Genomic DNA, 141,411 nt, shown 5'->3' on the forward strand with positions numbered 1-141,411 from the left:
ATAGTATTACGGTGAATAGACCCAGTTAAAAATTAAAACTGTAAATGACAACACTGAAATGATGTTGTATTCTGTTGAGTTTATGGTTGTATGACTTTTACATTCCTATTGAATTAAAAAAAAAATGTAAATTGAAATGCACAATATTTTGTTTTTCTTTGTTTACCGTTTATATGAGATGCCAACACTGGCGGAGTTTGAACTAGTTGCTGATGGTCATCTAAACCCAGGTTGTAAATCTTGCTGATCATCAGATGCAGTGAGAAAGAAATTAGAGCGATGTTACTGCTACCTTAGAATATAGACCTACTACCTATTAATGAATTGTGTTAATATAGACTATTGCAGTAGGCTATATGCAGAAATTTTAACACAAGTAGGTCTAGCACAACTGAGAAATTGTACTAGGCCTATATTAAATGATATTGTTAAATGGAAGATGTGGAAATAGTGTGAAATAAAAGATTGGAAGACTAGTATTTACCTGCAAATTAATGCTTTAGACATGGTGTTCATATAATGTCCTTCATGTTGGAGCTGCTGCGATAGGAATGTTGTTTCCATCAATGTAGCCAAAGTCTCTTTTTATCATTTATTCTCATCTCCTCCTCGCTTTTCTCTCCTTCTCTCCTCTCCTCTGCCACTAGATGTCGCTGGCCCCTATGTGTTGGGGGCCGGTGGGCAGGCAGGGGGCTGGATTGTGGACTGCTGGAGACTCCAGGGGGGCAGCTGGGTATGTATGTATGTGTGTGTTTGCGAGTGTGCCTGAGACTCGCCGAGCAGGAGAGGAACTTGAGAACTTCACCGCATTCAGAGCCAGGAGATCTGTGATCGGAGATTTTGGGTGGTTGGACACTGAATCGGCGACTACAGTCCAGCTGTGATCGACAGAGGAGGACCGGTGTGGCTCTCGGCATTGGAAGGATTTCCGGCCAACATGGATGATTTAGGTAAGTTGGCTCGCCGTGAACGCAACATTAAAACAGCGCGCGTGTGTGCTTGTATCCCCTTAGCGCGAGCTTACGTAGGCTACATTTAACCGAATAAAGGTGTGTGTGTTTTTCAGGAGGTCGACAGCTACAGTTGTTAGTTTGGGTCAAAAATCGAAATGCGTCCAGGTAGGTTAAGTTCATTTGAGCGAGCTTACATGCTTAGAAAGGCCCCGCGTGCTGACATAAGGCAGCGTTGCCATCAGGCTCTTTGCCACATTTGATTAGTCAGTATTTGTAACGTGAAAACGTGTTTGTGTGAGTACGGTGCTCCGTCCAGCTGCACTGGCAATGATCCTGGGGCGACTTAGTCCTCTCTCTCAATTCCTCCACATGACTCAACCAGGCACGACATAAGCTACTAGAGGGCTCTTGTAACTTTTTCATGCTCAATACATCTATACATTAAACCATGGGTCACCTGACATTTGATGAGACGCCGACCTATTGAGCCCCTCCTACTTGATTGTCAGGATTACATAACTGCCCCTAAAGCAGGTGGGATGGCAACAGTGGCGAAACCTCTGATGAAAACAATCATTACTGAGACAGAGAGAGAGGAGGGGAGGGGGGGGGGTTTGCTTTTCAGTGTGATCATCAGATCCCCTGTAGTCATTTAAAGCAGATCTTTTCCAGCCTTTGTCTCAGCTGATGCTCACACATGCAGTAGCAGATTGATGCAGGAGAGCTACTCAGCCCTCCTGCCTGCACAGATGAGGTTAACGCAGTGAATTATGGCACACTTAGTGACAGCAGAAAATGTAGTGCCTGAGGCAGGTAGTGGTGACAGGCACGGTGTTGTAGGCTAGCACAGTTTTGTGTTTGGTGTTTGTTTGTTTGGTTTTGTTGTTTTTGTTCATTTGCTATTATTTTAGTAGTTGCCTTAAGCCGTACACCACATGATAACCATCCTTTCTCTTTTGGCTTCAGTTTTACAGTTTATACAGTGCTTATAATGAGACTGCTGCAAACCTTGTGGGATGTTTCACAAGTTTATTAAAAAAGCAGTATCATTTAAATAATCAACAACACAGTCCCCTCCTCAGTCATGTCAAAGTGTGAACTGTAATTAAACACATAGATGCAGCTTGCACAGTACTGACAGGATTTGAGGTTTTTATGTTTGTATTTAAGCATTGGCCATATAATGTGTAGTTTTACCCCGGCAACCGTTAGGTTAAGTTTAGCAGGACATCCGTGAAGTGCGCTCAAGGAGTCGGGTTCATCGGATGCTAAAATAACACCAGAATGCATTCGTAAAGTCAAAGATGATAAATGTGTTGCAAAAGCTATCCAAAAAGCACCCTCTGTGAGCTGCAGGTGGATACAGCTCTGTTCTACAGTATGTTAATATTTCATTGCTATTCCAGACACGGCAAAGCTATACAGTGTGTCCTTGCTTTGTTTGTAGAAACTACAAAGCAGCTCATTTTTAAAGCAACTTCAGTATAGTGTTTTCTTTCAAATTTGACCGTGCTGTCCTACTGCAGAAAACCTAGATGTATTAGTTTTGGGCCAAAACCCAATTCTGTGGTTGACATCTTTGTAGCATGGGTATGACTCTACTAAGAATATTGGTCATTCTATATGCAGTCAATATTTATGGATACCTTCTCAGCTTACGTGGGTGAAGGGCTTTCCTTAAAGTAGCTGCTTTAAAAAGGAGTGTTACACAACCCCGTGTAGTTACCATGTCACAGGGTTGTAAATTCTGTCATCATTTTAGCAAAGACCTATAAAGATATGGCACACAAACTTAAAGAAATGTAGGCCACAGACCAGTGTTGTATTCATGGTATGGTGTTGGGAACTTGGGATGGGAGCCACAGAGGAAAATGTGCACAGCCCTCAGCATTTTTTTTTTCTTCCATCAGTTAATGAAAATTGAAAATGTTGAAGTCTGGCTCTGCATTTGAAGTTGTTAAATGCAAATGCAGTCAGAGATCTGAGTGGAAGAAGCGACTTTGAGCAGATTTGACGTGAGGCGGTGAAGGTATTCATCCACCTCCAGTACAACAACATGTATTTTTAGCAGAGAAGAGCCCCTCTTCTCAAGCGCTGAGCCGGCAGCTACTTGAAACCTTCTTCTAACTAATAAACATCTTTCTTTCTCTCTCTTTCACTTTGTTCCCTTTACCTTGCTTATATTGTTAACATTCATACAACCTTTACTATTCCCACATTGCCCCCAACCCACTTGATATGAAATAAGTAACACTGGCAGGTCTGCTTTCTCCTAGCAGCATCTTCCCCTCTAGCTGAAAATCTGCAACCTGCATGTGAACACACTCATTTGTGATATCTGCATGGCTCCTCCAGCACCCGCCGTGGGAAGCAGACTTGTGCTGCTCGCAGGCAGGACATCAGAGTGGATCAAGCCCACATTCAGGGCTTGGGCCTCAGCCAAAATTTATCCTCCTTAAACACTGCACTGCCCCACCCTCTCTCTCTTCCCACTCCTCATCATTCCTGTGGCGAACCACATAGGAAGCTGCAGGCTGCAATCTATTGACAGTTTAGGGCTGGCTGAGTTTGCAGGAGAGCAGATTAGCCTTTAGGAAGGTTTGGATTAAGGCACATTGTGATGCTTGATGGCTGGAAATGATCAGGTTTTTACTCCAGTCAGTAGTGGAAATAGTCACAAGAATTATTGTATAAAAAAGGCTCCCTTTGTACAGTATGATAGACAGATTTGTGTCATTGGTGTCTCCTTATATTTGTGCAGTACTTTGCAGTTTAGATGCTGTGGCATGTTCTGAGGCAAACTTTCTTTGACCTCCCCTCCTCAGCTATCAGTGCTGCCAAGCGTTGCTCCTTGCTTCACTGCTCTCCGGGCCTGCACCAACAAGACACGAATGTCAAATAGCCCTCGAAGTTAACTTCCTTTTACTGACTTTGATCAGAATTTCCTCTCAGGTATACTGTGTATACTATACTACTCTTTTTCTCTCACTGATTTGTGTCACTGTGGCTTTAGTGGCATCATTTGAAGTGAAGTGATTCCCCAGAGCCCCGTCAGCACAGCAGCTGCAGTGTTGGAAATGTCATTCATAGAGTAGGCAAAGTATTTCTTCACAAACTCTAAATGAGATCTGATGTAGCCTAGATAGTCAACTGAGTCTAAATTTAGGTTGTGCCTTGTGCCTTTTTTCACAGATAGGAAGTCAGCTATTGTACATGTGGGCATTTGTCACTTCCCTCTGCATAGTGGCTGTGGCTACATACATATCAGACTATGAGAAAGATGTCCTTCATGCCTGAGTGATAGGTTTCACTCTATCGGAGGTCGGGTGGGTGGGTGGGTGGGTGGGGGGCATAGTTTTTGTAATAACCTAATCTTCTCTTTCCCTTCTGGCAGAAAAAACCTTGTCGCTCACTGTTGTACTCAGCAATAGTTGACCTTCCTATTCCCATAAGATTTACGACGCAGTACTGCATCAGTAACTCTTCAGTGCCTACACTGCAATAACTGATGAATTAGCTCAAGATTTCAAGGAATCTGTCTTTAGAGAGCGACTATGCAAATGAATGACCCATATTTAGTCATCAAAATCATGCACACTAGGAGCAGTAACAGGACTTTCAGTTTTGTTTACTGTAACCAAAAGTGCCTGCATTTCTAATCAAGAGACTTTAAAGGGGTAATCCAGCAATTTTACATGTGAAAGTCAAGCCAGCCTGTATTTACCAGGCAGCAAGAGTCTTAACAAAAGATGTTACTGAGTTGCATTATGAGCAGTATAGGAGGAGCTTAACACATCCAAAGCACTAAAAGTAATTATCTCTTAGCCTATGCTACTATTTTATGGAAGTACAATACTAAATCACTGGAGTACTCTTCTAATTATAAAGTCAGTTGAGTAAGTTAGTTCCCATTATTAAAAATACCCCTCTGGATAACTTCCTTTTTTAATTTGAAGTCTGAAAGACAAGTTATGGTTGTTGTGAATTACATCTTCAGTGATGCTCTGTTTAACGCAGCAAGGGGGGGGGGGCAGTAGATGATAACACTAGATGATAAGTCTCTTGTGCGTGACACATGCACATAAATCACACACAGAATCAATGTAGCAACCAAAGGCTTGAGAGAATCCCTTCCACCCTCCTCCAGGGTTTATCCATCTGTTAGACTTTAAAATGAAAATAATGCTGCTGGGCTTTGAGACATATGGTGTACACTAACGCACAAAACACTCATACACGCTCCTGATCACAGACTGCTGGTGTGGACAGACAGCTCTGAAGGGGAAGCTGACTAAGCAGCGACAGCCCTACACTCAGCCAACCGTCATGTCATCTCTCATGGGCCCAGCACAGCGTAACAACAGCCTGCAGGGTCAGTAACCAAACAGTTACTGTAGGTTTTTAGAACCAGGGTTCACATGGAAATATGCCTTCAAAGTAAAAAAAACATATTAAGGCTCATATGGATTGGTCTGGTCTGGACTGGTGTGTTTAAGTTTAGGTATAGAGTAGTAGCATGTAACACCATATAGTTACTGAGTATGCAGCCATAGTCCTGTGTCCTGTTGTTTGTCAGCTGAGCTCACTGAGTCCTTTTTTTTTTTTTTTTTAATGGCACATCTTTCAGCTAAACACATGCTTCGTGACAGGATGTGACCTTACTGACCTCTCTGTTGTGGTGCCAATCATGAGGACTGTGCCGAGAACAACAGAAGAGCCTACTGTAGGTCACAGACACTATGTTAGTCATACTAACTTGTGGACCTGCCTTATCCTGTCCTATTTTTGTTGGCTTCCTTAATGTAATGTGTCTGTGCAGAAGAAACTGGTTTGCTTTTTGCCTCATTAAATCCTAAAATTTCTCCCCTTCTCTCCCTGCTTCACATTTTGTCTCCAGGCAACCAGAGCAGTTCATTAAAATCATACTATACTTATGTTAATGTAGCCTTTACACTATATGCTTACAGTATAATTATGCCTAAAGCTGTCACCAGTCTCCTGCCGACCCGCTGTGCTCTGATGAGTAGAGTTCCCGGCTGAATTTGTGAGATTCTCATCCCCTCGCTGTGGTAGACAGTGACTGACAGCTTGGTTTATTTGATGCTGCTGATCCTCTGATGCAAGCTACAACAGGAAAACAACGGGTTATGCATTGAAGTGAATGATGCCACTGTAATTGGGAACTTTTATTGGTAGCACCAACAAGAATCAAGAAGTGTTTTTAAAAAGGAAACTGCTATTAGTAGAGTGATAGTGGTGCTTTGCTCTAGAGTCTAGTGTAATAAATGCTTACTTGTCATATAAATGAATCTTCCAGTGTTAGATGGCCTTTTGAATGCACATGGGTGGTTCTGTCATGTTTCCCCTAATTGGCTCTTAAATGTCAATTTTTTAAGAGGTTGTATGCTTGACGTGGATGTGGGCTTCGATAACATTTATTTAGCTATTTTATTAGGAAATGGTTTTATGTTCAGTAAGTTTCATCTGGCTTTGGCACAGGTTTAAATAGTCACTAACACACTACTGGGTACTGGCCTATTTGGGATATAAAGCTACCACAATGAAGGCCTTTGATGAATTGGGAAGGTTCAGGGGGTGGAGGACGAGCGAGTGTGCACATGTGAGCGAAAGTGAGCATGTGTGTGTTTGTGTTTGTGTGTGTGTGTGTATGTGTTTCTGATGGCTTCTGCTTCAGCTGGATTTACAGTTAGCATCTGGCTTGTTAAAGAGGATCATTCAGGCAGCCCCATCTAGACCCCAATTGAGTTAATGACAGCATCAGTGACGCTTGGTCAGGATTACTACTCCACAGGTTTATGAGGGTGTAGGCTTAACAAGAGTTTACACACATATATATACACACACACATACATATGCGGGTTCTGGCACACAGATATAGCTGATTGTTTTCCAGTGGAATGATTTGGCCTGCTTTGCAGACCTCACCAACCCTCCTCTCCATCCTCTTCCCTCTGTCCTTGTCCTGCCGGAGGGGGACAAAGAGCAGCTTGTTTCTGGTGCTGTGACCTACTTCAACCCAGGGAAGGCACAGAACCAGACAGAACTGATTATAGATGAGGAAAACGATGTCCATCCATCCATCCATCTATCCAGCTATCTATTTTCGGGCCACTTAACCACATCTGGTTTATTGATGGTAGTGAGCTAAGAGAAGTAGCTCAGAAATGTGTCATTCTTGACCTCAGAGGTAGTATTTAACAAAGAAAAATCTGAATACAAGGTCTATTTACTAGCTTTTTGATAAGAGTGTTCAGCCACCCTCTTAATAAACAGATGGAGTATGTTCAGTTGAAAACTCTGCTAGTGGACCTTGAGTTGAAGATCTCCTCTAGACAAGTATTAAGATATATTAAAATGCTCTGCTTGGAACAAAAATGTGCGTCTGAGATATCTACTCCTTATGGCAGCTACTTTAGAATAAATTACTACTATTACTACTAGAATAAACACATTTTACAGTATATTTTCAAAAGTTTCGCATTGTAGAGAGAGAGGGATGGAGTCTTCTAAAAGTCAAAATGTCGATTTGCAATATTTGTCTGTGTAAATCACCAATGGAATGGACGTAATGACTGTACAGTACCCTAGTCTTGTTATGCATGTTTCATTCTTTAGTGAGGCCTGACAATACAGCTTCTTTCCGTGGGCGTAGTATGTATCACCACAGGACAAAGGCTGGGAATTTCCTGTCAGGCAATACAGCTGAAGAAGTTGCGGGTGAATGGTGCAATGTCTTTACTTTCACAACAATGGTGGACAATAGTGGACAGTGTTACTTCCACTTGCTTCTTTTCCTTTGTGCTCCATGTAGAGCGTCAAAGGTGAAATGAAGATGTCTGCAACGCAACAAAACCCTCAAAGTGAACATTTCTACAATACTGTTCATACTCTCTATAACTAATGGCGTACTGCTAAAATAAACTAGTGCTTTCACCACTGTGTTGTACACCAAATAACCACAGAAGCAACGTCTCAACCACAGGAAGGCTTTTCTGCCCACAAACTACCTATATGTTTCTTTTCTAAGCCTTTACCAGGGGAATTGAGAAAGTAGGTGGGTGCTAGCTGATGAATAGAGTGTGTTGTATCTTTTAACTCAAATTATTTTAATGATAGTTTTTCTTGTTTCACATTATTTAACTCTACACTCCAATTAAACGAAGTTAGTTAATTCATTAGTACAAGTCATATTAGAACACCAAAAGCAGTTAAAATATTTATCACAGAACATAATACAAAGAAATCATGTAAGATGTATTAGAAATGACTTAAGAGGAGATGGAGAGCAAGTGAAAAGTGAACATTAATAACTGCCTCAGAATGATGATGATGACAAAAAGAAAATAATCTATTCTTAAAAGTGATAGCAGATATGATTTGCAGTGAGCATGTTTTACTTTTTGAGCTGCACAAAGTCATAAAGACATTTTTACACAAAGTAATAAAGAAAGTCTATTGCCAGGCGTGCCTAACATGGATTTCCCTCTCACATTTGTAGTGGATTTAAGAGGGCGCAAGACGTAAGAAGACATAAAAATAGTAATAAATTAAACCGAATCCCACACTATCCAGTATTAGGCATTGCTGTTGTAACATTATAAAAGATATGCAGCCTGGCTTGAGTTAAGTTGTGAGGAAGGATTAACTGCAGGCGGCAATTATTCACCCACCAGTCTTGGCATTTATTTGCTCGTAATTTATCTTTACTATTAAAGGTAATCTCTGATTTTAGATCCTTATTGCTGTATGATGTTACTGATTAGACTTGCAACTTAGAGTTAGGGTATTTAAAGTTTCCTTTTCACTTTTCACACTTTCTGCAACTACATAGCTTTTCTGTATGTGCTGTGGTTGCACATAAGCCAACACTATGTTCCGGAAAATCACACTCATGAGCAGGCTAATAGGGTGTTATTCTAGTGGGTGGAATGGAACAAATAATGAAGTTTCAAAATTCATGATTAACTTATCAGTCAAGTTGTGGCCTCACCCTTGTGAAGTTGAAAGTTGAAAAACCATTTGATGAGTGCTTTTTTTTTAATTTCAAGAAAGCAATACCCAAGTTGTTGAAAACATATAGTTCTATATTTTTTCAAAATTCAAAAATATACCCACCAAGGTATCTAAAGCACATTAATTATCACATAATCCACACACATGTTAAAATGATTAATTGTGTAGAGGTTGCATTTGGAAGCGTATTGCATTCACTTGAACAAAAAAAAAAAAAAATCCAAAATTTATTTTTTGGTCTGTTTTTCTGAGTAATTTTTTCTCTCCTGTTTTTCTGGCTATTTTTTCCCCTGTTTTTTGGAGTAATTTTTCCTGTTTTTCGGGGTAATTATTTTTCTGTTTTTCGCGGCCATTTTTTTCTCTGAATTATCGAGATACTTCGAAATCTCGCAAGAACAGCCAACCTGTAAGTGACTCCCATCTATGGTGACTCCTGCTCTGCACGTATTCCCAGTTTCTGAGCTTTTTGGTGGGACTTTGTCTTTTGACCAATATATGCAATTAGAGAGAGAAAAGGCAAAGGGAGAAAGATATATAATAATAGTAATACCATCTATATGACTTAAAGACAGGACAATCTCCCAGTGTCTTAAACCCACATCAAAGTAAAACTTGATTAAACTAAACAAGCAGGTCATGTTTGCTTCCATTACATCGAGCTCTCAATAAAGAGTGAATGTATCCAATGATTTGAATGCACTCTAAACTCAGAAAAAAAATTAGCCCGAAAAACAGAGAAGAAAAAAAATACTCAGAAAATCTGAAAAAAATTCCCCCGAAAAACCAAGCATAAAAATAAATTACCCTGGAAAACAGAAAAAAAATTGTTCAGAAAAACGGAAGTAATTACCTCGAAAACAGACCCAAAAAAAATTACTCAGAAAAACCAGATTTTTTTTTTTAATTCAAGTGAATGCAATACGCTACCGTAGTTGCAGGCCTTTTTTTGTACCATGCAAGCTTGCTGTTTCTCCCTCCTTCCAGTCTTCGCACTAGCTTAGCATAAAGTTCTCCATATTTAACATAATGTATTGTCTTATCTCACACATCCAGGAGCGTGTCATTTTACACAATTTGAAAATTGCCATATGACCACATCTTCAGTATCATAAGTAGTGTTTCCCAACAGGAATCACTAGCTCTGTTTTGTAGTCGGCTCGCATCACTTAGCATCTTGATTAGCAAACCTTTTTCTGAGCCTGAGTGTTGACTTGAATTATGGATTTCATGTGTCTAAACAGACTGCTGTAATTGTATTGAATAGTTTAGAGTGGATTGTAAGCTGCTGGGTAAGCAGTTGTGTTCTATGACTTTATTGCAAGTGTGGGCTATGGAGCCATTTTCATTTAAAACCCTGTGGCCACACTTCATTGATTTTAAGCCTAAGGAAACTGAAACCAGGCTTTTCTGTACACTATGGGCCTGATTGACTAAGATCCCAAATAAAGGGTACTAAATTGTGTGTGCAATGCAATAGAGTGTGTTTTGTGGGTGATCTACTAAGAATAACCTGCGTAAATGAAAACAGGTGCAGCAGGGTGGAGACAGCAGTATTTAAATGAGGGTTTTGCATGTGTTAAAGCTGTAGTTAGTAACTTTGAGGAGAGAGAGGACTTAGCATCAAATTTGAAGAAGTACAACTGTCAGATCCCTCCTCCTCCCTCTCCGCTGCACTCCTGCCCTGCCTCCAAAGTCCCTCCCCTAGAGGAGGCTGACATGCGCGACCACGAGACGTCACGACACGATCTGTAATACATGAACTACACTCCACACAGCTAGATATAAAACGCTTCACAGTGACTTTCACATGGCTATACCTTACCTAGAAACTCAGAAATATGAGCTTGACCGAGCTAAGGAGGAAGGGGGAGGGGGCTGTGTGCGTGAGCAGTGATTGGCAGTTGTCAGACACTCCATCAGACATAATCCTGGCTTTGATTGGGTCTTTTTGTCCGGTCGCGGTGGATTCTGGCAATTTACAGTAGGAGCAGTAGGTGGGGCTAAATGAGCCTGAGTCTTTACAGAGTGACAGTCTTAGCAAATATGACAAAAAGTTACTTTTATAAGACTTACCAACTGCACCTTTAATGGAGAGTTTGGATGAACAGAAAGCCCATACCATGGTATTAGAGATTCTAGTGGAAGAGGTTAACAAACATATTGAGATATAGCAAAAAATATTACCAGAAAAGCTGCCATATGGGAGAGTATTTGTGATAAAGTCAATGCCGTTAGAAAAACCAAAAATATTCCACTCAAAAATATTAACATGGGTGGCAAAAGTCCTTTCTCTGCATATTCTGTCATTGTGCCTCCATCTCCTCCTCTCCACAGTAACCACAGTCATCTGTGTGTAGCGCTCAGCTGGTTAATACCTGCCCTTCAAATGTATTATTTATAGATGCAGGCCGTTCGCAAAATTACCTCCAGGTTTGGTAAATCACAAAGCGTGTGCTAAATAACATATTCGCATTTTCTCCTCCCTGTATTTTGCACACTGGGGTTGAAATGTATTATGGCAAACGTACTAAATGGACAGCGTGTATTGTCTTGCGCATTTGAAAGACGCAAGCCTCAGTGCGCTGCCTTAGTAGATCAACTTTCACATTTTTTGGGGGTGATGTCAAGTTTTCACACCTTTGTTCACACACAAGCCTTTAGTAGCTATGTAGCAAATGTAATTTAATACATTGCATAAGCTGGTTGGGTGGTCTGTAATGTCCCACTGTCTCTTTGACCGGCATGGGCATGGCCATCCATCATCTACTGTATGTCTTGACTCTCACAGGTCAGGGTCGGGCTGGAAGGTATTTATAGTGGACCTAAATGCCTCGGTCTGTCTCTGGTATGTGTAAGCAGCCTTAACTAAAGAGGCACCTGTGCACAGTGTTGTTCTACTGTTGCACCTGTGTGTGTGTGTGTGTGTGTGTGTGTGTTTCTACTGTGATTTAATTTTGTGCTCGGGTGTCCGCTGAAGCGCTCCAAATGAACACAGGCACAGGCCATCTGCTGTCTAACACCAGCCCAGAGGGGAGTAAAGCGTAAGTGTGCGCCCATCTTGTCCTGATTTTTTTTTTTTTTATTATTATTCTGTGGCGAGCAAAGAGGGGGGATTCATCATCTCTGTGATGGTCTGTCAGATTGTGTCGCTCTGAAAGGCCATCTCTCTCACAACAGAGCATGCGGCTGTCACTTCATGTTGATGTACACACACGTTTGGAGCAACAGATTCATAACTGAGGGTTGATGCTCATAATAGAGATCGTTTTTACATGTTCATTTTTGGAAATACTACATTCAGACTCTCACTATTAATCAGAACAGATTATATGCTCAATGTATTAGTCTTATAGCTGACATTTCTTTGTTTTCTTTCATCTGTCCTATCTTGCTTTAAGCTCTTCGTTTCCTGCCTTATCACACTATCTTGCGTAGTTGGTGCGTAATTCCCATTCCTCTCTGTGTCTCATATATGGGAGACGAGCTATGGCATGTTAGGAATTCATATCAGCCTGTGTGCACCTTGCAACACATCAGATACAGAGTGGGGAATTTTACAAGAAGGGGAAAGGAGGTGTAGAAAGTAGGACACAGGAGAATGTAGGTAAATGTGCTGCACAGAGACAGTCTTGCAGGTTAACAGCTGATATTTATCCAGTCTCGTTGGTTTCACTTGGGTGTCAGCTATGTAAATGTCTTGGCATTTATGAGCTCGGAAAGCTTGAGAAGAAAAAGCCAGCGTACTCGGCTCTCCTACACAACTCAACACCCCCACCTGCAGGTTGTTAAAGGCTGGTGTTTTGTTGTGCTGCGTTTTGATAAAGACTTATTTCCTGTAACGGACCACTATCAGCAGCAATGTCTCTCTGGAGCTACATTGATAGTGTTACACACGTAGTGGATGTGTTGAGTAGTAGACAGCATTGATTCACTCCATGCAGTCGTCAGCACTGATAGACGTTTAAGCAGTGTGTGCAGTGTCAAGCAGGCAGGATGTCCTGTCAGGGATAATGGAGGCTTGTGTCTGTTGAAATCCAGGACATATATTGATCAAACCTCCATAGAGTAAGAGTTGTGCTCTAGGATTGCTTTGTATAATTAGATCACATTCATATTTGATGTAGATTTTGACTATAATCAGCATCAAATATGTGCTTGTCTAACATCCGTCCTGCCCTTCTCTGTTTACATACTTGACTCCTCAAATGGTTTCCTTTACATTCCCTCATTTTCCTGCATCCCCCCCCTCCCTTCTTTTTGTTTTCCCTCTCTTTTTCATCCCTTCTCCTGCCACCCCAATCTCCCAAGTCCCCTTTTTATCTCCCTCTCTCTTCCTCTTTCCATCTCTCTCTTTCCTGTAATGAACCCTTATGCTGAGCAGCGTTGGTGTAATTAAAATGCACACCATTCATCTGGGAGGAAGGGAGTCTCCTTAATCTGCGTCAACCCACATTTCAGCCTCTAAGGATTTGCCTGCTGCGCCACGCGTACACACTCCCTAGTTACACTCACTATCTCAAAGCCATTTATCATTGTTTCAGCCCAGATGTGCCTTGTTGTGTCACACATAGTGGTGTGGACATGGAAGCTAACAGAAAGCTGGTATTTTTTCTGTATTCTTAAAGGGTGTTGGTTGCAATTTTAGAGGGCTGGCTGTGTTTAATTGATGTAGGTGGTTTGTCAGATCTGTCTATTTTAGGCAGTGAGGAGTAGATCCTTCACCCTCTCATAACCTCCTGCCTCTCAGGAACTCGGGTCTCTCAGGACTTTATATAGCTTTGTTCTTAAAACACATCCAACAGAAATTATATCCCTTGTGAAATTAAATTAGAAGTGTTCTCTGACATGTTTTTACTAATAAAATACTAAAATATACTCAACTAAGAGTTATCTCCAAATGTTCTTGCCTCTCCTTACAAAGCGTACGGATGAGTCTATCACGAGTTCCTCATTTTACTGTAGTTCCATTTTTGGTCACTGGGGAACTGGTGTGTGCTTCACTCTAGAGTCTGTGTGTCATGGTATGTCCTCTTGGCAGATTAGGCTGACACACCTCTGTGTGTTTGTGTAGATTGTGGATGGGCCAGAGCATGCCTAACTCGGTGCTCATTGAACACAGGCAATCTTGAAACTGTTACATCTTCTTTTTTAAGCATTCAATAGCCTCTAGCCTTTAAATTAGGTGTGTGTTTGAACAATTGTAAGGAAAATGAGCTGTTGATTTCAATTAACTTGCTTTCATTTTTATGCAAGACCTCAATTTACATTAAAACCAATGCCTAACAGAGTATGTATTTCATCTAGCCTGAGGGTAGGTGTTTGAGCAGTAACTATATGTTGGAGCAGCAAATTCTTTTCAACCAGGGTTAAAACCAGTTCAGCTGGGGAGCTAAGTTGATTAACATCTCTTGTGTAAACCATCTGGAGTAACATCTGTTGACTGAGGTCTCCACCAGCCGCAGTAAACCTTTGCTCTGACATCAGCACCAGATATATGCACAGATATGCAATTTATTTATGCAGTATTTCTGAGAAGTATCTGATGAAATCTGAATTATGTTTTGGCCTGTTTTCGTTTCATCCTAGATGAATGCCTGGACTTGTTCTGATGTAGTCTGATCTCATCTTTTTTATAGTGTTCTTCTTAATCTGTACATTTGTAAATCATAGCTAAGAATAAGCACATGGAATCTGATGGATGTTCTGCGTTGGCTGTACATCCATATCAGTATTTTTTAAAAAGAGGCCTTGTTGCAGGAGATTAAAAAAATCAGCTGCATCATTCGAAGTGTTGCAAAGCAGAAGTCGTAACCTCTAGATTTCTAACACAGGAAGACGTCTCAGAATAACTCCACTATCATATTGACTTCCCCTTCTACTGGGCTAGAAGTTGAGCCTAAAGACTGCAGGGTCGAGTGCACCTGTCTGTATACTGATCCTGCTGTTGACCTGAAACATCTTTGGATCTTAACTTTGACACCATACTTGGTAAGGTCTATCAATAATGATGCTTGTGTTGTTTTTGCCCTCTTACTTCTTTGGGTGTGTTTTCTTGCTGCTACCAAGTAAGAGATGAGGATGCACATAGACACACATACACACACCTACACACGCAGCGCTGACTGCACTAGTATAAACAGTGGGCTTGGATTTATCCATAATGAAACTCTGAGGAATGTCTCTAGGCTTCTGTGTCCAGAGAGGAGTCTCTCTGCTGTGAAACCCAGTCAACTGGCATGTTAGCCATTCTAATGGTCCAAGTAGATCAGGTATGAATCTGGCTCTGCTTCTGCTGTGTCTCCTCTCTGTCTGGGAAACATTGCCGTCTGTACTGTTGATACTATGTTATACTACGCATTAATTTCCTGGTTAATAAATGTCCCTCATAATACCTTGAACATAGAACCTAGAATCATAACATTATAAAGTAGATCATGTGTTATTAATCTTATTCTTGCTGTGTTTAAAAACTGAATTTAATATAACATTGCCTCTTAGTCAAGGTCAATATAATTGACATTGAGTCATGATTAACCAAGGCAGAGTTTGCGCTGACAGTGTAAAGGAGGGGTTTGATTATACCTTTATGTACCTTTGTCATACCACTCCCTTAGTTGGGCATGCCACTATTGATAAGAGCTCTGCTTGCGCTCAACTTTTCTTATTTCACAACGGCATGTACTCCCTGCTGTAACGTGCATAGCCTGCCAAAGTTGACTAGCTCCTGAGTCAGAGACTGTTTTCAGCGGGTCGTCATTTGCGTGAGTTGTATCTCTTACTTGAGCATTCAGGCAGCTAGGTTGGAATTGGCATAGCCGGGGTGGGGGGTGAACCTAAGCTGCTGCCATTCATTTTAACCCCCTCCTTTCCCCTCTTTACCCTGACCCTATCCTCTGCTCTCATTTGCACCCAACTCTCCCCCCTCCTCCCCCTCTCTTATTCCCCTGTACTGATGGTAGAGTTAAGAAAGGCAGTTCCTGCCTGGCAGACAATCTGTTTGGGTCGCCCTCTTCCTCTTTTTCTTTCTGTGTTCTCGCTTCTTCACTTCTCTGGGTGGGTAACCTTTTGTCATGTTCTAAGGTATGTCTCATCTCCATGTTTCTTTAGCTATTGTCTTTTGTTTCTTTTTCCTTTTTTTTTTTTAGGGGCCTTGCAATAGTTTTAGTTGCTGTTTGGTACACCTAGCAAAACTGGCAATATTGTGATAGTAGCAGAACTGCTCATCTTGTCAAGTGCAATTTGAATACTTTTGATAAGCTTTCAGCTATAAGGAATAATACTTCCTACACTGTATATTTGCTGTTCTCACTATGGTTTTCACTTCTTCTTCTTCGTCTTGAATTGTACACTGTAGCCTATCATGTGTCGATGTAGTGGTAAATTATGCATTTATGTACAAACAGCAGTTATGTACAAATAGTTGATTCATATAAAACATTTCTTATTAGGGCAAGTTTGTTTTTAAATTTGGGTTTTTATTTTTTAGGACTTGTGAAATTCTGAAAGAGAAACTAAACACTGCTGTGGTGAGTGAGGGCGCTAAAATAAGCCCAAGTATTCCGTCATACAGTCTGTGCACTTTACTAAGTCCCCTATAATGTTATGTGTCTCTACCTGCTGGTTAAGACTGCTAAATTAGTAGTTGTTGTCTTGGCTCATATTCCGCTTAAAATACCAAATAGTCCCTTCGTGCTGAGAAAGCAGCTGCTGGCATGTAGATGGTAAATATTAGCATGTGTACCTGGTTGACTCCTAGGTTAGAGGACATGTCTAGACTCTAGGCAGTCGAGGGGTCAGTGAGTAATCAAAGGAGTGGCTATAGCAGTCCACATGATTCAAGTTTTACAACTCCACCTTGCCTGATGTCAGTGCACATGGGGTGTGATGATTGCAAAAGAAGCTGTAATCATTTGGCACTGTGTGTATGCATGATGGTGTCCTTGTTTAACATCTTGGGCTCCTGTTGGAAATAAGTGTTCATTTCAACATGTTGTCGATTGGATTTTTGTTTTTTGTGCCAGGAATCACATAAGTACTCATATCATATCATGGTTGACATGATTCTATAACGCCTGAGAGACCATCAATAGATCAGATAACTAGATGCGAATGTCTGTTTGTATAAAGCATTCACTTATTAATCTGCAAAACTGCAAACATACACATACACATGAAGCAAACTCTATGCCATTTTCCTGTCGTTTCATTGTATAAATTGTCATACTGTATGAATGTAATTAGTTTCAGGCCTGTGATGATAAAATCTGTTTTTTGTGTCTTCATAGATGCTTTGTTGGCGGACCTTGAGTCCACAACGTCCCACATTTCAAAGCGTCCACTGTTCCTTACTGACGAAAACGCCTATTCCCTCCCTGTTGGGAGTCAGACTCAGCAAGAAGTCTGCTCTCCACCCCATGTCCCACCCACTCCCTCTGAGCAAACCCTGAACGGACTTGACGAAACAGAGGTAAATGCTCACATAAACATGAACATGAATTCCTAACTGCAAAAAACACCACTTTCATTTGCTGATGGATAACAGTGTGTTTACATTAGTTGCTCCATCTAGGAATGGTCTTCTGCATTCTTTATGGTAATTAAAATGATTTCCTCTCCTTAGTCTTTCAGCTCAGCTCAGAGAAGCCCCTGGTCTAGAGATAGCAGCAGTCCAACCCAACCGCTTGGTGAGGAGGACCACGTATACAGGTAGGAGTTGAGGCCATGTTAATTGGATGGACAGTTTATCAATAGTCTTATAAATAACTTTAGAAGAATTAGTTTTGAATTTTCTCCCTATTGTGTACAGCTTCCCCAATAAGCAGAAAGGTAGTGACTCATCAGCCGGCATGACCTTATCCATGGGCAGCAACCTGTCAGAGCTGGACCGCCTGCTGCTGGAGCTCAACGCTGTACAGCAAAGCACCCCTGCCTTTGCCACAGAAGGTTCTCACACAAATTACTTTGGCATTAACAAAATGCTCACTTACATTTATTTGATGAAACTCAGATGGCACTGCCTGATTTGGATGTCTGTCCAAAATCAAAAGATATCTCTTTCCTTCACTGTATTTTGTTGTCTTGAAGTTTCCATGATAATAAACTATGTTGATATCATATTTATATTTTTACAATAGAAGAGGCAGCTCCACCACTACCTGCCAGTAGTGTAGTCCACCATATCCAGGAGAATGGAGTCTCCACTGCAGGCAAGGTAGCGCCACCTGTACTGGAGAAGCCCAAACGCAGCGTGGCAGCTCGAGGGATAGAGGATGTACGACCAAGTGTAGAGAGCCTTCTAGATGAGCTGGAAAGCTCTGTGCCCACACCTATGTAAGTGACAAAGTATTACAGAAGTGTATGTGTGGACTTTAAAATGTATGCTCACATGTGAAGGTGACATAAAGCATTGTTTTGCTGTAGATGGCTTTGTATTTCTAGTGTAATGTAAAAACACAGCAATTTGAATTGATATTTTCTTCTTTAGTCCCACACCTTTGGGGGTATCAGACGAACAAGAGGAAACACCAGCACAGCAGCAAGCCAGAATGTCTGCCTCCTCTGCCACACGAGAGCTAGATGAGCTAATGGCTTCCCTGTCTGACTTCAAAGTCCAGAGCAATGTGAGTATGTTTTACAATTGGGTAGAGATTACACACTCTGTGTCAGTTTTGGCTTTGTGTGACTGTTTAATATTTAAAATGTTTGCAGTGACTGTAAAAATGCAGTGGAGCAGATTCATTTTATTCCATTTCATTTCCTTATTTGTGTTTTTTACTTTTTTACAACATAGAAATTGCTGCTGCTGGCAGTGTTTCTCAGAAATGGTAAATTGCTACAGTTTTTCTGGAAGAAAGCAACAGAGGCTTGCGCTGAATTCACTCACAATGGATATTTGAACACCAGCTTTTAATTCAGATCTTACTTTAAAATTGTTGTTCCACCAAACCAACTAATTAACCAGATAATTAACTAGATAACACCTATAGTAGATTTAATTATGCTTTGTATGTATGACTTTGTAATTTTGTTTCAAGCTTGCTGTCGCAGAGTAGTGGGATTGATGAAGCAAAATCAATCCAATCCAATTCATATAGGCCCAGTGCAATAATTGTAATCTTTGTGAAGATTACAATTGTTGTTGAGACTGTGTTTAAGAGTCGGCAGTGCTGCATTCATTATGAAACTGTGTGATATGGGAATTCTAGTCATTTTTGAGATCTGAAGATTTTAAAGTTTTTGTAGTGTTTTAGAAACAGTTGTTAAGATGCAACAACTGAGGGAACATAGACACTTCATTCTCAATGTGTTTCTCCTGGTCTCTTTTCTCTTTTCTCTTCCACTGTGTGTCTTGTGTTTGTATGTATTTTGCAATTATTACATCATTGCTCCTGATACAGTCTGGCTCTCAGTCGTCTGTGAATCAGGAGGCTGTAGACCCCTCATTGGTTTCTAGTTCATCGGTTGTCCAAACACTAACCACCCAATTTATAAATCCTCAAAATGGTTTAGTTGATAATGTTCTACCCTCTAGTGACACTACACCTTCCTGTACCCCTCTTCCACTGGAACTTCATATAGATGAAGATGGTTGTTCAGCCCCAACATCTTTGGCTGGTTCCACTGTAATGATTGCATCGTCCAAGAGCATTCAGTACTCCCATATCCAACAGAAGGATGATGGTGACAGTTTTAATTCTGAGATCTCACATGTGGAGAGCCTCACTGTCTCTAATACCTTAATGCAACCTAGTCAAACTGAAGTCAACAGCTCTACACAAGTGTCAGTCACGAAAGTTTCTACCAGTAAATCCTCAAGTCCATTTGGAAAGAGCTTAAGTCCAATTACTATTGGCAGAAGCTCCAGTCCAGATTCCACTGCCAGGAGCTTTAGTCCAGTGGTCATTTCCAAGAGCCCTAGTCCTGTCAATGTGTGTCCCACCCTTAGAGCTAAAAGTCCCAGTCCACCTGACATTAAATGTTCCAGCCCAGTCCCTAAAAGTTACAGTCCAGTACCCATGAGTCATAGTCCAAAAGCAACTGCAAAGAATGAAAGTCCCATGACAGTGCTGATCACTACAGAAATGGTGCCAAAGACAGCTCGTCCGGTTACAGTTCCAGGGCTTTCAAGTCCAGTTTCAAGTCCTGTGACAGTCCCTAAAACCTCTAGTCCATTGACCATCCCAAAGAGTCCTAGTCCAGAAACAGTTCCCAAGAGTTCTAGTCCATTGCCGATTCCAAGACTTTCGAGTCCAGTTCCAAAGACTGCAAGTCCTATTACAGTCCCGAATATCTCTTGTTCAACAGCTGAACCCAAGATTTCTAGTCCAGAAACAATCCCAAAGGATGCATACCAAGTAATACATCCAAGGCTTTCTAGTCCTCCTAATAGTCCTGCTTCAGTTGTCAGAAAAATGTACACTGTTCCAGATAGCCATAGTCCCAGAGCTTCGCCAGTTTCACTTGCTGCTCTGCCATCAAATAGCCCTCTTACAGAAAAGCAGGGAGGTGAAGCACTGGGTTTATCATGGCCATGTCGGGAGCCTTTATTAGATGATGCATTAGAAAAACTCCTAGCCCCCGACTCCACCCAACTGGATGAGAACCAGCCACCTGCTTCCATTATGCCTGGAGATGAAGACAGACCTTGGGAGGAGGAAGATGGAATTTACCCTGATCTCAGTCGAGAGGGAACCCTGACACCCATGACTGAATCCAGCTGGATGGATGAGTGTTTCACCCCCTCCACCTGCCCTGGGACACCAGATGCAATGCTGGATCTGCCCACACAGCAGCCGTCTGCTGTTGAGCGACTATCTGCTTCTGGCCAAGTACGACATTCAACTTGACTCTCCCAAAATAAGCTGCTGGTGTTGAAGCAGGAGAGGCTTTAGGACCCCATGTGGTCTTTCTATTATTTGGCCATGTGGCCTTTCTATTATTTGGCCATGTGGTCTAATGTATTAATTATATCTGACAGTAATGGCAGAATGGCTATGTCAGATGATCATTCAAGCAGAACATATCTCTAGTTCCTGAAACAAGCTTATTTTGGGAGAGCAGCTCCTACAAATGCACCAGGAGCTGTGCACAAGTTCAAAACATAGCGTTTTAATGGAGAAATTCCTCTGTCTATGTGGTGTGATGCATGTAGTGTCATTGCATAGCAATTATAAAATGGCTTGAGGGAGAAGTCTGCTTGTAGAGGCTTCTTATGGCTTATGTTGAAAGCTTTGCTGAAAGGATGTCTATGCACGCCCTTACTTGCTTCAGTCGACATTGCTGCGTTAGTCACAGGGCCTGGCCTATCCTGTTTATGTAACCAACAGATGACGCAAACAGTATGTTTTAAATCACTGCCTGTGTCAATACATAATTTGACTAAATTGACAAGAAGATTTGACAGTAAGGCAGATTTGTTTTTGGCTAATACATATATGCACAAAGAAAGTACATTTAAACGTCATGTAAGAACTATACTTCTCTCATCTTTGGCCTTGTTTCGGCACATGCAGACAAGCATTTTGTGATGGACCTGTGTTGTCTTGACTTCTGTTATCCAGCATGCTTTGCCACAGATACCTGAGCAGTAGAGGTAGTGGAGAATGATTTTGAACAAAAGGCTGTGCTTAGAGTCTGCAAGCAATTTTATTTGGATACACGAGTGCTTGACAAACGAATGCAGAGCTTCATGACAGAAGAATATTCTGGAGCGTTCTTGAGTGTTTTTCCTGTGCTGGGCCTGTCCTGTGTGTGCAACTCAACATGGACTTTCTGGTGAATGGCACAACCCCACACCTCCTTATCATCTACTCTCCAGCTCAAGTCGGTTATCCGCCGCACCAAAGAGACCTCCAATGTTCATCCGATGTTCAGGGAGGGACTATTGCGACGTAAAATGGGACCTGTCATTGTGAATAAGAGCAATTCTCAAGACCGACTCATTGAGGAGCTGCAGGGGAAACTGGGAATTGGGCGAGTGGAGCGCCGGCGTAAACAGCCAGATGATTGGATGACAGAAGGAGTCATCGTGATGTCCAACCCACAGCGAGCACGGGAAGAAAGGGCTCAGCCATCTGTGGATAAGGTAGAGATTGAAGGTGCACAGCAGGAGTAGTTAGTACTATTCCTAGACCACATTAAACCAGTTGGAAATTATATATCCATCTGATGGATTTTGGTTTACACATACGTCACATTGCCATAAAATACTTTTTTTTTTTAACTGTTTGCTTTACTTCTTTCTTACCCCTGTGTTTGTACCATACCTCACTTGTTTGCTGTCCTTTCTTGGCTGTTTCCTTTCTCCTTTCCCCCAGATCATCATCCCTCCTGAATCACCTGCCCCACAGAGAAAAGTCCTTTCCCCTCCGCCATCTCCCCCAGCACCCAAAAAGCAGCCCCCAGTCAAGCAGACTCCTCCACCTCTACCTCCTCCCCCTCCAACCCCTCCTCCACCACGAGAACCTACCCCTCCACCTCCTAAGGAGCCTACTCCTCCCCCCAGGGAGCCTACTCCTCCCCCCAGGGAGCCCACACCCCCCCCAAGGGAGCCCACACCTCCCCCTGTCCAGCCCCCACCATCACCTAGCCCCCCTCCCAAGCCTGTTACGCCACCTCCACCTCCCAAAGTGTTTGTATCAGTGGGTTGTCAGACCGAGTACGACCCCATCTTCCCACCAATGCAGGCATGGATCACCTTTTCTCACCTCTCCCTCTCCTTCTTTCTGACCTCGCTTTCCACTTTCTATCATCCATTTTCTTTCACACTGGTAACCATTTGACTCCTTTGTCCGGTTTGTAGAGTTACTTTGAGTTGTTATATGTGAGTATGTTCGCAGGTCAGTTGTGCCTCTGTATCTATGTGAACTACACAATTTGTCTGGTCATTGGGTCTGTTTTTGGCTACTGGTCCTCATGCCAGCTGGAAACAGGTAGCCTCTTTAAAGCTTTGTCTGAAATCCAGTCAGTCCACATTATGAGTGGTGCTGACATTAAGCCTAGAGAGACTGAGCCCATTTTCTAATTTTGACATCTGATGGCGCCAACAGTTGTGTGTTCAGAGTGGAGTGGAGAGTTTAGGAGCTTAGAGACAAGTTGACTGTATCCCCCCCATGTTCCCGTTACACTAACTGTCCTGCAATGCGCAGGAATGGCAGGCTCGCACTGAAACCTTATCTGCCACATGACAGCACTGTTACCACCACACTTATAGCATCTCCCACAGGACTTCCCTCAACGGGTCCCACTAGGTTAGGGACCAGCATATCCATGTTGACTACCATGTACCATCACCTCTTTCAGAGTCCACACTGTCTTCAATAAGGTAGTTTTGGTGAAGACTTGTGCAGTAAAATATTGACATGAGTAGTGTTTTATATGTCAAAATCCCAGTAAGTGGCTGTTTTATTTGGTCAAAGGTAAGGTGGGTCATATGGTGTTTGGGTGTGTTAAGAGGGTGTATAGAGGTGTGTGTGTGTGTGTGTGTGTGTGTGTGTGTGTGTGTGTGTGTGTGTAGCTGTGTGTGTAAGGGAGAATACATGACCAGAGATGCTATTTTCTCTCTTAGTGGAATGTAAGAGCTCCAATAACCACACCAACTGAGAGGGTCTGTTACATTACAGTAGTTCCATTAGGAATCCAGAAAACATTCACACACACAATATAATCATATAATGACCAAAGAGACATCAACATGGATTAACACAAATGACATGTAGGTTCTGTGTCATGCAGATCGGTATTCCTATGCTATAGGATTTGTACTCTGAGCAATCTGTATGTAGTAGAAGATATTACTGTTGTGTGACTGTAAAGTTGTTCATAGAGACATTGAGACAGAGACTATTGTACATCACAATTACAACAACATGAAGGGTCTGTAATAGGTTTACAGGAATATGTAATGTGATGAGGTAATTACCAAAATTATGAGAGTATACTAAATGTGAACACCGGAAAACTCAATGAGCAAAGAGGAACAGTAATAGTTACACCCAAGCCAACAATGACATTACAAACTATGACTGCAAAAATCACCACAGATCCATGGATGAATATCATAAGCTTCTCAGCTGAAGTACTCGCTGCAGTGCTACAGTATAATGAAATAATTTTGGTCCTCCACCTCCAATAGATCCAGTCGCAGGGAAAGATTTCTCCTACTGGTCCACCCAAACCAGCCAACAAACTGGACAACATGCTGGGAAGCCTGCAATCAGACCTCAACAGACTCGGAGTCCAGACTGTGGCTAAAGGCGTCTGTGGTGCCTGCAAGAAACCCATTGTTGGACAGGTAACGATTCATACACATACAAATAAGTCAGTTGTGCACATACAAAAAATATATACGGTAATGTGTTTTTTATTGCATAACAAGTTTGTGTGGCACACACAAATTACCAACTGAAACATGATTTAGAATACCAAGTATGGTTATAAAACATCATAGCATTTTTTTTGTTAAGCATTTTGAAAAATGCAGAATGCAGTCAAGATTTATTTTCCCAAGTTAGATGAGATATGCAGTGTCTGCTCATGCTCTGTATATCTCAGTGCTGTGCTGATTGCTTGAGGTCAGAGCCACTCAATTTATCAATAATTCTACCAATAAGTAGCATAATATAAAACTGGCAGTGGACATTCTGTTTTATCAAACTTTCACCATATGAAGAATTTTTGATTTTAAATTAAAGGTAACTAAGGTTAGCTTTTCTCATGTGTGCTACCTCTCAACCTCTATGACTTTTTCTGTAAGCAGAAATAGTCCACTCCAGAGATGCCAGTATCCTCCCTGCAGGTTTTACACGCAACTTATCAAAAAGAATCAAACTTCAAGAATATTTTTATTTGAAGACTCTCAAGTCAAATTATATGGAAGGAAAGACTTCACAAGAAACACATCAATTTTGTTTTCTGTTAATTAAATTAAACTGAAACAGAAAGATTTTTTTTTTAATGTGTTGCCATTCAAAGTTTTGTAAAACTTTGATTTAAAAATGTCTAATCTCTGAGTTATTTTGTCAACATCTGCTGCTGTTTGCCTTTCTACCATTTGCTTCTTGCATGCAGAGCACTGTCGAGTCTCTGCTGAGCAAGGCCTTTCCTTTTGCAGCTCATTTCAATTTAATGCACCATGTGTCCCCACTCCAGGTGGTGACTGCCATGGGCAGAACGTGGCACCCTGAGCACTTTGTGTGCACCCACTGCCAAGAAGAGATAGGCTCCAGGAACTTCTTTGAGCGTGACGGGCAGCCTTACTGCGAGAAAGACTATCACAACCTGTTCTCACCAAGATGCCACTACTGTAATGGACCCATACTGGATGTTAGTAATGCAAACATAAGAACACACACACACACACACACACACACACACACATAAGAACACACACACACACACACACACACACACACACACACACACACTAGCATGGATGTGTGGATAATGATATTTATTTATTCATAACTTAATGGATTAGGCCCCTTACTGGAAAGATCACTGCATGGTGGGAATTGCCTTCTTTCTCAAGCTTGAGTTGCCTTCTCTCTCAGTTATGAACTTCATTTTGTCATCTGTAGCTCAAATTAATAAGATTACTACCTCTGAAAAAGATTTTGATTCTGGCCTATATGTACACATGTACATTTAAATCCCTCTTCCCTCTCTAAATTCCTCAGTTGCATTATACATTTGGTGATACTCGGTAGTATACAGTATTTCACCTCACCATATTGTCATTTTAGTTGCTCTGTTTTACTTATATAGACAATGATGTTGCTTGTTGTTAGGCTTTAAAAAAATATCTTTAAAAAATCTTTGTCAACATTGCACCCCCTGGTGGCAAAGCTAAGAATCACATATGATCTTAAAATGTCTAGAGATTTATAGCATTGGTTTAAAATGAGTAATGCCTGGCCTGCTGCAATAACTTAATTGTTGAGTAGTTTTTAACCCATATGTTACACAATATGAGTATGAAGCTGCTAAGGAACTCTATCAAGCCTGGAAAACATGAGCTAATAGACATAGTATTCCAGCACCTCCCATGCTGCCTCTGTGAACTTTGCCTGCCCCCTACTGGCCTCTGAGTCACTGATGTGTCAGTTTATCTTAACATGCCTGGATGCTGACTTTCCTTTAGAGTAACACATATAATCATTAATTTTTCCTGCTTTTGTTTTACAGAAAGTAGTGACTGCTTTGGACAAGACTTGGCATCCAGAGCACTTCTTCTGTGCCCAGTGTGGAAACTTTTTTGGACCTGAAGGTACCAGTCACTCTTCCATTTCCATCACAACACCTGGCTTGTGTAGAATAATTTTCATTATCAAAAGAAGCAAGCTTAGTGGGTCAGTGTGTGTTTTTGCTGTTTGCTAGGTTTCCATGAGAAGGATGGAAAGGCATTCTGCAGAAAGGACTACTTTGACATGTTTGCCCCGAAATGTGGCGGTTGTGCACGTGCCATCCTGGAGAACTACATCTCTGCTCTCAACTCCCTCTGGCACCCTGAATGCTTTGTCTGCAGGGTGAGTAATGAATTACAATGAAAATAAATCACATCGTGTTTTCCTCTCATAATAAATTATTCCTCTTCTCTTTTAATTCCTAGGAGTGCTTTACGCCATTTGTAAACGGCAGCTTCTTTGACCACGACGGCCAGCCGTACTGCGAGGCGCACTACCACGAACGGCGCGGCTCACTGTGCTCTGGCTGCCAGAAAGCCATCACTGGCCGCTGCATCACAGCCATGGGCAAGAAGTTTCACCCAGAGCACTTTGTGTGTGCTTTCTGCCTCAAGCAGCTTAACAAGGGCACCTTCAAGGAGCAGAATGACAAGCCCTACTGCCACGGCTGCTTCATTAAACTCTTCAGTTAAATCGTGTGTACACCCATGCACACATTTAATTACATGTCTAAATGCACGTGTGGATGTGTGCGCGCTCACATGATATGTATGGTTTTTTTTGAGACAGATGGTGTTATGTTGTGGTGGATCATCATTAGAAAGGTGAAAAATGTCTCTGACTATCAGTTCTTGACTTGACACTGAAGGGATTTCCCTGGCTGTCCAACCTCTCAGGCTTGGCATTTCACACTTTTGCTAAAGACATTTTAACAGAGCCCAAAGAGATTTTTATTTGAGTTTTATTCCTGCGCTGCGTGCAGCAAAGAGAATATGCTAATTTCCCCTTGTGTGTGAGTATGTATAGGAGCATATGAGGGTAGCATTTAGACTCCCTCAGAGCCCTGTTTTGTAAATGGTTTTATTCCCCCATTGCAGGGCAAGATTTTGCATTACATGGTGAAATAGTTTTATGCAGGTAAGCTTGATTGCATGGACCATGGAGAGTTGACTTACAGCAAGCAGTTATGAAATATGTTGAGTGTTGAGTGTTGGATACCCAGTGCTTGCCCAATGAGTGTTGGAATAACCTATGAAAAAGATGTATTTTTCTAGTCTTGGAAACTGTTGAGGTGCCATTTAAAAGAGCCATGAAAACACCCCATATATGTATGTACATGCACACAGACACACACTGAACTTCTTCACTTCTTTAAGATAATAGTTCAATCTCTTTGCACACTCCAACCGCAGATCTCTTGATGAGACCGTCTTAAGGTGCATTTTACAGTTTCAGATATGAGTTTTTATTTTTCTACTGTCCTATTTTTCCTATGAAAATTAATGCAGATGTTCACATTCATGCTCATGTAACTTCATTTATTCCCAGTGGAACAGTAATCCAACATTTAGTTGCCTGGCAGTTCTTTCACAGCTGGTTACTAGTAGATTTCTATCACAGATTCCTAAAATCATCATATTGAACTTTCTTTTTCCTGTACCAACTTGCAACTGTTTTTATTTTACTACTGCAAAGTATGTGTTGTCATTTATGCCAATAATGTTCAAATAAACTTTTGGAAGTAATGATGACAAAAATGTAGGTCAAAAAGAATAACATGTACCATGGTCATAAATGTTGAACCTTTGGTGCAGTTTTTGTTTTGTTTTTTAGAAAAGAAAGAATTCAAAATTCAGAAGAATTCTATTCAGAAAAAAATCTGTTTCAGTTCAACATGTTTTCATCATTTTACTGTTGCTACTGTTGTGAATGAATCACTGTATTAAGGCTGGTTCAAAATTTAAAATTTGGTTGTGTTAACATTAGTAGAGAATTTGGATTAAAAGCACGCTACTCTCTATTATGTAGAGTTTTATCAGCACTAGCTGCCAGTTGCTGCTACAGTCAGAATCTAAATTTATATACCTGTATTATGCTCAACCTTGTGACTCAACTGGGTTTTGTCACTGTTTTGATGAGAATATATATTTTTGAGCTGTTGGTGCTCACATTGATATGCAAAGAGCTGGCTCTATTGGCATGTAGGCTAACAATAGTTGACCCTGTTACTCACAAACACAGACACACCAGTTTAGATTCCAGTGTGTCAGACTTCCAAGGACACACAGCCCTCCATGTTTTTAGTATGAGTCATGAACTATGATCCTGCTGTATGAGTTGATATCAGTGCGAGACTCACTGGTGGCAGCTGGACGTTCCATGTTAACAGGTCAGAAATCAATCAGACTACATTACCAAGCCTTTAGCTACATTTATTTTACAACTAAGTACTTCTTGCTGTTTTACCAGACATATAAGACATTGTGTGATTTTTTTTGGACAATATTGCGTTCATTATTTTCAGTTGCTTTTGTTTTTGATCACAAGGTGTGCACAGTGTTAATACACAGTATCCACATCAAGATTGTTTTTGCTTTGAGAAGATAATTGCTCTTGTGCCAAATGTTTCAATGCAATAAGGTCGTATACACTGTGGAGTTCTCAGTCTTTCCTGTGATTTGAGTCTTTTATGGGCTGAACTCTGGGAGAAGCTTCATCTACTGTGGTGCATCTGAACTATGAACACGTGAAATTTTACACTGTAGTAGACAAGCCAAGGAGAAATCCTCTGTACTGAGTCATTCAGCAGACAGTATAGTGTACACTTGTAGCTGATTTACAGGAAATAGCTATGTGAATAGGGTTGTTAGAAAGACTTTGAATTCAACATTAGCATCTTCAGTTAAAACTGTATGCTTAATGAAAATGAACAGGAATTGATTTAATTTTACCACGTGTATATTTATCTTCTTCTAGTATATTGCCTTATAGTTTCTGCTTCTGTCAAAGAATTCTGGGGGGAAAAAAAACATTAAAGCCTTTTACTGTTAATGAGATCAAGTGAACTTTTCTTTGTAAATGGAGACATTCTTGTAATCTTTTAACATTTTCATTTGGTCATGAACCATGAATTTCTCTGGCTTTTTATGTGGGTGGGGTGTAAGCCTATATGGGTCCTAATTACTGACTGATTAATAAAACTGCTGCAAATAAAATATGTTCTTTATTTCTGGCATTGTTTTGTCTGAGAAGTTTCCCCTTTTCAAACAGACTATCAATATTCAGTGTTTTGCATGAATTCATTTAATCACAAAAAACAAAACACTCAAATTGTTTCATGGGTTGTGAGACTGTATTCAAAGTTTATATAAGCTGAATTTAAGTTATAAGCATTCTAATTTAACATGAGCTTTAAAGGTGTTCCGGGCACTTCCAACTGGTAGGAGACCCAGGGGCAGACCCAGAACACTCTGGAGGGATTACAGATCTCTCCTGGCCTGGGAATGCCTTGGGATCCCCCAGGAGGAGCTAGAGGACATTGCTGGGAAGAAGGATGTCTGGGTTTCCTAACTCAGCCTGATGCCACTGTGACCCAGCCCCGGATAAGTGGCAAAAAATGGACGGCTGGACATAAATTAACAGAGGAAAATCAATAAAAGTACACTTCATGTGTGTATCAAATGGGAACAAGACATTTAATTTACAGAGTATATACAGTTCAATACAATGTGACGGGCCTGCTAAAAGATGATAGTTTAATACACCTGACAAATGCATGGACAAGCCAGTATGTCTCTGTGGCAAGGAAAGGTCGTGACCCGAAGTCTGTGGTTTGTCAGAGTTTGGAGCTTCCTTATAAGCTCAGACAGGTCAGGTTGACTATCCAGAATCTCCAAGTACTTCAGGTCCCGAAGCTTATGAAGGTGCAAGAAATCCTTCTCTGGTACATGCTCATGTCGAATTTTGAGACTTTTCAGCTTTGGAAATAGATGTGGGATTTGAGCCGTGAGGGCTCCCAAATGTGAAGGCCAGGGGTCCATGTGAAGGTGGAGGAGATCCGGTACTTGAGCTGCCACAGCTGCCATCTCTTCTGAGGATATTCCTGCAACACGCAGTGTGAGACTTGTCACTGTGGCTGGAATGGTGTTGACATATTTGTAAACAGACGGGCCCTTGACGACGACCAGGGTTGTCAGTTGAGGGAGGTCATCCAGCCATGTTTTCAGATGACACACAGGTGGCCCTAATTCTGCCAACTGCTCATCTGAGTGCTGGTAGAAAACTGCAAGAGTCTGCAGGCCAGGCACCAGTCTCATTGCGTCCTCTGGTAATGAATGATCGCTGTAGTTAATAAGTTCTAAACTGGACAAGGCCGTGGCACCATCTTGTCCATGTGCTCCACCTAAGGGACCTGGCTTGGGTCTGGGATGATTGTGAGGGGGGTACAGTATATTCACAGTGGTCAATGACAGATGCTTGAGATTAGGCAGGCAGGTAAGTATGGAGTGAACCATCCAAATTGATTCTTCAATTATCCCTGTCTGATGACAAACCAGAGACGTAAGATTTTTAAAATGGGAGACCGCAGAAATGAGTCTATCAATTGCTGCACTGGGGAATTGAACACCACACATGCTGAGGTGAGTCAGCTGCAGGGGTTGAGACACTGCGGGAGCATCTAGCAAAACAGACTTATGACTGCTTCTAATAACCAGATGCTTCAGATGTGGAAAGTTCTTCAGGCAGTTGAGGGTCTCTTGTGAGCTTTGGTCCATTATCACTGTAGTGAGAGCAGGAAGGCACATGGCGAGCTGTTTCCAGTCCTTAACTTTGGTGCTCCTCACCAAGGCACTGGTGACTTTTTTGCGGCGAAGGCTGGCCCAAAACTGACTGTTGTAAGAGCCGTTTTGAAAAGCAAGAACTACTGCCCAGCCTTTCCACAGAGAGCTGTGGTCAACAAGTTTCTTGAAGTACTTGCAGCAAGCACGGACGCACAACTTGTCTGCCACAGACAGATATCCAAAAACGTGGCTCCACACCTCTGACGGAAGCTGCGAAGGCGAAATGGACATCGCTCTGCTGTGCTGACGGACATGTAAGCCCGTTGAATGACACAGATATTAGTTTAATTCGTTACCACTTAGATTCTAGTGGATCTAAGTGACCATAAAAGAGTTTTACATGCTCATAAAAATCATTTTTGAAACCATGCTTGTCGTTTGAAGCCAACACGACGTGTGTTCAACGCATAGGGTTCAACGTCGACTATAGTGTGAGCGTCAGGCTTCAGAAGTGATTGACACAACAACTATCCAATGGGTGTGAAGCTCACGCCCATAGCTAAACTGTGATTGGTCAACTATTTCTTTATATATTCCTCACACGTCATTAGACTTCCTCTTTTTTTCACGCGACCCTTGTGAGCGGTAAGGATTGTCTTGTCTTTTTCTGTTGGCGATTAAAGTCATTTTAAGTAGACTATCACCCCATATGATATTTCAATTTTCTAGATGATATTGTTAGCATTATACAGTAAGCGTTTTATGTTGCGTAAATGTTCGTAAATTTGACTTTAACTGAGCGTGGCCTGTGACCGGGTAACGTTAGCTAGCATTAGCTGAGGGCCGCGTGTTCTGGTCTACAACGCAGATTGTATTAGTTGTCGGCTCGGTTTCCTCATTATAACCTTCTATTACGTGTTCTCTTTCCCTTTAGATATTTCCTTGTCTTTAAACCAGCTTTTAAGCGATCCTTGGAAGCACTGCAAAGATGCCCAGGGAAGACAGGGCCACGTGGAAGTCCAACTATTTTATGAAAATCATCGTAAGTATTTTTTATGTCCTTCTGTTGATCACTCGTATTTTAATGGTATGTACATATATGTAAATGCCTCGGTTAGGGATGGGTGGCTGTGGCCCACCCGCCCAGGGGCTTGAGCGCGTTATCCACTAACTGGTGGGTCATCCCAGCTCCTCTAGTTCCCAAGAGTGAATGTTTATAGCACAAATTTAATTGAATGTGATTCGGTTAGAGTTAAACTAGTTTGAGTGGTCAAATAGAAAGGTGTTATGTAAGTGCAATCCGTTTACCATATGTCAAACACATAGTTCTCCTTTACAGCAACTCCTGGATGACTACCCAAAATGCTTCATCGTGGGTGCCGACAATGTGGGCTCCAAGCAGATGCAGACCATTCGTCTGTCTCTGCGCAGCAAGGCTGTGGTGCTGATGGGTAAAAACACCATGATGCGCAAAGCCATCCGTGGCCACCTGGAGAACAATCCTGCTTTGGAGAAGTAAGTTATTGCTCCATCTATACTTTTTCAAAGGCATACTGTGCAGATTTTGTCTGTAAAAATACCCCTACCTAGTTCAGCTGTAGTTGACCAAGCCAGAGAATGAATTAACAAAATGGTGCCAGTGAGACCAAAGTTTAATGCCTGTCTTCTACAGGCAGATGTATACACTGCCATATACTTCTAGTGGGATGTGAAGGATTACTTTTTTGGAAAATCCTGCATAGTATATACCTTGTCTGAGTTTTGATGATGCAGGATAGTTACAGTGCAGCCTGTGTGGTGCTGTGGTGTCGTTCCCCCTGCAAACAGTAACCTGTCTCCTAGCTATCCCTGTCTGTCTACATCCCCAGATAGCCAGGGACGCAAGGTCTCAGACACTTATAAACCTTTCTTTTGTTGGAATTACACTCTGCTTGCATATTGTAACAGACCATATGATTGAACAGACTCCTTCCCCACATTAAAGGAAATGTGGGCTTCGTCTTCACCAAGGAGGATCTGGCTGAGGTCAGGGACATGCTGCTAGCCAATAAGGTAAGGCTCTCTAACACCATTTTAGAGTATACAGTGATGGCTTCTGAACACAGAAAATGAAAGCAAAATACAAAATATGTATCTCCATATACAATCAACAGTACAGTAGAAGGAACCTAGATCTGTAGTCTAAAGATTTTTTGACATCACAAAAGTGCAGGATAAGTTACAATGCAGCTTGTTTGGTACTGTTTTGTCGTTCCCCCTGCAAACAATAATCTGTTTCCACGCTATCCCTGTCTGTCAGAATCCCCAGGCAGCCAGGGACGTATGGTTTCAGACACTCAAAACTTGATTAAAATGTGCCTATCTTGTTGAATGTGTCCAGTATAATATTCAATCAGACCTAGTAAAGTTTACTTGACTGTGCCTTTCACCACCCAAGGTACCTGCAGCTGCCCGTGCTGGAGCCATTGCCCCCTGTGATGTGACAGTGCCAGCCCAGAACACTGGTCTGGGTCCTGAGAAGACCTCTTTCTTCCAGGCTCTGGGTATCACCACCAAGATTTCCAGGGGAACCATTGAAATCTTGGTAAGTTGCTGTGGTAGCGAACACCAGTCTACTTAAGTGCAGGAAGCCATGTATTCAGTACAGGAAAAACCTACTGTATCAGAGTTTGAATCAGCAACTAACTTATTTCTGTCTCCAACAGAGTGATGTCGGTCTGATCAAAACTGGTGACAAGGTTGGTGCCAGCGAGGCCACGCTGCTTAACATGCTGAACATCTCACCCTTCTCCTTCGGACTTATTATCCAGCAGGTGTATGACAATGGCAGTGTTTACAGCCCTGAGGTGCTTGACATCACTGAGGCTTCTCTGCATGGCAGGTTCCTGGAGGTAAAATGAAATTTCACTCTGTAACTGAAGATGACTCACTTGACACATTTTGTTGCTGTTTTGGTGAACTGTCAGTGACTATATATAACTTCTTTTTAAGGGTGTGAGGAACATTGCTAGCGTATGCCTGGAGATTGGCTACCCCACTCTTGCTTCTGTCCCCCACTCCATCATCAACGGCTACAAGAAAGTCCTGGCTGTTGCTGTGGAAACCGAATACTCCTTCCCCCTGGCAGACAAGGTATGAACCCATGAACTGTAAAGGAGACCTAGATCTGTAGTCTGAAGGTTTTTTTGGACATCACCAAAGTGCAGGATAAGTTACAATGCAGCTTGTTTGGTGCTGCTTTGTCGTTCCCCCTGCAAACAGCAACCTGTCTCCTAGCTATCCCTGTCTGTCAGCATCCCCAGGCAGCCAGGGACGCAAGGTCTCAGACACTCAAAACTTGATTTAAAATGTGCCAATCTTGTTGCATTTGTCAAATTAATCAGCAGGATGCTTGTAGTTTCTCATTACCCTGCGAAGAAACTTTGAAAAAATTTCCTGTCAAGTTCTGCACAGGCAGGGATTCTTAGTTTCAGATAACTCCAGGGTCACTGTTGGTACTAAAGTGCTTAATTAGCTCTTGAATTTCAGTCTGCATGCACAGGAAACCACTTCATGAACATAACTAATTTTTCACCTTTTTGTGTTGCAGGTCAAGGCCTTCCTGGCTGACCCATCTGCATTTGCTGCTGTTGCAGCACCTGCAGCAGCTGCAGAGACAGCTGCAGCTCCAGCTGCTGCCAAGGAGGAAGCTAAAGAGGAATCGGAGGAATCAGATGACGACATGGGCTTCGGTCTGTTCGACTAAACCACAGCGAACAGAATCAGAATTGAGTCAATAAAGACCATGATTCAATAAAATAAGTGTTTTGAATCCTTTGTACACTTATTTTTAGTAAATTATAAGGTTGGGTTTGTTAAATTGAAGATGCATTGAGTTATTAGTAATACAGTATTGTGCCTTAAGTACTAAATTTCATTGTACAGGTTTAATCCATTGTCAACTAGATTCAAAGCTTAAATGTTACAAGATAAATTGACCATATCTTCAGTATGTAAATGGATAGTGTGCAGAACCAGATGTGCAATTTGGTTGTCAGCCTGCAAAGTAAAAGCTAGCAAAGTTTTAACCAGTCTTACTCGTTCCCACAGGCTCTGCACTAAATGACAAATGGTGTTAGTACTGGGAACCACTACAGATGAGAAATGTATTGCTGCTGTAGAAGTAAACATTTCTAGTACTTGCTTAGTTCATAATACGCTTAAAAATCTATACTGAAAGTGGGCTAGATTAGATTCTAAAAATCCCAGGATGTTAACCAACACAGGAAATGTAAAGTGACTACCAGTATGTCATTGATGGAAAGTATTCCATGCCCAGAAATCAGATTAATGCTTGATTTAAGCCTAAAGTCAATTTAGAATTGGTTCATGCAAACACATCTGTTAAATGTAATACAAAAATCTAGATCGGTGAAGACATTGCACTGGGTTTGGCAGAGTGGAAGGATAACAATGGTGCTTCAAACCATCCGTATTCAATACAATGTACACATTTCCCAGGCAACTTTTTCAGGCTCACAAATGTTTTAATTCCTGAGATTTCTTAAAGCTTCAAACATTAAGGTTGTACCCAAGGACGCATTCATTTAAAAGAGGTGAATAATGGTATAAGATAAACATGTTTGAAAAATGATTGGGAATTACTGATGTATGAGTAGACATTTCAATAAGGACATGTTTGTCTTAATGTACTTTACTATACTTTCTGGGTTATTTTATGTACAAGGCAGAGAATAATACATACAATGGTGTATTATGGCCATACATGTTAAGCACACCTGGAGGAGGCAGGGTAGATAAACAAGAAATATACTCAGATTTTCCTTGACATTATCCCCTGCACACACATGAATAGAAACTCCCCAATTCTACCATGTTTGTGATAAACATTTTGAGATAATTTCTGGTATTTCATGTTAATTTTTTTTTAATAGCTATAACCTTAAGTTTGCGCTCAGGAATCTACTAAAGGATAGGACTGATGTCTATAGCATGAGCAAGCATGAGGTTTGTTATGTAACTTAAAGATTTATTGTCAGATTCAAATTTTGTGATCATATGTTTAGGCATAATGGTTATAAAAAATCCAGTTTTGTTGTACACAAAATTCTCCATATCACTCCAAAACACAGATGCGGATGGGCAGTGATAAAACAAATGTAAGATAGTCTCCTGGTCAGTATTACAGAAGGTGCATTTCAAATCTATATCAGCAAATTTGGAAACTTTTATGCAAAATTTTAAAATGAATTTCTCTGATCTTATTTGAAATACAAAATTTAAAGGGACACATCCATGCTTTATACCAGTTTATGCTGTCTAATTGTGAGTTCCAAAAATGTTTTCCTCAAGGTGAAATCTTATTGAAGCTCTGTTTGTTCGTACACTTCCTGTTAGTTAATTCTATTCCTCCAATCATCAAATCAGCCACTTGAACATGAACACTTAGATAGACCAAGTGATATTTCATTAACTCCATTATACCTGAAGTTATAGCTCTTATCACAGAAGAAAATTCTTTGTACATGACAGGGAATGATCTCATTCTCATAAAGTCTTCATAGCTGCAAAGATCACCATTGTCTTCAAACAACCCTTTTTGATCCAATTGTTTTTGTATAAACTTTTCCTGTTAATTATAATATTACCATTATTCCAGATTATATCTTTATGTGGAGAGAAATTGTGAACATAACATAATTTCCAAGATAGCAAAGCTTGCTGATGAAACATTGAAAGTTTTACGGGTAATTTTGAAACATTATAATTACACCCTAACAGAAATTTTAAACCACTTGATTCTTTAAATATATTATGCAGTATAAAATTCCATGATGAATCCGGGATTTTCAAACATGTCTTAAGCCACTTGATCTTAAAAGTGCAATTTAAGTGGATACAATTTAGGATTTCCAATCCTCCTTCAGCTCTCTCCAAGCTAAGTATTTCTTTTCTGAGGTAATGATGCTTATTCTTTATTCATTTCTTTACAAAGCTTATCATTAACATAAAGAGACAAAGCAGGGTAAACACATCTTGACACACCTTCAGCTTTTGACAATAACACTCTTCCATAAATTGAGAGGTCTCTCTGAAACCATAAATTAAGGATTGATCTGGTTTTCTTGACTAAAATGTGTCTGCTGCCTGAGAGTCATATCTTTTGAAATGTGTATACCAAGATATTTAACTCATCTTTTGACAGGGATATCAAACATAAGTTTCTCTTCAGTCTCATATAAACATAAAATTTCGCTTTTGTTGATATTAAGCTTAAGACCTGAAGCCTCTGAAAATGTACCAGTTACATGTAATGCATTCTGTATTCTGTCCTTTAAAAATAATACAGTGTCATCCACTAGCTGTGTAATTTTTACCTCTCTTTCAAAAGTAGTTAAGCCTAGTATGTCTAGACTGTTTAAAATATTCAGACACAACAATGGGAAATCTGGACATGTTGGGATACAAAATAATGGCGCCATTTTTTGTCCTTATAGAACATGGCAATACTATTAACAACATTAATTCAAAAACCAACATCTTTTAGGGCTTGTATAATGAAGGGATGCTCAATCGAGTCGAATGCCGTATAAAAATCAAGAAATACTAATAATGCATTAGAATTTATGTAACTCGAATAATGAATTAAGTCTAGCATAGGTCTAATGTGTCGCTTTGTCATGAAGCCATTTTGGTTCTTGCTAATTATCTCATCTAAAACTCCGCAGTTAAACGGCTATGTTCACACTGCACTTAAAAGTGACCTGAATCCGATTTGTTCACTCAAATTTGACCCATATCTGATTTGTTTCTGATAATGTGAACAGCACAAATCGCATTAAATCTGACATTTCCAAATCCGATTCAGGCCACTTTCAAATGTGGTACTGAATCGGATACATATCGGAACAGTCAGGTCGCATTTATTTTGATCTCAGCACCCCTAAAAAACAATAAATAACTATTGTATTATGTATATGTATTATAACACTTGCAGGGCATTGCATGTCAACTTCTCATTAGGAGCTGAGCCCCCTTAAAAGGTCTGATCCCACAATCGTCCCTGTTCATTACAAGAAAAAATCCTGCATTTAAGTACTTTTACTGTAGTACTTTAAGTAAGAATTTTTACTGCATGATTTTTGACGAGTAATGAAGTAGTTTTACATTGTGTTATTTATAGTTTGACTCCAATAAAGGACCTGTAGCCCTACGTCTCTTCCTACACTGCAGAATCTGATGGGTCACCAAATACTGCACATCACCGGAAGTTGCGTCGGTAGGTTGAGATCGCGTCACGGATGAACAGCAGCAGCTACAGAGGAAGCGTCCACTATGGCTGAAGTAAGTTATTTTAGGGTTTATTGGTTTGGTTTGAGACTTGTGAGTGGTTACACACCTGAATAAAAGAGCGTATTTATATTTTTTTGTGGTTTTGGGTGCTGATAAATGTTAATATTCCCCTACTTTCCAACGGCGTAGATGGGCCAACAAAAGTAAGCTAACGTATAATTAGCTGACGTTAGCCCGCATAATAATAATCGTAGTGTTTAGTGTTACTTTACAATTACATTGCAGTAGCCAGTGTCTGTTCACATCACATATTTGGTGTTTGTCATCTGTTCAGACTGACATAATTAAAGATGACGTTGCTTTTAGCATTATAATAGCTAACGTAACTATGTTATTGACATTCAGGTGCTCATTTCTCTTTAAATTCGAGGGTTAGCTGGCTGTAAAGTACGTGATATTGCCCCCAACCCTTCAGAAAGACACTGTTCATGTTAGAAAGTTTAATATCTCATTTTTCATCCAGACCCACAGCTTACAGGACCTCCAGCAGCCAGCTGTTTTCTCCAAGGTGTTTGTCCAGAGAGACTACGGCTCAGGGACCATCTGCAGGTTCCAGACCAAGTTCCCCTCTGACCTTGAATCAAGGGTATGTAGAGAGTTTATTATTGTGGATGCAGGGGTTGTTTAATGCACGCTAAAGTCTGGTGTTTATGTTTAAACGTGTTATGTTGTTTTAGCTCGATAAGCAGCAGTTTGAGGAGACCATCCAGACTCTAAACAACCTTTATGCAGAGGCAGAAAAACTAGGGGGGAAGTCCTACTTGGAGGGCTGCCTGGCCTGTCTCACTGCTTATACCGTATTCCTCTGTATGGAGACACACTATGAAAAGGTAAAGCTGCTTTAATACCATACTGTGAACTGCACCAGGTCTCTGTTTTGTGCCTGGTGGGGTACACAGATCTATACATCACTGTTTATCTTTTAAGCTGTGTGTGACTCTCTATCTCTCCATCTTCAGGTGTTAAAGAAGATCGCCAGATATGTTAAGGACCAGAATGAGAAGGTATACGCTCCCAGAGGCTTGCTGCTCACTGACCCCATAGAGAGAGGTCTCAGAGTCGTATCCTTCACTTGGCTAATGTCAATTCAGTTGCATTTTAACAATATTCAGTCCATGTTCATCATGTCCATATCGTGATAATGAGGTGTATTAACTAGGAAGTAGTAGTAGCGAATTATCGTGAGATCAGCTTGAATTGTCCAGGATCAGATTCATATGCATGAAGACAAGTAACAGTTGAACAGTAAAGTGTGGAAGTTATACAGAGGTCAAATCAGGCCAATTGATAGCTTTTGCTGATGCTGCCTGGCTTACCCAAAATACCTAATTTCACAATTAGAAGTTGAGTTAATTTGATACAGTAAGTATCAGTGACACTATTTATAGTGTCTACTCAGCCAAAGAGAAATACAGGACTTAACTCCATAATTTAGGGCACCATAGCTTGTGCAAAGTTGTGTACACCAAGAAAGGTTACCGGTAATTGTTAATTCTGTAAGAGATGGGTATGTATCAGTGTTTTTTCCCTTAATATGCTGTTTTCAAGGTTGAAATCACCATCTTTGAAGACAGAAGTATTGGCTCTGGAAGATAAAGAATCTTGGTATGTTCTCACTGCGTTTTTAATGAAAAGTCAGCTGTATTGGGAAAACCTTGGGAGCTCCAATATGACATTCTTAACTTTAATTCAAGCAATTAGAATTTCAGGATTCTCCCACAAAGTTGGGCTTTTTTTCTAGCTGTATTCAAATAGACCTCTTCCACTTCACCTTTTAATTACATCATTTCATAATTGCTGTAAGTAATTTAGAATGACATTTACTACCATGTAACCTAAATGTACAACAAAGCATAACAATACTAAAAACACCACTGGCTTTATCTTCTGCTATTTCTTAGCCTAACATCTTTTTTTCCTCTTACCTCTGTTTTTAGGATGATGACTTTGACCAGATACTGTTATTTTGTCTGGCAGCACATTCAGACACCTTCTTCACCCGAATGGATGTATATAATTTTGATCTGATCCCTTTCTCTGTTATTTATATGTACTCTACTGTCTGCCTATCTGTATGTTTGTGTGTTTTCATGTCTTTTTATACATGAGGTGATGTATAAATCATGTCCAAGTTGATCAAAACCAGTCCTTATGAATAGTGCCATTGTATAAAATGCCACTTTTGATCATGGTACTTATAAGTGATTTGACGTGTGTATTGTTTTGCAAATAATATAAAGTCGAATAATGTGTAGTCACCCGGAATTGTCATAGAAATAGGTTAGGATGGAGTTTTTGGCATCATCTGTAAACAGTAATTCTGTTATGGATAACACTCCACAGTATTAATTGCTGGTTGTAGCCTTTGTTGAGGCAAATGTTCTTATATGTGCATGAAAGTGACTTTTATTGGGGAATCACGTCTTGTGCAAAATACACATTGGAAGTTCTGAGCTGGAGATTTTTGTGACTTTAAAGATGTAGAATGTTTACTGTTAATAAGTCCATCACAAGGTGATGATCACATATATCACATCAAGTAATGATAACATGACCTAGTGCAGTTTGAGAAATGCCCTGCTCTCTGCTGTCAGAGAACCACTGCACTACATGTCCTCTCTAATTTTCAGCAGTCGTTGTTAAATGTCTCTCTGAAGTTTCTCTGTCTATATTGCGAACGTCATCCCCTTTTCTTTTTTTTTAATAATCACCAAACACCACAGAAACCTTAAACACAGATGATTGCTATAGCTGGTGTTTGATACAACATGTCTACTTTTCTTACAAATATTGTTCTGATTATCGTAATAAATTGTCTTTTCTTGGAAATCTGTAGAGCTCCTTGTGTTTGACTTTTATTTCAAATGTCAGACCACATCAGGCTTTGAGAGTGAGCTGTTACGGGTATTGTGTGAGTAATGGATTTCAAAATATGTATTTCACCTTATGTGAGGTTTAGTTTTATTTATTTCTATAGCACATGTCTTTTAAGTATTTGTAACTAAAGGTGCTGTACAAGAAAATTAAGAATATGAAAGACATTGACAAACAAAAAACACATTACAATGAACTACAAAAACATTAAGCTACATTAAAAATGTAGAGGATAAAACATACAAACACTCAGTTCTTTTATAGGTGGTCATTGAGGTCACCCCCTTAATCTCTATTAAGTCTTCCTGTCCTTTGTCCTTAATTACAATTTTGAAATACTTGTTTTACTTGAGTATTTCCATTTGATGCTACTTTATACTTCCAATGCACACATTCAGAGGGAAATATTGTACTTTCTACTCCACTATATTTCCTTGACAGCTTAAGTTACTTTTCAGATGAAGACTTGACATGACGGATGGTGGTTTTACCCGTGGTTTTATTTTAATAAATGTTGAAATTATCCAGTATTTCACCAAAATTCAATGATTATAGAAAAAAAGAAAACAATTGTGTATCAAAACTGTTATTTCTTCTTTCCCATTAATCATGTCACGACCCCTCAGGTTTATCTGGTGACCCATTGGAGGGGCCTAACCCCTAGGTTGGAAACCATTCTGGATTAAATTAGCTAACTGTATATAAAGTAGTTGAAACTAGCTCCACCTCCAGCAGCTACAACAGTAACAACATGCTGTTTAGTGCTTACACACTGAAGCGTCAGTATTAATAATCTAATGTCATATATAATAATATATCAGTCAGAGGGATGAAATTAGTACTTTCACTGCAATACTTTAACTACATCAAGCTGATAATACTTGTTCTGTAATGTACTTTTAATTAAGTAGGATTGAAATGCAGGCCTGAAGTTTTTTAATATATTGCTGTATTGGTACTTTTACTTAAGTAAAGGATCTGAATACTTCATCAACTGATTAATCTACAAATGATCACTTTCTGGAGGAACGCTACTTTTATTCTGAAGAAACAAACCGGATATACTACTCCTCCTGGGGAGCGGCTTCCGGCAGCTCAGTGACGTTAGCTAGCTCCTGAAGCACACTGCTGCCTGTGACTCTTCTCTGAACGCTGACCTAAACAACCACAAGTCAAAACACTTGAACACTTAAACCACACTGGTAAGACAAGTGGAATTACTACACGCATTAGCTAACGTCAGAGTGGCAGTTACCTGACGTGCGTTGTCGTTAACTACAAGTTAAGTTGTTTTGGTTTAACAGTTCAAATGTGTTAGGAAACAAAATACATCATAACTACACAGCTTCTGGTCTACTTAGCTAACTGAACTAGCTGGTGTTTATTTGACTTAATCTCATTAATCCTAACCAGCTGCAAGATAACGTTACAAAATTTGAATTCAGATCAATTTGGATTCATTTTACAGCTTGCGTCAGTCAGGTCAGTAATAAGTTCAGTCATCAGGAGCGATCCCTCTCTGTCCACCCTGGCGTTTCCTTGTTTCGATGGGCTTTATTTACCAAAGCAAGAAAATGAATTCGTGCATCAGGTCATGGATGAGCTGGAAGCATACCAACAGAAGAGCAACAAAAGGTAAAGTTACCACCTGTAAAGAAATGCACAACTATACTGTCCAGCTGCAAATTTGCACCACTCACTCATGTGACTGTTTTCATTCAAAATGTCCCTTTTTTCATTCAACAATCCCATTTACATATTCCCTCTATCTTCAGTAAGTCATGCAGTCTCATAAATAAACTCAAGTGGAACAACTGTCACAGAAAGTGAAGATTAAAATATTTTTATCTTGGGGACAGTAAAACCATTGTGAAATTGCTGCTGATTTAACTTTTTAAAAAGTGAATGCAGTCTAGCATTGGGCTTTGTATTTCAAGTAACATAGAAAATAGTTTTATGTAGATATCAGTGATTGTACTGCTGCTTGCTTGTGTCTGTTTATTTATTTTGCTGTGCTTGGATCCTCTTGCAAATCAGATTCTGATCATAATTAGATTATTTGATTAAATTAAGGTTACACACAATGACAATAAAGTCTCAAACCAGGTTTATGCTTTTGAAAATGACCTTGCTTGTATACTGCCCCAAAAAAGATATTGACTGCTGACTGTCCATCTCTGTTGTCATGACCTCTGTGTCCCTGTCCAGTGTGCTCCTGTTCCCCCCTCTACCCAGCAGACTGCGATACCTGATCCACAAGACCACAGAGGATCTGCCAGAGCTCTCCACCTTCTCCGTAGGGGAGAGCTGGTGTCGTAGGGTGGTGGTCTGCCATACTGAGATCAGGTACTGAATGAAGTAGAAGTAGATCATGTGTAATGTGTTAGTCACGCATTGATTAAACCCATCTTTGAACTATTTGTCCTGTGCATTTTTCAAATATATGAGAAACTAACTTGTTTTGATCAGGTGTGATGACACAGCTGACACATGTTGAGGAAACGTTTCAATTTTATGCAATATACTATTCTATAGTACTTTAAACTCATCTGTTTGATATGACTGTAGACAGATCAACAATCCAAGTTTAATTAAAAGGAGCAAAAGTTGAATGAAAGGTTAGATTTAGCACTTGCATCTGGGATCTCTATATCTTGCGTGGATAATTTGCTGTTGGTGCAACAAAAAAGACAAGTTGGACTGTTTTTATACACATTGCTTTTGTTTGTCGCCCTTAGTTTTAAATCAATTGTCAAGTTTTATAATATGTTTGAAATGGATGTTCCTATGTAAGGACATATTTTTGTTTTTGTGTTTTTGTAGGGGTGAGGTAGAAGCGGACAGTGACTTGGAGGGCAACAACAGCCTGTGTGAAGAACCCCCAAGAAGTAAGGAGGAGATGGAGGGCAACGCCAAGCCTAAATCTTCAGTCCCATCACGAAACCGCACACCTAAGAGGCCAGACATGCCCCTTTACATGCCAAGAGCTGCTCGGGAGAGGCTGAACTTACAAAACCCACAAAGACCGTCAGGAGACCAAGAGTTACCCAGTCCAGCCTCGAGTAGCTGCAGCTGCATCAGCAGTTCATCTGACTCTTGTTCCTGTTCTGAAACTACAGAAAACACAAAGTCCTCCTTCAAACGAGAATCTCTTCCCAGTGCAGCAGATTTTACCTTTGACAGTTCAGTGCTTTGTTCTCAGGAGCAGAAACAAAACTCTGTGTTGAGGCTGCAGGAAGGTGAGCCCTTCGTATGGGACCAGACTGTGGCCTGTTTCACTGACATGAACCTTGAGGGGGATGTGAAGGAAGAGGAAGACCCTGTTAGTGTGTCATGCAGTGCTCAGACAGAAGACACAAGCACAGACACTGACGACTTAACTGAAGAGGTAAGCTTAAACTTAAAAATACAAATATTTAATTAAAGACTTAGTGATATACAGGTCATTACTTTCTTCTGTAATTGTAACCCATAATATTGTGTTTGTCCTGTCAGATCAAGGCACATCTGAAAGAGGCGGTGACTGTTTCCATTGAGCATGTACACAATGACTACTCTATTTATGAGAACGTGTGTGTCAACCCGGTTGAGTTTCGCCATGTGATTGAGATCTATGACTTCCCAGCGATGTTCAAAACAGACGACCTCCTGGATGCTTTTACAGACTACAGGTGTGAACAGAGAATTGAGATCCTTTAGCTCTCTTCAGCCCTGCCATTCCTTTATTCTATTATGTTTTAATTAACAACTCCCCTGAGTTAAAGTTGACTCAACAAGAGGAACATGTTTTTGTAATGTGTGGCTGAGATCATTTTCTTTGTTTACATTGCAACAAATGTTAAGTTTAACATCAGTCTATGTCCAATATAATTAAAGATAATCTCAGACAACTGATCCAGCTACATAATTAATGTACTTTCCCTTTCTGTCTCAGTTGTGGTGGAATCAAGATCAAATGGGTGGACAACACACATGCTCTGGGGGTTTTCTCCAGTGAGTCTGCAGGTAAGAGCATTTACCAGACAGTGAAAGTATAAGTTCTAAGCTAAATGACTAAAAATGTCACTAACATATCTTGTTGTGTTATATGGAGCACTCCAAGCCCTCTCCATCTGCCACCCGCTGCTGAAGGTACGCGCACTCTCTGAGGGGAGTAAAAAAGCCAAAGGCAAGGCCATTAGACGAGCAGGTAGGACATTATTTAAACATTAAATTACTTGAGCCTTATAGCTACTTGAAGTAATATGCTTGTGGTAGTTAAGGGAATATCTTGAACAATAAAAAAAAATACAGCTTAATTTAATCAATGTCCTGGAGCACTTTTGTGGTATCTGGTATTTATTCTGTGAATAAACCTTAGTTTTAATCCTGGGTGATGTGGATCAGATCTGTGTATCTGTGGTATCTTTCAGAGTTTATCCAGCCAGTGAAAGAACGTCCAAGGACAGACTGTGCTGTTGCCAGGCGGATGGTGACCAGAGCGTTAGGAATACAGGGACGAGGACGGGTGCAGCGATACTGAAGAAAACGACTTACTGATGGCAAATACAGGTGAACAGAATAACAAAAAACACAGGTTTAAAGTATTTTGGGTTCATTGTGGAGTTGCTGAAAACTCATACAGGAATACACATTTCTTTCTTTTCTTTTTTTTTGGTTTGACCAATGATTCAAAACTTACCAACTACTGTATGTGATAGAAAATCCCATTTAAGAAGCTGGAATTAACAGATTTAGACTAATTCTTCCATCTTCATTATATTTATTTAAGCAAAACTGTTGATATGTTATTACCATGTTGATCTGAACACTAATAGGTAGAATATACAATACATAATCTTTAACTTTTTAAATGTATTTATGTCTCTTTAGTTCATCTTGGTGTCCTTTTTAAAAGACATTTTCATTCACTGAACATTTTGAGGTTGTAGCTTTATGATATAAAACGAGATCTGCGTTCACCATTCTTTATTACAGGAAATGTAATGCATTTCCACATTCACCCATGCATACACAGTAGAAACTGCCCTTTAAAATGAAGGGTCCTTAATTTGCCACATAAAAAACTAATTTACAAAACAACGGAGAGGCACTTTCACATACATTTTTGGCTTTTACAGTACATCCACAATGTTACAATTGTCCCTGACGGTAATAATTTAACAAAACTCAAGACATTGAGAAAGAAGCTGAGGGGATGTGCATATTATGAAGGTGAAAATGTGAGTTTGCTATAGTGACCAAGAAAAATCAACAATAAATAAAGCATTTTCAAAAGTCTCAAGTATATGGAACATTAAACCTGGAAAGGAAAAAAGCACTTCCCCAGTCAGCTTTATTCTGACTTCAATGTATGGCTGAACATCTTTACAGATTCTCAGAAATAGTACAGGAAACAAAACCAAATTATTGTTCATAGCTCACTCGGATAGACCGTTCACCATCTGGTGCCCTGTATTGCAGTTGTCATCATTTGTAGAAAGTTTAATACAGTCATTCGAGCAGGAATTATTTGTCTTGTCAGTTTTGCTGTTGCCATAGAACGAGGTTGATCTGAATTTAAAGCCATTCACTGTCCAACACAGTATAAATGTACACAATTCATACACCTCCCCTTCAGTTCAACTGTTTTGGGATAACATTTTTAGGGAAAGGTGATGATCAGTTGTAGCACCAAAATATTTGTTATCTTTCGCAAACAAATTACGGTGAATGTTTCATGTAAAGGCTTTTAGTTTGAGGTCTTTTGCCTTTCACAATCTAACAAAGAGGGCAATTGTTGACAATTTTAAATGTTATTTGGCAGCATTTATACCTGACATCTTTCCAAATAAGCACCAGGTCAAAAATCTACATTTCACATACAACAAAGGCAAGAGACAATAAGACATAGTATCAGTTTTGTAGAGCAGAATGTGGTTAATAGATTTCTAGCAAGCAGTTCATTTTCCAATTGAATAATTGTCCATTGTACTAGTTGAGCCCTCATCTCAACAACAATCCAGCAATCCTCCAAGGAAGCAAATCAGTACAGCCCCCTCTAGTGGTTGTCAAATATTAATATAAGCTTCCCTAAAGTTCATCCATCTGTGTTGTCCATCTTGAGGTCTACCTGTGTGACAGCTGGTTGGTCAGCAAACCAGGGAACATTTCTTCTGTTTCTGAATTGAGTGAGCCACCTGTGAAGTCAGAAAGAGAGAGAATAATGAACAAATGCTGAAACTCCAGGACAACAAATTTAAACAGCTATGAATTCCAAATATTTGAAAAGACAGAAGCACACTTTTTTGATGTGCTAGAATTGCACCATCTGATGCTAAATCATATGCAGTATATACATTTCAAAGTCAGGGTCTGAATGAGGTTTGTACTCTGCTAGATGTTATTTTCAAATATGTCAAGACTGGCAGTGTAGTGATCTGCTGTAATGGTAATGATCTTCAAACAGACAGCTTTATTGCCATCACAAAGGTAGGAAAGTGACCACCTTAGTGAGAACCTGACCTGGTTTATTGGCAGTAAAAGGTACCATCCTCAAAATCAGGCAAACTCATGTCTGGATATGGGGCATCAAAGAAAATCTGGCATGTGTGGGTTTTTATTCTCCCACTAAAGATAAAGCTAAAGTTTGTCCAGTGCAAAAGGTTTATTCTGTATATGGTTGAGCTATAACACCCTTCAAAATATCATCTAACAACACTTCTTTTTGTCTGCAGAAAGGCCTAGCGGAGGTCTGCCTCTATTGATTGGCCTTCTGTAGAAGCTTCACGATGGTACCAAACAGCTGGCAGATCATGGAGAGTTCGACCATTGTCCGACACGTTGGTCTCCTTCACTGATCAGTACAGCAGGTTGGCACGCTGAACAGGGAAACTGCCCCCACATCACCAGCATTCACCCTGCTGAAGCACCCTTAAGAAAAACGCTGAATTCCAACCAGCCTCACAGCTGCTGCTCTGTAGCTGAGCCTGACCCCTGAACTTTGGACATGATTGTTGTGGGTTTGCGTTGTTCACTGTTAAGATGACTAATACTAAGGAAATGATGTGCCAGTATAAACGGTGGAGTTTGGAAAAGGTGTGTTAATGGTGATTTCAGATAGCTGATGAAGCGATGGAGAAAACTGGAGAAGTTCTTGCCTTGTTTTGATTTGATTGCATTTTTGCCTTTAAACTGAAGTACGTTTTGAGAAGGTTGCATTTCTTGGGAAGATGTTTTTTGTTTGCCCAGTTAATATAGGATTGATTGCATACATTTATGTAAGTAATAACTCCTTAAACTTTAACTTAAAATGTTCAATTTGTCTTATAGATGATTCATTCTCAGGATTTTGTTAAAGCAGTCCGTTTTGTTGTGCGCTGCAGTTTACAGTTTTTTTTTGTACAACTCAAACAGGGGAAGAAAAGGATCTATGGATCTTTAGACCTTTTTTTAGTTTTAAACCATAACAGTATTAGATCTTTTTAAAGTAAAAATAACAGAAACAAGTTTTAATGTCCAACTTTAGATAGATAAATACAAATTGTATTGATTCTAAGGGAAATTTAAGCACCTTATATGACACACACGCACACAAGATCAATACATACAAGAATAAAAACACAGCAGTGAATCCACAAGAAGCTGTCACTATCATAGACTCAATGCACATGAAAGTGATTCAATTAAGAAATACAGTTGTAGAGAATAAAACATTTAGGAGAAATGTTATACTGATCTCAACATAAATATATATTTGCTTGGTTAACAAGTTGCAAGAGATTTATTTGTTTTTAATATTTTTCATTTTTAAAAATTATTTTTGTCCAAATAATATTAAACTACCATAAGGTTGTTGCTTCAGTGGAAAGTGTTTAAGTTCATTTGCACTCTCCATTACTGATAACTAGAACATTTCAGAAATTTGATCATTGCAAACTTGAATGTTAGGCCTTCCTTATCTGTTACACTACTGTTATTTTTATGTACTTTTGTCACTGATTTAATACCGGTTTAACTTCTGTAAAGAGGTCCACAACACAACTAAGTGAGAATTGTATCAGTTTGTATTTAGAAAAAGATGTTATTTTTTGTTATACTGAAATGGGCTCTTTTCCTGAAATTATCTTTTGTGCCTGATGTGAGAATGACTTGCTCTGTTGCTAAACTGTAGAACATCCATTGATTAATTTCAGGGAAAAGAAGACTTTATTGTAGCATTAAATGCGACTCAGTCCCATGAAAATATGAAAGCTCTTCATGTTTTTTTTTTAACTTAATACACTGTATAAAACAAGTTTCAATGTTGTATAATTTTAAAATAAAGATGTACAGTGTTAGGACTGTAACACTGTCTGGCTCTAGTTTAGCCCACTGGGTTTGAAATGAAACTGTGTGCTGACTCAGATGGTTTTCACATCTGTCAGAGGAGTGTAAAAATGTTAGCCTAAACTAACTTAATTGCCCAAAACGCTGGACTTTAAAATTCTGCTTTCAAAAAAAAAGAAGAAAAGAAAAATCAGTAACAAATGAGCCTGAACTTCCACTCAACTTGACTCTTGGGTGATAAAAGTCTCACCTATATGACAGTTGTATGTCCATATCCGCTGTCCATCATACCGGCTGCGGCACTTCATAACATTGTTGGTATAATCTGATTCTGCAACCTCGAAGTTGGGATTTATCACAACCTGGAAGAGCACACAACAATGTTTAATGTACATTTGAAAGCAATAGGTTTTCCTGTCACATTTACACACACAAGTAATTCTCAGTATTGCTAAGGACCAGGTAATACAGGTGTAGTGACTGGCAGCAGACTGATGGTGACAGGGTGACCTAACAGAATGTCGACAAGGTTAAATAGCGGAAGATGCTTCGTAGTTCAAGTTGTGCTTGATTTCAGTTTAATTTAGAGTGTCTTCTAGCAGTTCAAGCCAGAGTCTGTGTCACAATTTGGAAATAGCAAATGTAGTTTCTGTGGCAGAAAGTGCCCATCAGAAAGTTCCGTGTCCTTCAAAGAAACTGCTGACCCCCAGGTTTTCACACGTTGTATGTCTGAATGCCAAACACGAGCAGACGCAGACTTGTGGAAAGTGTTGGTATGAGTCTGAGCTGGCTGGAGATTACCCAGTCTTTCCAGCAGCAGATGTGCCATATCGACTATGGCTAGTCTAGAAAATCAAATGTTTTACCTGTAAGATGTAGTCACCAGGCTTCACGTCTGTGATGTCGATCCACTGACAGTCGATGTCATGTCTGTAGGTGTCCGAGCAGCCAACTGTAATGCCCTGTGCTCCAAAGTTGGCACATTCGTACCTCTTCTGAATACCTGTCAGCATTCAGATCAGTTTAGGTTTTGCATTAAGCCACTCATATCTGTCTTGTTTAAAAATTCAATATTCCTCAGCATTAGTATTAGAGCTCTATAGTATTTGATGAAATGAAGATGGAAAATGAGTTTATTTACCTTCCTCACAATGGGTGTCCTCTAGACAGAAACTGGCTTTGTGTCCCTCTGCCACTTTTGTGCCATTCAGACTCATCAAGTCATAGTGGGTGAAAACCTCCATACTGTGGTAATGTCTGGATTGGACAAAGGGGGAGAAATGAAAAATCCTACATATATACTACATATATATCTAATTATCTAATTATATTTAACTATAACATGCTCTTTCTTATCTCTATGTGCCATATGATTTTAGTGTTTTCCAAACAATTTCACCCCTTTTAAAATGAAAAAAACTAATATAATATGTGCCTTAATGATTCAATCCATATGATTTCTAAATGTCACAGTTTCACAAACATAATATTCTATACACTGCATTTTTCTCCTTTTTGTTCAAAATGATAAATAATAAGATGTTACATATGAATCCAGTTAAAAACCTTATCCATAAATCTCCATAACTTTTCCAGTACTAAGCATTTAACATCTGGCATTAGCATTAACAGCATTCACAGCTGTGTAATAACAGATAATAACATAATAACACAGAAAAAACATCATCATATTTCATACAGCCAGACAATAATAACCAGCGGCAAACTACAATCTGAAGTCCTGTTTGAGTTCTCACCTGTGGCATTCATGCCAGACCCAGGACTGGGGTCCAGACAGTGGCCTGAAGTCTGACTGGCCATTGTTTTGGATCTGAGAGGAGAAGCGGAGAAGGCGGCGGTAGGAGCTGGCATCGGCCTTGACTGCACTAGAGGACAGACATCCCTCCTCCTGGGCACACTTTAGCACATACATGGGCCTGTCCTCCAGGTAGCTGGTCTGCTCCACATGCTGGGCATTCAGGACCAGGTCTGGGGCCGCTGATAGCAAGAGAGCATCAAGGGAAATGATGGTTTCAGGTCAAAAGCACATTTTTCACATATTTCATAGTGTACTGAGTCCCTAAAATGTTGTGACTGCAGCACTAGTTTTAACTGATAAAATTATAATTGTGAATGAGTTCTATAGTTACTTACTGCGAGTACAGGAGACCCCAGCAGCAAAGCGTCCTCCTCCTCTGGGACAATGAACGTGTTTCCCATGATGAAGACACTGATCCAGAGTCAGCTCAGTCCCTGAACATCTCACTCCACTCATCACTATGCCATCAGCAGATTTATCTCCTTCCCAGTACCATGTTTCCTGATAAAAGAGAAGTACAGAAGATTTACAATAAATCATCAGCTGAGTCGTAATCTTCAAGTATTAAAGGAGTCCAAGTCACAACTCCTCATAAGCAAATTGCAATTCAAGCCGCAAGTCTTTCATGTGCTAAACAGCATCTTCCTATCAAAACTGAGACCAAGATCTAATAATTACTATTTTGTCACGCAAGACCCTCCTGTTGCTGTCTTATTTATTTTCTATTGTTCCAGCATTCAGGTCAAAACACAAGATACTTTTTTTTTAACTGAAGTACTGTAACTTCAGAGTGTAAGGAGGCAGTCTAACAGTGATAACAAGACCCAATGAAGTTACTGCACATGGCCAAGACAAAGTCCTTCATCAAGTCCTGCTGAAACCACAACTTGTTTTTACATTTCATCATTTAGAAATAATGGATTAAACAAATGAAATAGATGTTAATAACAGAGCATTAGAGGTGCGGGTAGGTGGATTTTGTTTCCTTTGGTTAGTTGGAATCTGACAGATAAAGATTAATTTGCTCAAACTGTTTTAGAAAAGGAGCTGTGTGTGGGAAGAGTTTAAGCAGAAATATTATCCTCATTTTCTTCCCGTAGATGATTTGCAGTCATGTACAGTAATCTCCCTTGTCCCACAAGGCAAATCTAATCACAGTCACACACACACACACACACACACACGCACACACAGTAAGGGGTTCTCTGATGTCCACACAGTCCTGACTCAGCCTCTTTTCTAGACCACAGGGGAAGCTTCCTTAGAATACCTCATACTTTCCATCAGCTTCCATTGAAGTAAAGGATTCATGAGGAAGAAATTGAACTGAGAAAAGATGTATGTGGGAGTACTTGCTGGTGGGTTGAGGAGAGGGACAGACACACAGCAGTATAGTTTAAGCTTGGTGTCATTTGTTCCATCTGGTGGTGGGCCTGCAGGAGTATTTAAAAGTCAGACAGGAAAGAGACTCCGAAGAGGCTGTTTGCCTGCTCTGCTACAGTATGATAACAAAAGATAGACATTTATTATTCCTGAACCTACAGTTAACATGAGAACTCTTATGTAATATGTAATTACAAGGAGATATGTTGTCACGATTCCTTGACCTGGTTGTTTGACTTGGCACAGAATTCTCTTTTTTCAATAAAGTGAAATAGCTACTTGTTCACAGTTTATTTCAGACAGTAGATCAGTAAAGCACAATGTTAAAATGTACTTTACCAAAGGCTCAAGTGGCTCAAGTGGTGACCACAAACACATGATGACATGTTGCATAATTTTCCCAAACACAGCTGAGTGAGACAAACATCCTCCAGCAGTCCAAGTTCCACTTATGAAACTCCATGCTGTTATCAAAGCACATTCCCATGATTCACGCATACTTTCCAAACCTATATCATCAGCTACTGCTTCTTTAACCACATGTATTCCACCGCTTTCAGCCTTAAAATAGAAGCATCCGTTATAAAGAACACGAGGGGGGTCTTTAACTTGACCAGCCTCTTACCTGGAGCACTGGGGTCTCCTTTAAAAAGCAAGAGGTAAACGTAAGCATGACTGGACTATGACGTTGCCAAAGGCATGCCACAGGCTTCAGTGGTGGAGGGTCCAGTAAACTTCAAACGAGAAGACAGGTTTTCCCCATCACTCCTGCGTTTGTGTCATAGGTTTTACATGCCTGGCCTGTTCTCTGTGTTCACTGTGTGTTTGTGATGTTTACAAGTCAGTGGCAGTTTTATTTTGCCCTGTGGGATCAATAAATCTCAAGCTTGTTAGAGTGAGAGTTAATGGCATCCACAAACACAACACCCACAGAGGCATTGAAATGGCTAGTGCTGCCACACTTTGTCTGTATCTCACACAGCTCTAGGCCAGGTTCATTTTCTCAGCTACTAATGAAACAACATTTTACTAGTTCCACCATGTAAATCTATTTAAACTTTGTGACAAATCATCATTATTCACAACCATCTCACCATCATGTCGATGCACATGTAGCATACTGGAAATAGAAATGATAAAGTCAAGACAAAATGTCAATTCAACTAAAAATCAAAGAACCATGGTGAAATCTAAATATCATTTTCATTGACTGTGTTCAGACTTAACATGTGTCATCAAATAAAACAGTGACAATATAAGTCAATAAGTGTATATGTAATATTATATTATTTTGTCGATTTATATTTGTAATGTTTTTATTTTCCACTGTATAAGATTAAAGGGTACGTATCATGCACATATCCAAGTCTATATTTATATTTTGCTCTTCTACTGGAATATCTTTTCGTGATTTATGATTCAAAAAAACTTCTTATGTATCTTATACTGAGTTATTTATCTTCTCCTCCATTGTAGCTCATGTCTCTTTAAGGCCCCCTTACCGATGAGCCCACTCTGATCTAACTGGTTAGCTTTGTATGGCTCTGGAGGCTGAACAAACAGTAGTAGTAGGATTTCACTACTTTATCCAATTCTATGCTCAAAATTGCAACTTCTCAAATATATCCATACAGGTTTGATCCTAAATCCGATCTGAAATATGCGAGTGGACACTGAGAATATCTCATGGAACAGCCTTAGTAACAAGTACTGAAGAATATTCAACATTAGTATGAGGGAGTAATATAAAAATAACAGAGAATCACTAAAAGCTTGATATTTCCCCTTTAAGTATATTAAATAAGCTACAATGACATCAATTATGAAAAGTCAATTTTCACAGGCTGATTTTGAGTCAGAGCCTGAACTACATCCAAAACCACCACCTCCCTTATAGTGAAAGCCTGGGCAGTAAAGATAAGCTCATCTTAAAAATGATTTAATGGCAGTGGGTGTGGATGGCAACCCTGATTCTGGACTCCTTACCTGGAAAGCGTGGCTGGCAAAGCCCAAACCCAGCTGTCTGCACACAACCATGGCCTCCACAGTCCCCCAGCTGTCACTGCACACCGTGCCCCACACCAGAGAGCCGTTCCTCTCTGCCAGGACCTCCACACGGCCCTCAAAGGGATTACGACCGCCACTTAATCGAAGCTGAGAACAGAAAAGCACAGATATAGCAAGCAGTACTATGCTAATAAATTCATTTTCTGCTTTACTCAGTTGAAATAGAAACTCACTCTATTGTTAAAGCCCATGGCAGGAATGTTACACTTGACTGCTGCATCTTCATCATGGTTGCAATTCACTGCTTCACGGTTGAAGTGGCACTCAGTCAAAGACTTTTCAAATCCAGAGCACTCCACTTCGTTCATGTGGACAGGCCCAATCCCTACAGGGACACAAGCACATCAAGCATATTGAATATTTCTCAGTTTGTGGAACAAATGACTAAATAAAAATTGGACAAACAGCTGGAGCATTATCATGATGTACATAAGAAAAAATAATCCTAGGCAATTGTCATCTATTTCCATAACTGGAAAAAAGAAAAGTGATCACTGGATTACACAATATTTTAGGGAAACACAGGCTAGTACTGGCCACTATTCCTGAGAAAAACAACAGTAGCCTTGCATTCCTGAATGTTTTGTTGGAACAACAAGTCTGTTAAAGACAGATGTAAGATTTCCTCTTCCTAGAATTAAGGTATGAGGGAAATGAACAGTCAGCTATGTCAAATGAAAATGAGACATTTGAGATCTGTTTTAAAAAAAAGTAATTTTAGTGAAAATTACTCTTCCCATGAGACTAAGCTATAATGTCTCTAGTCATGTGAGCTCTGAAACTACAGCCAGAGACAGAAATGGACTGACAGCTAGTGGAGAAAAATACATTCACAACACAATGCTGCTAAAATTACATGGTCAGTCTGGGATTACAGACAATTCCCAGGCCTGGCTTTTTACGATAACAGACTAAAATTCAATAAAATAAAAATGTTTAATTTATCAAATGCATGACACAAAAAACGTCATGCAAAACTCTAAAAAATGTGTTGTATCCTTTATTGGCTGAAACAATGTGTGAACAATTACATGAATGAAAAAAGGCAATATTTTATAGGAACTAACACACACCAGATAAACTGGTTCTATTTACACAAATCAAAATCCAAATTCATAGTTTCCAATACAAATCAGGGAATGACACAACTTTTTATATCTTTTTTTAGTCTTATCTATTCCACACTGGTGACTTATGGAAACAAACACTATCACATGCTCATGTAAATCACATGTTTTGCATGTGGCACCATTTTTGGATCTGGCGGACAGCTCTTTAAAAAAAATCCCCTCAAATAACCTTGTACACTCTCCAACAAAGAATTCCTCTTCTGAAACCCATAAAGGCTGTTTTCTTTGCTGGAACATTTTGTGCACTCTGCTGTTTCTGCTATGAGAGTAACATGGAGGACAACATGATTCTTATAATTCTGTGGTATATTGCATTTCACAAAATCAGATTCTGGTTCAAGGTATAAACATAAATGTGCTTCTCCATATAGTCCCTAAAGGCTCTTTCCTATTTGACCTGAGCTTCTATGTGCTGACTTAGGTCTAGACTGATTGAAGTAAGTCCAAAGATAAGGTGGAGGTGGAGGTCTCTGGTTTCAATCCACACCTTTCATTTTCACAGCTGGGAATGAGGTTTACTTGAAATCCATAGTGATTATGCTGTAAATGTGAAATGTCAACAAAGCTATAGAAAACCCTGTGGACAGTTAAATTCAATGTAATCTCAAGACAATCCCTACGTCTGGAGAAACTGTTTATAGTCTATCTACAGTATATGCATGAGAGTTGTAACTGTGGTCTGCCCCAATGTATGGAGTATGGAGAGTACCACTAGAATAATTATAGACTTTGTTGTTTTTTGTTGTTGTTTTTTGTGTTTGTCAATTAATACATTTCTAAATTACAATTAAATTAATTTCATGTACATTTGATTTTAAAATGCCCAAGGACAGTTGTTTAGTGCACCAAACAGATTTCTGTATGGTTTGATTTGGGCAAGAACTAGTTAGAAAAAGGTGATGTCACATACTTTTGAGAACCAGATCAGAGTGTTGTATGTTTAGTCATGAATAATTGCAGTTTTAAAAAAATATTATATGAAACCAATTTTTGGGAGGCATTAAGTTTTCTTTTCTTTTTTTAATTTGAGTTTCTAAATTATTTTTTTTGGCACATGTCAGACTCCACAGCAGTAAACTACTATTACTATTAGACTGTGACTGATTTGTAGGTCATACCTTGTCCCATTCGGGCGCCAGTCAAGGCCTCTTTGGCACTGCCGAACCCCAGCTCTCGACACACCACAGTGGCAGCTCGAATGTTCCAGTTGTCATCACACACTGTCCCCCACTCGCCATTCTTCAACACCTCCACTCGACCTTCACCTATCATAGCTCCACCTTTCAGACGCACCAAGGGTTGCTACAGAGACAGTCCATAAAGAAACTAAAATGAGTGGAAATATAATAATATAAGAATAGACCAGGAATTAGTGAACTAATTTGAACATAATGACAATATGTACCAATATTTGGCTAACTGTGAAGTTATTTTCAACAACTTGATAATATTCTTCATCTGTCATACCCAGAATAAACCCAGAATACGGGATTCTCAGAAGTTGCAGCATATTCAAAATAAAACTGCAAACTTGACTGATAACTGCACCAAAGACGTAAGTAAAACACCAGCTGAAAGAATAAAATGAATTCACGTGTGAGCTCCGTGGTTATATTTGGTCTGATTTGTAGTCTGTTTATCTACTAGAATGCAACTGTTGAATGTTTTAGTGGTCCAGAGAGAAAATAAGTGTCTCCTTGGTAACAAGTAAACAAATAAACCAATAAACACAAAAAAAGAGACACTGATAATTTGATTGTACACATCACAGATGTTGAGTACTCTTCATTAAATGTTTCCAGATGTTTGACTACAGGGCTACTTGATTGATAAACAGGAGATGTAATCCTGTTCCGGATGCCATGTCATGCATTGATTATAAGATAGTGTTTTATGGGCATACAAAACTCTCTATTTACATAAAAAATGATTTGTTCTTGTTGTAATGTGATAATAATGAAGTGATAATAATGTGAATAATGTCCATTCTGCATACAAAATAGATTTCAAGTCACATGTAATGATTTTGGTAACTAAAAAGTGAAATTTGAGCTGTCTTTACGAAAAGGCAAACATCTGGTGAATGTCCAGTTATAATCAGACACGGATATAAACTGCTTTGCTGTGTCGAGAGTGGGATTCTGTCAATATTTGCCAGTTTGTAGTTGCTCTCACACACACTGAAAGACTCCAGATGGTATTACTCTTAAGATAATACGTGCCTGTTTTCTCTCTTATTAGAGCCACTCAGTCTTTCCATGCATCCAATTCTGCTAAGTGTAACAAAATCACCTAAATCGAATGCAATAATTTACCATAATTGACCACCCCTTCATTGTATTACATACTGACTGCATTCACACAGGCATTTATTGAGTATTTTTTAATAGTCCACGTTAAGTAATGCAATTAAGTCCCATTTTTTACACGGTAAACAATTTGTCTATTCACCTATGCCATCAAGACATACTCTTCTACATGTGTTGTGGTTGTTTATGAAACTGTTTTCTGTATAATCTCAGGTAAACTCCAGTGACAACACTGATGCCTCTGGACAGTGGGACTTCTGAGGACACTCTCAGAAAGTGAGCTGAGATCATCTTAAACTCATAGAACTATATCTTTTCTGGAAAATTATATTCTAAAGGTTACTGACAAATATGTTTTACTTTATTGATCCCCACAGGCAAATTTGGCCCCCGTATCTGACTCATGCGAATAACGTTATAGCAGTGGATACAATGCAGAAACCAGAAACTAACTTAAGGCATTGGTCAAAGGCATTTGCAAGATTGAGAATATATTGGAGGAAACTAAACACAGAGAAAAAAAAATGCACAAACCCACTCAAAACACTGGAATGACTCCACAAATGAGGAAAAGTGAGATTTACACTAAGGACTTTGTTGGTGTGAAGCGACAGATCCACAGTGCAGTGCACCTACCTCCACCCTGTAGGCCTTCCTGAAGCCAGCACTGACGCTGGGAGCAAAGGCACGTCCAGGCACACAGCTGACCACTACAGGCATGCCCTGCTCACAAGTGTTGTTGCCGTTCATCACTATCTCCCGGCCCAGTTTGCACTCGGACAGATCAGCCTCGTTGCCTGTGCAGTTGACGGAGAAGCCCCAGTAGTTCTTCTTGCGACGATTGGCCAGCAATCTGAAAGGGGATAAAATGACAAAGCCATAGGCATCATGCAGTCATGGAAATGCACACACACACACTAAACAAATGTATTTTTTGTCATGTTATGTCACTGTTGCATGCCTATGCTGTTGAAAGCATAGATTAGTTTAAAACGTGTTCCACTTTGGTAAATTCAGAGGAGTTTTCAACTGTTAGCTCACAATAATGACAGGTTTTTCTATATTAAGTTAATTTCACCTTTCAATGATTTAAAAACCACAAAAGCTTTATTTGGAAAATGGTAAAAGACATTGTAAAGTATTTTAAAACAGCATTAATGCAGAGTCATCTCTTCTTTCATGCAGGAGTGTATACACATTTCATAAACATCTTTATCACACTTCACTGAGACATTAAGGAGTTGTTAAATAGCAGCTGGGAATTTGATTTATTAAATATGTGGAATTCGAAAATGCTCATCCTATGCTGAGGAGCACAATAGGGGCATTGTTGTCAGAATACCTTAACGTTCCCATGACCCTTTAGTTAAATGGAAGTCATCAACTAAGGGTCATTTAGGAACAACAGTCCTTGAAGCAGGTCTGGGCCTTAGAAGAAGCAGACCATGTAATGAAACCAGTATGAGCTACATTTAAAGCCTTACAGTACTTACAACTTATAAAGAACATGACTTCAAGTTAGTTTGAATACAAGAGCAATTTATGGTCTGTGAAACTAGAAGATAGTTGATGGAGAGTTTTTAATTTAGTTAGACTGTTTTTGGCACATTGTGTGAATAAAGCTGTGCTTTGTTGTCCCAGCTAAAAGACAGACTGGATGAGAACTTTCACCTCTGTAAAACAGTGAACCTTTTGAAGCCATGACTGCATTGCACACTTAAAACCGCACAAACTTTGTGTGATCTAGTGGATCTAGTGGTAAACAAAACTCTTCATTGCTGGCTTGATGTATCCCATGTTTTTCCCAGTAAGATGCATCCATATGTAATCAAATCAACTAGGGTCATGGCATGGGCTCTCAGCTCTTAAAAATGTAAGTATTTTTAATCAAAGTTTCCTTCTTCACCTTTATATTGCGATATCATATCTGAGAACCCATCAGAACTTAGCAAAGCTAGAGATGTGAAGGTACGTTTATAGTTATGACCACATTACACAAATAAAGTATGTAAATAAATGTATATTTGATGTCTCCCTGGTCTTGATTTCAATGTTGTTGGATGGCAGCTCTGTGAGCCTTTCAGGGTATTATAGAGGTGTATAATGAACATACATCATATAAAAATGCAAACTCAAATTAATTTGCATATGTGTAAACTTCATTAATACCAAAGCAAGCAAGATGTGTTCTTCTAAGAGGACAGATACCCACGTTTGTTCCTACAAAATAATGGATGAATGATGGATTCAAGTTTTTTTTTACTTCAGACTGAGCTTTTTAAAACATGTTTTTCTCTTTCATGCATCTGCCAGATCAGAAGGTTTCCTCATCTGGTTACTCTCTCATGTGCAGTGTTTTATTTTGAGCTTTACTGTTAACAGATCAAAAATCCATAGACAGAGATCATTCTAGGAAATAGCTGGCTTTATTTTAAGCTACATATTATACATGTGGGAGGGCAGCTGGGACAATTAGATGCAGGCAAAAGAGACACTGTTTCACAGTGTATTGCACTCAGTTGTTTCCCAGCAAGGCCTGTCCTTCATCTGCTAAAACTTCCTCTGGCAGTCTTTGGCTTCTTGTCAAGAATCTCCAGGCCCAAGCCTGTTTAGACTCAGTTTGGAAAATGGATGACGGGTTGAGTGATGACCAGAATAAACAAACGTGGTTATGCAACAAATCCTAACTTCAGTTTGATATGGTGCAACATGCCTAAATGGACTGAGACCGAAAAGGCACCTACAATAAATGCAGTATTTTTAAACACATAAAAGTGTCTGTATAATTGGAACAAGTGTTGTTCCTCAGATGCTAAATGAAGACAAGTCATTATATCCGATTGGCTGACTTTGACCCCCACTACTGACCCCAACACCATGACTCACTTGTAGGGTCGGGTGTTGAAACGTTTCTCCACAGGGAAGCCGTACATGCCACAGATCACCCTGCTGTTCATCTCCGTCCAGTCCTCACTACAGATCTGCCTCCATTTGCCTCCATCTTTCACCTCCAAAAAGCCCTCAGAGATGGGAATCCTTTTCCTTTGAGAGTACGTAGCCCTGATCCTCACGTCCTCCACCTGCACAGTCAAACTCTGAGAAACAGAGCAGAGGTGATGTTAGTCCATCTGGACACAAGTGTGAAGAACGTAAACCAGAAGAGTTTAAGTCAGCAGATCAAATCAAATTCTTTGTAACTGTTAATTTCAGTCTGTTTCCTCTAAATCATGTTTCTGCATATTATATTATGCAACTCACAGCGCTAAATAAAGTATGTTTATTTTAAATTTTGCATAAACTATATTCATGTACTGTATGTCATTGCTTAATAAACACATTATATAATTAGTGAAGTGAACATAAACTCCAGCTGTCCAAAATGCAAGATAAATGATATTCACAGGATGTGGTTGAATTTATTAGTGTCTGCCTGGACTCTGTGCACTGCACTGCTTGACATTGCAGCCTTTTAAGGATGTCTTACATCTGCAGACTTTGAACATAAGCCTCGACATAAAAATGAGCCAAGGTGAAAAATCTGAAGAAAAAAAATCTCTGTTTAAACTTGTTAAGTGTTGCCGAGAGGCCTTCTCAGGTCGGATGAATGTCTGGAATTTTCCTCCATCTTTGCTGCGTCCTCAGAGTTTATAGCAGAGATATAACAGCCACTAAGGAGTCTGTGGACAACACACATTACACATGGTAGCCCAGCTCTGTTTTGGTTTCCACAGAAAAAAAAATAAATTAATTGATTGTTTTTTATATATTTTATGAAAAGTTGGAGGATATTTACATATGAAATTGAGTTGAGAAGCTCCCCGAAACAAATCAGAGAGAAGCAATAGTCTTTCCTTACAGGGAAGTGTGGTAGGAATCCAGGCCAAATATCTCTTCAAAAATTTCTCATCTATCATCTTGGATAATCCTGAATTATCTGAATTATCAGAGAGCAGCAGAATTTAAACTATGTAATACATGAGATTCTAATAGTAAATCATGATGGTAAAGAAAGGCCAAAGACAGTGGCCGCTGACCTGCTGACAGAGTTCAGGTTGGGAGAGTGTCTGCGGGTGGTCTCCCGGCTATAGGGCTGTAAAGCCAATTGGTCAGACCAGAGGGTCACCATCAATAGCTAGCATCATGTGTCCTGAAGACCCCTAAATCAGGAAGGAATGGTAACCTTTGATCTCCCTGGCTTTATGGGAAAACAGCTCCCTGATAATTCTGCTATTGTTCATTCTCCTCCTTGAGCCAAGAGCTGCAGTTTCTTCCAGGCTGAATGTGAGACTGCACTAAGAGCCAAAACTCTGAGCTGCTCTGTGGTATGCAAATGCTGATCTCAGTAATTTCGTAACAGCCAGCTTATTTAACGGCGAAAAAAAACCCAACATCCAGGCATGTCTCCCAGAAATATTAAACGTTTGCCCACAAGGTGGTTTCCTGAGATGGCGTCAGCCTGAGGGAATGTTCAAGGCCTCAGAGCCTCTGAACACTGAAGATTGCAATGCAGGAGGAGCCAGACTGTTTCAACAGTGACCCCAGTCCTCAGCGTTTAGAGCGGGTAAAAACCACTCCTTCATGAAGAGATTCCTGCTGGCCATGGCATGACAGAGTGTTTTCCGTCAGCTAATGCTGCCTAGCTGGATAAAATGGTGAGGAGACATAATCGTGGTCAGGGATCTGATGTTATCAAAGTTACAGCAATGTAAATGTTTAGATTTATATTGCTTTAAGATAGAGTGATAAAACATAGCAAGAGAAGAATCACACAGAGAATCTTATTAAAACACATATTTAAACAAATGTGCAAATGTAAAACTTTAAAAAAAATGGAATGAACTAAATTTAACCAGATACAGAATATGAAATCAAAGGAAAAATGTGAGTGATCAAAGTAAGGCCAGGTGTGAGCGCCAAAATACCAGACAGGACAGGGGTATGAGGTGAGTATGATGTGGGGCACTGAGGCTGGACTGACCAGTGTTGCTTTTGGCTCAGAGGGCGGAAACTGCTTGTCTGAACGTGTGAAACTGAAGAGAAGAGGACAGACACCCACAGCTGGGATTCAGTTCCAGTCCCCCCCCCTGTGCGCAATGCCGAACCCAGACCACCAGACATAAACTCAGCATAATCCTGTTTGGCCAAGACCCAAAGCTAGACACCGGTCATTTTCGGCACTTGTTTGTGGAGAAGTGCAGGAAGGTTCTGACCACGCAAAGAACATAGCTAGACGATTATATTTTATCACGTAAATTAGTTTATTTGGCAAAAAAACTGTGAAAAATATCAATTTGGATTTCTGATCTTTACAATATGAGGAAGGACTTTTTTAGAAATACATTTTATGTGTAAGAAATGTGCATGGATGTCATCATAGTAAGTGTAACTGTAAAGTATGACGGTATGTTTTGGCTACTGGATCAGCCTAAACGTGTGAGTCAAGAACATAAAAGTATTTGTAATGAGTGCAGGCTTTCCATCCTACAGGTCATATTGTGTTTGATTCTAAACTGTACATTTTTTATAAAGTTTCCTCATCTTTACTCCCTGACCATAGTTGTGATTCATTCATCCAAAAAAATACTTTGCTGCTGTTCAAATGAAGTCACGTTTTGTTTGTAAGTGGTCAGATGCAAAAAAAGAAAAGAAAACATTCCTAATTTAGCTCTATTCAGTACTAGTCTCTGAAGTGAGCTTTTCCCATAACTGAAATGTTTCCAACTAAAAAGCAGGCTTGTTTTTCTGGGTCCCACTTAGAATGTAGATGTGTGAACATGAGACTGTGGTCTAGCCAGTGTCTGACTAATGCTTCCACTACTGTGCATTTCTTCCGCTTTAATCAGCCTCCTAGCCCCACTGCACGTTTATCTACACGTGCCCCACTCACACCCAACCCCCACCCTGCCGTCCCACCTTGCTGAACATGGCAAGTATGAATGATAATCAAGCCAAAGTTTAGATGAAAAGCAAGAGAACAGAAAGGCCCTTTGAAATGACTTTCACATCTGCCCCACCCCATTTTCTGGCTCAGCGGCCCCCAGTTTGCCTGAGTGTCTGTCTGTGTGTGTGTGTGTGGGTGTGTACTTGTGTGCTTTGCATCTGGAATATCTATCAGAGTGTGCTGCTCCCATTATGGCAGAAAAAGGATCCCTTCAGCAGGCGGACTATAGGTATAATTTAACTTACAAGTTGTATAACATAGATGTTTAAAGACCAATATTTCAGATTTGAAATCTTTAGGCTTGATCTGACTACAGCATAGACCTGCTACACATGAACTATTACATATTAATCAAAATCATACAGTTTATTTTAATATTGTTCATGTTGGAGGGTTATTGACACTTTTTTGTTTACTTCACATCCAGGATTGAGTAACAGTAAAAAAAACTAAAAAAACAGCAAAGCCTTTAAAACCAATGCCTATGCTTGGTGTACACCTTACCTTCCAACATTTCTTCACATTTATAGTAGTTAAAGTTTAGCATTTTAGTAAATGTGCTTTTTTGCTGAGATTTGGATGAGAAGCTCCAGCTTAAAGCTGCAGTATAGCCAGGAGATGGTTAGCTTAGCATTAAGACTAGAAACTGTCTAAAGATAAAAAGATAGCCTACAAGTAGATTAAACAAATGAGATACTAAATGTAGTAGTTGTAGTCTTATATGCTAGGCTAAGCTAACTGTCTCCTGGCTGACTTCATATGTAAAGAACAGATTTAAGAGCAGTATGATTCTTCTTATCCAACTCCTGGCAAGAGAGTGATTACGTAAATCATAACTACTTTCCTTAAAGTGCACATATTGTGCATTGGATGGCTGAAAGACCACACTGTGCCAAGTTTGGGATCTAACTTATGCAACTCCTAGAAAAACAACTTTTCATTTGCGTAGGAAAGTTTAATGTTCACTGCATTATTTTAACATTTCTCTCTGAGGCAACGTTTTAAGTATCTCTTGAACATCTGTTATCTAACATTTGAATAATATCTGAAACTATTAGTCTTGACACGTATGTGCATTATACAATGACATGTAATGAGTCAATACAATGTGTGAATGCTGTGCAGGTTTAAATAACAAAAAGTCTGGATTTGGGCAGTCTAAAGGAGAACTGAGGCCACTGTGGGACACAGCTGTTGAACATGTGGTGGATCTGTCTGCTATTCTATCCATAAGAAAGAAAACTGGCTTCTGCCTCCTGACACCCATCAACCTTTTCTCCCCTCGATCACTCTACTCCTCTCAAGCCTCTTGCATACATCGTGTTGGAAGCAAATCCAACTTTGGCTCGGGTTTCCTTTTGTTGTGTAGCAGAGAATGTCAAGAACTGAAATTCTTGTAAGCAGACACTGTTGCGGCTGACGTAGTGGTGCAACCTTTGCCCTGTTTAGATGTGCAATGAATCGAAAAGCTTTTAAGTGCAGCATTGTGTTATTACAACTGGCTTCAGACATCTTTGTGTTGATGCTAGATGTAAGTGTTTTGTCGGAGTAAACACACTAAAGGGTCTGGTGGGGCAACTGCAGCTGTTTTGCTATTCACTTTTTCCTCAACCCTCCAGCAAGACGTTTAAAATGATGTATGAAGTTCTGCATGATGTAGTAAGTGATTTATTTCTTTTTAGCGATTTAGCTTTATGTGAGCGAGATTTCCCCTCTAGAAAAATGTCTTCAGCACTGCACAAAGTATTATGTAAGGATTACACAAGTACGCAGCAATGCACATTTTCTGGAGAGCAAATAGCTTGGTGGAATAACTCAGATCAAACTTAAACATGCACCTATAATTATCCTTAAATAAGACATTTCTCTCATCCACATCTGGAAATCAAGTGGTAGCTAAAACAACAGGAATCTTCTAATTAAAGAGTTCTATTCAACAAAGATCTAATGGATGTTGATGTCACGTGCAGTGTGACGTTCACACGTGAGCAACAATCGAACACAGCTGAGTTGGTTAAAACATCCGCAATAACAGATGATAAACAAAGTTTCCTGCCATCTCGGGGTTTGGTTGAGCTAACAAATGTAATCCCTCCTGCTGACTGAAAGACCTTTTCTGTCATGGTCTCCTGCTTCTTTTGAGAAACCAACACGTGCTAAAAAATAAAACAACTCTGCTGGATTAGACAGGCAAATAAAAAAATAAAGACATGAAAGCAAAACTGTCTAACCATCTAATAAATAAATCCCAGGGATGGTTGTGGCAAGAGTGTGGGGCATTAGATGCTATCTTTTAAAATCATAAATGTCATTGATGACAGTGATTCGATTATGCAGGAATGCTATTGTTGCTGAGTTAGGAATGTTGCATGACTAGCTGATGTAGGTTGTAATGGCAAGAGATATAGCTTTTGCCTGCAGAGGTCAGATCTGTGGCAGACAGCATTAAGGACAAAGTAGTAATTGGGAAGGTCAGGGGTTAAATAACGGCTTTGACAGGAGCTTGGACTGCATGAGAAAGACACTCTGAAAAAGCAAAATTCTCAACAAAATTAGTTACAGATCCTCTCCAGGCATCTCTTAAGACATAAAAATACTGGATTAATAATGATGTGGTTTTTCCACAAGAAAGTAATTACTGCATTAAAATCCTTAAAATGGCATCAACTTCTTCTATAAATATCGAGTCTCTAAATATGCAAATATATTTCCTTTCAGAAGTTTAATCAGATGTCTCCTGCTTCAGTGAGCGTAAATAAATGTTCCATTTCCAGGAGATTAATGTGAAAACAGTTTTCGGGTTCAAACTCTGCACATACATCATTCTGCACAGTGAAGCTCAAACATTCAACGGTAGGGACAGGAAGAAAAACACATTTTTGAGTGGAGGGAGATTTTAAATAACTTGTAAATGCTGAATGAAATACAATGCCTAATATTCTTGCACCAAAATAACTTCTTTGATTAAGATCTTAGGGTAGATGGAATAAGCTTATGCTTCAGCCTATACCTTTCCAGTATTTTGAAAGACCATTTTTTGAGTTTAACATAAGAAATGATGTGTTGAATTTTTTCTTCTGTGTATGTTAAACATAACACTTTGTATAAAGTATGTGTGAATTATATGGCTATATATGATGTTTTATAGGTTATAGAGCTGAATAAAGATGAAAACAACGCATGCCAGTGGAATCTTCTGTTTTTATTAATGATAGGCTGATGCTTGCAGTACACTATTATTTGCGGTTGAAGCTGAACTTACCAGAGTGAGCAGCTATGGTCATATGGTCACATATTCCCATATTCTGTAAAGTAGTCTCAAGATGTATCCCTCACAAAAAACAAATGATTGTTATTTGAAGCAACTATGTAGACTGTGTATTTGCCATAAAATACTTATTAGACTAATTCTGTGGCTCAAATTCTTGTTTGGAGACAGATGAGTACATCAAATAAAATCTTACTGTAGAGACAGCATTTAAGATAGAAGCATAAATACCAATAATAATAACTTCTCCTTGTTAGGACTGACCTGTGTAGTACACGTGTGGTCAGGGTGGTAACTTTCCAGATTGAGCACAAACTGTCAATTCATGCTGTGAATAAACGCATTGAAGGAACAGTGCTGCCCGTTGGTGATGTCAGCAAACCCATGGTTAAAGAGGTGTAGCTGCACCTTTTCCCATACCTCTCCCCTGCTACTTAAAAGGCTTCAACCAGTCCAAGGAAATATTTACAGGGTGGGGGACTGAATTGCAGTTACACCCCAGAGACCCTAAATACACAGGACAAATAAGGAACAAGATGGGTACTGCTTACATACACCTCCTGTAAAAATAAGGTGATTATTTATAGCGTTCAGTAGTCTATTTGAATTTCTCTTTTCTTCTACTCCTCCATTCCCATTACTCAACTGGGCATGAGAAAGATCCACAAGGACTTCGGATGCTTTCCTCAGGCGTGTTGACTTAATTGAATCCAGTAAAAAACACAGTCACTGTTCTGGCTGTTGTGGAGAGACAGTCTAATCTAACACATCTAGTATGAACAAGCAATTCTGGTAATGCAGTCATAAAAAGTTAGATCATCAACTATGTTCTAAGTTGCCAAAAAAGTGTTTCTTGGTCTCTATCAGTCTGGTTTTAATAGGGAAACCCTCTGTGGCAGTATCTTTTAATGAGCTGTTCTCAGACATGCTGAAGGAATGCTCCTGTCCTCCCTTTCTCCCGTCACGTCCACAAACCCACACTGACTTTCCATCCGGTACAGAGGCGTTCTCTGCAACCAGACAGGATGGTCTTCCCCCTCTCAGTGAGTGTGACTCATCTCAAAAATCTCCAAGGTTACAGAGTGGGGGTCTGGTGTGGGTCAGCATAGACTAATAAGAGCCTGGCAAAGTCATTAGTGCAAATGGTGGACTGCACAGCTAGATTTTATACACCATTATAGCTGACTTGTGGATTATCTCACTTGTCTAGTGTCAAGGCAGATTACAAATGTGGAAAAAATGCTGTCTTGTCCAGACATGATGAATTAATACCTATGAAACCATCATTTCAATGCTAGTTATATCCATTTAATCATACAGATTACAAAATACTGGAGCTGTTTCACACGTTCAAACTTAGCCTACCGTTAAATCTTTATAAAGAAATTTATACATCACTGAATGAAAACTGTGCCACATAAATTAGGTCTCTTGTAGATATGATTTTTTACTAAATACGCCAAGTATAGCTGTTACAGAGCTAGCTAGCTGAACGAACTGACAAAGCTAACATTAGCTTGCTAGTATACTGCCTGATAAGAGTGACCATGAGATGTTATGGGATATAGTGAACACATCTGACTCTTCATTAGAACTGTTAAATAATACTGGAACTTTTTGAATTACATTTCACAAAATTGGATTAACAAATAGCTGCTGCACCCCAGTTCTGGAAGTATCAGGGTTGATGTAGTTGGTAAAGTTCTAACTTTACCAACTACATCAGTGAAACAAAAAGATAAACGAATGATAGATATCTTTTTTTAAATTGTTTTACATGTACTACAACAATCTAAATTCAACAAAATACTGCTCTCTTAACAGCTATATAAAATCTCAATGATCTGTGTTGCTCAATCTGGAAAGTTTAAGGAACTACTTTGAGCAATTCACTCTGAAGGGGTTTTCTATCATCTGAAGCCTATCATCCATCCTTTTTTTTATTGTGCTGCACATCTGTTCTACTTTCGTGTATGTACTTGAACCATGTGTGGATGCTACTTGAGTGTTAAAGGAAAACCTACCTGTGCATATGATGATTTCTTAAAACTATGTCACCTATGTAGTAGAAATGCAGTTAGTTTTTGAAATTGGTTCCCAATGACTAGAGAAAACAAGAGAAAAGGGTTGTAGACTTCCCAAATCGCTCTCAACAATCAGAATGCATTGCGTGCGGTCCCGTTCAGTTAGCTAGTTCAGTTAGGTCAAGTATGTTTATCAGAAGAACAGCCTGTTAGCAGAGACAACGTATAATATCTCTTTACTGAAGCTTATTTTCATTTGTAAGGGTGTTTTCTATCCCATTGTGTGATAAGGCAGATGTGTTTTGCATCACCTGGCATACTTTTACCTCTAGGAGGGAAGTTGTTCATTAGCCCACATTGTAATGATACAATGCTGGTTGAAAATCTGCATAGTTTCCCTTTAATGATTCTGTTGCCTTAGTGCTTATGCTTGTGTGAATTTATATGTATATTGTAATTCATCTGTTTACACCGTATGTGTGCTAGTTGAATTGTGCCTACCATGTCGTTGATAGCCTGAGTCCGGATGAACTTGTAGCCTGGAATGCGCTTCTGGTTGCACACCACCCCAACATCTTCTGAATGCTTGCAGTCAGTCACTCCAAAGCCGTTGGACTCACACTGAGCCAGACTCTTCTCTCTACCATTGCAGTGCAAATTGTCTAGCCAGATACGACCTGGAACATAGAGAAGCAAAGAAGAGCATATGAAGAGCAGAGAGATATATGTTGATAAAGATTGTCCTGAGCAGACCCAACAAGGAGTTTGTTTTTGCTTTCGCTTTGTTTAGTTTAGTTTAGAATGGATGGAGCCCATGAATCTGCTGGTTTTACAAAGCTGTCATGGTGACAATACAAATTTCTGTATGACTTGTATTATATTTTGCTGTTGAACATTGTAGAACTGAAACAATTGGTAGATGAATCAAGTAGTTAACTGCCAGAAAATTAATCTGCAGCTATTTTACTCGATAAATCATTACAGTAGGTACAGTCATTTTTCAACCCAAAAATCAAATGTTACTTAAGCTAAGCTACTTAACTGTGCAGATTTGCTGCTTTTCTTTCTTATGAAATAGTAAACCAAATATATTTGCGTATTGGACTGCTGGTCAAACAAAACAAACAATAGACCAAATGATAAATTGACAAAAATGGTTTTAGAATTAGACTAATGCTGTGATTTTGGAAGTATACTAGTGTGAAGTTTACCTCTACTATCAGATATCAAACCCTGTACACTTTGCACTGAGCCATAGTACCGGTCAAACGTGTGCACATCTTCCCATTCTCTTGAAAGAGAAGGTGTGTCCAAAGGTTTGACTGGTACTGTACATGTGGCACAACCTTCAATTCCCAGTAACTTTCCCTAGTAACGGATTAAGGCAAATAAAAATACAAATAACACATCTATTTCAGCATTTCTACTCAAGTCTAGTCATACAGACAGTAAACCCACTCACGTGGAGATGTTTTTGCTCTCCTACATAACCTGACGCATTCTTTCAGCCAAAACCTGGCCAATAAATGTTGTCACGGCTGAACCGGATCATCTGCTGTCCAGCTGGCTGTTATGAATCAGCCGTGAGGGAAATCACGTAACTGTGACCATGGAAACCACCAACAGCCTGCTTGTCATTCTGACATATTGCTAAGAAACATCCTGATCATACCAAGAAAGTGACTACATGTTCTACGGTCACGTAGCTGCCTCCTGGCAGCAGATTATTAGCTGTGGAACATTTTTATAAAAAGAGCCAAGTCTTCTGGTATTGAAATAAAGCAGAGCTTCCAGGTTGAGGACCAGTTTGGTCTCTATACACCTTTGTCTAAACAAATATTCAGCATTGCCAATTGTAATAAATCTAGATTGCTGTGGTAAAACTATCATTTGCAGCTCTTATGGGAATGTAATTTCACAAGCCAGTGAAAAGAACAGGGAGCACAGTGCAGAGGGAGCCATTAATTTTCAGATTGCTTTTTTATTGGCTGTTACGGTCAACCACATGGCCTTAACTGAAAATTGTAACAAACTGAACAGAGCAATGTCCATAAGAAGATCTGAATAAAATGGACTTTGTGCAGTTGCAGTTAAGCACATTGTAGCCTACAACTGATTAACGTTTCTGATTTTTTTTACTCACTGAGATTGCCAATAATAGCTGTCTATTGGCAACTGAGGATCTGATAAATAATCCAGCAGGAAAAACACTCTCCATCCAAGTGGGATGTCCTTGTACTTGTTATGTAGTTTTGTCTTCAATTAAAACAGCTGGTGGTTTCTTTCACCAGTGAATAAGTAATCATTATGGGAAATGGAAAATGCTCTTGATCACTTTTACAGCCATGTGTCTCCATCAACAACAAGAACACTAGTTTCCATTCACGCACATACACACACAGTTCTTCTAATATACTCCTCTCAAACTGATTCCTGTATATGAATTAAATATCTAGTGGTCAGGAATACAGGAATCATTCTCATTTCTATCACTGTTGAGTAATTCTCAGTTTTACATTGTACATCTGTAGTGATAAATAAAGATTTGCACACATCTATTATAGAATTCAGCATCCTGTGTCTTTTTGTAATTTTTAGAAATATTGAGAGGGTACATTTAATTGTTTAAAGGCACTATAAGTCAGGAAGGTTAGGAATGACTGCCATAACTTTCCCTAAAAGGCCATCATCTTTATGCACCAAAGCCATATTTGAAAAACGTTTCTTGTAAAATACTCTGCATGCAACATTATATGCATCATGAAAGTGATTCTTAAAACTGCTAGAATGACTTTGGTGCTTTAAGAAGCAAAATAACCAAGTTAATTATTTCTCTTTTGAAGTGGGTTGGCTGGTTTTGGCTGACCCCGGAGTGAAACGTGTCTTTAACAGGGAGCACTGAGTTAATTAACAGCTACCAAAGTACATTTACCATCCGCAGCAGTAGCTATTGCATTATAGCTATTTACAGAGTTGGGAATCTCCTCAGTGTTTTTATAGTGATGCAGGAATTTATACAGACAAAGAGAGAGGAGATGAGATTATGTCTGTGTGACTGGTTTACACACCCTGTGTCTCCAGTCTCCCCTCATCCTCAGAGCCGATTGGTGTGTCTCAGTTCTCCTCTAATGGGGAAACCAGTGCCTGAGGGTATTAGCAGTCAGGCAGGGGAAAACATGTACCTTACTGCAGGATTTCCATGGAACATATGAAACTACAGGCAAAGATATACGACTTTGAATGTGTGTGGTTGGCCGGCTTGTGGTTTGCTAATAGTAACACCTCATGAAATCTCACCTCAGTTCTTCCATAGCTGAATATCATTTAAGTTAGATAGCTCTGAGATAGGGTCACTTTTTACCTTCTCCTTTTCCGTACTTGGCTGAGGGGGCCCAGGACTCAGCATCCAGAAAGCCAAGTTCTCTGCACACCACTTGAGCAGCGTAAATGGAGAAGTCATCATCACACACTGTCCCCCACTCCCCATTGTAGAAAACTTCCACGCGACCTTCATAGTGTTTCCGCTTCTCCCCAGCCAGACGCAGCTGGATCACAGAGGTGCTAGAGTCTGACTGGGCATTGCAAAGTGCCCACATGCACAGCAAAGAGGATAACAAACAGTGGATGATAGCCGGCTGCAGCATGATGTAGGACAGGGGAGGAAAGGACAGTTATCTAGAGGGAGATAAAAAGACAAATGAGTGTACATGAGTTGATAAAAATGCTAAAAAGTTATAGATGCTGTTTCAAGCTGAAACAATGACGCTAAACTATGAATATTTAAAAAAAATATTTCTAAGTGAGTTGGGATTTAAAGGAAACATCTTCTAGTGTCACAGAGTTTGACTGAGGGTTGAATGTTATCTGAAGTCAGGCAGAGGGAGGCAGTAATTTGTGGTACAGTGGTGCAGTACTTTTGTCCATGATTTAAGCGAGTGTGCAGTTTCAGTTCAAGTCTTGTGCCAGTAACAGCTTGGTTTGGCCATGATCAGTCTTCCTAAGACCCTTCACTGGCCTCTGCACAACCACAAGTAGAAGCAGAGACAGAGCTCACCGCAGCTTTGCAGTATATTAAGCAAACAATGAAAATATATTTGACTGCCAATAAGAGAGTGACTGAGAGATTGGCTTTTGGGTGAGATTGAAGGTAATGTTGCTGAGACAAGGGTTCCTCTCTGTGTCTTTCTCACAGCCAAATGGAGAGCAAAAGTGGGCTCCTGCAGGGACGGTGCTTCCCTGCTCATTTATCTGCAGATCTGCACCCTGGAGGCTGTGGAACTGAGGTTCAGAGGGAAAGTTGACTCCACCTCGATATTTCATGGCAAACAATCAAAGTGTCAAAGGAGGGACCAAAAGCCCTTAGGGAGGAATGTGCCTGGACTAAAGGGAGGAAAAGGAGACAGTGAAAGTAAGCATGGGAGGGAATGAAGGAGACGTCCACCTCTTAATGTGGAGGGAAGGGGGGGAGAAGGGGGGGTGCTTTCCGAATTGACGTCATAGTAACAGCCAAACAAACTGTGGAGCGGACAGGCTTGAAAAAACACCCTGGAGTACACAGCCAATAAATTGCCAAACCGCATGAGACATCGCTTGTGATCCTCACAGTGAAACATCTGGTTTATCTTCCCATGAAAGGAACAAGTTCAGCAGGGGCAAGGGTGCCTTTAATTTGGCCTTTAATATTATATGAACAGTTATTTTAAGCCAGAATCAGCTCATATCCATGTAGCCCATAAGAGCCCAGAGTCTTATGAACACCTCTGAGGGAGCAAACATCACTCCAGCCAGCATGTGTCAACTCAAGATACCAGTATTAAAAAAAACACTTTACTTGAGTATCTGTTATGCATTTCCAGATATCACTGCTTACAAAACCAGTGAGGACACGCCTACTTCCTACAAGGATGTTCACATTTAACAGTTTGGCATTGTTATTTATCTGACTCAGAAACATGGATAGTTATAATAGCAACAGCTGTGAGTTTAACAGTGAAGAAAAATTAAAGCATGTTGCATGAGAATGATATGGCCCAATAATAAGTAAAAGCTGCCTGTCAGTGAAAAGTAGCCAAGGATTGTAAAGCCAACTGGAAAACCCCAAAACTCCACATGCTGAATTTATTCATTTGTCAGTCAAAGCCAGTGCTCTTGTATTGTCTATTGTTCATGTGACAGAAAAAAATAAATCAACCACCAATTGACCTCCTGGATGTCTGGACAGTCAGGGGATACCTCTAGCTTCCCTTCAGGAGGGTTGTCCAGTGTCAACACAGTATGTCATTTGGGTTAATTGTATTCATGCAGCACAGAACTTAAAAAAGACTTCTGCAACATTAAATACATTTAAAATAGGCTATGTGTGTGTGTGTGTGTGTGTGTGTGTGTAGATAGACAGACAGATAGATAGATAGATAGATAGATAGATAGATAGATAGATAGATAGATAGATAGATAGATAGATAGATAGATAGAAACTAAAAACACAACCTCGTGTTGCAAGAGTTATTGAAGACAAATGCAGAAAATCGTTCAGTTTGATATTCTGCTGTTTCAAAAAGTTAGGCTTCCCATCAGTTGCCTGAAATAAGGGCCAAAAAACACTTACCTTGGCAGAAGAAAACAAGCAGTACCCTCTCCTAAAACGCAGACTTGAGGTGTCCAACCTGTTGGAGAGGATGAGATGAGAAGCAGCGGTTCTTTGTCCCTTTAGTACTCTGCTGGCCGTTTTCTCTGCTCCCCTCACAGCTGGCAGCGCGCTCCCGTCCCACTCCTCACCACACACAGCAGCCAATGAGCGGCGGCCTCAGCATCCTGAACCCGCCCCTTGGCTCAAACACTGGATAAAACACGCGAGGCGCATATGGACTTGAATCTGTGCATTATGAAACCCAAACCCATTATGTCTGTAAAATTCCAGTCAAAACTAACAAATGACGTGTCGTTTAGTGTTTGAATCAAGAAGTTGATATATTATTGTGAAAATGGTCTTTTTTGTTTTTTCCTTAATTGCGCTTTTTCAAGTTTAAGCCCCACATCAAAAAAAGAAAAAAGAAAAAAAAGACCCATATGAACCCAGACACTGCTGTTAGTAAATAAAGTCGCTGTACTTACTTACACGTACACTTATGTGCTGCTTTTAGCAACTTTCAGCTACTATTACATCATGGTTTGGGTTCTCTTGTCCATTGGTTATATGAATCATAATGGTCAACTGTAGATCAGAGGTTCTCAGACTTTTTCAAGTCAACCTGACAAACATTAAACCATGGACCCCCATTTGATAAGATTTTGTCCCAAGGTCCCCTATCTTTAGATGTTATATTACATAAAGTGTATGAAATCCACTAGTAATACATTCTGTTATTGTGTTACATAAATAATAACTCCTGGAACCCCTTCAAGGACCCATGGTGGTTCTCAGATCCCGAGAACCACTGCTGTGGACGACAATTTCCAGCAAGCAAGCTCAGTCAAGTCCACTGGCTCTTTTCCCATCAGGCAATGCCTAAAAAAAAGGTGGTGATAAAATACAGAAGAAGTGATAAAAATGCCACAGGAAAACCTCAAATGTAATCCAGAAATATGAATGATACATTAGATTGTAAGGGAGCCTTTAAATTCTTATCCATTGCGAGACAACAGACACTAAGACATGTACAGAGTCATGCAAACCTGCCTTTTGCCCCTTCCCCAAATGACAGGGGTTTATCCAACTAACTAACTAACATGCCATGTCTTTATGTCCACTATTAGTTTGTATAAATTGTGCTTAGGGTCTCATTAGGGTGGGCCTTGGGTTTGTGGCACAGTGGTATTAAAAGACACCACCATGTGGTGAGAAGGAGCATTGACTGACCTGAGACAGACTAAAGGGACACATGGACACAACCTCAGACAACTTCAATATATCCAGAGCATACATTTAACTAATAACATAACATAATAACAGGTGACTATTGACTTTACTAATAAGAGATATAAACATTAACATATCGATATGACACAAACATGGTACATTCAACTTTTATTAATTCTTGATATTAAGGATTCTGGTCTTAATCTGAATATTTGGTGTCAGCAAAAATCCAAGTTGCTGTGATGTCATTAAGCTTAGCAAAGGAGTATGCTGCCTGTATGCTTTCCCCTCCTGCAACATGCAAGTTAATGATGTTTACTCAGACAAGGCAACTGGTCATTCTCATTAAATCTCAATTGCCTACTAAAACACCTCGTCCTGTAGCCAAACCTGTTGGCAGCAAGCTAATTTACCAAAGGTGGCTGGCAAGTTTTATCGTGGTTGCCATTATGTGCCTGCAGATCTATTATACTTATTAAACTTATTTCTCCATGTAAAACCATGTATAAGGATGTTGGAAAGGCTATTGTAAGGAGTTTTTTTTATAATCTAGACTCAAATAAAGCAGATGGAGAAGTTTTGTCACTTTTTGAAAAAGTGTATCATTACTTGAAACTGAAAAGACACTAATAGTAGATAGTAAAGCAATAACATAAAACTGGGTGACAAGAGAAGGTAAGGAAGAGTTAACTGCAAGCTTTTTTCCTCTTCTATCAATCCAAAACGTGATCAACATGCCTGCTGTAGTTCATGGGAACAGGAAGGTTGTCTGGGGTTGCCTTTGTACTTTGCTGCAGCAGACCAAACACACAACTGCAAATTGAATCCTAAAAGTAGTCCCAATCAGTGACAGATAAACCTTAGCTGTGATTTTTCATTTCTACAATATACAAAATGGGCAGCTGGTTGTGAATCACAGACACGCCACTGTTGTGAACCATGATATATGACTAAGGATAGACTGTTGTGTTTATAGATGCATTACAAATGTTACAGGATTATTGTTAAATCTGAAAATTTGAGGCAACTGCTCGCCCTTGATGCCCAAACAAAATGCCACTAATTACATGTTTGTGAAGAGCAGCAGTAGATTTAGCTATAGAATTGACTACTGACTTCTCTGTAGGACTATACAAAGACTAAATTTGGATCTTTAATGTCCATCCTTGCAGTGGTGGTGGAGCAACAAGGATGTTATGTGCCTATGGTTTGTTTTTTGTGTGCACTGTGGGTTACTATGCAGGATTTTCCCTTTCCCTATAATGTTCCCTGGCTATTTCTGGTAATGCAAATCATGGCACATGTGCTATGGGCATGTGAGCTTACATTTCACACATTCAGTGGCTTATTGAACTTAACTTGACATCGACTAAAAGTCTTATACTCTGAAGTAAAAAGAAGAATTTATTATGAATGCACTCTGCTTAAATGATTAAGACACATTATATAAATTTTAGCCATTTATTCAGGAATGCACAAAATAGCGCAGTAAACATACAATCTGAGTATACTTCAATTTACAAATATTAGGAACTTAATTCTGAATATTCTTTTCATAAAGTATAAAATTTACATATATTGTACTGTAAGAATGGATTTGCATTGGAAAGCACCTTCAGACTTACATAACATCACAACAGTAGGACGCGTACTGAAACCCTTTTTCATGTTACAATGACATTTGGCAATTGATTGTGCTGAATTAGAAGGAGGCTTTCACCGCTGAGGAGGAGGAGACACATCTTAATGTATTGCACGTGTGTGCTCCAATCACATCTGAAAATGTTTATGTTGGCAATCAAAATATTACTGCATCCATCAGGTTACTCTCACCCTTAACAGGGTTAGGGCTCATTAATCTATTACTGCAGATAAAGCATTTTCTTTCTGATGTTCAACATGTTTTAACCATAAAATATATATACTGTAAACAGTACACTTTGGCAACAGAGTCCGGAAACAACTGTGTGAAAGAGCCAAAACTCTCTTTTCTACAAAGTAGCTAAAATAAAGGCACACAAGAAACATTTGGACTCATATGAATCTGAACACAACTGAAAAATATCTACATGGTAGCAACAGAATGTGCTCCTAACTTTTTCACACTCAAACGCAGAGTGAAAATAAAACATGCCACGAATATTACAGCATAATAAGAGCAATGGTTTTACTACTTCAAACTTTCATCACTGTCAAATTCCCATCATATGAGTAAGATATTACACAACTGAATGTAAGTTCTCATAAGTGCTCTTCTTATTTAATGATCCCAGAGATTAATGGGTGGCATAACGGACATGATGTCACAATTCTGTGCTTTAACTTCAAACTCTTCATAAATGAGGGTTTTATCACATGTGGTTGGATGTTAAACTGTGAAACAAGAGGAACAAACTGAAAGGATTTAATATTGCATCCCAGTTAATTTGGTAATGAAAGAAAATTGTCAACTTAAACTTGGCCAATAAAAAATATCTGCCTTGCAAAAGAAATGGCAACAAGAAAATTGTCAAGGCCAGGAAATGTAATTACTATGATCAATTTAGGCACTCAATGAAGTGATTTGTCCTTTCTGAAGACTATGGCCTCAACACAGTTAATTAGACTGTAGAGAAGCTGCAGTAAAAGATGTGCTGTCTGTCTACGTTTTCTCATTATTTTCTAGAGTTTCAAACACATTTCATAAACCAACAACAGCTGAAAACCTGTTATGATAAAATGATCCTTGAAATTCGCAGCAAAAGATCAATAAATCAAATGCTTCTTCTTAAAAAATATTACAATACACCTTGTGATAACTTTGTGCTTCTTAAGCTGTCACATGATTTAATGACATTATTGATCTGGTTTAATAGTTCAGTCATAGAAGAACAAACGAGTGAGTGTCATAATAATATTTTGGAAAAAAATATATGAGCAAATAAAGAAAGTTTGATCATGTACAGAATTTACATCACATGTCACAGTGAGAAAAGTCTCACTGGGTCTTGAGCTAGAGGGAGCACACCTGTGTTAAAGTGTGTCGAGGCTGCAGCGTTTGATTAAAGGCCTTTTATTCTTTTTTTGTTGTTGTTGTTGGTATTTTTGCCTTTATTGGACAGTGGGCAGAAAACAAGGGGTAAGAGATATGGTATGCCATGCATCATAGGTCCCTTGCTGAAATCGAGCCGGGAGGTTGCGGTCATGTGGCACGTGCAGTGACCATTTGGTTACCAGGGTGCTCCAAATGCCTTTTAATCTGTTCCCAATTTGGCGATCAGTTCATCGCAGATCTTGGTGAGCTCCTCAATCTCTTGATTCTTTGAGAGACAAAGAGAGAAATAGCATCTATGAATGGATGGTGGTAGGACAACAGTGTGGTTTGACAAACATCCCATGTAAAACATGCAAAATATGAAATATATGGTCCAAATAAACAAATGTGTGTTGCTGTGGCTGTCTTTCTAATTTCAACTAAATTCTGGTTTTAGCAAATGAAACACTGCCCCCTAGTGTTAAGTGAGATCCCAGCGTTTGATACAGTGGTGCTCAAATACTTGCACTTGATTAAAGGGCTCAGGGCTCAAGAATAAGGGCTTAACAGTTTCAACATTATTAATTTAGTTTTATACCACTGTAACCTTTATAATCACTGTAATCAACAACACCATTACAATTACAGCACAATATGATTTTTTATGACTGTTTACAATGATGGACATCTAATTGCAGAAAACAAGGCAAGAAATACAGCAAAAACAGAAAGTTCTGTAGTTTTTCTTGGTGCAAGAAGTAAAACCTGATGAGAGACAACACACATTCCCTTTCACTAAATATAAAGACAAAATCAAAAAAGAAAAGAAAACACTGAGAAGGGACAGGTAACAACCAGTTTTGTTGGAGTTATAGTCTTAACTTGGGAGAAAAGCACTGTAATCTTCCCAGTGGTGTGAAACAAAGTCCACAAATCACCTCAACTACAATCAACTACTTGACACGTCAACTTCAAAAGGAAAGGATTTTAACCTCAATTATAGGGAGTGTTTCTTTCAGTACACCCCACATAGTTAAATATACTTGATCCATCTTAACAATGTTTGCAGTCATCCTACCTTTTGAAGGACAGCTCTTTCAAGTGACTCCACCTTCATCTGCTCCTTCCTCAGGCTGGCGTTAAGTGCGACACCCTCGGAATTGGCCTTGGCACGTACCTGGGCTATCTCCTCGTTTGCCCTGTTAGAGAGAGAGAGTGGAGGAAACAAAAGAGATTGGTATCAAGCGGTCTTCAGAATAAAAAAGGCCTCAGATGTTTGAATCTTGAAATCACATATTGTACACATGGAAACATTACTTACTTGTCCAGTTTCTCCTCAGCATGCACCTTGAGCGTTTGGTACCGCTGTTCTTCCTGCTTGATCCTCATTAGATAGTCCTGCGCACACTTCTTCAGGACTTCTTCATTCTGCAGATATATGTAGAACATGTCTAGTGACCTGGCTATCATATGACGGTGGACTACAAAACATCTCATGTGATCTTTAGCTCTACTGACCTTCTTGAAGCCCTCTAGGACTCCCTTCATGTTCTCATATCTCCTGAAGAGGTCAGCGAAGGAGCGCTCCACAGAGTTGAGGTCGGCCAGGGCCTGATCCCTCTCTAAGGTCATCTGCCTCACTGACTTACTGCAGGACAAGGTCTTCTGCTGCTGTTCATCCTCTGGGAAAATATGAAATTATGTGTCTGTTGATGTTTTCTGGGCATAGACTGATGACAGCTATTGATCAAAAAAATCTGCAACTGAATATTAAATATGGTGACTCGACTCAATTACTTTACATTTGAGGGTCTATTTATAAAAAGGGCTACAATTCACTGTTCCTCTGATGTTAATATTAATACCCTCACAATAAAACTGAGATTCTGCACTTAGATGTAATACCCAGTGTTTCATTTTAGTGAAGTAAAGCCAACATGCAAAACATGTATTTTGCTGACTGACTGCACAATGTACACATTTTAGAACCAGATATTTAAGTTAATGTTTCCTGAAGTCACTCTAAACACAAGAGCAACAAAGCAACTCTGAAATGTATATTAACAAGGGCAACAAGTAATAGGAGTGAGGCCTACACATCTGAGCAATGGTGTACAGAGGAGGACTGATGGACCAAGTTCAGTTTATTTGCTATGTCTCTTAATTATTACTAATTGTAATATAGGCTAACTGGTAGAGGATGGATGAATAAATGAGTTTGCTAGTGAGTTACATCACAGAGTGATGAGATACCATGCTTGTTAAAAGAATAAAACAAAAGAGAAGATACCACCAGCAGGTGGCAGTAACTTACCAATCATCTGTGCAACTGTTTTCTCATATTCTGCAACAATTTTCCTGTCACATAAGAATAAACAATAGTCTCTTATCAGCATTGTTTATCCAAGTTATTGATATGTTTTCTATATATGCACTGTAATATTTTGTTAATATGAAGGAGGGCCCCAGAGAAAGAGTGAAGCTTCATACCTCATCTCTAAAACCTCAACCCTGCTCTCCTCATACTTTCTCTTCCACTCGTTCACCTCGATCTCTTTAGTTATGATCTGGTTGGGAGACAGGGCAAGAAGAAAAAAAGGAATAAACGGGTGTGTTCATATCTACAAAGCAATGATCATCACATTCACTTTTTGCAGTCACTCTGGGGAGTGTGTGGGAGAGACACACCTCTTCTCTGATCAGGGTGAGCACTGCAGCCTTGTCCATCTCACTAAGAGGCAAATTGTCCTGGGTCAGGGATACTGTGACCTCACTGCCTGCTGTCTGACTCATGGAGGTCTCACTCTGTGAACAATTCAGAAAACAAACTGTATCTGACAGGCTCTGACATGAACATGACTCTTATATTTTGTAAGCAGATCCCAGGTAGTGTGTCATGGATCAGGTTTTAATTTCAGACATCACATGATGCTTTGTCAGGAGAGTTCTGGGGAAAACTGCTAATCAAACATTTGTTCAATATTCAAGTGTGGTTGTCTTAGATAAATACTGTCTAAGTAGAAGCTTTTAGAAATATGTACCAAAATGGCTGGTGGGACACAACTTAAAAACACAAGTTAAATGTAGCCTCAGAATGAAAACACATTAAAGTCTGATTCAAATTTTTGCTGTTATTATTTTCATCTCAATTGAGATGAAGAACAGTTATAGGAATACAAGCCAGTTGTGTTTAAGTATTTATCATTCCCCCTTCCTGTGTGTTCCTATAGTCCACTTACCACATCATTTTTCAGACTGCATGTGTCCTTCTCCTCCAGGTGTTCTACAATCTTTGTCTCAGGACCTTTAAAGAGAGAAAACCGACATAATTCTGTAAGCCATGACAAATGTCAATGTCACAAAAAACTAGCATAATATGTGCAACTTTATTATATCCAGGACAGGATTGTGCTAAGCATGCAAGTTCAACTGTTTTCAACTGCATTCTTTTTGCTTTGCTGTCTGGCTCAGATAATACAGCAGTACTGGTTGTTGAGAAAAGGATATAACTAAATCATTTTCAAATTCATCCTGGTGTTGGAACTGGCACCTCCCTAGTCATACTCAGTTCTCTAACACCATGCCTCATGGGTACATTGGGCTACATTGCATATGGGACATTTCATAAAACACTGCTGACTTAAACAGATCATAAAGGAACATTGTGTTCTAAGGTGATCAGCTAGTTCAACAATAAAGTTGACTGAAAGGGGGAAAAGTATAGCCTGGAGAGTGTACAAAACCTGTTTGTACAAAAATGAGAAACATACCATCCATAACAGATGTGTCGCTGATTGGCTGTTTTTTGCCAGGTGCTTTATTGCATTCAGGCTCTCCTCTCTCCTCCTCAGTCTCTGCTGCCGGGCCTGTGATACCGGTGGAAGCCAACTTCTCCTCATCTGTGGCATGATGCACTCGCTGAGTGATCTCCGGGTTCTGAACCACCACTTCATCCTCCTCCTGGAGACATAGGGGCAAGATGTGACACACAGTACAATGAGATCAATTTCATACTTAGGTATCTACTAAAAAATAACATAAAAACATAACTCATTAAGTTAAAAATATGGACACAATCTATGGCTTCAGATATGGAAACATCATAACATAACATCCATCATAACTCCAAAATTTAATTAATATTTCCCAACATTTATCATTCTTGAAAAATAAAATTACAGTAAGATTGTTTGACAGAAGTGTTAGGACACCTTGGGACCTTGAACAATATCTCAAGGATGTTTCCTGAGGATGATGAGGTGATAACATTGAGGTCACATGGGAGCAGCAAACTAATATTTGACTGCCGAGTGACAAGCCATAGATCTGTCACCAAGCCAATTCAGCACTGCAGAGCAGAAGACACTGCTGATGCTCCAATCAGGTGTGTGTGTGTGTGTGTGTGTGTGTGTGTGTGTGTGTGTGTGTGTACGTGAGTGTGTGCGCGTGTTTGTGTCTCAAGAGGTGAGGCCTGGAGGTTGGACAGCTGCTGAGTAATGGGCATTGCAGTGTGCTGCAGTAAGGTGAAGTATTTCAACACTGATGCAAACACACACGCAGATACAGACACTCACAAATGCTCAAATTACCTGATTGCACACGTCAAGCACCAGCGACTGGCTCTCATCGTATTTCTGAACTTTACAGGAGTTCCTACAAAACAAACACATGGTGATACAAGTGTTAGAACATATAGATTAGATACACAAACTAAAGGTCCATAACACTTTGAATTTACTGTACATTCACTATTTCCACAACCATATAGTGTAGCTGCACAAATATTAATTGGAGCTTGTTGCATAGCCCCGTTTTAAATTAGGTGCAGCTACTGTACATGTATAACCACACTATTGTTGTCCAACTTCTGGAGGATCACAAGATGAGACAAATTGAACGACTGACGTATGACGGGATGACCCTGTGAGTTGAGGTGAAACTGAGGAAGACATTTATCTCCCTCACATGCTCCTTCAACAGTTGGCCCTGACACAGCACATGCCATGATGGGAGTAAAATGGGAAGCCAGCATGCAAGAAAGAAAGAAAGAAAGAAAGAAAGAAAGAAAGAAAGAAAGAAAGAGGGCATCGATAGTGAGAGTACTTACAACAGAAAACAGAGAAACTTGGCTTGTTGATGTTGACTTGATGTCCTGAGGCCAACAGAAGTAGACGAAAAAAGCAGAGGTTCAGAGATTGCGAAACAGACGAGAAAAGAATGAAGGATGAAGAGGATACAGCAAGATTTTAGTAAGGGAACGGGAGAACCGGGGAGAGACAAGGGAGAGTGTATGAGTAACTAAAGGTGTGTAGCTCAGCATGTTAGATACTCTGCAGAAAGTTTGAGCATAAAAACAAGATGCTGAAAAAGCTGAAACTTGTCCAAGCACTGCAACTACAAGCAGCCTATATAACCTGTATAGGAATTACACCAATGGCTAGTATGCAGTGTTAAGTGTCTGGCATGTGTTCAAAGCATTGTTTGGTATGCATCCCAGCCACTAGTGGATGTAAATAATAACACATTGAGCATGAGAAAGAGCAAGCTCAGTGAAAAGTAAACCTTCACATTTGAGCTTTTATTATGGGTGATAATGTTCCAGCCTTAAATTGCAAACTCCTGTGACTGAGTGTTAAGATTACAAACATATGGATGGAAATTGGATCTTGGTCGAGACATTATGCTGTAAACTTACGTGATTGTCCTCTCTTTGCTTTTCTTGGGAATTTGCCTAACTTTCTTCTCCCCTGGAGGGTGCCCTGCTTTCTGTTTGCCTGGGTCTTTTACTTTTTTCTCAGGCTGAGCAGTGCTACTGGACAAGTCCTCTGTGTTCAGGGTTTTGGAGGGTTTGAAAGGGTCCACAGAATTGTCGCAATTGTCTGGGTCGAAGCTGTAGGAGCCTTTAGGGAGCACTGGAGAGGTGCTCACCTTGCTATTGCCGCCGAAGGGGTCAAAATTCGGGTCATCCCACTGACTGGGATCAAAGTTATAGGTTCCCTTCTTAGGAATAGGAATATCATCCAGGTTCAGAGGTGCAGTAGAGTCTGAAACTGACAAATCAGCTTCTGGAGCAGGGTCAGAAACTGGTTCTGATGCTGGTTGAGAAACTGGCTCTGCCATTGGTTGAGAAACTGGTTCTGATGCTGGTTGAGAAACTGGCTCTGCCATTGGTTGAGAAACTGGTTCTGATGCTGGTTGAGAAACTGGCTCTGACACTGGTTGAGAAACTGGTTCTGATGCTGGTTGAGAAACTGGTTCTAACACTGTGGGTTCTGGTGCTGGTTTGCTGGAAGTATCTGACCCTTTGGGCTTCTTCTTCTTAGCTGTGAGTTTGCTGATTGTCTTTTTGCCGCCTAATTTCCTCGGAGGTGGCTTGCTGGCTGTTCCTTCGTCCAGACCAAACTCCAGCATCACAGGCTTTGCCTCTGATTTTAACTCCTCTGCTGGTGCTGCTGAGCTGTCATCACAGACCTCACTGCCGAGTGGCTCAAGCCTGGGCTGAAAGCTCGAGCGGCATGGTGGGGGAGAGTTCTGGATTTTGGATCCACCGCAAGTGAAGGGGTTAAAGCTGTCATCCAGCTGGTTAGGGTCAAAGTTGTAGGTGCCCTTGGGAACAGGAAGTTCTTGTTCCTCATTTGTTTGAGTAATCTCACTATCACATGGAGCCTTTATCTCCAAGGATGGAGGTTTAGACTTGCTGGTTTTAGTCTTGTGAGAAGACTCTGTCTGATTGGGGAGCCCATTGCATTGTGGTTCTGACTCAGCAAGAGGCTTCTCCTCATGGAGCTCTGGAGCCGGGCTGGCTGCAGGTTCACAGCTCTGGATCGAGTCTGTTTCTAGGGTTGGATCAGGACTAGGAGCTGGAGCCAGATCCAGAATTGGATCTGTGATTAGGACAGGAATTGGGGCTTGGGGTGGTTCTGAGGATGAAGCTGTGCATTTAGACACTTCAGGAAGTGAATCAGGAATGGGCTCAGAGCCCAAGGCCTCCGATAGGCTTCCTGTTTGTTCTGGTTCAAGGGTCTGGGTGTTTATTTCCAGTGGGTCACCCGTGGGGACTACAGGCTCATCCTGACCCATGTCGTGGCTGAGGAAAATATCCTGATCCCGAATAGGAGCAGTCACTATCAGGTGCTCGTCCTGCTCCACATCTAAAGACAAAAAAAGACAAAATAATATCAATATTAGCAAAATATAACATATCTATAAATGTATACAAAATACAAGAACACAAGAATTAAAACAGCACAAACTACTGTAGATAATAATCTCTCCAATAAAATCTAAACTCAGATGTAGCTGAAATCTGATTGGTTCTCTCAAAGCAGGTTACCAGCCAGCCAAGTGCTCCAAGTGCTGCTGTTGCCATGGCGATGTCTTACTATGAGGGCTGTGACATTTATACCAGGTAGTGCATTTGATAGTACAACTAAAAAGCTATGATTTATCTTTTTGTTGTGTGCTGAGGGTGCAACGGCTGCTATGATGTCATTATCACCTCAAGAGCCATTTTGACATAATATTTCAGTGTGCCTGTCATAATCGCCATGTTCATGTAATATTATGTTGCTAGGAGACTAACAAAGCCTGCTGTGTTTCTACCTACTTCCACTCACTGTGTCGCTCAAGTGTCATATATAAAAATATAATTGCAATCCAACATGCCCATAAGAACATGTACTCATCTATGGTCAATATAATAGTATAAGTTTCTCACTCTTGAGTTTGTTTAGAGGCAGCTGCAGTGCCTGTTTGTAATAATAAACTGAATCAAATTAATCCTGCGGTTGAATTTGACCATTAGGATGAATTATTTTGCATTTGTTTGTTATTTTGTGATGATAACCTTCATTTATTTTAGTTTTTCAGTTAATCTACAATACATTGTTATTAATGACTATCTTGACCTTAAAACATTTTTTCCAATTTCTTTGGAAACCAAAACATTTCAAAATGGCAGCGAACTGCACATGTATTATTCAGGTCAAATGTCAGTCATCCATCCATCTAAGGAACATACAAAGCAACCTTCAAGCATCTAGCTGTCACCATTGCCCTTTTTTAGCTGTGGTAAAGTCTTCAATTATCTAGGCTATAAATTATTTATAAACTGTTGTCATGTGCAGACTGACACTGAGGTAGTAATGGAGACTTTGGATGGGCAGAGACAAACAGAGCCACCAGCGTGTTTACACTGAAATACATTCCTAGATCAACTTCAACTCCTGTCTGCCAGCAGCAGGGACAAATTCAAACTTCCTCCTTCAGCTGCAGGGCGGGATGTTTGTGGTTGAAACAAAAGTGAACTCCCTCCTTGCTCCATACTGGTTGACCTTCGCAATGCACACTTTTGGAAAATGTTGCCGGAGCAGTTTTACAGGACGGGTAATTCCCTAGCAAAACGACCGCCTTGTATTTACCATTCACTAAACATTAGCATGTGGTTTCATAGCACCTTAAAAAGTAAGCAACATAATGATGATCAAAGCCTGATAACATGTTTTTTGCTCTGTTACTCCCTCCCTAATGAAGTCTTATCAGTGGCTAATACAAAACGTAGCCAACCAAAGCTTTTGTTGAACCTGTTGAATTCCAGAGCGAAGGCCATTCCCACACTCTGCTACAGGCTCCACCTCTTATTGATTCAAATGACAATGACAGCCATCATCACACTCAAAACCCACCCAAAGTAGGCAACTGCCTTGTGCCCCCAGAAGAAGGAGCCCCAAACAACTATTTATTAATTATGATATTTAGATATAAAAACATATAAAATCATGTTATTGGACTACTCAACTCATTATTGACTGAAACACTTACAAAACGCCTACAAAGCCCAATTCAACAGATGTTAAGTAAATGTAGGTACATTGTGCTAAAAATACATCTGCATTTTTACCTAAGGACATTTTTAAATGCAGCAGATATTGTTAGTATGGAATAAATAGTTTAATGTTTTGAGTACTCTAACACTGTGAATACAAACATTTCCAGTTACAGAAAAAGGTGAAAATAAGACACAAAGGAGGCCCCTTGACTGTGTTTGCCTGAGGCCCCCAAATCATTAAGTCCGCCCCTGCTAACATACTGAGCATGAAATACGTTTCACTACATGTTTAGGTATCAGGTAACTTTAACTACGTGTAATAAAACATTGCAGTTTAATAGGTCAATCATTAATGAAAGTTGAAGTTCAGGTAAGTGCGTACATTCTTGAAGCAGCCAAACAGCATATGTATCTAATTACTCTGGCATGTTGAACTCGATACGCTACAGTTAAGATGTGGTAGTGAAAGCCTAAATGTGCTATTTAAAATGATTGTTTCAACTTATCTGACACATTTTTAGACTGTGCAGATGTTTTTTGTTCATTTCACTATGAAGACAAACACATACACACACGTTCAATGTCTCATTTAGAACAACATCAAAAGTCTCCTGTTTCCATGGCAACTTCAAGGCAAGACCCTGTCTATTACATGTGCTGTAATACCACACTGAGTAAGAGTGTGTAATAATAATGCCAGCCTTCAGTTAGCCACGGGTGTTGTTGCATCCGTGTCTTGGACAGTATGCTCTCTGCCTCTTGTTTGTCTTTCTGTCTGGGTTATGTGCTCAGCAGTGGCCTCACCTGTTTTGTCTGCATCAATGTTGTTGTTCTCCAGCTCTCCTGGGATGGCCGGAGGGGCACGGACAGGGGTTACTGCTTCAGGAGTGTCAAAATGACCGTCCGAATCCGAGCTGTGGTAGCCAGAGAGAGACACAGAGAGAGAAAAGAATGAACTTTCCAAATGTTCCAAATATGGGAAAAAAGGACTGAATGATCCTTACATAACTAAGGAGTGGAGAGCATATGATAAGAAAAAAGATATGAAAACTACAGTAACAACAGCTGAATCAGTGCAGTGAATTGTAACAGACTATGACATACATACAGAATCACACCCTCTATTAAAATGTCCAGTATATCCAAATATAACACAAAGACAATTCTTTATTTGTGTGTATGATTCCTTCCATTATAATCTAATGGCTGATGATACAAAATCGTCAGCAATTCTTTGCATATAAACCTTAAGTATACTGAATATAATCATATTTCTGATTTAATACCATCAATATTATCTGAATCATATGCAAAAATGACTTCATATAGCTGGTAAATGTGTCTTGTCAAGTACTGACAATCTCTAATCTGTCTACTTTGTACCTCGCTCTCTCCTCTGTTGTCCTTTGAAAACACTCTGAGAACTGTTTGATTCATGTCAGTGAAGGCAACTTGAATCTGAATTTGAGCAAGAGGCGAAGAAAGACGGTAAAAGATAGATAAAGTAAAAACTAGAGAAAGAGGAAATAGGGCGGCCTACTCTTTCCTGTCACATCTTTACAGTTGCAAATCTGCACCATGCAAGCTACGTAAAATGTATCTACTTCAGTTCAATCAGGATGTGAATATTACAACCGAATACAGTTTGCAGTGTCCTAATTTTTAACACTGGCCAGTGATTTTAACATTTGCAATGAAGCAGCATTTAATTTAATCTGATCACTCCAGGAAGTCAGATCACATCGTAGTAGATATTGACATGACTCTGGTTGTAGAACTACTGATCTGTTAAACACATGTGGATTTTTGGCATTTAGGGAAGGGTGGTGACACAGTGACTGGTCAATAAAATGGAGAGCTTATCTAACTGACACCTCTTTAAAACACAAACGGTATCTTTAAAGTCGGCAAACAAAAAACAAAGCTCTCTGTCTTCCTGGAACAATGGCCAAGATGATAACGTGAGTACAAGGGACAAGCAAGGCCACAATGCCTAAACCATGTGTCATGTACCGTTTGTGTATGCAACGATTACATCACTACTCTAAACCTGACTGCAGTGTTAGAGTGTGTGTTATTTCTGTCAAAGCCACTGAAATGAGGATATGCCTGAAATGAGGATATGCCTGTTAGGCTGAGAAAAATATTCTGTTCAAACACTCTCAATCTAAACCACAGCCATGCCAGCAGTGCATGACAACATAACATGCTTGATGTTTCTGCATGTAAACAACAAAATGCCTGTGTACATGAGACAACAAACATATTCTTTTTTCGCGTCATGGGGTGATGGGGTGAATTCATCCAACCATTATAATATTAGGGATTCTTCAACCAGGTGGAAACACCTTTGCACATACACACACACACACACACATGCGAAAACCCTCCTCCAGTCCAGACTGTGTGAATCATACTGCCAGTATAGTCTACAGGCTCCAGCAAAACACTTGCCTGAAGCCTTGAGATCTCTCCTCCTCCTCCTCCTCCTCTTGCTCTCCTCTCTCTCCACGTTGCTCCCTCTCTTGGCTCGCCTCCTGTCCCTCTTCATCCTCTTCTCCCTCTGCCCCTCGCACTGCCGTCCACGTCCATTTGGCCCATGACACGGGTGACAGCCAAGACATCACTCCTCCTTCCACAGGGGTGTTCTTCTACCCTTTGTTGAATATTCACTGGACTGGTTTCCAGCACTGGACTAATCCTTCTCTGTGCTTTTCTTCTTCTTCTCCTTCTTCAGATTTCCACCCTCCCAGCAGCACTCACATCTTCCCACAGAGCTCCTCTCTTCACATGAGCTCCCAGTTTCACATTTAGGGAAGGAGACATTTCTTTTCTACTCTTCGGTATGTATATTGTCTCAAAATCACTCACTTTCTCTTAGTTTTCTTTTTATCAGTCAAGCTCTCTGTCCTTCTGCCTCTGTAGGAGAATGCCACAGCTCTGATCAGCTGGTTTCTCCAATGCTGTTCTCACACTCTTCTCTTCTGAGCCCCCTCCTACCTCTCCCCTCCACTTCAGGCTGGTCCAATGACACCAAACACAATGGGGGGAAGCAAGAATTTTGTGGCGCAAGAATGAATGCAACCCTCGTCACTCAGCCGAATGAGTTCCCCTGTGGTTGGAGAATGGTATGTCCCTGTCTGCCCGCTTTTCTGCTCTGAAGCAGAAGGAGGAGGGAGACAGAAAACAAACACAGAGGGAGGAGGAGGAGGTGTAGGAGGAGCCCAAAACTGATGGGACTCCACATTTTATAGCCCAGAGAGAGGCTAGGAATGTGGGGCTGGATCTTAAAGCCCTCTTTGCTCCCCCAGGCTGTTCAACAGTTAACCGTTTCTTCAATCCAGCAGCAGGCATGCATGGCTAGGGGAACCAGTTCTGCTGGATAATCCCAGAAGATCTACCTGGCTGGATTCAATGTGTCTAAGGTTTTCAGGTGCCATGGACATAAATGGATAATAAAAACCCACTAGCATCTGACACGGGCACAAAACTGTGTTGAAGTAAAGGAGGCACAGTAAATACCTTATTTTGACATCACTTATATGTGTCTTACCTCTTGGCAGCTTGAAACTCACTGCTTTCCAAAATGCTGCTAAAAAGCCAAAAGCATGAATTCAACAGGAGGCTCTCCATATAGAGAACCTTCACTGTATATAGTATATGGACTAAATACTGTAAACATATCAAGGAAAGAGACTCAACAATCAAAGTTACAAACACTGCTACAAGAGTGAGTTTGCCACTTTGCAGCAATTATCAGGTATAATAAAAATCTGGAAATCAATCATGGTATGTTTTCACATATGGAGCATATAGCAGAGCTATGTCGACAGTCACATGCGCAATTGCACAATGAAAGAGTTACATGTCACTGTATTCATCAAATGCTGTCCATACAGGCAGTGAAGACATACACTCCTCATACTATTCCACTGTAAGAGTTTGGGGACAAAATGTGTAACCCTCCTTTCATAGAAAAATGCATGTAACAAATGTGAGGTATGAACAGTTGTGGCTAGTCAAATCAAGTATATATAGTCTTTTGTGTACAAAATATATAATTTTTTTTGTGCCTCATCTGTGCTTGTAACTTTGGAAGAAACATATTATTTGACTGCTGCCATGGAGCGAGGATTGTAATTTGGTTCCAATTTCTGATACAGTAATCAAACTGTGAACTGATTTCTTCAGAACTGCAGGCATGATAAATAGCACTAACTATTTCAGTATGTATGGACAAGTGAACTGGTGGACCAGTAGAAAACAGAAAAATTATACATGCCGAGGGGAACTGTCATGACACAGACATACCCTATTTAAAAAGAGGAACAACACTCACAAGTTGAAATCAACCAGCAAGGATTCAACACACACTCTCCATTCAGTCAATTTTCTCTAATCATTTACATTACTGTTTCTAACACCTGTTGTAAAAGAAATGTCTTTGTGGTGTGAGCCTTGTCATATCATTGTCATATCACATAATCTGTGTATCATAAAATGCTGTATACTCCAGTGCCATAAACTCAAGAGTTTAGTTTGGCTGTGCAGCAGCTAAACTCCTCCCAAACCCCCGTCGCAGAGCAGAGACACACGTGCCTCAGTCAGGCTCAGAGTTTCCACATTTTGACCAGAAAGGGTGGAGTTTGTCCACTGCACACTTATTTACTGTCTGGGTCTGGTGGAACATGTGGTTGGTTCAGGGTGAGGGGGAACCCTGTATGCATTGATCATCTGCAGGTGGTAGTGGGAGTAAGAGTGTCAATCGGTACCTTTATTCTGGGTTTAGTATCTCCTTCTTATCTGTGAAATGTTTGTTTCCAAAATTTCAGGCGTATTAAAACAAAAGATTACAGTGGACAATATGAGTCATAATCATTGAGCATCACTTAGCCGAGGCCATATTTGATTAAACAAAGCTACAACACATGAGAAACTTACAGTTGAATGTGTGATAGTGGGTTGTCGGTGTGTATGTATATATCTGAATGTGGAAAGAACATTAAACTGTTTGTTTCCATGAATTCTCTGTTTATTCTTAATGGCTCACTGCAGTAGTGGTGAGGGTCCAGTGAAGATGAATGGTAGCCAGGGATAAGGAGGTTATATAAGGGAGGGTTCTTATTATTTCCCCAAAATATAATCATCATTATTTGTTGCCACATTTTCCAGAAACAAGCTAAAAACACTAAACTGACTGTTTCTTCCTCTCCTTTAAAAACAGACTACCAGCCATACCAACAAATGAAAACTGTTGAGCTGCTGCTTTTCTAGTCTAAAAATTGCATCAATAAGCATCAGTAGGTACTGTGAGGCAGCTGCATGTGTGTGTGTCTCTCTAGATAAAAGACCACCCCATTCTTGAAGGCAGCTCTACCACCACCACCACAGCCACCAGAACTCCTGCCAAGGAGTCTGACGCTCCATGGAAATCCAAACACTCAACTCAAATCTGAACTCAAAAGAGTTCAGATTTCAAACACAGTGGGAGGAACCCAAAAGGCATTTTTGAGAAAACAGAAAGTAACTAAAACTAGAGGGGAAAACAATCTGCCCCCCCCCTCCTCCCATTGTGAAATGTTTGTCAGTTGACACTCTCTCTGTACAAATGTGACTAATGACATATTTATGTTTAGTCTCCATGTGAGGCTCAGTACAGTATTTTTATGACAAAGCTGTTCTGGTATCCTGCACAGCAACTCTACGGAGATAAAATTTGCACATAAGCACATGCAATATTTACACAATGCATCCACAGTATAATACATTAAATATACTCTCGCCATTTAGAGCCTGAGTTTCAATTTTATAGTGGAGCTACCTCGTTACGTAACAACCCTTCCTTTGGAGCCTAAAATAAGTGCAGACACACAGAGAGGGCCTGGTCTTGGCAAGTCCTGAATGCATCAGAAGTTCCCAGAAAATTAATGAATGTAAAACAATGGTACAACAGGGAGGAGAAGAAGAGGGGGGAAGGAAGTGAGTCAAAGTGAGACCAGAGGAATATGGGTATGTGTGTGTGTGTATGTGTGTGTGTGTGTGTGTGTGTGTGTGTGTGTGTGTGTGTGTGTGTGTGTGTGTGTGTGTGTGTGTTTATTAGCGGAGCAGAAGAGGAAGGGCAAGTGGAGCAAGGGCCATTAACAGAGGATGTGTTAGCCTGTCTTGTGGCACCTGCACTCCCTACTGACATGTCAGCATCTAAGCAGAAAATATGGTCAGGTGAAAGTGACACAAACTGAACAATGTGAGATGGACATTCATTAACTAGTAGGAAAGACTGGCAGAAAAAGTTTTGATTTGACTTAATCCAGCCGGAGATGATTCCCTAGTCAATAAAAGCACAAGCATGCACAAACACGCAATCATTTCCCTCTGAGCTATCAATTATTAAAATCCCATAGACTGTATAAAAGAAAATCCAGAGCCGTTGGCTCTGGCAGAATCAGTGTTGCAGTGACATCTACTGGTCAAAGAGACAAACAACATCATGACAGTGTAGCATATCAAGAAATAAGCTTTATTGAAAATACTTTTAATATTCTGATAAGGATAAGCCTCACCAATTCAATTAGTTAATGAGTATGAAGCATAAAATTAGCAGGGTGACTCACATCCATTATGTAAAAATAAATATCTTGTAAAGCTTATATATAGCTTATATCAACAGCTTTGTGTTGTGCTTTCAGATATAAAAGAAATATATTGTTGATATGGTCAGTCAGCTCTGGAAACTTCGGCTTTTTGCTGAAGAATTTGAATTTGTGAATATAAAATGTTTGTAAAGCAAATTAATTAAACAGAATTGCCAACATTGTCTTATTCATACAGTGTCATATTCTGTGACATTATTGAGCAATGCATTTTGGGCTGGAAAAATGACTGATACTGTCCTCACTATGTTAATCCCAGGAACACTGTACACATGTATATAATCTCATGAACTTCTGAATATTGCACATTTATTTACAGAGAGATTGTTTGCTGAATAAAGTGTATTATTTTATTTTATTTTATTTTATTTATTTTACTACTTTCACCCTTACACTGCTACTCTTTTTCCACTATATTGCTTGCGTCAAGTTGAATTTCTCCCAAGGGGGTCATTAATAAAGATGCATCTCATGATATATTATCTTAATTATACGTGTAAAAAAAAAGAGGTGATTTTTACTCGTTAATATAAACTATAGACACAGTTGGCCGATAGGTGGCGCCAAAGTACTACAGGATGTGACAGATGGGCACAGGGGGAAAAAGAAGTCAGCCAAACCCGAAGAAGAAGCACTTCCGCTGTGACGTAACTCGTTAGTTAGTAAATGGCGGTCGTGGACAGGGTGGACTGTAAACATTTCCACGGTTATAACTGTAACTGTCTGCTTATCATCAAAAACATGTACTCGGCTGTATCGGAAATGCACGGTAGTTACAAGATGTTTATTTTCAACTTTCAGGTTGGTTCACGTTCCGTGCTGAGAGGAAATTCACAACCAAAGAGACGTAAACGAGGCAAACGGTGAGGACCTTTCTCTGTTAGCTAACATGAACTTCAATTGTAGTTCAAATGTAGCGATAGCTTTATCTGAGTGCCTCACTTTTTATCAGTTACATATTTCAGTGTGTCAGTGCTAAAGTTACATACTCTCTGTTTAAATAACTACGTCCACATGCAGACAGATCATCAGGCTTACGTTAACCATCACTAGTATGTTGAATCTGCTTCTGTCAATAAGTCAGTAACTTAAACGCTGACATTTTTAGTTGAAGCCATCATGGAGAACGATGATGGAGAAAAGGACACTGAGTCTGAAGTGGCCGAGCTTCGTCTCAAAGTAGATACCTTGAAGCAAGAGCTCAAAGAGTGCAGAGCCGAGCTGATCAAGGTGCAGAAGCAGCTGCACCAGTCCGAGAGACTACAGAGGAGCACAGAGAGCTACAACGAAGACCTGAGGAAACAGGTCTGTGCATACTACATACACCACACACCCCATAAGAAACAATTCAGTGATGAAGTTTTGACGTGATTAGTTGGTTATTTAATTTCAAACCGCCTGAGGCAAATTTGGGATTTGTATAAAATCTTGTCACTATATGGAGGGATGTGTATGATAGTGCAAACCACTGTGTTAAAACAAGCAGCTCAAAGGGTCTGACTAAACTCTATTCTTGGAACTATTCTCACATATTATAGAAGTGAGAATGGGCCCAGCCCTGACATGCAGTGGTGGAAGATAACTTGGTGTATTTACTAGTGTGCTGTATTTAAGTTCAGTTTTGAGGTGTTTGTGTTTTTCCATTTGATGCTATTTGATACTTCATTTTCACTAGATAGATAGGGAAATATAGTTTCTAGATTTCTTTTTGACAGCGTAAGTTACTTTTCAGAGGAAGATATGACACAATGGATAACATAACAAGCTAAAAAAAAAATACATTGTTAAAAATGAAACCAGTGCTTTCCAACTTTTTTAGCTGTTGACGTCTTACAAAAAGGTGTGTAGTCTATGAATTAGTAACAGCTCCAATGAGTAGTGATTTTTCCCTCTAAACTTTGCAAATGGTTTCATTTCAATACATATTATTTTTTTTTTTTAAATCAAAGATCTTAGAAAACTTCAAAAACTGAAAATAAATTTGTGTACTAGTTGTTTGTTCTTTCTTCTTCAATAAAACATCTAAAGCCCTCTCAAATGTATCTGGTGTCCCTTTGGAGGAGCCTGACCCCTAGGTTGAGGATGAGTAGATTAGTCTGCCTAATTGTGTATAAAGAAATAGTAGTATACATAAGCCAGAGGGGTGAAATTAGTACTCTTATATTTGCTGCAGTCTTGTACTTTTACTTATTCATGCAGGACTTTTACTGGTAATAAAATATTTTTACATTACTGTATAGGTACTTATACTTAAGTGAAGGGTCTGAATACTTCTTCCACCACTGCTTACATTACTACTTTTTTTTTTAATATACAAAAATATGTCACGTGACCGATTTTTTAAATTGTTACAATCCTTTTAATATATTGTACATACAATGCTTGTTTCAGACCCTGTAGGTTGTTTGCTCACTGAATTTATCTACAAATGTTTTGTTTCAGGTTGACCAGCTGAGTGCAGAGATTCATGAAAGGAAGAAGAAAGGTAAAGACAGAGTCAACGTTGAGACCCAGACAGAAGAACACGTATGGACAGAAACTGGTGTGTTATTTTCTTCTGTATATTGATTGAAATTGATGATCATTTCTGTTGTGTCAGAAAATGCGAGAATTTTTGCAAAACTTTCCTTCCAGATTATTACAACTACTACTACGGAGGCTGCTATCAGAACCCCGAGGGAGCTGACACTCAGGAAAGCTCGATCACAGCGGATGCAGCTGATGGCAACGAGACAACAGCTGATGGCAACGAGGCAACAGAGGTTACAACACCGAACGAAGCAGCAGCTGCAGATGTGTCAGGTCAACCTGACAGCACTGTAGCAGTCCCCACTGAGGTGATTTTATTATGTATCCCATGTAGGGCTTTCTAATCAATACATTACAAGTCCTTCAAAAGACATCAATTTATTGAAGCATAAGTAATCACAAATGTTTCATATTTTTACTTTATGGTTCATTTAAAAAATAAACTTAACTGCCAGTATCAGAATTGTTAGATCAATAATAAATTGACTATGTTGCTTAGTCTTCTCTAATGCTCATATAAGGTGATGTTGATGTGATGGATAAGTTGGATTTGTAAAATTGAGTTTACATGATGAAAATATATGTTGTCTTTTTCAGGAGGGCGATGGAGGTTCCATAGCTGACATGTTGAGGGCCACTGCTGAGCAGGCTATGACCCAGACTGGCTTTGTCTTTGATGAGACAAGTGGCATGTACTACGACCACAGCACGGGCTTCTATTACGACTCGGTTCGTCAACACATTTTTCTGTAAAACGAGGCTGTGTATTGTTACTCTGAGCAGTGATGTTTTGGCAGACTTTTTGTACCAGTCTTTTGATCTTGGGTGTTTTTATGTTCCTCAGGCCAGTCAGCTTTATTATGATGCCAACACAGGCATTTACTACTACTATGATGCAGAGAGCGGACGATACCAGTTCCATTCCAAGATTGAGCTCCCTGCTGCACAAACTGGTACAGAGCCTTGCCAAGACAAGAGTGCTGCTGAAAAGAAAGGCAGACGGGTCAAGAAAGGGGCGAAGAGAACCTCACACCAAGAAGATAAGGTACATAACAGCTGGATCTATTATTCATGCATTGAATACATACTTTATTTTTGGTGGCTGACTGCTGGCTTTTTAGTTAATAATAAAAATTGCAATGTTTCACATCCTCATTTTTTGGTCTCAGTCTTGAGATGTTGCCTTTTTTTCTTAAATTTGAAGCTAGTTGGCTAAAAAGACTATTCCTATGCCCTAGGTGCAAGAGGTGACTAACTCATTGGCTAATATGAAGATTTCCTCTTACTGGAATGCTGCTTCCTACAGAGGTACACTTTTTATTACCAACACACAAAGCAGTTTAAAAATATATCTGCTAATTATCCACCTGGGCCTTAGTTTAATAGTTTTTGCCATCATAATTCCAGGCTTAAATAGTTATAAATCTCTCATATAATTCCAAGCAAAAAATGCCCCCCCCCCAGAAATATACAAGAAATCTTATATCCAAGTGAATATAATAAGTGTGGACACTTTAACACAATCACTAATCATGACAGCAAAACTAGTGGTAAACACATGAAACATAAAACATTTGAAAACTTTTTATGTAGGATATTTCCCCACAGCTGTTCATCTGACAGCTTTTAACATCTTTGAAATGTTCATTGGCTGCTCTGCACTATGTCATAGACTTCTAATGACTCAATAATTTGGTATTTTGTGGATCACTGAGGATTTGGTGGATGTCTGTAGGGAACTTTCTTTGAAGACTGAGACCAATAAGAATGTTGTGGGGAAACACTTGCACTCCACAAAGCCAGCTGTCAGCGAACGTTACTTGAGACATAATCTCATTGTTGACTGTCTGATGCCAGGAACTCGTTTTCGATGAGGTGAAAATGGAAGAAGAAGAAACTGAGTGGGTCGAACGGAAAACACCCAAGAGGACCAAGGATTCACGGAAACTGAAGCGAAGGTCTCACAGTCCAGACCTGGCTCCGCATGGTGAAGACTCCAAACACCGGGAGGAGAGGGACAAATCTTCATCAAAGAGGAAGAAACAGAAAAATGGTTCACACCACCATGAAAAGGGAAAATCAAAGAAGAAAAAGAAGAAATCAAAGTCAGAAGAAGAAAGAAGAAAGAAGAAAAAGAAGAAAAAGAGTCCAGTAGCTCGGAGTGATGACTCAAATGGGAACAGCGAGCCAGAAGAGGGCGAGATCACTGAGTCAGAGAGAGAGGAGTGGGATTCCACATCCTCATTCTCATCCTCTTCTGTCTCCCCCTCCAATGAGAGCCCAGAGTCAGAGATGGAAACTCAGAGTCAGGAAGGTGAGCGGGAAAACAAGCTGAATTCTTCTCTGGGCACACATGCGCACAATTAAGTTTTTGTTTAATCTGGAAGTAATTAAAGTGAGTTAGATTGCCACTTTTAATTTGGTCCCAGCACTGTAGTTTTCCGAGGCCATCATGTTGCCATGGTAATGCACTCTTCACTGTTTTGCGGTTTGTTTTTCTTGTAGCTAAAGACATTTGGCCTCCCTGTGTTAGAGTGACTGTGGTCAGATCTCCAGTGTTGCAGGTGGGCACTCTGTTCATCATCACAGCCGACTCTGCAGCCACCATTGGCAGGTTTGTGCTCTTTTTCTTTTTCTCTTGTCATGTTGCGGCAGCATGAGTTTCATTTCAGTAAGAGGTTTAATACTTTGACACAATGATGTTACAAGTTGTTTCTCACCAAGTAAAAATAGAAAGAATTAGCCTCTGAAGTCATAATTTACTTAATGGGTCAGCAGTCTCATTGAAGACCACATACTGTCTCTTTTTTTCCAGAGAGAAAGACATGGACCATGCAATCAGAATACCAGAAATGGGAGTCAGCAAGGTACCCCAGTTCACTTTGTTTCTCCAGGCATCAAAATGAGTCATGTTGCATATTACAGGTGTATATGGTGTATCTAAATGTGAACTGTGTTTGGTTCTAGTTCCATGCGGAGGTGTACTTTGACCAGGAGCAGCAGAGCTACATGCTAGTGGACCAGGGAAGCCAGAATGGAACAGTCATCAACGGCAACAGAATCTTACAGGTCAATATTGTGTATTTCTTTTTTTCTTTTTGTTTTTGCTTCTGAAATCATCTCTTTCAGTCATCACCTTATCAGTAAAACTTCAGTCTCTTCAGTGCATACTTGTTTTGTTGTCTGCAGCCCAAAACCAAGTGTGAGCCACATGCACTGATGCACGGTGATGAGGTGAAGATGGGAGAGACTGTGCTGTCATTCCACATCCACTCAGGGACCGATACCTGTGATGGCTGTGAGCCTGGTCAGGTGATGGCTCACCTCAGCAAACACAGGAGAGGAGAGGAGAGTGCAGGTGAGCCACACCAAGAGAAAACACACCCACAGTAAAATCAGACCTTTTTTTGTATACGTGCCCAAGTGTTTGAAAAGCCTGATCTAATCCATTCCACAAACAAAGGCTCTTTGTGAGATAGCATTCACGTGCTATGGTTGTTTACCTTCATGATGTCATCCATCTTCATGTTAGATTTACCTTTACTCTTGCTGTACTTTCCCAAAGGCCCTGCTCTCACCAAAGAGGATAAAGAAGCACTAAGACAGAAGGAACTGAAGCAGATGAAGGCCAAATACGGCCTGCAGGTGAGTGTTACCAGGGTGAGCTGCGGCCAGTTTTAGTTTACCCCCTCTTTTCTTTATGCAGCTAGTCACATCTTTAAACTGTTTTTCTGTGAACAGAGTAGTGAATATGAAGAGGCTAAAACTCTGAGGAACGCCAAATACAAGGACCGAGCAGAGTCTCGACGACAGAATGTGGGCAGTGAGGGTGTTTTCCAAAGAAATGACGCCCCTGCTTCCGTTCATGTGTAAGTATGTGGTCATGGACTGTAATAGCTAAAGATAGGAAAAAAATTATGAATGTAAGTGTTAATCATCTATCTCTTTCTTGTCCTATCAAAGAGAGATCAGTGAAGTCAATAAAGGGCGGAAGATGTTGGAAAAGATGGGCTGGAAGAAAGGAGAAGGACTGGGTAAAGAGGGAACTGGAATGAAAAACCCGGTGAGTTTCTGCCAGAAAATGTGGACACGTCATGTCGATACTTTGATTTAGATGTAGCTCTGATCTTTGTCATTACATCCTTTACAGATTGAACTTAAAATAAGAAAGTCCCAGTCAGGTCTAGGGGCCGGTGGCGCCATGTCTCTAGATGATGTCTCTCTGACCAAATCAAAATCGCAGAAGAACTGGGAGAAAGCACGAGAGAGGTTCGCTGACACCTGCCAGTCTGATATGCTGCCGCCCAAAACACAGAAGAACAAATCACCCAAATCCTGGGTAAGAGGAGAAGAACAACCTGAGGCCACAGACACTCCCACAGGTTGTGATACAGATGGCCAAAGCTAGGATATGGCACAAGTGTGTATGTTTACAGTGGATTTATCAGCCGAGTGGGGAAATTTGATGCATAACAGCAATTGTGATATTTGTAAATTGAAGTAAAGATAGTAAATTGTGTAATTTCACTTTGTTTTAGTCAATGAATGACAATGAAATGTTGCTCTGAGAATCTGACAGCAACGCACTGTCTTATCAACAAGTTGTCCTGTGCTGTGCATAAACATATGTCCTCGATTGGTAAGAGTCACTCTCAGTGGTTGCAGGATGTGGTTCTTCCTCTCCTCAATAAGCAAACTGTGGAACGTTTACAGTCTAAAACACTCAGAGGAAGAGTGACAGACAAACATTCACTGTCCAACATGCCTGCAGTCCACCCCACAGAGGGCAGAGCTGCCACTGTGCCTTTTAAAAACCAAACGGACATCAATCGCCTCAAGCAAATATTGACACAGTGATATATCTCTCACAGTGAGATCATACTGTATATTGTGTTTAGACAGTAATGTAACTTATCATCTTAAACCAGTCACAACTGTTGGGGTATAATGATGTTCCAACCCCATTTTTTTCATGTTGTACATTAAATTTCAGTCATGCTCACAACTGTGGTTCTGTTTGATTTACAGTCTATTACATAAGATCCAATCCTTTCATATTGTCAATGACACACACATCCACATACTCGTCAGGCCAAGTGAGCAAACTTATTTTACTGTCCCTCTGTGCACACTGCGCAAGCTTATCTGTAGGTTCATTTTGAGGGTGTGTGAATATTTGCATGTGTGTGTCAGTGTACGGTTGAACAGAGGCCAGTCTCACTAACTGGAAAAAGAATGTCAATGCAGATATAAGCTTAGTATTGTAGTTTACAGCAGAGTAAAACATAGTATTTGTTTAGTGATCTCATTGCTGTTGCATTGTTAGATATCATACCTCAAGTTTTGCAGATGAACATGCGTATTGCAAAATTCTATAACTACTAACAAGCCTCCACTTGTTGAGCTGTGGCACACGTTTGAAGTCACAGAATAAGACAATGACATGTTAAATTGCACAATAAAACTAAAGAGCATCAAACAAGTGAGCGATTTTACTCACGTTACATTGTTGGTGTGACTCCTTGAGCTGCCTTGCTTGCTGCCCTTCTTCTGACTTGCAGAGGCACCCATTTTGATCTTCCTACCCGTCAACCAACAGACAGTGTATGATTCCCTTAGCTAATAGACATACTCTCCTGTGCTCCTCTGAGACAGTTCAGCAGGTAACACTAGTACTCTCAGACTTCTTTTGACACAAGTTTGATGACAGGTGGGTCCTCTCGTCCCTCCCTCTTCTTCTCACGTCTCCTCCCTCATCTCCCTGCCCTCACTGGAAGTAAACATTCAGCCCATGATACTGTAGTGCAACAGAACTGGGAGGGATCACATTGTATGACTGTATCGAATAGAAAGTCTGAGCCATAAAAAGAAACCGTGTCATGAGATAAAGCGAGAATTCATTCTTATATGAGGAGGTAGCTGAGGGCTTTGAGAGATCTGGCTTGACCAGTTTCTGACACTGGGAGAGCATGTAGAGAACACTGTGCCAACTGTTCTTTCAAATGCAGCCTATTCACCATGTCAATGTGAGGTGATTCCCAGTTCTTAAGGGCAAAATCAGCTGATTCAAAATCTATTCATGGTCTCTTGTGTGATGATAATAATAACAATATATCAGTAATTGTTGGTTATATTGAAGAGTATTTTTCAAACTGAACAATGGAGTGCAGAGAGGTTGTGTAATCTGTGCAACATAGAGAGTGCATATTAATCTTGTGGTGAGAAAACACTTTCATATGTCACCTCACAGCAAGAAAATTTCCCTGAGGCAGCTGTTTTTTCTTAGAATGCTCTAACAGGCAAGTGGAAACAAGTTTTCTTATTTCAGTTGAGCTGAAACAAAGTCTGGATGTTAAAAACATAATCCTTGTTATTAGTGATTTAGATTAGCAGCCGAGGCCTGGTTACAGAAATTAAAACAAACCTACAAAATTCAACATGCTCCACATACAAAATAAACAAGTGTACCAATGTGCACTTCAGATTGAAGAAAGCAGAAAGACATGCTTTTTGTTTTTTTCAGCACATCTGTATTTTAGGATGAAGCAAGTAAGGTAGCTGCTCAAACTCTGAGGTTTTTTGGTTTAAACAAACAGAAGTACAGATGTCACAGGTATGATGAGCGCTTTAGGAATTACAACATTTTAGCTGTCACTAAAACTGACTCTCATAAAGACGCCTTGTTTTTCACCCTCTGGCTCAGAGGTTGACAGGTCAAAGGTCAAGTAGCAACAGAAGGTCATCCACTCTTTCATACCACACATACATACACGCAACCACACACTGAAACACTGTTGCATTTTAAAATGTGATCACACAATAAAGACAGGAGTGCCCTCTGTCTGCAGATAACAGAGGAATGCTTCGATGGAGAATGGAATCATTGGAGAGATTAGAAGTTCCTGCTAAAAGAAAAGTATTGTCTTGCGTTTAAAGGATAGAAATCCATCACATTACAAGGCATATACTGTCATTCTTAAAATAAAAATGTTATATTCAGTATATTAACTAGAACTTTTTGTCTTTTAAATACAATTTGAAAGATAAAAAAACCCATTTGATTTATGCACAGGCATTTTGCTTGAAGTATTTACAGTAACTGACTGACATTTCCCTACCCACTCGCGGAACGCGCAAATCTAGGGGGAAGGGCTCAAATCTAGGGCTAGGGTCTGAATTGGGACAGGCCCGTTATATGTCTTATATATCCAGGGACCCTTAGGAGTCATTGACAGGGTTACAGGGGGTCCCCAGCAAAAAAGGGGAATAATTTATTTTCACTATAGGTAACACTGTGTAATATAAATCTAACGACAGGGTCCTCAGGACAAATCTTATCAATTGGGGTCCGTTTTCTAATTTGTGTCAGTTTAGGGGTCTTTGACGTGAAAAAGTTTGAGATCCATTGTCTTATATTAAGTTATTACTAGCATTATATATGTTGTTTTACAGGTTTATCTAAATTCAAGGTGTTCCTGCTATTTTGTTCACTACCTAGATGGATGCATTCACTGTTTCATAAACCTGCTGATATGCAGTGTTTTGCAGCATAAATCTGAAAGGTCATGAGATTATTAAAAGTAACAAAAAGCATTTCTGTTAACAAAACTGTATTATTTTCTGACTTCTCTCTCATTTTTGTTTTTTTCTCATGAAATTCTTATACTCATGAATATTTTTACATGTTCAGGTTTCTAAAATCCTTCAAATGAAACAATTTGAGAGGAAAAACAAATGTAAGCTGTGGGGAGGGATCTGAAGTAGACTTTGGTCTGTTCTGAGGAGTCCCAAGCCCAAAAGGTTTGGTTATGGGATAATCTCTCACACTATACTCTGCCACCCTGCAGGAAGTGGAGAAAAATGTTGTCTAGACATGCAGGTTATCCTGATCCGTCACCAAGTGAAGCCTGACATCAACTGGTACATTTTAAACACTACCGCTGAGGTTCCTCACTGTGTTAGAGGGGCAACAGTAATAGTAAGAGAGCAACTCTTTCATCATCATTCATATTTTCCCTGCACAGCGTTGGACGTCATTTTCATGGCTTTCCATTTTGGTCTTGCGCTGGGCAGGGCTGTTCTGCAAGCATCACTCACTAGAGTCTGTAATTTTAGAAAAACAGTCCTGTGAGGAAAACGTCATGATGGTTTCAACATTGAATTGTAGTTGCGTGCGTTTTGAGCTGAGAGCTGACCACAGCCAAATCCAGCAACAGTGTGTTTGTCAGAGTCAACAAATGCTTTAAAAAGCAGCTGAGTAGGAGAATGGAGACCTTGTGTAATATATGGTTTACACAGAAACAGCCATGTGGTCATGTGAGTGGTCACAGTCACAAAATGAAGACAAAAGCTGCACAGCCTCTTTGTAGTCCACTACACTACAGCGTGTCAAGTTTCACTACAGCCACACTGCAAAATGCAATGTACAGATCAGGAGAATAGGGAAATGTGTTATATATGTTATTATATTATATGTGATTAAAAGAAATCTGAATAAATGATATTCAAAATGAAGCATGACACTAGCGTGTTGTTGATTACATATTTCTTGGTAAAGAGGGCCACTTTAAACTCACTTTAACAGAGCTGCCATAGTATCACAGTTTTATAAAAATGTTTATGAAGTAAGTTTTAGTCAGTTGTTTTCCAGTCTCTTTGAGATGGAAGTAGATAGTGTTAGTCTTTTCCCAGCCAGACTCAATACACACATTTCATTTAAGCCACCATATGTGTGTGTGTGTGTGTGTGTGTGTGTGTGTGTGCGTGTGTGTGTGCATCTGTCTGTCCTCGTCTGCAACTCTGTTATGGCAACATCTCAGTATGGCCTGTGATTCCATTGAGAGGCAAGAGACCAGAAGCGACACAAGTCTGAGAAACAGTCCTGTGTTGACTCAACGCTGCCCCCTCCCTTCCCCCTGCTTTCACTTCCGGCTCAGCCAGCCCTCCTTCCCTCTGTGACTGAACCTCTGCAAATCAGAACAGAGGTTTCAGGCTCAAAACACAGAACTGCACTATTTTAAATCTCGATTATAATCCACTGGATAGCAGTCAAAAGAAAGTGCTTATTTTTTTGATGTGAATGTTCATGTGAGAAGAGGAGAGGGGAGGTCAGAAAGTTTAGGGGTTTAAACGCTTCTAAAAGGTCACCCAACTTGATCTTTTTGGCTGAGAGGAAATTATCCTCATTCCAGCCACATTCCAGCATGAATGTTAGTTCATGCTTAATGAAACACCCGCCAACAAAATGATCCTATTCATACTAACAAATCAGGAACCACTATTCGGAAAAAGAGGTGTATAATTAAAGCACATTATGTAATCCTATCAAAGCGGTCATAAGCCTTTTGTTGGAAAACATTGTATTGGAGGGAGAAATTGTCTGCATTGCTTGTGATGTCAAGTTTCTTAGCATAAATACCACATCCACAACAACATTCCTGCCATCCAAGCTGAATGGAAATTCCAACAAAACTATGGCTTCCTCTCAGCAAGTGACTCAGAGCCACTGTTGAATGTCTTGCATCTCTTGGCCTTTCCTGCTGGGAGCACGGGCCTCAGGGTGTGTCTCCCTGTGACCTCATCTTCCCAGAAAAACATCCAGAAACCCCCAGAAGCAGCACAGTCGCTCTCATGATGCAGCCTCCATACAAGCTGTCTACAATAACAAAGCTGTCAGTTTATAGAGAAACACCAACAGCACTGCTGGTACTGCCTGCTAATTCAACCAGAACATCAGCCACATGTGTGTGCGTGTGTGGGTGTTTGTGTGCCCGAGTCCCGACTAGCATCCTGTTTATACAGTCTGGTCACTGCTGCCTGCTGTGAGAACTGAAGCTTGAACCTGAAACTATTTAGTCTTAACCTCACTGCTCTTGCCAAAGTTCGTCCCAGAAATCTTTGTGATTAATTCTTCCTCTAGGGCAAAATCTCATGTAGGCAAGCTTTCTGTTACTGTAACTCTTAACAAGAACAGTTTACATAAGCAGAACTGATTTACAGCTCTGTACATCACACCCAACACAAATTGCTGTTCTGGATCAACCAGCGAGGGGAATTATAGATTCATGAAAAGAGGCTTTGTGTTCATGCAAAAGACAATAGCTTCCTGCATGGCAGCTGGATTTTTAAACCAGACACAGCACATTCAATGAGTCATCTGACACATCTACGGTCCAAAAGTCAGCAAATCAGTTCCAGGAAACAACACACACACTTCACTAAAGCAATCATATCTTATCAAATCAGATAACAGCAGAAGTAATGGTGCACCTGACAGGCTGACTGACAGCTGTCATACTTTGAGTTTCAGCATGTAAATCATACCTTGGTTTCTCTGAGGACTGGCAGGCTGTGAAAGATCCGCTGTCAAGTTTGCGTCTCTCACAACAACAGCAACAAGTAGATGAAAAAGTCCTCGGTCGGTGCAGTGAGAGGTCCTTCAGGGAGTCTGAGCTCTGGCTGAGTTACGGCTCTCTGAGTGAGAATACTTGTTCTCTCTGCGTGGCGGAGCTTAGTCCATGTGGCTGGATGGGAAATGGGAAATGAACTTTCTGGGCAATGTGCCAAGAACAGAGTGAATTTTAAAGACACAGCAGTTTGACCAGCCTTTACTCTGTGTATGACTGATTCTTGAGATTTTAGTGAAAACACGTTCCAATAAGAAAAGTGCTGTTGAAAATGAATAACATTTTCTTATTTAAAACAATGTGGATTGATAATCTAAGGGGATTTTGCATAAATGTTACTTTTTTTCATTTAATTTTTTGAATGTTATATATGATAGCCCAGTACCCATAAAATCAGCTGTCATTAGACAAGAAATGATCATTTCAATTTGTTTAAAAACAGTACAAAAAACATATAAAATGTGTGCTGTAATATATATGCTGGATGAAAGTGCAAAGTGAAGAACCTCCTAAAACTAAAAGCAGCAAGTTTTTAAAGGAGTACATTTGAAATATTACAAAAAATGAATATTCAACATTTAACAGGACATACTGTGCATGTATCTATGGTGTAGAGACAATGAATTAAAACTTACATAAGTTAAGTTACATATATTTGCACCAAACTATTGCATTTCTGAGAATTTGTTCTATAAACATATATAGTATAGCTATTGTATAGATAACATTTATCTTATTTTCTGTTCAAAATTAAAACCTCAAACCCAAACTCTCAAGAATCAACGGTGTGTGTGTTACAAGAACACACATTTCAGCTGCTGTTTATCAGTTCCATACACATCTCTGGATTTACTTGAATGAAAACTCCCTTCCTGTATTTCCACAGATGCCTTTTTGTTTTACTGATGCTGTTGACTGTCACAGATGTATTATTTGAATATGTTAAGTACATTTTTCAGTTATGTTGTTTCTTTGTTTAATGACCAAATGAATGCTTAAAATGTATTAGAGTACATTTGCTTACTGAATATTGTTTTCATTTGCCTTTTAGCTGTTAAATCATCTATGACAGTGTAATGGGAATTCTTATTATTCATCTTCTCTGATCAAATGAGTAACTATGTCATGTGATTAGGTGTATGTGTGTGTCATAATCTGCTGACCATGACACCACTTATGCTACATGGAATGCTGATTGAGTGAACATCATTGAACACTGAGTGAACCTCATGTATGTTATAATCAACTATTTAAGTAGAAATCCTGTGAACAAGACAACAAACAGACAATAAACAGCACTAATCTCTGGTCCTCATACTTTAACTGGTGCACCATTGCAAAGGCTTTTTAAATAAACCAGCTACCTGCATTTGTGTTAAGCAGCTGAGAAAGCAATAGCTAAAGTAACTGATCTACATTGACAGCATTGCATAATAATCATCATCTGGATTTAATAAACTAACATCATAACTTCTTTAGTAGCTGAGATTTACATGAATTGATCTTTTAGCATCAGAAACATTTCTCTCTACAGATATCTCTCAACTTATTTTGATGTTTCAGAAACAGGTCAAATTCAATAGGTGATGTATAATTTTCCACATCAAGTTTTGTCAGTTATAGTGATTATAAAGATCATACACTAAATGGTCAAAGAATCATCACACTGTGGTGAGCAGGTCCAGCAGTTTTCAGTTGGAAATCACTGAGCTGGTGTCTCCCTCTAGTGTTTTTACCTCGGAAGGATGCAGCTGCAGCAGAGAGCCCTGCTGCACATCTGCCTGCTGCTGCTTCCATCTGACACAGCACAGCTGAAAATCTGAAGAAAATGAATCAAAAATAGGTTTGTTTTATCATACAAGAATATCATAGTTTTAAACTGTGTGTTATGTGGCCAGTCTGAAGGCTACAAATGAGAATCAACATTCACAGTGGCTTGAGATTAAGGCTACATGCAGGTATTGAGGCCAATGTCTCTGCGGAGAACCTGCAGAGGCTGAAGTTACTGATCTGTTGAAGCACCAGGAACAAATTCATCTATCAAGTGGATGACAGGCATTCATTTATTTTGGAATTTTTGACCACATTGTAACTTGATTATAATTTAGTTTTTTCTACAATTGGTCCACTTAAATGAACAAAAAAATGTTTTATCAAGCACAAATACAATACTTCACTTCATCCAGCTCAGGCTTTAGTTCATATCAGGCTTTTCACATCTAAGGAATGAAGGTGTATAAGCCAAGCCACCAAAGTGTGTCATTTCCTCACCCTAAGGTGTCAGGAAACATGTGACTTCATCTCTCACACTCTATCAGACAAACCCTGCAAGTAGCATCACACGGAGCCACTGCAGCAGCTGTCAGAGCCACCGGGCCGAGTCAACAGTCCACGGAGGTTTCTGTCGCCACATGCAATGAGATCACTGTCATTTTCTCTTCAGTTGCTTCCCTTTCACTGTGGATTAACAGGCTGGACTTGATCACTTATGCACCCTCTCCTAACCCCTTTCCATTCACACTGTAGCCTGGCAACAAGCCACTGGATAATATGCATAGACAGAAGGTAGCTTCATGTCACTATTTCTGGGTGCATAATGATCAGGACAGAAAGGATGTGAGAAACAAAAAGTAAAATCAATTTTAAAAAGTATGTATTTTAACTATATGCTAGGAGATTTTTTTTTGTTCATTGTCACAGTTGAATATAAAGGAAAGCGTCAAATGCATTTCCCCGTGCCACTGTTTTGTGGGGTTTTTTGTGTGTCTTTTTCATAGTGCAAATTACAAATCTGATATGTGGAAATCTATAACCAAACATGAAAAACCCACCCATCCATAATTTCCGTGAAAACACAATATCCAATCACAGGGGGGGGGGGGGGGGGGGGGGGGCTAAAAAAAAACTACTAATAATTTCTTGATGGCATCTTACATGAACACATTATTTACATCAAGTCACATTTAATATTTCAGTTGACCCCCCCCCCCCCCCCCCCCCCCCATCTCTTCTCACTGGTTGGAAGTGGGCGGGACTCGGGAAAGGTGACGTTAGGCATTTCGGTGAACCAATCAGGGATTAGCAGCACTTAAATCTGAGTGACAATCAAATCTGATCAAAGCGAACCCACAACCCAGATGAAGCTGATTAGCTGATTGTTAAATCACTGATAAATCACACCTTTTGTTTTTTTACTTGTCATGAAAAGTTAATGTGGTAGAGACAAATTTTACTTCAAAGACCTTATCTTCATACAATTTACATTTTTTAAAGATTGTATGTCAATTAATCTCCTATCGAAAATATCTTAAAGTGTATCATTTTAAAGTAAACACCGTATAAATGCTGTATAATATCCACAAATTGAAGTTTTCTTGATTTAAGCAGCTGCTTTTGAACATGTTTATAATATTAAAATTCCTCTTTTTTTAAAAATATAAAAACAAACTGAACTTTGTCATCAGTAGCCTAGACTCAACAACAACATGTTGTAAGCTGATAATGGGCTCCATCAGTTCCCGGTTTTACTGCCACTAATCAGTATGGATGGATGTGATGAGGATGTTACATCACTTGCAGTGCAGCCAGACGCCAGCAGCAGCATCCAGCTCGGAGGTAACGCGGCGCACAAACCCAGCTGGCCATATTGTGCACCAGCTCGGCTGCGTCAGATCCACAAAAAAAAAGAAAAAAAGAAAAAAAAAAACCCACACACACAAACACACAGAGCAGAGCTGGAACAAGAAGTCACCACCAGAGAAGAAAATATACTGAAATCTAGACTCGGCTGAGCTGGTAAGTGTTCGGATGCGGTAAATCATATTTTTCACGGTGATGCATCAGTCCCATTATGTCGAAGCCTTGAGTGTCCTCTCCTGCGCTTTTGTGGATAACAGGCTTTCTCATGGCCCGCAAAGCCAACTCGCATCACGTCATTTTGTTTGATTTGTGCAGATGTTTGCATGAGTAAAAAAAAAATCTTATGATTCCTTGAATGATTTATGTAACCAAACTGGCATTGAGGGTTATCGATAAAAAACGCCTTTCGTTTTCGTTTAGGAGTAATAAAAGGCTTGTTTACCCCCTCAGGTTTGGTGTCTGTCCACGCAGGGAAAATGGTTAAACTGGGGAATAATTTCAGCGAGAAAAATAACGGGAAGGTGGTTTCTGAAGACGGATTTGACACCATCCCTCTCATCACACCGTTAGATGCCAGTCAGCTGCAGTTCCCTCCACCAGACAAGGTAAGAATATATGCATTTGATATTCTCCATTGATTTGGAGAGTCACAGTGAGGGGTCTTTACAGAACAGACCCTTACTCTATTTTCCATCATAGGCCAATAAGGCTGTTGAAAATGAAGAAAAATCCAACCTTGAACCTTCTATGAACTCGTTTCCTCATGCAGCTATATCTGCAAGCTGATTGGGTCTTTTTTTCATGTGTGTACATGTGTGTTGTGTGTCTCTGCCAGGTGGTGGTGAAGACAAAGGCAGACTACGATGGTGAGAGCAAGAAGGGAAAGCTACGATCTCCTAAAATTGCAGAGTTCTCAATAAGCATCATTGAAGGCGTATCTGAGCGACTCAAAGTAAGGATAGTGTCACCGTCTGTGTTTCATACATCATCCCATTTTTTACACTCATGCTCTCAAGAAAACGTGCATAAGCTGGAGAGCTGTTTCCCTGCAGGCTCAGGACATTTGTCACGGCTGTCATCATATTCCCCCATCCAAGTTATAGTCTGTGGTTCGCTCGCCCAGGCCACCTTCATGTCCTATGTCCTGCTGCTTGTCATCTTGTCAGGCTACACAGGGAGAAATAATGCACATTGATTCACTTAACCCCGCCCTGAAACTCTCATTAATTCAGCGGCTGCCATGGTGATAGCCTCCAAACAGCAGCATCCCTCCCACCTCCCTCAATGCCCCCTTGGCCCAGCAGATGAGTTAAGCTGTTCACTACGTATATCATGATGTAAACATATGGTTTGGTAAAGAAAAAAAAAAGAAAAAGAAAGAGCAACAATCCTGGCTCCAGATATGAGATGAGAGATGAGAAAAAAAAATTGCATATATGCACATGACTCACCAGTGCTTTTATCTTTTATCTTTTAAAATTCATAATGTTTTATACACCACTCTCACTCCACATTCAGAATCAACAGATGAAACTGTCTCTACGGTGTGTGTCGAGCTTCCTTTGGTAGTAGAGAGACATTTGAAAGGCAAAGAGGTACATCAGTGTCTCAGAGAACGCAGCTCATAAACTCACATCGCTACTTTGAAACGCTGCAGGCAGCTCTTTCATCACAGATAGTCTCTTTCATAATCTCCTGTTGCTTTGCTTTGTACAGGTTGTACTGTCTGCTCAGATATGTGCAACTGCAGGATTCACACAGAGACACAGACACAGACAGATAAAAAGGAAATATATGTTATGCTGTTAACAATCTTATCAAACCTCACTGATCCATGTTTGGGAAAGAGTAACGACATGCATCAACTCTCTCAAAGAAATCCTCGTGCATGTTCCGTCAGCATCATCATCATCACCGTACAATAAGTCTCGGCATTTCCACAAGGATTTCTTCTCTTTTCTCTGTTGCAACTGCGTCAACTTAATCAGAATATAAAACAATTTCGCTGACGTCGTTGGAAATGATCAAATTTCTCCACAAGCGCTCATATTGACTTTGTGAGCCATAAAAAGAACTCAAGCGCATACTGGGGTGCAACATCTTCGGCAATAATGAGACTATTTCTCCCACACCTTGTCTTATCCCCCCTCCCACATTCAAGAAGCACCAGTAGCCATTATGTAACTCCCCTGAGAGGTGAGAGTTGGGCTGTACAGATGGTCACACAAGCCATTTTCCTGCCGGGTTACTGTATGCAGAATATCCTGTAACCCTGACAAGCTGTTAGTCACTGTTATAAATACATCCAGCATATTCAGATATGTAACTTAGGTGCACTTTTATCTACACTGGTGTCTATCTTTTCTATGGATGTTTTTCATTTCAGTATTTAAACCTTGCACTTCTGTTTAAAATAGAAATAGAAAGAAGAGAGAATCTTTCAGAGAGGTTTGCCCTCTTATCTCCTTTCAATAAAACTGATTCAATAGGTTTGTGATGTTCTTCCTCTGAATGGTGAAATAGACTTTGTGCCGACACTGGAGCTGTTGTCATTTCTCCTTTAGGTGACTTTGCTGGTGATCTGTGCTCTGGCCTTCCTGGTGTGTGTGGTGTTCCTGGTCGTCTATAAAGTCTACCAGTATGAGCAGCCCTGCCCCGACAGCTTTGTTTACACGGTAAATACTTTAGAGAATCATTGTTTGTGACTTGTCTGATGATATGTTAATAAGATTTTCTATGCTTCTGTGCTTCATAAACATGTTTTTATACTTAAGCTTAGCACCTGTAGTTTTTTCTGAATTGAACAATATAACCGTAGAAATTCAAGTGAAATATACTCTTTATTTACCACCAAAGCTCAACTTTGAATTTCCATGACACTGTTTCCATGAGCAAATTTTCTGTTTATAGACATGATCTATTGATACTAATGTCTATTGATACTAATGTCAATCATATCAGTACTTTCACGTTACCATCTTTTGTTTGTATTTATAAAAATTAAAAGTTGAATTAATGAAAAATGAAACACGCCATTCATAATTCAATACAATTTTGCTGATACAGCCTATCTTGAATTGGTATGACCAGCATGATGGCTAATGTTAACAAACCTTTAATAGATATGGCCTATATATTGCCTCTATAATAATACTGGCCTTATTGAGTTATTATTGTGCTTGCTGACTCAGCTTCCAATAGCTTAGCATTTTAGCTGTTATTTATGGTTTCTCCCTTTAAAACCAGTGGCAATAGGGTTAGTTATTTACAGTAGCATTGGCTCATTTCGTGTGAAGGCCTAAAACATTGTATTGATTAAGTATAATGAGGCCTGTCTTGTATTGAGACTTGTTTTCTTGTTTGGTTTGTCTGGTGTTAAACGGTATTGCTCCATTTTGTCAGTCATCCATCCTTTTTTCTCACATAACTCTGAGCTGTGAATCACAGCAAGGTTCTTTACAAAAATCATTATTCTTTCTTGAATCCTTCTTTTGTCACCTTGCAACTAGTTTTTCCTTTTTTCCCCACTTACCCATTGTGTAAAGTGACAGATTACGTGTCTCTTGGCGTTTTTAATCTTGTAACACCCCTCTCTCTCTCTCTGGAGCAGCAAGGTCGCTGCATGCCGGCTGGGATGTATGGCAACTACCCCCCTCAGGGACCTGGGGGCCGCGGGCGCCTCTTTACCCTCATCAACCACTACAACATAGCGAAGCAGACCATCACTCGGTCAGTATCACCATGGATGACCATCATGTCTGAGGAGAAGGTCACCCAGCAGGAGACGGAGACCGCCCAGAAGCTGGCTTAACCAACCTGGGATCAGGAGGTGACCTCACCTGCTGCAGGAAAAAAATAAATAACATGGTTGTGCCATTCAAGCAAACCTCAGTCTTTTGGCATTCTGTTGGGTCAAATCAACTTCTCTTGTCTGAGGTGCTATGCTCCCTTGTTGATGTAGTTTGATCAGCTGATGTGTGCTGTAGAAGGAAATATGTGGAAATTATGAACACGTTTTCAGTAAAGCAAGTCGTACAGTTGGCTGGATTCATGGTTTGTTTGAATAGCATATGTTGTTATTTATATACTCATCACAACAGAGTGGCAAATGTGTAGAAAAAGCCACAGAAACACAAACACCAACACACAGACAGACACACACACACAACCACACACACACACACACACTGTCTTTGTACATACACATATGTAACAGAACTCACTTTAGTATTCAGATTGTGAAATGACTGTGAACCATCTCATGTCTGCGTCGCTTGTTTAAACACACATGCACGCACGACTACAATAACAATCCGTTTGCTTTCAATCTCCTTCTTTTCAAATACATCATATACTGATAGCGCATGCAAGGCCCTGTGAGGTCCAGCGAGTGGTAAAATTGTCATGAGGCAACAAAGATGCAGCATATTTGCCATTGAGGTCCATCTGTGTCAAAATATTTTACTGTCATGATATTGTGAATAATTGAGGCTTGACCTGGAGGAAAGCTTTTAACCAGCGAGAAAAATACTATTTTAAATTGTGTTGTTTTGACTCAGCCCATACTGCTCTCTGCATATAGTGCTGTTAAGGAGTTTTTAGTATTTGATGCATCAAGTCTTTTTAACCAGCATTTTATGATTGTCTCCATCTACAGTTGAAATCTTTGTGAACACCATGTGGTTTTTTTGCGGGCTACACAAGACTTAATAATCGTTACTTTTCATAGCATAACTTTTATGCTACTGTATTGAATGTTTTTGCATTGCTAGTGAAGACACTGTATTGTGCAATGCTTCGCATTAATTAATGTCACCAGATGGCTTATTGGCAGCCATCAGAAATACTAGACTTAGGTTGATGTAGTGGAACAATCTGACAGTAGTTGCTTGTCCTGTTGCTTTTTTCTGTATTTGTCATTTAAATTAAATTGTCACAAATTATGTACCTTTTTCAAACAATGTAATGATTACCATTGAAGTGCATTTGCTACATAAAAATGTTAAAATTAAAAACTGAAATAAAGTGCCCACATTTCACACCGACGTCCTTGTGGAATCCATAAATGAGCAAAACATTTTGTAATATTAGAAGTAAATCTTGTCAGTCCTGCTGAAACTCTCTGAGTGCAGAAAAATGAATGCATCTTTAACAGTTTCATTTCCCTTGTGTTAAGATCAAAGAAATATTTCTGAGCACTGCGCCGCTTTCACCGGAATATAGGTTAATCCTAATAAACAGATTAGCAGAAATATCAGGAGGCTGCATGAATCAAATCTCCTGTCGACAGCTTCTTTTCTTTAGAAGACACTAACCCAGACAGGCCATGACTTTCTGGCTGCGCTGGATGTTATCTGAGAGCTCAACATACATTTTAATGTATTAGCAGTTATTAAATGATATCCTGAAGTAAAGAAAGAAGATACAAAATGTAATTTAAAGTATGGCTTAGTTTTACTAGGATGTGAGGGGTGTGCCAGTACAGTTATGCTGTGATACATAAAACAAATTCTAAGTTCTACCGCTCAGTTTCCTGGAAAGAAAATATTCTCAAAGTTTGACAGTGAAGTATAATTTATGAATCTTTGAGGGACACAAGTTTGTATTATATTTAAAATACACAAGACTGCAAAGTCAGTGCAATGCAAGTCTACATAGAACCCTCTAGTGCATTAAAGGCTGTTCCAAATGAGGATCAACAGACATCAAAATCTGTTTTTCAGTCACACAACCACAGTTATTGTCAATCAACCATTATTAATCCTTTTAGTGATAGAGAAAGACTGATATTCCAATTGTCACCACGCCACCTCCATACAAGTGCTTCTTCTAATGTAGAAGCTGCAATCCTAAAAGCACTGGAAACAGATTAGTAAAACAGTTAAGATCAGGGAAGGCCAAACTGTCATCTCCACGTGAACCCAGAATCTCCATGAAGAACAGAGACTTTGAAGTATTGTCATTTCATCCTCAGATCCAGGCGGTGAACTGTACATTCAGTCTCAGTGTTGTTGTCTTTACATATAAACCAATATGTGCCAGAGCCAGAGCCAGATGGTTCACTGTCATATAGTTAAGAGTCCACCGTGGCAGTTGTGTTAGCTGTCATACCAGTCCAGGAAGAGGAGCGAGAAAGAGCACATGACCAGGAAGAAAAGGATCCACACCCGGAAGCCAGCATTGTTTTTGATTGCCTTGTGAGAGAAGTTAACAAAAGTGACATTTTACTGACAAGATTTATGAACCCCCCACCTCCCAAAAAAACTTTATATGACGTATATGTCACACATGCAGAGTAGATGGGTTGGTTGTTTCCATCCCAAGAACCTTACCTCTCGTATATCCTCATTGCCTTCTTTAACATTCTCTGTAGCACCAACAACCAGCTGATGAATGCTGTCAATCTCTGTTTCCTGTCATGAGAAGTGAAATGAATAATCAATTGATTTCAAATACGGCGTATTCTGAGCCAAGCAGGAAACGTAAGGAACTCTGCTTACTTGCTGAAGAACTTTCTCAGCGAAGATCTCCTGGAGTCGTGAGATCTCCACCACCTTCCCCTCAATTTGCCTGGCAGGCACAAAAAGGGAGGCATGATATATTCCATGAAAATAGAGTGCCTAGCATATGTAAACCCTTCCAGATGGCATTAGTATTATTGGGGCAGGTCTGGTGTTTGGTAATTTTTACCTCAGGACCAAAGGAATTTTGTTCCATCTGGAACAAACATGATTTTATCTGGATATCATGAAAATGATTCCATCTGCAAACACCTATGTCCCTGGGTCATTTTAATCCTGTCTGAATCAACATCTGGTATTTTGTATAACTGTCGTCTTGCTCAGCTGGCATTTCAATCACTATGGCCACTAGGGTAATTTAGTGGGAGGTAGGGTGACACTGTAGTACACTCACACAAGAGCATCTACATCACTTATGCATTGCTACTTGTGCAACAGCCTAAAATTACCCAGCTCTGCTGATAATACTGATGCTGTCTAGAAGACGGGTGATGAAAGGCAAAGTAATACTGAGGGAGACTCACCTCACTTCATCCACCAGGTTGTTCATTTCACTGACCAGCCTCTGGTTTTCCTGCTCAAACTAGACAGAAACACACAAAAGTATTGAAAAGTCTTCATAAAAGATGCTTTACACTTAAAACTGACATATGGCAAATCTGTGAAATTAGAAGTCAAGATATGCTGTATGTTGCATATCCTGCAAGACACTGTATTATCTAAACCCTCAAACTAATTTTCACAACTTTCATTCTCCGTGAATACCTCCATACTTTAGGGACTCAAGAAAGTAATCAATAGCACTGTACATTCAGATGTATGGCTGCATATTCATGAGACACATACAAATCTACATAATTAGATCTACGTATATTGTATGACATGAACAGTGTATAATGATGTGTGAGGTGCCACACCATCTGGATCTCCTCAGGAGAGAGCTCATCCTCCAATCGGCCCTCCTCCCACAGGTTGACACTGTTGTCCAGGACCTCTGACACAGTCTTTTCTGAAGGAAGGAAACACAAGTCTTCAGCACTTCCTTCATCATCACTTACTCAGTTCACTTTCTGAGCCTCTTAGAAACTATATTACACAATAATTATTATTATTATGTTTGCGCACATGTTTTTCACACACAATTAGACATGTATTTTTATTATGTTATTGTTACATGCAATTATATACTGAAAAGTAATACAAAAAAGTCAATTAAAATGTGCTTTCAGTTAGTTTCTCTTCAGTGATAATGAGGTTGAGGCTTGAAGGGTTTCATGGTTCTCTTAATAATCCAGTTAACACGATAATGACAATGAAAACTGTTTTTTTGGGTCATTACTAAGAAACAACACATTTACAGTTATAATGTTGCTGTAACAAATCATATTGCAATTAAAAAATGTTTTTAAAAAAATTTAAAATGTAATGCTACAGTTGACGGACATGTTGGAAAAACGAGTGATGACAAATGCAGCCGTTGCCTTGCGTAAACCAGTGTTTTTTGTATGAGTATGTGGACATTAGACATTAGTTTATATAAATGATGATGATGATGGTGATTTTTACTGTTAACTTTCAAAACTGTGTGTCCATCGCCTGAGGATTTGAATCATATAAAGTGGTACAATTATAAGTTATTAGTACAACACTTTTTAAACTAGAGGCTGCAGATAAAACACACAGATCTGTCTTGCTGCCTTCAGATGATTGTAGAGATGTAATTACTAAACAGAAACACTCTTAAAATGTAAAAGCAGGTGTGAATAAAATACAGGTAAGAATGAACTATTCATCAGTATTGCAGTACAGACTACTTTGCTAGTGCTCTTGCTACAGTCACTTTACATTTGTATGTCTGATTTATTCACATCTAAGAAAACATCCCTTCATTTTAGTTTCACAAATATTTTGTATTTCAGTTACTTCTGCTACTTCCTGTATGTTCTTGTTAAACACACAGGGAAAAGTGCACTTTCCAGGACACAAATACACTAAACAGTCAGTAAAGAACCAAGTCACAGCTGCAGGGCTCCTTGCGTCAGTCTGTGTGCCGCCACAGAAATAGAGCCCAGTGTCTCAGGGGACTCACTAACTTACCAGAACTTTCCTCCTTGACAGTCTTTTCCTCAGTGGGCTCTACTTCTACAGTTTTCCCCGTCCGAACATGGTGCTCTGATCCCAGTCTTGACCTGAAAACAAAGAGCACAGGGTCATGTGTCTAAAAGAGCAACGTGCCTTCAAGTTGTTGCAGTCCTATATTCAGAGTAAACAATAATAGATTACATGAATGGGATTTTTATAGAATATGTGCTTTGCAAATACTCACAGTCTCTTCTTGTCCACCATTCTCTTGACTCGAATTGCTCTCTGCTCAGAATAAATCTTACATACTCCTTAAAAACAAACACAGGGGACACACAAGTGAACATGTAGCCACTAATCCCCAAAATATGGCTCCCTTCCTTATCAACAAGTAAATGTCCTGGAGATAAAAAGGATGGGCTCAAAAAAAGCCTTTAGAGGACAATTTAATGAGTAGCATGAACTCACCTCTTAGATACATTTCAATGAGGTCCAGCACTGCCCCCCTATGCTCCTTTATCTGGGCTGATGTCACCTGCTTCTCAGCTACAACGACAACAGCAGCATATTAAAAGATATACTCACTGATTTTGGTGCAGAGCCTAAATGTAAACACCAATACAAAATCCTCTCAGCTCACTGTTGATGTGTTTACACTCAACTATGAGCTGTGTATTTTAATGTATTGTACAAGTGCAAGACAATATCAGCATCACCTGATGGCATATTGTAATTTCTGATAATATTTGAAGTCATATGGTGTCGAGTAATAAAAACACACTTTACCTTCATTGCGTAGCTGCTTGATGGCCTCAGAGCAGGTCCTCATGAAGATCTGAGCATCCTGGTCGATCTGATCTCGTTCACTGTCCGTCATACGGGTGAGATCTGATGAGATGAGGCTGTAAAATAAAGATAGTTCACTACAATTGACCGTAATACTGACAGATCCCTCCCTAATTTCCATATGTACCCACAATCATTCTCTTTACTCCTTCTATCCTTATTCAGGGTCATGTGAGGCAGGAGTCTCTCCCAGTATGTACTGGATGGACGGCAGAAGAAACCTTGAACTGGTCTGGTCTCCAATTAATGTCAAACATTAGCGCATCAAACCCGGGACCTTTCATGCAGTCAGTTCAGACTAAATGTCTCCCTCTTGTGGACTTCTCAAATACAGCGACACAACTGGATTTTGTATTGACTGGCAAGCTAATTTTGGACAAGAAGTATCATATTAACAGGACAGATTCACAATTTTTCAAGTCTGCCTTAAAACAATAGTTGGGAGCCCACATTAAAATAGAAACAGGTTTTGCTTGTATTTACTCCAGCTGTTCACACTGGCCATTAGAAGATCCCCTCTAAATACAATTACAATGTAAGTGATGGCCAACAAAATCCACAGCCCTCATTTTGTATAAAAATACATTTGATAGTTAATATGAATCTTATATATGAGGTTTCTATATATATGAGTTAGTCAAATAAAGTGGATACCTTCCATAGCTACAGTCCTTTTAGTATAAAATTCCTTCTTTGTGTTTCCTCGGACAGTGTTTTCCTGTCGAGCTGTGGTGGAAGTGAAGTAACAAAAAGAGGGACCTTGGCACTACAAGGGCTATAACATTGAAATATTTCTACATAAGGGGACTATTTTGAATGGCTGAAGCTTCATATAAACTTTAGATAAACGTTTAAAATACATTTTTGCACAAAAAAAAAAGACTTATTTCATCCCCCATTACTGACACTGTAAGCACATCAGGAAGGGATCTTTTAATGGCAAGTACAAGCAGGAGGAATAATTACAGCTTCTTTCTGTCATTTGGGCACCTGAATATTGTTAGAAGACAGACTTGAAAAAAATATGAGCCTATGCTTTAATGTATAACCCTGAAATTGAAAGAATGAAAGTTGCTGTAATGAAATATGAAGTGAACAAGCCATCATTTAAAATAATTATGGCAACTGTGGAAAAAAAGGTTTTGTTTGCTTGTTCAAGCTGCAGTCACACATTACAACACATTCTATTTAATTCTATTCTAGGCAGGCTTTAATGAGGCTTTTAACTTTAACATTCGTCATACTTGGACTGACATGGTGGCCGGCTGCACTAATTATATTCTAAGTGAATTCAGTTCAAATCCATAGAGCATAATTATTCTGTCAGATAAAGTAAAAAAGAAAAAAGAAAAAGGAAGTTGATAAGAAAATTCGAAGACAGGAACAGCTAATAATGAGACTGAAGGTAGACAAGACTCGCACACAAACCTCTGATGGCTTCTTGATGGATTTTCCCACCGCTAAAAAACTAGCGTACTCCACCCAGAGACATTGGTAATGTTGAGTTAATGTGTTCAGTTGAAGCTTTATCAACAAACCAAACAAAACATAGGCTACTCCACACACCCACACCTACAGAACACAGAGGGGGCCTTGAAGGGAGGAAGGCCTGGATTAGTCCCAGGGCGTGATTTGTTCTCCACTTGGTTGCAGCTCAATTATTCCAGACAATTAGACTGGAGCCTGCCGCTATGGACCACCCTACTTGCTGCTGACCTTGTGCCAGCAGACACTCCTGCAGCACACACACATTTTGGAGGCACACATTTGGAGACACGTATTTGACAGTCCGATCAAATCAGCCCTGACTCCTGACCTCTTCTGAATTTTGTCAGAATCAAAGTCATTCTCCCTTCACCAGCCTCCTATGCAGCCTTGAATGGTTCTGACCCGCCACTGTTGTTGATTGTGGTGGATTAGTGTGAGACTTACCTTCCAGCGCTCACATAATCTTTCCTGTGTTGCAGCAGAAAGTCTTTGAGCTTGGTGATGTTTGTGATCTGTCAAGATAAAGTGAGAAGATGCATTAGTTGATTTCATTACCTTCATGTTGATGGATTTTCTTTCAACGCTATGCCTCAGTTGGCTGGCTCTTCAAATATGCCAACCATGTCAACACGGCTTAAGAAAGGCATGTTTTAGACGTGTACCAGGAAACTACCCCCCCCCACCCCCCACACCCCCAACTACATTTAGACAGAACCAGAGTAAATGTATAATTTAGCATTTATTGAATGCGACAAGCGACCAATGTCTGTCTATCTCTGTGGACTCACAATATTTACTTTTGACAATTTCTTCAACTCCGTGACATACTAAAATCAAACTTGCAATTTCCTCGTCAAACAGCTCTCATAAATAAAGCTGTGAGCTGCTGAATACAGAGCTCCGACAGAGCCATCTCTAATAAGTTTTTAAATTCATGATCTGTTACTATTTATCACAGAGAAAATGTCCAAGTGTATGTGTACACAGGGAAACCAAAGGAAACTTGGTTCAATCCAATATTTGCTCCTGTAATTCGGTCAAATATTAAAAAAGACCAAATTGCTTCCCTGTCCACAGAGCTGTGCTGGCAGGGTACGAGTGGGTGTGAACGTGCACACAGCGGGCTCTGTTACAACCAGAAGAAGACAGAACTCAGACAAGCCGAGGATTGAAAAATGACACAATGAGTTTGACTGTGACAGCGACTCCAGAACGTGGGAGATTATTTTGATAGCATAAACGACGCTGTCTTCGGCCTTCAGCCTTTTCACTCTAACAACCTCAATTATCAAATTGCCTTGGCTGTAAGGAGTAATCCAGCACCAGTCGTCTAATAATGTCTCTAAACATCCATTCCAAGCGTCGCAGTGACCTGAAGCAGTGTTTTATTTGAGCTGACATTTGAAAGATGACGAGTTTTTTCAACGTAGAGAGAAGGTGTCAACATAAACAGAGCTGAGCAATTTGTTGGAAACCTAGATCCCCGTCTCTGGTTCAAAGAGTAGTTCTTGTGACGTATCGCACCGCTGTGGGGCACATCATGCTAACCCAAGCAAAGGGCTGTTAAGGCAAGCTGACCCTTGTAATAATACAATTATTAGAGGTCAAGAGTTAATTGTTGTTCAGAGCAGTTGAGCTTGGAAGGGGGTTTAGGGATAGAGGAGAAACTTTCTTACGGTTCAAAGTCAAACGTTGCGTTGTGTGGCGTTTCGGTGAATGAGGAAACTTGAAGCGAGCTCCTGACTGTGAGTCCTGAATTACTAACACACTGGTAGGATTTTCCAAGCCTACAGCCATAAAATCCCCAGTGAATAACCTGCTTCTTATAATGTCTTTGGTGATCTTGGGTGGGAAAGAATAGGTTAGCTTTTAAAAAATATATTTGAGTAATTTAACAATGCATGCTGCCCTTCAAATATGTATCTTAAAGCAGCGATAACACATTTATTGTTTTTAATTTAAAAACTGCTACGTAAAAGTTGTTGTCAGTTGTGGCATCTTAGTTTATGCTTCATAAGTTTTGGGACCTTTTTTGTGTTATTTCTCACTTCCTGTATGAAACATAGTAAAACACAATTGTCATGTTAAATATCTATAATTTAGAGAATTAGCTGATTAAGTGATTGGTCAATTGGCAGAAGAATGGGCAATGAATAATCTTTTAGTCTTTTTTTAAAAAACAAAAATGGAAAATATTCACTGATGTCAGCTATCTTTTATTAGTTGTCTGTAATAAACCAAATACATCTCTGTATATCTTTGAGTTTGGGAGTGTTAGTTGAACAAAACAAGACATTATGCACATCACCACCTTGAGCTCTGGGTACTTGAAATAGGCATTCTTTGTAATTTGCTGACAAAATAATCGTTATTTGCTGCCTTCATTTCGTCTAAATGACTGAGAATATATTTAAACTGTATCTTTATGGTGCAAGTCTTTAAAAGGAGCCACATTTGTCCAGACCTGTGAGTGTTAAAGACGTGGAATGATTAAGTGATTATTATGATCTTATTATTTTACTATTTTAAGTAAAACCAGCTCTAGTGGTAAAAATGTTATTTACTGGCCAAGAAAACCACCTTGGTTTCAGTATGTTTTTTATGCTACTCTTGGTCTGCCACAAAGTGGAAAATATAATCTTTAAAATGGCATGACTAATTTATCTTTTACTATAAACTATATTTTCTGCTTGCAATTGGCACTTGGCTTAAGCCTTTTATTTATGTAAAAAGTATACAGCATGTGTCTACGGAGCTGTGTTCATGGAAGTACACCTTTTTGGCCAGCAGGTAGTGCTAAATCCACAGTGTTGAAACATGCTGAATCAGAACAGACATGCGGCAGAGGCGTGTATGGGGGTGTGTGTGTGTTGTGGGGGTACCAGGGAGTGTCAAGAGTGCTGCTCTGGGGGTTGAGCTGTCTCCTGTGTGTATACATTGGAGCTCAGATTCCCAGCACAACCTCAAGGGTTTGCAGGGGGTCAGAGGGATCAATTGCTCTTGTAACTTAAAACCCTAAAGAGCAAGTAATTCCTCAACAATGAGGAAGGGGGTGGCCTTGTGCAATGTGGCTCAGCGTATATGTGTGTATGCTGGTATCTGTGAGTCCGTGCGTGTGTATACGTGCCGCTGCATAGGTGTGTGTGAGGCAGAACTTGCAGTGAAGGCAGGAGGAGACAGTCTGCCGGGCTACATCTAATCTCGTCATCATCAAAGACCCCCACTTTACCTCCTCACTTTCTCCTTCCCCCTGCTTCCCTCCAGCCCCGACTGAGCCCAAACAAACCATCAGGGGGGATTATTATGAGGAAGAAAAGAGAAAAGGCTTAGCTAGCAGATTTATAAAGAGCTTGGATGCCTCTTTGTTTTCTTAAATCCAGGTAACGGACAGAATTTGATGATGACTGCCCTGCTTTAGTTTAAGCCCCTGTGTGTCCTGACCGAGGGCGATCCATACTGACGCCATGCTATGTTGTGTTTCGGTATGTGGGCCTGATACAGAGAGGATGCTTCAGTGGAGAAGACTTAACCACATGTTGATTTTATTATCATGTTTATGTCTGTCTCTCTAATCGCTTCAGTTATGTCTTCTTATGTCTATTTTCTATAGACACTATAAACAAACAAAAAGCGCCATCAAACAAAGTTTTTAAAGATTCTTTAAAAGTGACTAGCTAAAGCTCTATTAATGTTGTGTTTTTATTTATTTTTATTTTTACTGGATTATTCGCTTGGATTAAATACAGTACTGATGTTTGTACTAATGATTTTTGATCATGTAGGTCAAATTATGCATGGATACAAAATGTCATCTAAACAAGGTCGCCATTCATTTTCATCTCATGGGGAGTCTGAATCATACATTACTGATTTGCGACACTGACTGAGGCACATCTGTGAAGACGTCATTATAAAGTTCCTTAGACAACTACAGCACTGATTTTGCGCTCGAAGACACATTTTAGATACATATTTAACTTTTCTCTCGTCTACAACAAATTGGATGCATTTAACAGGCAAGAAGATCATCTCTGTCAGTTACAGTGTAGGTGACATCACCAGTTTTTGGGGCTACGCAGCCAGCTTTGGACAAATTTCAGTGGAAAACTGCACTGTTGCATTCTGAATCAAACAAAATGTGTTTAACCAATCAATTTCATATGAAACAGATGTAATGGCTGCATTTAACTCATCAAAAACTTGGACACCACTGTAGAAAAAAATGAATGAATAAACGTGAAGTGAATGCACATGACAGACAAGAGTCATTATTTAGAAAAGCAAACACTTGTGTCACAGGTGTCCCACTACGCAGTGCATTACGGCTCAGCAATGAACGCTTTCTGCCTACACAGTATCTGCAGGTATTATAATGTAATGTGTTGATCTGATATTGTGACTCTATAAGGAGCGTGATTATGTAATACAGCGATAATACTGTTTGTGATTCCTGTTAGTTACTTTGATAATATTTGGGGTTTCACAGATAGTGTAATAACAGAATATAAAGAATTTCTGAATTATAGGAAGAGAACACTCATGTTTACTGGTGTCTGTGATGAGCTGTTAAATCAACATGTTAGCAGCATTTACCTCCAGTTAGTTGTTTTAACACCTGACTTGCTCTTAAAGCTCTACTCGTATCAAGCTTCATCTCCTCTTTCAGAGTGTAAAACACAAACTAATAAAAATCAGCACACCTTACCTTTAAATTGGGGAAATGCTTTATTAAAGGCAGACTAATTAACTAGTAATTTTACCAATGTTTACATGAAAGGGTTAGGGTTAGGGATTCTTTTTTTATCCCCTTTAGAAAAGATTAGAAAAAAAAATGACATGCTTGAAATGTTCTAATAAATAAATATAGATATTGCTGGCAAGAGAAATATAAAAACATCAAACTTTAAAACCTGAAAATTCTCAGATCTGTAAATAAAGTGATTTTTCCCTAATTCTGAATCTAATTTAACAATTATTGATAACGGCAATAATAGCTACTTTACTTTTAAGGTATTTAAAACTGATATTTTTTTCTTTTTTTTAAAGACAGAAAAAAATTGGGATTTTACATCTTGGAAAATCTTATATATTTCTCAGGACTGACAAAACAAGGACAAATTAAGATGGGTGACAATCCTAGTAATCCTATTTTATGTTATGGAATATAAAGTGTGCTCATTTTTTTAAGACTTTCAAGCACATAGCCTGTCCTGTACATCAAAGACTGTAAGAATTTATAAGAGTTTTGGCAGTAACAGGACTTTTAAAGGAAAATGCCTATTCTCTCTTAACTCTAAATTTCTAACGGTCAAGGTAAAATGATTTCTGTACATACAGAAACCAGCAGCATTATGCATGTACAAAAAAAAATCCTATCAGCATCTGAGATGGTACAGTTGATTTGATTGAAGCCAAATCATTTAAGGTATGGAGAAAGCAGCTATAAAAGTGTGTCCGCCTGTAAACAACAGACTTTCCAACTGAATGGTTGACAAATTCCACCAATATTGTAATACTAAAGTCTCATTAAAAGCAGAGGAAACAGGACACAGAGAGCTGGTACCTCTGAGGCAGCAAACAGACTGTTTCTGTTGACCTTTGCCATCAACAAAGCCTTTCATCTACTGTAGATGAATGGTGACCACAACTGAAGCCCAAACAAAATGTTTACTGCTGTTATTTTAACTATATTATCTGCTTTAGCTTCACTTGACACATTGTGTCATGTGAAATGACAGTACGTAATTAATACCCCATGCTTTATTCCACTAACATCTTTATCTGGAACAAAAGGAACACTCAAGTCTTTACGCAGATGAGCACACATCTGTTGCAGTTTCATGGTTAAGACTCCTTGTATTTTAAAGTGTCAGGGTCAAGTATGCAGCCTCGAGTCATCTCTATTAGAGGAATGTTCAGTGATTGTAAATCACAATAACTAAGATTTGTCTAAGCACAAAGCTTGACAACATTCTTCAAAAAGAATCCCCATCTGCTGCTCTAGTCTTGCTACATGTTGGCTTTAAATTGAGCCTGGTCTATTGAGCTCAATGTTACTTTTCTTCCACTTAAACAATTTAGTCTGCAGAGAGTATCTGGTGCCCATCTCATGATTTAGAGTTTGACATACATCTGCAAATCTGCGCTTCACCACTTTTTGCTCTGTTTTTATTTTTATTTTCAGGAATCATGCAAAAAAACTTTTTTGGTGCACGCACTAAAACAAAATCAAGATTGTGCTCGGGCCTGACAGCAGATGCCTCAAAATTCAATTTGCCTGGCTTTCATGAGAAAACAGTGCAGAGATTAGGCTGACTGGTAAAGAGACCATTTAACAGCACATTCATCTCGGGGTGATCTCAGGAAATCACTTCCCCATGGCCAAAGTACTGACTCAGTGCAGTTTTGGCTTAGACAGCTGTATGTCAGCGTGTTTTACCCGTTTGCAAATTTTGTGACTTGATCAGAAATAAAAAGGGGGAAGGTTTTTAAGTCTCTGTGAGTTGGAAAAAATATTACACTTACAAACATTCATACTGTTTGCAATTTAATGAGGCTTTAGCCAGACTCTGCAGTGTCTTCTAAGACCTAAATCCTATAATTTAATAGTAAGGATTTAGCCTATTATTTCCTATATGAACTGTATTCACTGGACCTGTGTTTTGCTATTTCATGAATATTCAAATAGGTATATTTTAGCTACTGTACTTAGGCTATGTGCTTCTACCGTTAATGTTTTAACTTTGATACATTATAGATGATAGCTTTTATTTTAAGGCGCTTTGCACAATATTCAAGAACAAAAAGCACATTTGCGCACATGAGCCCTATATTCCCAAAATGCTCGACATCCATGACAACTCATAAATGTCACTACTGTGTACAATCTGCTGCTGCAGCTGTGCAACATCTGTATGTCACCTTTTAGAAGCACTAAAAATCTGCAAATGCTCTGCAGTTTTACCTGAATGACAACACTAACAGGAAAACAAGTATACTATAAACTACTTCATAGATTGCTTTCCAGTTTTGAAATTCACCTTTTATTGAACCTGCTGACATTACTTGGGTCGATTTAATCCAGAGTATCCCCAAAACATAACTCTGATGACATTTAAAATGTTTAAAAAACATTTAGGAAAAATATGAAGTAAACCAGATTCTTATAAAATTCAAACTAAATGCTTTGAGTATACATGAGCGTACTATTTCAATGTGAAAGTTTACATTGGGAAGAACCCCCCCCCTGCCTGCAACAGTACAACATAGTTTTAAGTGCTGGCTGATAGCCACACTTTTCAGCGTTTCAAAGAAAACACTGTGAGAAGGAGCCAATTTTGGAATACCAACACGAAAGGCACAGTGGGGAGCCAGGCACTATTTTCTACACACAATTTAACAATTTTAGAGTGACCTCCTCCATTTAAACTCGAGAAGGGCAGCATGCTGTGGAGAGAGATGAGGTGAGCGGTGAAATGAAGATCACAGTGCCCCAAACCGACCCCTATGAGGTAAAAGATTCCCCTGACCAAACCCCACCCTGCTAACACTGGCCCTCTTATTAGTCAATCAAGCCTTTTTTGCACTGCTGTGAAAGACGCTACATTTCCTTTCTCAATGAGCTACATTTTGAGTGGAAAGCGGCCTCATAGGACCACTGTGTATTTGTCAACTTTGATGTTTTCTTTCTATTTTTGTGAAGCTTCAGTGGGAACTTGGAAAGTTATGCATGTCTTGAAGGGCACCCACATCTGTTGTGCATTAGGTGCCGGCCGTCAACATTGTTACTGGGGGACCTAATTTAATATTTTCTCTGTTTTGATCTTCCACCTTTAATCACTGGGTCTTGGGAGGATCGGCTTTCCTCAAGAAATTGTTCGAGAACCGAAAGAAAATGTTATTGCAGCATGTTTATGGAATCGTACATGTGAAGAGAGGACTTGCACAAAAAACACTGCCTATGTCAAGCTGTACAGAGAGAAGAATGGACAGTTGAGTTCGGGGAGATGTGGGTGAAAACCGCGACATAACTGTAAGCAGTCAGGACATTCCAAACTCGCAATTTCAATTTCTACAAAAGCTGTTTCACCAAGATGGTTTGAGATGGTATCTGCAGCGCGAGGGAGACAGCGGTAGGGGGGGAGGAGAGCAGAGAGCAGGCACCACAGGATAGGTTTGGGTTTCTTTGAATCAGCACCACTGCTTTTATTAAACCACCATTTCTAATATCAATGTAACAGAACATAACAAAAACCTGGTTGTGCAGAGCTGATGTGACTGGGCTCAGACTGATGGTTGACATCAGGTACAACTTAAAATCCTGACTCCCCCAGGGAAATGTAGTGGTTCTTCAAGGTGCCTTTGAAGAGGTTTGTGTTCATGATATTCATGTCAGGCCAAGGCCTTGTGGCTGTGTAAGCAATGCTCATGACACAGAGCAAAGCCTTTTTGATGCCAAAGGCCTCCTTCTGCCAACCATTGAGGATGTTTCTGTACTCTACAGAACAGAATTTAAGTGTTTTTGTCAAGATCACTAGACTAACTTGACACCACTGTTGCCTTTCCTGACAAGTTTATACAGTCAATATACCATGACAAAACAACGTCTGGTACACAGGTACTGAAATCAAAATGTGATTATAACCTGAAGTTGTATATTGGCCTAATATTCCAACTCTGTTAGAATTAGTTCAAGACATAAGAAAATGAGCCATGTCTTGCCGTTTTGATTCCAGGCCCATCAGTGTTGGGGGAGGTCTGGCACTCTTAGCACAAACTATCCTGGACTAAAAACTTCTGTGTGACCAGTTGGTCCAATGTGATTTACCTTGCCAGGCAGCTGGATTCACTAGATCATGGCATCACGCCAGAATCCATCTTGTCAGGCTTCAAGTTATGCACTTGTGTCTGAACCACCAGCGGCTCAGACCAATCAGTGTTGCAAATCCAGCTTCCTTGCAAGGTAAGATGGTATGGTCAGTGCATCCAATCACCTGCCAAGTACTTTTTGCCTGCCCTTTTCCAAACTGTTTCCATGGACAACTTCTCTGTAACAAACCACCTGACACATCTAGTTACAATGTGATTACTTTTCAAACTATTTAGCTTTCTGACCAAATCTCAAACAGGCCATTTATATTTTCTGAGTTGCCCATATTGGGCAGGATCTGACAATTCCTGCAGTCTGAAAGATGTTCAAGTGACAACAGTTATTGTAATGTCACCACATATTCTTTCATCCATAATCATTTGGTGTACATTTTAAAATAAAACAATTTACCTTAATATTGATGTCCCTCCAGAATATATCCATGTTGGAGGTGGATATCTTTAAATTAAAGTTGTTGCAATCTAGAAGATAACTTTATCTCACCTTGTTTTTATTTAATTGGAACTAATTTATATATCAAAAGCTATCTTAAGGTTTTTTCATAGCCTCTGTGTTTCCTGTGAGAGTAAATGCTTTCTTACAGCAACACAGCAGTGCTGGGGTTACAAACCAAAGCTGGTATGACATTCAAAACTATCTACTTTGTTTTGAAGGAGTATTCATAATACCTACTACCTACCGTAGTTTTTACTATGTTGAAAGCTATATTAATGCCGCATTGATTTGGAAGTGGATGCACAGAGTCGCCACAGGACCAGCAGCCCTGTTAGCAACAATTCATTAAACATGAATCAGTCACAAACACAAAATGTACCTGTGATATACAAAACTGTGTCAGTCTGAACAAGGCTTTGGTCAGGGATGACAGTTGAAAGTAGCAGACATAAAGAAAGTTCAAGCCTAACTAGATGCTGCAATGAAAGACTGGAAAAAGAAAGCAGTTCACCTCTGTCTTAAAACCAGGGAATGACATGAAAGGTAACATCAGAGCAACTCACACATTAACTGGGAAAAAAATACAAACACACTACCAAGAATAAAAAGGTGACATGAATAGAACTAGCACACACATCAACACATCAGTACACTACAACACTGATATACACTACACCCCTACACCTGCTCATAAAGCATATATCCAATTAATGTTGGATGATATGATGATATCTGCTGTGAAAACGATAGCAATTTTGCCAGCTGTCAGAGATGTTGCCACACTGTTCATCTGAAGGTAGCTATTCATATATAGGGCCATTGTATTTATTGTTGAAAGTCAGTAAGCATGGCTGCTTTGTCACTTTTAGCTGGCTCAATCAAACACATATTTGTATCTATCAACAGTTTACCACTTAATTTATCATCAGTATAAATGTTATAAAACAATCTCGCTCCCCTTCAAGCTCATGCTCATTCATCAGAGTTGTACACATTCACTGCTGAGAGGCCTTGTTGAACAGCTATGGATAGCTGGTGCACACTGGACTTAAGTCAAACTGTGATTACCATTCCAGTAAAATCAAACAGATCGAAGTATTGACTAACCTGCAGTAAAACAGTCCCGTTTTTATCTGTCATTCAAACGTGAAGTAGGTTTTGATTCAATGCTAGCCCAGTTAGCTGGAGTTAGCTTCGGGAAACTTACCACTTCTTTCGCCTTCGGAGAGAAGCCGCTCTTGGGTCTGCTCCTCTTGAAAATTTCATCTTTGGTCGAGTCAAATCCCACTCCTATCGCCTTGTTTCTGGTCTTCACCGTCTTCACGCTGGCTTTGAAAAGTAGAGTTATATCCACAGCCATGTCTGGGTCTGAGCAGCTGCAGCGCGACGCCTGCTGTAAACAAACTGACACGTCACCACGTGGCAACGTCACTGTGCTGCGACTCGGTAGATTTTCCCTGAGACGGAGGAGAAAGCCTTACATTTCACCTTAACATTTAAACTGTATTTATTTATCTCAGCGTGTTTGGTAACTCAAAATATCTACAACCTGCACGCGTCTGACCTGATACCAAGATATCCTTTGCATTGATTCAGTTCCAGGTAGCGAAAATCTCGGAAATAATAAAAAAAATCTCTTAAATGTGATAACTTAAGTTTAAAAAGACTTAAGTGGAAGGCTTCACCTGATAGTTACATGATTTGTTGAATGCACAATTAACTTGCTGAATTTTCTGCACTGTACTCTTGTTTTTTAAAGCTGTAATAAGGACCATTTGTGCAAACAGATATTCAGTGTGTGTGTGTGTGTGTGTGTGTCTCTGTGTCTCTGTGTCTGTGTCTGTCTCTGTCTCAGAATAATGCCCCTGCAGATTATTGAAGGGATGTCCAGCAGGAAGCGGAGACCGAACTGGACAGACCAGGAGTGTATTCTTCTTGCTCAGCTGATGCAAGAGAGGAAAGACATAATCAGAGGAAAGTGCAGCACTGGAGTATCAATACAAGATAAAAGACAAGCCTGGGAAGAGATAGCCCAAGCCATTAATAATGCCTTTCCACAGATTCAGCGCACAGTGTCTGACTGTAACAAAAAGTGGGAAAACCTGCTTGCAAAGTCAAGGGAAGAGATCAAACGACAGAAAAGGCAAGCGGGTGCAGGTGAGGATAATCTGATGCTTCTTGGCAATAAAATGTCTTATAATTAGTATCATTAAATCTACAAATTTAAACCTGGTGAAATGAGCCAATAGCTTCAGGGTAGGTATGTGAGTTTGGCTGCAGAAGAAGTTTGAGTGAGGAACTTGAAAGAAGAAATAAGCAAATCTATTTCTTATTGTATGCATGTTAAATTGATTATACTCAACTCATGAGATATATGGCATATTTTATTCACAGGAGAGGGCCTGTCCCTAGAACACCTCAGTACTGTGACCAAACTAGTGATTTCTGTTATGAATCTCTCAGACATACTACAACATGACAGTGAAGACTCTCCAGCTGTACAGATGATGGAAAATCAACAAAACAGGTAATACAGTTTTGTCTGCTACTTTCATGTGCCTAGAAGAAGAAATATGTAACGGCCATGCTGAAGCAGGCTGCCTTTCACATCAGTTACAAAAGGCATGCAGTATTTTCTTACTCCCAGTCTCTATCCCAGTTAAATCGGAATAATCCAAAAAATGTACTTTCAATATCAACTTTCGTCCAAGTAAACTGTTTACCATGATGCCCTGCTACTTTGTTATTCAGAATAATAGGGACACTGGAAAGCTGTCGATATAGTCATTTTCAAAAAGCTGTGAGCAGTACAAACAGAGTCCATCCATTCACATCCACCGTATTGAAACAGATGCAGGCTGGATGCCACTAGGGGCATGTTAACTGTGGTTTTTTGGACCCGACTAATATTAGATTAAAAAACGTTTAAAGAAAGAAAAAAAAAGTCAGATATGTCAAACACTTATGACAAAGATATGTAATGGAGGCAGGATTTTACAGCTTAACAGTGAACTTCATTGTATAAAATCAGTGCACTGAAGCAATAAACTTCACTGGGAATTTAATAATTATAAATTGCTATAAAAAAACAACATAGAATAAAACCATATACGTTTGTATGCAACTTGAATTAAGCATTAAATGTACATAAAATGCTGCCTATATAACTTAAAAAAATATATATATCTGCGTACATTAGGCAATATATACATTGATACTGATATTCTGTGATTGACCAATATCGGCTGATATATATATATATATATATATATATCGGTGGGTTTCTAGTTTTGTGATTTGCGTGGACAAACCCTGATGTGCTGTGGTTGAAATCTTTGTCAACAAATTCAGAGACAAACTTTTTTTCCTGCCATTTCAGCTGTGATAAAGATGGACACGACCACACAATAGCGGAAAGATTTGCAGAAAAACATCAACTGACAGATCTTGAGCTTCCAGCATATGCTGCAGATCTAACCGCTTCTCCACCTGAACAAAAACTAACTGCTTTCACTAACATCCCTAAATCACTCGCAGTGCAGTTTAGTAGTCCTCGTTCTGCCATCTTCATTGCCTCTGGAGGTCAGTCAGATTCTCCCTGCTCTGTTTCTACGCCTTCAGCAAATTGCACAACTTTACAAGAGAGATCGGATTTGGAAATGTCAGTGTTAAAAAGACAAGAAGCCGTCCTCAAGCTGCAAGAGGAATATTATACACTAAAGATTAAGCTGCTGAAGAAACAAGTGGAAGACCCACCTACTAAGGACTGAAGGAGTTAGATGACAACCTGTTCTACCTGTGAAATGCGACCAACAAAAACACAGTGTTATGATTAGTCAATTTTAATGTTGACATTTGTATTGTGCAAGTGAATGAATTTATCATTATTATTATACTCATCTGTGTGTTGAAATGTGGTTAAACACTAAAAACAGGACATTTCATTCAGTATTAAGAATATGTAAGAAATGCCACTGCTGTCTTTATCACTTCCAAAAAACACATACTGATGCTACCTGGTCAGTTGTTTACATTAACTTCATCCACTCACTCACTTTTTTTCCAGTTGGGAATGCCAAGTAAGCCTTTTTTTACAGCTGTGGTTTTGACTTGTCATAACAGGAAAGGTGCAGGTGTAAATAATAACAGTAGTGATGGCTCTGTTCCATTTAGGTGTTCCTGTAAGCAGTGCCAGAGAGTCAGCATGCACAATACCAAAAACCCTGTTACTGGAACACCAAATGAGTTACACCTGTGCTTTTTCTGCTGTGATGTTGAAATGTCTCACATGACAATGATATTTTCATTGGATGTGTGAACTTTGATACGTTATTGCGTTAAGCTTGTCGAGTGTGTGTGTGTGTGTGTGTGTGTGTGTGTGTGTGTGTGTGTGTGTGTGTGTGTGTGTGTGTGTGTGTGTGTGTGTGTGTGTGTACAGTACCAGTCAAAAAGTTTGGGCTTTTGACTGATATGATGATGATCCAACAGCAATTTTGTCTGCTTCAGGCATCCATATGGCTAATCACACTACATTATGAATGAAATGAAATGTGTATCCTGGTAGGTGTTGGCAGTACATAATCACAAACCAAAACCCATTAAAATCATTAAGTAATATCAGATATGAGTTTGAAGTCCTCCTTCATTATACTTATTACCAATGTCTTGTAAATGTCCTTGTATTGTACTGTAATTACTACAGTAATGAACAAGTTACTGTATTCTCTCATAGACTCAGACCCATGATTATTTATTATGATTATTTCATTCATAAGGTGCTTTTAGTTTAAAAAAGTAATCCAACATTTTTTTGTGTTTATACTATGTGAATCAATATAGGTGTTCTTGGATGAGACTTATCATGAGATGGATTTCTGCTTTTCCTTCTTATTGTGCAGTTTCATGTTAAATAAATGTTGAAATGATGGAATTCGGCACGTTTGATACCTCACATTGCTTTGAGTGTCGGATTAAGAGACAACGTTGCTATAATATATAGTATAGTATAAGTATAACATGCATTTCTTTTTAATTGAATCTTTATGGACATATTTTGGTCCTGTGTAAGTCAACTGAATACAATTAAAAGTGAAAATACAAATCATCAATCAGTCCCAGTTTCTGATGAGTGTCTTAGAATAATGAGAATGTAGCTTTTACAGTAGCTCACTTGTAATAAAAGTTTACACAGCACTTTTCCAGGTAAATGCATTGTGTCCTAAAACTGTAGAATTTCAGATTCCGATACTAGATTCTTGAAATTGGATTCAATCTTTGCAGGAAGTATAATTTGTGTATTTTTTGAAGGGATGTATAATTCATACGTATAATTTTACACTGTTGGACATTTGGTTTATTTGCTGATTCATACCATTTACTCTTAAGTGCAAAATTGGAAGCTGTAAATGTTTGACATACTGTACACCAATACACATATTTATGAAAATTGAACTTGGTCATGCCAATGTAAGTAAAGCTAAAAAAATGTCCTGTCTAGACAAATGTAGTAATTTGTGTGTAATATTTCTCATAAATCTGTTTATTTGTAAGTGACTGGGATTGGCACCCAGATGTAAGCATTGGGGCCCAGAGTGTTGAATAAAAGTCTGTTATTTGCTGTGTGGTTTGCTCATTTCCTTTGTTAGTGTTGTGCCAGACTGTGTTACAGCTGAGTACTGTGACTGTCTCTCCCTTTCTGCCGCCTCAGCATTAACTCCTCGTCACTTTTTTTTCATTCACTTTTAGCTTTGACTGTGAAAAGAGAGCAGCTTTTCAAGGATCAGGGTTATGTGCACAATATGAGTCATGATTGCCTTTATGATATTTAATGAATGTGTTGATGTGAGGAGCACTTTTATCATTATTTTTATGGGATGAAACACACTAATTGAGCATATTACACGCAGGTACTGGGACTATGAGAGGAAAAAGGATGATGAGCTAATACTTCAACAATTTTCTCTGTAACTGTAAAACTGGGATTCCTGACCTTTTTGATCTGCTTTAGCTGTATTGGCCCAACCCTGTCAGATGAATCCAGGGACTGCTTCAGCTTCATCATTCTTATGAATTGTAAACTGGATGTTATTTAACACTATTTATTATTTCTTTCACATTACACATACATTTGATGATTACTTCAATTTACAATCCAATTTGACTGTTTATTTCTTTGTTTGAGTTCAGTAAATTAGACAAGCTTTTCATATACCCCCACAACTGCAGATGTACCTCCTTTTGGTAGAAGCTCTACAAATCTAGAAGTCTGTTTCTGTCTCTTGTGCTTCACTCGTTCTGCCATTTGTCCTTTGCAAACTTGCTTTTCTGATCTTGATTTAATATTTTGTAATTTTGTATCAACTGTAAAGTGTTCAAATCCTGATAAGGCAGTTTCATCAGATGCAAGGTCATTAATGCTGACCTATGAATCAGTATGATAGGACAGTGAGGGTTTCATTTTGACCTATTGTCCATATTTGCCTAGGAGTCAGTTTTGCCTCAAGTTGTTAAGTATTAATGCTTTAAAGTCACAGTACTGCCATGAGTCACACAAGGCGGTAAGTCTGTCTTGAGTAAGAGTAAGTCTTTCCAGTAAATGATTTCTGATAGCATGCTGGGAAATCTATAGGCGAGTCAACTGTATAATATAATATAATACAATATAACGTAATACAATCAGATGTTTTGTATTTGTATTTCATAGTCTGATTCGTTATGTTTTGGACAAACAGAACTCCACTATCCCACTGAAGCCTGTGGCAATACAATAGATATATATTTTCATTTTATTTTTATCGTTTAGATACATATACATATATTTTCATACTCATCTGCAACACATGTTATTTCTCATTCATAACATTTATATTTCATCCCCAGTAGAGCGGCTTATTTTTTGTTTTGGTGCAAACTGCCTTTCATATTAAGCACCTTAGGTATGTCATCCCTTTAAAAGTGACCCCCCCCCCCCCTTTGCTCTACTCCAGCATTGACTCCACCCCCTGCATGCCAGATTCCTACAGACCACAAAGCACACGTGAGTCAATTTTTGTCACTCATGAGTCACTGGAAGGGTATAAGCACTCTCTAAAAATTATCCCTGAAAGTCCCTGAAGTAGACTAATAACATAACCCTAAAAACAGACTATACCTTCTTTATAAGGCATTCCCAAATACCTATCTATGCCTGGATGAAGTGTCAGTGATGGTATCCATTCCCCCTGTCCCTGACAGATGAGCCATGTTTTGGAGTGTCCTCTGGGCAGTCCACTTAACTGCCTGAAAAGGAACCCCTTAATCTCCACTTTCTCTTTGTTTGGACTATTATCAGACCTGTCAGTCAGGGCTGCTTTATCTTCACAGGACTCATCTACTGGCTGTTTGACGCTGGCTTAATTCTATCAAAGGTCCTTATCACTGCTTTGCCTGAGGATGCATCCTTCCTCTGAACTGATAGAATGCTCCCTGCTCTGATAAGAGAATCATTTTTAGAGTGAATTACGTGGTTTTGTGTGTTTTTTTTAATGTACATCACTGGCTTATTGCTCTTATGCTTGTATTTTGCTTGGTTGAGCCCCTTCATTTACCCTAACCACAGTCATTATTGGACTTACATAGTAGCTAAGTTTTGCCTGTTTGCATTGTTAATTAGTGGGGTGTAGTCTGAAACCTGAGCTAATGACACAACGATATCCAGTCAACTTCCACTGATCCAGATTGGAGATAGTCCCCTTTGATGGTAGTTAACTCTGTCTTTTGGCAGTAGTCACTTGAAACAGTCCAAAAGGAATGTCATGCAGCTTGATCTGATGAGCAATTACATGGGAGGGAGCTGTTGCCTTTGAGGTAGAAGCTTACCTGCCACACCCTGCAGGCTTACAAATAAGCCTCTGGATGCCTCCCAAATGTGTGAGAATGGTCCATTTTCTTCGTTTCCTTCTCCTCATGACAGATTGTCTGACAGGATTTGACAGGTGGTGGGAGAAGGAGAAAAGTTAGCCAAGGCATTGCATTAACAATTTGGTTAGCATTATGTCAGCCCGACAAATAGAAAAAGCCTTTTCAGAGTCCAGTAGAAAAGTTATTTGTAACTGGTGCCAGGATAGTTGTTTGATCCAGTTTCTTTATTTGTGTTATGATGTAAAATTAGTGTAATTACCAGGAGCAATAAATATTTATTATATCTATTTGTTGTTAAATAGAAAATATGTTTTTATTATTTGGATGTCTGGATGATACTGTGTATATGTGACTGCACGTTTGCATGTGTGTGTATGTGCATGGGTGTGTGTGTGTTAGACTGTGAGAAAGTGGTAATGTTCTTGTATGCATACACAGTATCTGTGTTTTATACTTTGTGCATGGGTTTGCATGTCTGAGAATATTTAGGCGTAATTCTTTTTTACCACTATAATAACCAGGTCCCAGATTTTGCATATGAATCATAAGCATTGCATGCAAGGTCATGTACATGTAAGCTTCCTGGAAAAATAATCATGGAAAAGACATGCAGCTTAGCTGCTTGAACCAACAAAGAACTACCCATAGGTTAAGTACAGATGTTGCAATCACAAATTGGATTTTACGTAATGCAGTCGCTGTTACAAACGCTTAACTTTATTTAGATTAGAAAGGGCATTGCCCATTACCAACAGGCTTCAGGCACAATGTCTCTTTGCCAGGGATTAACCACAATTTATGTTTTTATTTTGTTGGCGTGGTGACAGCCAAGAGGGGGAAACTTTCTAAAAAGACACAGTTACAAGGCAAATTACCCTTTACCCACTTATTTTATTTTGTCTTACCCGTCACCACAAGTATAAACAAAAAGGCTATTAAAGAAACTACTTTTAGGACACTAGGAAATTTGGCCATCAATGTTATCATTGTGTGTCTCGTATTGTTTGCCCTTGGCAAAAAATGTCTCTTGTTTCTTTGTAACCTTTAGCTTAAAGGACTCAAGTAACATTTACAGAAGTATATGAGTTGCATATATGATATAATCATGCCATTGGCCACACTAAGACAGTCCAGATTTAAGCATTCATGGATATGCTTGACTTGATCATTTTCCACAATGGTCTTCAAAAATGGTCAGCAATTGCCCCACCAATGAAAGGGGATCCTCTTTGTAATTAAAGCCAGTAGAAAATTGGATCATTTTTTGCCTGGACAGCTTTCACATTCCAGCCTAATATGGCATTGGAAGCTTTTGAAGTTGCTGTCTTGGCAGTCCCAAATTATACCTTTCATCAGCCAATCATAAGAAAATGGCAACCTGACATTCCCAATCGCAGCTTACTTTTGAGCTGGAGTCCATGTAATCAAGGAGGAGCACATGATAGCCACTGACAAATCAACAATGAATACTAGAATTACAATTTCTCAGTTATAACTCATGGAATGTTTTATTTTTAAGATCAAACTTTCCTCTTCATCCACCAAAAGTCAAACGTATGTAATTATCTCTTAACTTCTTATTGGTTCAAATGATTGCTTCTTCAGTGAATCCTATGTAATGCTACTTACACTGATAAAAATGTCAAGTCTTGTATGATGTAAACTGTCACTGTCACAGCAAGTGGACTTAAACTGATGTTTGCACTAATAGTTTTTAGTCTTTGGTATTTTTTGTGACCATTGAAGGGTTCAATGCAAATGAGGCATCATAGGGTCAAGTTTGTGATATTTTTCCCCCAATATGAAGCTTCTCTTGTCTCTTTTATTGTATCTGTTGAGCTGAATTCCAGTCCTTTGCTTTAACTTTAATGACCTTATTACTTAATTATCATGAGCAATATCCT

At 39.6% G+C, this 141,411-nt stretch overlaps 10 protein-coding genes and 1 non-coding gene across 15 annotated transcripts; 8 read left to right on the forward strand and 3 right to left on the reverse strand.

The window, feature by feature from the left end:
* Positions 1 to 781: 781 nt before the first annotated feature.
* Positions 782 to 28,541, forward strand: LOC128355935 (paxillin-like). Its single transcript, XM_053316324.1, has 11 exons — positions 782 to 950; positions 17,273 to 17,454; positions 17,608 to 17,693; positions 17,794 to 17,930; positions 18,122 to 18,317; positions 18,472 to 18,607; positions 24,121 to 24,279; positions 25,137 to 25,310; positions 26,172 to 26,253; positions 26,364 to 26,512; positions 26,596 to 28,541. Exons 1-11 carry the CDS (start codon positions 938 to 940, stop codon positions 26,860 to 26,862), a joined length of 1,581 nt encoding a protein of 526 aa, XP_053172299.1. The 5' UTR covers positions 782 to 937; the 3' UTR covers positions 26,863 to 28,541.
* Positions 28,542 to 31,568: 3,027 nt separating this feature from the next.
* On the forward strand, positions 31,569 to 34,752 carry rplp0 (ribosomal protein, large, P0). Its single transcript, XM_053316059.1, has 8 exons — positions 31,569 to 31,596; positions 31,886 to 31,993; positions 32,291 to 32,466; positions 32,916 to 33,003; positions 33,389 to 33,535; positions 33,657 to 33,842; positions 33,943 to 34,083; positions 34,541 to 34,752. The coding sequence occupies exons 2-8, from the start codon at positions 31,940 to 31,942 to the stop codon at positions 34,694 to 34,696; spliced, it is 948 nt and encodes a 315-aa protein (XP_053172034.1). The 5' UTR covers positions 31,569 to 31,596; positions 31,886 to 31,939; the 3' UTR covers positions 34,697 to 34,752.
* Positions 34,152 to 34,281, forward strand: LOC128356316 (small nucleolar RNA SNORA63). The gene has a single exon (XR_008321166.1). It is a non-coding gene; the product is annotated as a small nucleolar RNA SNORA63 (small nucleolar RNA).
* Positions 34,753 to 38,243: 3,491 nt separating the features above from the next.
* On the forward strand, positions 38,244 to 50,371 carry LOC128355135 (golgin subfamily A member 7-like). 2 transcript variants are annotated; one of them, XR_008321124.1, is made up of 7 exons: positions 38,244 to 38,295; positions 38,768 to 38,890; positions 38,982 to 39,134; positions 39,264 to 39,365; positions 39,853 to 39,909; positions 40,242 to 40,553; positions 50,359 to 50,371. XR_008321124.1 is itself a non-coding variant. In XM_053315346.1 (6 exons), exons 1-5 carry the CDS (start codon positions 38,287 to 38,289, stop codon positions 39,898 to 39,900), a joined length of 435 nt encoding a protein of 144 aa, XP_053171321.1. In that variant the 5' UTR covers positions 38,244 to 38,286; the 3' UTR covers positions 39,901 to 39,909; positions 40,242 to 41,175. The 2 variants fall into 2 exon arrangements, 1 of the variants encoding a protein (XP_053171321.1); XM_053315346.1 differs by lacking the exon at positions 50,359 to 50,371 and having other exon boundaries at positions 40,242 to 41,175.
* r3hcc1 (R3H domain and coiled-coil containing 1) lies at positions 42,317 to 49,239 on the forward strand. Its single transcript, XM_053315345.1, has 9 exons — positions 42,317 to 42,380; positions 42,647 to 42,813; positions 43,387 to 43,524; positions 44,002 to 44,566; positions 44,674 to 44,849; positions 45,113 to 45,183; positions 45,272 to 45,367; positions 45,591 to 45,729; positions 47,895 to 49,239. Exons 2-8 carry the CDS (start codon positions 42,773 to 42,775, stop codon positions 45,698 to 45,700), a joined length of 1,197 nt encoding a protein of 398 aa, XP_053171320.1. The 5' UTR covers positions 42,317 to 42,380; positions 42,647 to 42,772; the 3' UTR covers positions 45,701 to 45,729; positions 47,895 to 49,239.
* loxl2a (lysyl oxidase-like 2a) lies at positions 46,132 to 75,141 on the reverse strand. Its single transcript, XM_053315343.1, has 14 exons — positions 75,032 to 75,141; positions 72,788 to 73,101; positions 69,928 to 70,103; positions 61,080 to 61,288; positions 58,830 to 59,046; positions 57,003 to 57,186; positions 54,928 to 55,079; positions 54,674 to 54,841; positions 51,640 to 51,805; positions 51,243 to 51,483; positions 50,627 to 50,742; positions 50,352 to 50,488; positions 49,736 to 49,847; positions 46,132 to 47,357 (listed from the first exon to the last, which is right to left on the reverse strand). The coding sequence occupies exons 2-14, from the start codon at positions 73,068 to 73,070 to the stop codon at positions 47,287 to 47,289; spliced, it is 2,232 nt and encodes a 743-aa protein (XP_053171318.1). The 5' UTR covers positions 73,071 to 73,101; positions 75,032 to 75,141; the 3' UTR covers positions 46,132 to 47,286.
* Positions 75,142 to 77,738: 2,597 nt separating this feature from the next.
* Positions 77,739 to 90,802, reverse strand: tacc1 (transforming, acidic coiled-coil containing protein 1). The gene is made up of 13 exons (XM_053315729.1): positions 90,577 to 90,802; positions 88,927 to 89,036; positions 84,991 to 86,446; positions 83,885 to 83,948; positions 83,066 to 83,255; positions 82,535 to 82,599; positions 81,984 to 82,100; positions 81,786 to 81,862; positions 81,610 to 81,653; positions 80,814 to 80,977; positions 80,617 to 80,723; positions 80,374 to 80,494; positions 77,739 to 79,581 (listed from the first exon to the last, which is right to left on the reverse strand). The coding sequence occupies exons 1-13, from the start codon at positions 90,744 to 90,746 to the stop codon at positions 79,516 to 79,518; spliced, it is 2,751 nt and encodes a 916-aa protein (XP_053171704.1). The 5' UTR covers positions 90,747 to 90,802; the 3' UTR covers positions 77,739 to 79,515.
* A 4,634-nt stretch (positions 90,803 to 95,436) lies between these two features.
* On the forward strand, positions 95,437 to 102,295 carry aggf1 (angiogenic factor with G patch and FHA domains 1). 3 transcript variants are annotated; one of them, XM_053315730.1, is made up of 16 exons: positions 95,437 to 95,487; positions 95,574 to 95,635; positions 95,881 to 96,077; positions 97,215 to 97,314; positions 97,407 to 97,609; positions 97,899 to 98,030; positions 98,146 to 98,346; positions 99,159 to 99,615; positions 99,807 to 99,915; positions 100,117 to 100,168; positions 100,269 to 100,370; positions 100,491 to 100,659; positions 100,867 to 100,946; positions 101,043 to 101,170; positions 101,265 to 101,364; positions 101,452 to 102,295. In XM_053315730.1, the coding sequence occupies exons 3-16, from the start codon at positions 95,892 to 95,894 to the stop codon at positions 101,707 to 101,709; spliced, it is 2,277 nt and encodes a 758-aa protein (XP_053171705.1). In that variant the 5' UTR covers positions 95,437 to 95,487; positions 95,574 to 95,635; positions 95,881 to 95,891; the 3' UTR covers positions 101,710 to 102,295. The 3 variants fall into 3 exon arrangements, with proteins under 3 accessions (XP_053171705.1, XP_053171707.1, XP_053171706.1); XM_053315732.1 differs by lacking the exon at positions 99,159 to 99,615 and adding an exon at positions 98,540 to 98,609 and having other exon boundaries at positions 95,448 to 95,635; XM_053315731.1 differs by lacking the exons at positions 95,437 to 95,487; positions 95,574 to 95,635 and having other exon boundaries at positions 95,940 to 96,077; positions 97,215 to 97,311; positions 97,409 to 97,609.
* A 9,527-nt stretch (positions 102,296 to 111,822) lies between these two features.
* Positions 111,823 to 115,157, forward strand: LOC128355886 (neuronal vesicle trafficking-associated protein 1-like). Of its 2 annotated transcripts, XM_053316266.1 has the most exons (4): positions 111,823 to 111,951; positions 112,182 to 112,298; positions 113,911 to 114,021; positions 114,957 to 115,157. In XM_053316266.1, the coding sequence occupies exons 1-4, from the start codon at positions 111,823 to 111,825 to the stop codon at positions 115,155 to 115,157; spliced, it is 558 nt and encodes a 185-aa protein (XP_053172241.1). The 2 variants fall into 2 exon arrangements, with proteins under 2 accessions (XP_053172241.1, XP_053172242.1); XM_053316267.1 differs by lacking the exon at positions 112,182 to 112,298.
* A 1,621-nt stretch (positions 115,158 to 116,778) lies between these two features.
* On the reverse strand, positions 116,779 to 133,009 carry stx18 (syntaxin 18). Its single transcript, XM_053315416.1, has 11 exons — positions 132,816 to 133,009; positions 122,728 to 122,795; positions 120,736 to 120,851; positions 120,418 to 120,495; positions 120,194 to 120,260; positions 119,965 to 120,056; positions 118,785 to 118,876; positions 118,392 to 118,450; positions 117,847 to 117,916; positions 117,679 to 117,759; positions 116,779 to 117,540 (listed from the first exon to the last, which is right to left on the reverse strand). Exons 1-11 carry the CDS (start codon positions 132,966 to 132,968, stop codon positions 117,445 to 117,447), a joined length of 972 nt encoding a protein of 323 aa, XP_053171391.1. The 5' UTR covers positions 132,969 to 133,009; the 3' UTR covers positions 116,779 to 117,444.
* Positions 133,010 to 133,085: 76 nt separating this feature from the next.
* LOC128355178 (uncharacterized) lies at positions 133,086 to 135,821 on the forward strand. The gene is made up of 4 exons (XM_053315417.1): positions 133,086 to 133,210; positions 133,464 to 133,765; positions 134,003 to 134,135; positions 134,988 to 135,821. The coding sequence occupies exons 2-4, from the start codon at positions 133,468 to 133,470 to the stop codon at positions 135,376 to 135,378; spliced, it is 822 nt and encodes a 273-aa protein (XP_053171392.1). The 5' UTR covers positions 133,086 to 133,210; positions 133,464 to 133,467; the 3' UTR covers positions 135,379 to 135,821.
* The last annotated feature ends 5,590 nt before the right edge of the window (positions 135,822 to 141,411 follow it).

Source organism: Scomber japonicus, chromosome 3 (assembly GCF_027409825.1).
Source record: "Scomber japonicus isolate fScoJap1 chromosome 3, fScoJap1.pri, whole genome shotgun sequence".
Lineage (NCBI taxonomy): Eukaryota > Metazoa > Chordata > Actinopteri > Scombriformes > Scombridae > Scomber > Scomber japonicus.

What these genes read in the sequence shown, in the direction of transcription:
- LOC128355935 (XM_053316324.1), top strand. An exon ending in AGAAACCCATTGTTGGACAG is followed by an intron (nt 24,280 to 25,136) that starts GTAACGATTCAT and finishes TCCCCACTCCAG; the next exon opens with GTGGTGACTGCCATGGGCAG. An exon ending in CTGAATGCTTTGTCTGCAGG is followed by an intron (nt 26,513 to 26,595) that starts GTGAGTAATGAA and finishes TTTAATTCCTAG; the next exon opens with GAGTGCTTTACGCCATTTGT.
- rplp0 (XM_053316059.1), top strand. Translation starts at nt 31,940, where the DNA reads ATGCCCAGGGAAGACAGGGCCACGTGGAAGTCCAACTATTTTATGAAA. An exon ending in GGGGAACCATTGAAATCTTG is followed by an intron (nt 33,536 to 33,656) that starts GTAAGTTGCTGT and finishes TGTCTCCAACAG; the next exon opens with AGTGATGTCGGTCTGATCAA. An exon ending in TGCATGGCAGGTTCCTGGAG is followed by an intron (nt 33,843 to 33,942) that starts GTAAAATGAAAT and finishes CTTCTTTTTAAG; the next exon opens with GGTGTGAGGAACATTGCTAG.
- LOC128355135 (XM_053315346.1), top strand. An exon ending in CCTCTGACCTTGAATCAAGG is followed by an intron (nt 38,891 to 38,981) that starts GTATGTAGAGAG and finishes ATGTTGTTTTAG; the next exon opens with CTCGATAAGCAGCAGTTTGA. An exon ending in TAGAGAGAGGTCTCAGAGTC is followed by an intron (nt 39,366 to 39,852) that starts GTATCCTTCACT and finishes GCTGTTTTCAAG; the next exon opens with GTTGAAATCACCATCTTTGA.
- r3hcc1 (XM_053315345.1), top strand. Translation starts at nt 42,773, where the DNA reads ATGGATGAGCTGGAAGCATACCAACAGAAGAGCAACAAAAG. An exon ending in CAACAGAAGAGCAACAAAAG is followed by an intron (nt 42,814 to 43,386) that starts GTAAAGTTACCA and finishes GTCCCTGTCCAG; the next exon opens with TGTGCTCCTGTTCCCCCCTC. An exon ending in CTGACGACTTAACTGAAGAG is followed by an intron (nt 44,567 to 44,673) that starts GTAAGCTTAAAC and finishes TTGTCCTGTCAG; the next exon opens with ATCAAGGCACATCTGAAAGA.
- loxl2a (XM_053315343.1), bottom strand. Translation starts at nt 73,070, where the DNA reads ATGCTGCAGCCGGCTATCATCCACTGTTTGTTATCCTCTTTGCTGTGC. An exon ending in CCATGGGCTTTAACAATAGA is followed by an intron (nt 54,842 to 54,927) that starts GTGAGTTTCTAT and finishes TTCTGTTCTCAG; the next exon opens with CTTCGATTAAGTGGCGGTCG. An exon ending in GGACACCCATTGTGAGGAAG is followed by an intron (nt 50,489 to 50,626) that starts GTAAATAAACTC and finishes GAATGCTGACAG; the next exon opens with GTATTCAGAAGAGGTACGAA.
- tacc1 (XM_053315729.1), bottom strand. Translation starts at nt 90,746, where the DNA reads ATGTCTTGGCTGTCACCCGTGTCATGGGCCAAATGGACGTGGACGGCA. An exon ending in TCCTAGAGGGCTTCAAGAAG is followed by an intron (nt 80,724 to 80,813) that starts GTCAGTAGAGCT and finishes ATATATCTGCAG; the next exon opens with AATGAAGAAGTCCTGAAGAA. An exon ending in AAAGAGCTGTCCTTCAAAAG is followed by an intron (nt 79,582 to 80,373) that starts GTAGGATGACTG and finishes TGTCTCTCAAAG; the next exon opens with AATCAAGAGATTGAGGAGCT.
- aggf1 (XM_053315730.1), top strand. Translation starts at nt 95,892, where the DNA reads ATGGAGAACGATGATGGAGAAAAGGACACTGAGTCTGAAGTGGCCGAG. An exon ending in ACACGTATGGACAGAAACTG is followed by an intron (nt 97,315 to 97,406) that starts GTGTGTTATTTT and finishes CTTTCCTTCCAG; the next exon opens with ATTATTACAACTACTACTAC. An exon ending in TCTGCAGCCACCATTGGCAG is followed by an intron (nt 99,916 to 100,116) that starts GTTTGTGCTCTT and finishes CTTTTTTTCCAG; the next exon opens with AGAGAAAGACATGGACCATG.
- LOC128355886 (XM_053316266.1), top strand. Translation starts at nt 111,823, where the DNA reads ATGGTTAAACTGGGGAATAATTTCAGCGAGAAAAATAACGGGAAGGTG. An exon ending in AGTTCCCTCCACCAGACAAG is followed by an intron (nt 111,952 to 112,181) that starts GTAAGAATATAT and finishes TGTCTCTGCCAG; the next exon opens with GTGGTGGTGAAGACAAAGGC. An exon ending in GCGTATCTGAGCGACTCAAA is followed by an intron (nt 112,299 to 113,910) that starts GTAAGGATAGTG and finishes TTTCTCCTTTAG; the next exon opens with GTGACTTTGCTGGTGATCTG.
- stx18 (XM_053315416.1), bottom strand. Translation starts at nt 132,968, where the DNA reads ATGGCTGTGGATATAACTCTACTTTTCAAAGCCAGCGTGAAGACGGTG. An exon ending in CTCCTGAGGAGATCCAGATG is followed by an intron (nt 118,451 to 118,784) that starts GTGTGGCACCTC and finishes GTTTCTGTCTAG; the next exon opens with TTTGAGCAGGAAAACCAGAG. An exon ending in GCAATGAGGATATACGAGAG is followed by an intron (nt 117,541 to 117,678) that starts GTAAGGTTCTTG and finishes TTCTCTCACAAG; the next exon opens with GCAATCAAAAACAATGCTGG.
- LOC128355178 (XM_053315417.1), top strand. Translation starts at nt 133,468, where the DNA reads ATGCCCCTGCAGATTATTGAAGGGATGTCCAGCAGGAAGCGGAGACCG. An exon ending in GAAAAGGCAAGCGGGTGCAG is followed by an intron (nt 133,766 to 134,002) that starts GTGAGGATAATC and finishes TTTTATTCACAG; the next exon opens with GAGAGGGCCTGTCCCTAGAA. An exon ending in ATGGAAAATCAACAAAACAG is followed by an intron (nt 134,136 to 134,987) that starts GTAATACAGTTT and finishes CTGCCATTTCAG; the next exon opens with CTGTGATAAAGATGGACACG.